Genomic DNA, 126,139 nt, shown 5'->3' on the forward strand with positions numbered 1-126,139 from the left:
ACTGATGTGTGAGTTGATGATTGTTTATGTGAATAAAAGCCTAAATTCAATCTGTTCATCATTTAAAAATTTGGACTAAACCGCTCAAATCATAGTTTCACGATCTCGTCATTAACTTTTTGAAGCCTCAAAGACAAAGTGGTAGTTGCTTAGCTGTCAATGGAGGGACAGAAATCTTTTCATTGTGTTCCAAAGATTAACAAAAGTCGGGTTTGGAATGACATGAGGGTGAGAATTTTCATTTTTGGGTGAACTATCCCAGCTGCAAAAAGAGAATTCATATTTTTTAGTCAACTAAGTCAATGGGGTGAATAAAAATTCCCACCACTAGAAGCTAGTCCCACAAAACACTCATGGACGAGCCCCAGTACAAGCGGATTAGTGGGCAGTACTGGGCGCCTCTCTTTCGTCACACGCCGCCGTCGCGCTGGCCCGAGCCGGAGAGAACTATTTCAAATCTTCCATGTGTTTTTGTAGGGGGGAATGTTGTTGATGTGTTGCTGGCTGTAGGTGTGTGTTTTAACTAACCAAATCATGAGACTTTTGCGTGCTCGGGACACCTAAAGTTTGGTACAATAGCGCTGTTTTTCTTTGTTTATGCTGGATGCGCTGGCCAGGGCAGTGTTATTGGATAGTAGTATTGTGGTCTAGAGTAGACGACTTTCCTCAACCCCCTTTTCTCCGGAGCGCTGGCTAACATTAGCAGGATAGCCGCCGCCTCTAACATACTTTCGTAGAACAACGGGAAAGTTTGATTCGAGTGAGGAGACATGGCGGAGACTAAAATAATTTATCACATCGACGAAGAGGAGACGCCGTACTTGGTGAAGATTCCCATTGCGGCCGAGAAAATCACTCTGCTGGATTTTAAACAGGTCTTGAACAAGCCGAACTACAAATTCTTCTTCAAGTCTATGGACCAGGACTTCGGGTAAGCGAAACGCACAAAGATGTGCACGATAAGCCAGAACAAAAACCGTTTTCTCTCTGTTGTTGGAAATGAAATATGTGTATGTTGAGTCAGATGTTGTTGTAATAGCTTGCTAGGGGTTTTCCTCGTGAAGGACAGTGGGTTTGGGTGGTCTAATCGGATCAAGCCATCACTGAAAAGCAACTCTGTAACTTTCCAAATGTCTCCTGAGAGTTTAGCAGTTCCTGCAGTCTGACTTGGTAAACGCTAAATAAAATATACTTTGTTCATAATAGTTGTTTTTTTACACAGCTATAACATTGTATGCATATCTAGGCTATTATCTGGATTATGTATTATTACCTTAATTGCTATTATTTGATGAGAATTTCTCTAAATCCTTCATTTTTAATGTACACCACCATGTTTTTTATAAAAAAAAAGAAGAAAAAAAAGGATTATGAATACTTTTTAATGTGAAAAGGCACATTAAATTGGTCAAAAGTGGCATTTAAAATATTACAAAAGATTACATTTTTATATAAGTGCTGTTTATTTGAACTTTATATTCATCAGAAAATACTGAAAACGATGTATCACGGTTTCCACAAAAATATTAAGCTGTTTTTAACTGATAATAAATGTTTCTTGAGTAGTAAATCATCATATTAGAATGATTTCTGAAGGGTCATGTGACACTGAAGACTAGAGTAATGATGCTGAAAATTCAGCTTTGCATCACAGGAATAAATTACATTTTATAATATATTCAAAGTTATTTTAAAATTGTAATAATATTTCACAATATTATTGTTTTTTTGGGCGGGTATTTTTAATCAAATAAATGCAGCCTTGGTGAGCATAACAGACTTTTAAAAACATTTGAAAAATCAATCTTTGTAAAATTTGTAGCCATTCTGTCTCCTGCCTAAACATTAGTAGGTCATATTCATCATGTAGTGAAATCCTCATCCTTTCCCTTACGTCTTTGCATACATGCCAAGTTTTTAGTGTCCCACTGCTGTCTTGTCAGTGTTTTTTATATAAAGAGTGGAGTTCTTTGTCTCAGACCGCATATTTGGCCTGAATCGTCCTGCCATGGACAGAATACCAGCCAATAAATCTCAGCCACGTACTTGTCAGTTATGCATTCTCCAGATGCTACAGGAATGTCTGCGGTAATCTTAGCAAATTAGGATGTTATCGTCCGACTGTAAATAGTAAGTCAGTTTGACAGCTTACACTTGTGTTCACATGAATATGAATCAAAGACATTCACCTGAAGCACTATAAATGTAGAGTCACTGACGCAAATGCACATTAATCGGTTGCATTTATTTTATACTGTCTGTAAACAATTTCAGGTGCTGTATTATGGAGTCATGAGGGTAATAATTTACCATTTTTATGTATAATGTTTCATTTGATTGCTATAATATACACATTCAAAAGTTTGGAGTCTGTAGATATTCTGTTTTTTTTTTTTAAAGAAATTAATGCTTTTTCGTCAAAGACCCATTAAGTTGATCAAAAGTGACAGTAAAGTACGGTGGCCCAGTAGTGCACAACACAACGAAATATAAAAAGCAAACATAAGTTCACAACACAACGAAAACAAGCCACAACACAACAAGAAAAAGCCACAACACAAATAAATCAAGCCACAACACAACGGAAACAAGCCACAAACCAACAGAAACAAGCCAAAACACAACGAAAAAGCCACAACACAACGGAAACAAGCCACAAACCAACGGAAACAAGCCAAAACACAACGAAAAAGCCACAACACAACGGAAACAAGCCACAAACCAACGGAAACAAGCCACAACACAACGAAAACAAGCCACAAACCAACGGAAACAAGCCACAACACAACGAAATCAAGCCACAACACAACGGAAATGCTCCCAACCGGGGGCACTCGTAGCACGATAAAGTTGCCACTGTTCTATAGAGTCGGCAATGTTACAAAGAAATCAATACCACAATTATTTTTAACAGTATGTAGGCTAACCATTGTTTATCGATATGAAATATTAATTTAAAATCACCTACATTATAGCTGAATATTTATGCTCGAGAATGCTTTGACCCGATACCACGGCGCTAAGGGAACGTCTGCCCATTCCACCAATTTGTTGAAACGTATAATTTGTATGAATTAAAATTGCTTTTAACATTTAAAAACAGACATTTTAAAATTCCACAGCTTGATTGTATTGGTAAAACTGACTTAATAATGCACAACACAACATTGGAATTTGAAAATTTAAAAAAAGTTTATTTAATTCATACAAATTATATGTTTCAACTTGTTGGAATTGGCAGACGCTCCCTTAGCGCTGTGGCAGCGGGTCAAAGCGTTCTCGAGTATAAATATGCAGCTATAATGCACGTAGGTGATTTCGAATTGATATTTCATGTCGATATACAACTGCACACTTAAAACTGATCGTAGTGTTTAAATATTTGTAAGATTGGCAAATCTATAGGACAATGCAAGGAAAGCTAACTTTACCGCACTCCGAGAGCCCCCTAGTGGTCGGGAGCATTTCCGTTGTGTTGTGGCTTGATTTCGTTGTGTTGTGGCTTGATTTCGTTGTGTTGTGGCTTGATTTCGTTGTGTTGTGGCTTGATTTCGTTGTGTTGTGGCTTCATTCCGTTGTGTTGTGGATTTATTTTGTTGTGTTGTGAACTTATGTATGCTTTTTAAATTTCGTTGTGTTGTGCACTACTGGGCCACCGTAGTAAAGGCATTTATAATGTTACACCGTTATAATGTTTCTATTTCAAATAAATGCTGTTCTTTTAAACTTTCAATTCATCAAAGAATCCTGAGAAAACAACAGTTTTCAACATTAGGGGTGTAACGGTGCACAAAACTGACGGTTCGGTACGTACCTCGGTTTTGAAGTCACGGTTCGGTACGGATTCGGTACAGCAGTTTTACAAAATTGCTTTTTATTAATTTTTATTCAACAGTGGTTTAATGAGAAAAAATTGTGTCTGTCCTTAAATTAATTCAGTTATAACTAAAAGTTTCTTAAAGATAATGCTGTAAACTATATAGGGAGCCCTTACTTACATATTGCTATTAAAGATTAACAACAGAGCCCAAACTATTAGCCTAAATTCAGTTGCTATTTATTTTTAGATATAATAATCAACACTCATAAGCTTCACATAAGGCAGTTTTTGCAGTAACTTCTAACTCGAATTATTATAATTTTTTCTCCAATTTTTTGTTGAAATATAATCATTTAGTGGCTGTAATTTTAATGACAGGTTTATTTAAACATACATTAAATAAACAAGACATCACTAACAGGCTAAGTAGTATATAATGAATATATATAGGCTAATATAATGAATATATAGGCTAATATAGTGCATGTATTCAGTGAAAGAGTTAATCTCTCTAACGTTAGTGAGCTAACAGCTGTGGACACTGAATGACTTCTGAGGTAAACGTGATTCTACACGACATTGTTTACCAGCTGTTTTATTGTCTTTCCGCGGTTGAATCACCGATGGAGTGATTACACAACATATGATACGTTTCAGTAAGTTGTAATGTATCCTCAACAAGATATTAATTTATATTTATTCTCTTCCTGATCGCGACGCGTTCACTCGCGCGGCGCGCGCTGCCGCTTGAAGTTGAACTGATACGCGTCTATCCGTCACGTAATATTAAAGAGCATTAAAATGCATTTATCGTTTGAATTTCGTGATAAAATGGACTGAATACTCAATATGTTCGTGTGGGAACTAGGATTGAAGTGTGTTCCGCGCTTTAAACAAGCCGACTGTTAACTGTTAAAGATTGCATTCATAACCGTTCGGTACACGCGTGCACCGAACCGAGAGCCTTGTACCGAAACGGTTCAATACGAATACGTGTACCGTTACACCCCTATTCAACATTGATAATAATGTTTATTGAGCATCAAATCAAAGTTTTTTAGGGGGTTTTTTTGTGTGGGGAGGGGGTATTGGTCAAATTGGTTTATTTAAAGGAATTAAATTATTAACGGATTAAAAGGGATTTAATGAAATAAAGAAAAAGAAATAAGAATTGTAAAAGTTCCAGTTCTATTGTAGTTAGGAAGTAAATATGCACACGTTCACTCTTATTTTCGTCTGCCTAATATGCAAAAATGCAAAACGTTTCTTGTCACCTCAAATTCAGTTATGATTTACATAGGCCTAAATAATGTCATATCATTTATAAAAATGTCAAGTAGTTTGCATCACTCGATATTACTGTTGGTCGCTGAAATTTTTTTATCATAAAACAGTTGTCAATTCTTAAAGGGGCACTTCAGCGCTGGGAAGATGAATGTGTATTTAAACTGGGTCATTTATGTAGTAGAAATGTTAAATAATTTTTTCATTTGGTGCCTTCTAGACTGAGAAGAGACAGAAAATGTATTTTTGTCTCATGTGGAGGAAAGACAACAACTCCCAGAATGCACTTGCTTCGCTGCCCAACGAGGCCACTCCCAAAGCCACGGCTCGAGGTTACATCTCTTGCCCACCGTGGCACCGCCCCCACCGTCGTTTTTATTTTTATAGTAATAAAATAATTTAGTTCAGTTAGAGAATAAACACTACGATTAAAAACTGAACGTGTCTTTCAATAAAGTGTGAGTGAGCCGAACGAAAATCACGACACAAATGTAGCAGGAATCAGATTTCATTCATCACGAGCGAAGAGCTGAGCAGAGCTGAGGTAAGCGCGGCAGTAATTCTCGACGTGTGTCCAGTCTGGCGCGTTTTCCGATCGCATATGGAAGCTAAACTTTCATAGGAATTCATTGAACAGTTGAAACACTCACTTTGCTCCGCACCGCTCCGTTATGAATGCCCGAGCCGAGCGGCCGTGCACATTTACATTCTGTGAGTTAGATCCCTCCGCTTTGGGCCGGTTGCTAAAACATGCAGAACTAGCTCCTACTACTGGCTGTAGTCTTTAGCCTCTTGCCAAAAATCCTCAGATGACGCAAAATGACGATATTTGCGTCATCTGAGGATTTTTTCCAGAAATAAAATGCATAATTCTCTCGTCTTAGGGGGACATGAGGGGGGAAGGTACCATAATTTGAATATACTACCGGGTTTCTACTGATACAAAGCTTAATGCTAAATCGCTGAAGTAACCCTTTAAATGTTTAGCTACTTGCATCTTACGACGCACTCTTTCACTACTATAACTAAAATGTTGCGTTGGAATTTGCACTCCGTATGCCCCGCCTTCTTTAATTTGATTGGCCATCTGTCTCATTCTGACCGTGACGAGCGCTGTTAGACCGCTGAGGCATTTTACTTTTGTCATCCTAGCAACAAACAGAGCAGTGTGTAATGGAGTACAGCAGAGCAGCAGCAATAATATCAAATATTGGGGGGGGGGGGGGCAATTTGGCAATTTCTAATTATTAGGGGGGACTTGTCCCCCTCAATGTCTATGGTGGTTATGGCCCTGGAATTAAGGATTATTACATTCAATTTGGGATGGAATTTTACTATTAATTGAAATGCGTAAATCTTGAAAAAGGCTTACATTTTTTTTTACACATATAGTGTATAACAAGAAAACAGCTGTTCTGTCTTTGTAGAGGAGTGGAACTAACATGGTTTTACAGGGATTTGCAAATTAGCATTTTTAATCCAGCATCCAAAATGTCATATGTCTGCTGTATCCTCTTCTACACTGTACACCTGAATAAGTTGGTAAAACAAAACAAAAATCATTTACATCATTTACATTTCAAAAAAGGCAATCATTTACATCAAATTTGATCAATTAAGAAAATTATAGTTTAAGAATATTTTTATTCTGCTTAAACTATTAAGATTTTTATTTTGCACTCCATACATTTTAATTGCTCTTAACTTCAAAATTTGAGTAAGCTAATTCATACATTTAAATTAAAATAAGCAAATTAAATATTTTTAGTAGTGGATACTTGGCTATCTTTAACTAGCTAATTAAATCAATGCTAGCAGGTAACACAATGCTTTGAAGGCATTAGCATAGCACTTGCTGAATGAGGACCGCAATATAATAAATTTAAAGGTGCACTATGTAACTTTTCCGTCCACTAGAGGTCGCCTGTTCAAAACAAAGGCGTAATTTGATGACACCAAATTTGAGCGCAGAATCTTGGGACATGTGGTCTTCACCTCACAGCCTGTGGAAAAGAATTGGGATAGGACTCGGGCAGAAATCATGTTCATGGATGTGATTATTAACGTTACTGTAGTATGAAGCAGAGCAGGACCGAGTGTTGTGGAGCTGAGCAAGGCCGCTGGAGCGATTGTTAATGAGAAGAGCGGCAGGACTTTTATTATGACGCCGGCGCCACTTCCATTTTTCCGGTCATGAGTATGAAGTAACGCAGCTCTGTTAATCATATTAAATACACCTTAGTGTGTTGAAAATGATGTTATGACGTTACTCTGTGCATTCGTTCAGCTGCTGCTATGACACTTGTTCACACTGCAGTGAGAGTAAAGCGTTTCTGCAAAATAAAACCGTAAACCGAGGGTAACGCAGATATGACGCAATTGACAGGCGACTCCCTCACACGTCCCGGTTCCTTGGTTAAAATTAGGGATGCACCGATACAGATACCAGTACTCGGGTGTCGTCCGATACTGTTGTCAAGTACTCGTACTCGTACTCGTAAAACTACCCGGATACAACCGCACCCGATAGCACTTTATGGCAACGCATCTTTGGATGCAGAGCTGCGCTGAAAGTTACATAATTCGGCGTGCACACCGCGGCGCCAAGTGCAAAGGGGTCTCGCACTCTCAAAGCGCACAACTGCCATAGTATGGCTTCATTTTTGCCGTGCGCACCCGAGCGCTAGTGCGGATGCGGCGAGTATAAACCAAGCTTAACCGTTCGTGAGGCAGATACTGCTCGGTAGTGAGTGCTGAAAGTGAAAGGCTGTTTAGTAGTGATGTGCGCAATGACTAGCCTAAAGGCCTGTTCACACCGGGACGATTTTCGCTCGCGTTTATCGCCGACGTTTAACGCCTTGTGACTAAACAATGGGCGCCAATGTGAGTGTGCACACCGACGCGTAAAACGCCAGGCGTAAAAGCGTAATTAAAAAAAAAATGCTTCGGGTTATTTTTTTTATTTTGACGCGGCGCGTTAAAAACTGGCCGACCAATGAGATCAGCGCTTTTGTTCACGTGCCTGCAGCTGCTGAAGTGACCATAAAACACGTCTTGCCGAGCATGCATTGATACGACGAAGAAGTAGTAAGCAGACAAAGAAGAAAATTAGCTGATAATGCTGCCTGCCAGTTAGCAAAAAGTGTGTGAATGGTTTTGGCCATAGACATAATATATCTGTGGTTTTGGCAAGCACGTAAATACTGTCTCTTCTTTTTCTGTGTGACAAGCGAGTGTCAGAAGCGTAAAGTGCCGCAGCACCGCCTTGTGTACTGGGACCGCATCTACTGAATGTGCACGTTCACTCGGCGCATCGCCAGTGAAAATCGCTTGGGTGTGAACACTCAAGACGCGCCGAAAAACGCTGGCGATAAGCGCGCGCGATATTCGTCCCGGTGTGTACAGGCCTTAACCCCGGTAGTATAACAAGCCTAAGCAAGCTTAATTGTTATAACGTTACTAGTTTGACATGACATGAAAGAAAATGGAAAAGTTTTGTGTAAGCTTTCAAAGTCCCTCCTTCACCCGAGTGGAGATTTATCTGAAGCCTTCGCGAGCGCCAGAGAAAACCAACGCATGCAAAACCTGAGGTAAAATTAAATTATTTGGTTTTGCTGCAGATATACACTTTTCAAAATAATATATTAATTTCAAGATATAACATTAACACGACAGTAATTTAAACATAGCCTTTGTAAAAAAATATATATATTTAAAGCAAAACCTTAAATGTGCCAAAAAAATGTAAACGACTAGTATTTTCCAAGTCGTCTTGCAGCAGCAATAACGTTTAATCGACTAGTCTCGCACATCCCTAGCTCAGTGTCACACATTGTTAGGGCTGTCAAAATTGCTCAAAAATGACGTTCGAATATTCCCTCTAAAAAAAGCACGAATATTCGAACTATTCGAACATCTGGTTGCGCATTTTATCAATGACGCGCATTACGTCAATAACAGGACAAATTAATACAAAGACACATAACTACTTATATAGGTAGTCTATTTAAGTTTGAACATATTTGACAACGTATAACCTACACAAAAACAAGTAAATCACTAATGGCTAAAGACCGCAGACCTCACTCTCTCTCGCCCTCACGCTCTCTGCGCATAATGGTTTAAATGAACACACACACATTTTGAGACTGATCAAGAGTTTTGTGCAAGCAATTTAAGGTCGCGACTCGTCCCAAATATAGCAGGCTTCATTCAGTGATTGAAACTTTTACGGTCTATGGATTGAAACAAATATTAATATAAGTTTTAAAGCATATTATTGAACGCTCCGAGCGAGCTGTGCTGTGGTAAACATGGAACTTTTCCTTGACATGAAACGGTAAATAATCAAACCAGTGGAAGCAGTGCATTTATCCTTCATTCATGCAATATCTATTCAATCAGTACCTCGGTTCCATTGCTTTACAGAACTCCCTGAAGCCTGCCCCATCCACGACACTGATCGCTCTCATGTCCTTACAAATGAACAACATTAATTTCTCCGTTATGGCCTCTTGTCGTGTTGCAGACAGAGAACTTGTGGCGGGCGATGCAAAGTAAGGCTGGTCCAGTTTGCACATACAAATTAGTTGCTTATATTTACAAAAACGAGCCTACAAAAGCATAAAAAAGCCCGTTTAATAAAGAAAAGTTCACGAAACTAAGTGAAAACTCACTAAAGTGTTTAGTGAAATTAGGAAACATTTAGATATCATACATTGAGTTGTATAAGTTAACGTTACATTTCTACATACATTTTGTTCTCATGTCACAAGTAATATCAAGGTTTATTTTGATCTGTTTTACATGATTCTTTTGTAGTGTGGTTTTCGGTGAAGTGTACTAAAATAAATATCGTCACCTGTGTACATTAGCCCACTTCTTCTCGACGCTTTTCCTGATAGTTTATAGAACAATTACTCCGAGTCGCCATCTGTCGTTTCAAAGAAAAGCACAACAGCGAGCGTGTCAAGTATAAACGCCTCGTCCGTTTGGGGAGGAGCGCGCGCAGTCAGCGTGGGCTCGCGCTCTGGAGACGGGCCAAAGTACACGCGCTAGCGCGCCCACTCGCAAAGCAGACAGCCACGCCTCTTCTACCGTGGGCGTTTTTTTCCCCACATTTTTTTATTTATTCGAATATTAATTTTCACCTTCGAAATTCGTTTTTTAAAAACTATTCGAATATATATTCGAATTTAGAATATTCGTTGACAGCCCTACACATTGTAGATGAAAACAGAAACTGATAATGGAGAGAAGCTTCTTTTCATCTCCAAAAAGGGCTGTATGGCTATGATAACATATAATAATTTAATTCAGTTGTTCTCCTACTATGTTGTGTGGTACTGGAATCCACTGAATGTTACAGGTTACATTTATGTGAAATGGGCAGCAGTGCCATGTTTGTTCAGGAAAGCACCAAGTTGAATGTTAAAATGTCAGCAACAGCATCAATTTGTGTATTTACTTTGTTACAGTCAGAAAGTGAAAAACATCTGATGAAAATAAAACATTGTTAGAAGAACTGTAATGGTATTATTAAGTACTCGTATCAGTACTCGGGATCGGCAAGTACCCAAATATAAGTACTTTTACTTGTACTTGGTCTGAAAAAAAAGTGGTATCGGTGCATCCCTAGTTAAAATAACAATTTATCACGATTTACAAATAGTTGGAAACATTTGGGATATTGTTAGTACTCAACTGAACAAAATATATAACACTGGCCTAGTGGTTTTTGGATATTTTACTCAAAATGTTTTACATAGTGCACCTTTAACATTTATCTGTTCTCAAACTAATCTCGTGTTCCACTCGATGGTCACTAGATGGTAACCTAACATAACAAAAACGTTTCTAAACTAGCATAGCAAAACATTAAACACTTCTTTATCTCCCACTTAACATTAATCTTGCACTAAAAGACATTATATAACATTTAATTTGAGCTTTTACTCTCCCTTTTGAGTGTCATGGCAAAGCATGTTGGGAAATAGAAATCCCAGCCCAGTTTCAGTTACATTTAAGTTTGTCTGACTTAAAAGAAACAAGTTCTTAAAACTCAAAACAATGAAACAGTTTAGATTACTTAAAATATGTCAGTTTTGTGAACTCAAAATAAAAAGAGTTCTAAAACTCATAAAAGTTAATTTGTATGAGCTAATTTTTTTTTTGTTTATTTTAAGTTTGCCCTACTCAAAACAACAAATTGTTTTGAGCGTTAGGGTTTACAGTGAAATCGTGCTAGATTGGTGGAACTGCATCACTGAGATCTGTTTTTCTTTTTGTGTGAATTTTACTGGGAAAGCGAAATCTGAAGACTTGATCTTTTCTTTTTTCCTACCTTGGAAGAAGGGCCGTCGATGTCTCGGCAGTTTTTGTTATTGTGGAAAAAGGTGGACGTGTGTGTATTATTGTTGAACGGCGTTGGATGTGGATGTAAGCTGATACGGCAGTGGAGCGCTGTGATGCTGCCGTGCTGATTTGCTGTGTGAAGAGCCAGCTGTCAGTCTGACTGTGTGTGGCAGCGGATCGCTGGCCCGCGTTTGGGGAGGGATATGGTTGGAGGCTGGAGACGGGGGCCATTTGCTTAGTGTCTGGGATAGAATCAACAGAAAGAGAGTGAATGAGAGAGAGAGAGAGAGAAAGAAAGGAGTGGGGGACCCCTCGGTCTCTCCAGGGCCCCTCTACATTCTCTATGCTGTTTTTACATCCCCTTAAAAGTACAGACCAGATTCCAGACTGATTTTATTCCTCTTACCTTGTTTCTCAGACATTGTAAGTGCAAATCATCCAAATTAAAATAAATATCCAAGTGGTTTCAAGGCCATATTGTAACATGGTCTGCAGACCTAACATGTCCAGAACTCATTCTGTTGTAAGAGCTTTTGTTGAAAGCAGAGAGGTTGTGGTTTGAGTGTGTGTGTGTGTGTGTGTGTGTGTGTGTGTGTGTGTGTGTGTGTGTGTGTGTGTGTGTGTGTGTGTGTGTTATTGTGGGCCGTGTTAGAGGTCAAGGGTTGTTTTTCAAGTACAGATGTTGGGCTTAATTAGCGTCATTAGAAGGTCTGGGGGTGGGATTGTTTCTCAAGCGTTAAAAGGCAGGAGAGCTTTGCTTTTAGGAAGTGTTTTGTGGAATTGTTGTAGAGTTGCATCATCTAGTCAAATGTTTGTTTGGTGCAGAAGAATTGGCAATGGTTTGTGCACATCAGACAATGAAAAAGACTTACCCTCGGTTTCCCAGACTAAAATGCCTGCTTGAGCTGTTTTAACTGAAAGCAACTTGCACTGATGGATCTTAAAATATGTCGGTGCCATTGTTTTGTGTTTTGAAAAGCAACAAATTTATGTCCGAATTGAACTAAGGCCTAATCCTGGCTTAATCTAAGCCTTGTTTGTGAAACCAGGCCTTAGAAAAATTAGAAAAATATAGTAATTTAATAATGATGTAATAATAGTGGTGTTTCCTAAGGCAAGCATTACTATTACTACTGCTGATGCATTCAGATCTTAACTCTAATTATTAAGATAGCTTGAGAAAACCAATTTACTGATCTACTATTTAAGATTATTATTATTATTCTGAGGCAAAATTTAAACAGTAATCCTCCTAGAGCGTTGAAGCTACAACCACCAAACTCAGGTCAGACCCGGTGTGCTATATCTTCTCTAACTGATCCGACTTGCGGTTTTCATTAAACAGGCGATCAAATCTACGAAAAGTCCCATAGACTTTCATTGAGGGCGTCAAAACTTTTATACAATAACTCTAATAGAGTATTTAAGCTTCATTCATGATGTATTTATCACTAACATATCCTAACAATTAGCTTAGGACATGCTAGCAATGTGCTAAATCATGCTAAAACATGCTAGCAACATGTTAAATCATGCGAGCAACATGCTGATTTGTGTTAAAACATCAAAACATAACAACAAGTCAAGTCAAGTCAAGTCAAGTCAAGTCAAGTCAAGTCAAGTCAAGTCAAGTCAAGTCAAGTCAAGTCAAGTCAAGTCAAGTCAAGTCAAGTCAAGTCAAGTCAAGTCAAGTCAACTTTATTTATATAGCGCTTTTAACAATGTAGATTGTTTCAAATCAACTTTACAGTGTTAAACAGGAAAATAATGCAGCATAATTTTAATCAGCTGTATAGCCATTCTGGAAAAATTTCAAGTATCATACAGTGACAGTGTGGGCGTTAGATCAATAATTCGATCAGTAATTTAGTTTAAATGGTTAATTTAGTTTAAATTTTTAAACTAAACATCTAAATAAATCTAAATAATAATGTCCCCAACTGAGCACGCCAAGCCAGAGACAACAGTGGCAAGGAAACCAAAACCCCATTAGGTGACCTAATGGAGAAAAATAAACCTTGGGAGAAACCAGGCTCAGTCGGGGTGCCAGTTCTCTTCTGGCCAATTAACAAACAGCGTATGATTATTATTATTCTGGCAGCTTTACAGCTCAAAGGTCATAATAGATCAGAATATTCGAGGGACCTGGGGCAACATGCTGGAGACGGGTTTATTGAGGATGATGTTGATTAAATAATTATTAAAGTGCAATATTCGAATGATCGGAGGCAACACGCCGGAGACGGGTTTATTGAGGATGATGTTGATTAAATAATTATTAAAGTGCAATATTCGAATGATCGGAGGCAACACACTGGAGACGGGTTTATTGAGGATGACATATCGATTTAAGTATTATTTAATTGTAATATTCGAACAACAACATGTTAATTCATACTAGAAACGAAAAATGCACCCTGTTAAATCATGCTAGGTGTAAAACCTTCAAACGTCAAGCTGTTCAAAGTTATTCTAAGCTTTCAAACTTGGCATCAAAGTTTGTCATCAAACTTTACTCATCTAGTTCATCTTTGGCACCCTTTGAGGTAGGATTCTGGCTGGTTGAGGGAACTGTCACTTACCCATTCAAGCCAGTTAAAAATGTGACATTCATTGATCTTGTACATCCATTTTTATCCCTTGCAAATGTAAACATTAGTTTTTCTGCACTGTATTATACATTGTTATGGCAGTGTGTCAGATAATCTTGTAGCTGGTTAACGTAGCTGAGATTTTGTCGGATTAGCAAAAGTGACTTGTGATGAGTCTTGGAAGCATCAGAATATTTATGCTACCGTTCAATGTTTGACGTCTCTTCTGCTCATCAAGGCTGCATTTATTTGAGTAAAATCGGTTATATTATGAAATATTATTACAATTAAAAAAAAATGTAGGGTGCGTTTACGCGACAATGATGTATTAAAAATGTAAAAGTTTTCTTATGTGTTTTTCACATACAGATGTTGTCAAGACTGTTCACACAGATCTATGAAAACGGCTAAAAGTGCCATTTTATGGTGTCAGGCCAGTAGTGGGCGATGTAACTTTGTAAAGAAAAACTATGCGCATGTATATGCCGTGATGCGCATGTGCATGACGTCACCGTTTTCACATATTGGCATTTTTGTTGTTCACACAGAGATGATAATGGTATTTCAAAAGTTTGCGCTTTCAGGCAGACGCAACTGTCATGTGGAAAAAAGAAAAGCTAAAACAAAGTTGGCGTTTTTAGTTGAAAATGTTGTTGTGTAAACAGCCCCTGTGAGTTCTCAAGAAACTATTATTATTGTTATTATTATCAATGTGGAAAACAGTAGTGCTTCTTAATATTTTCATGGAGATCATGATTCACTTTTTCAGGATTCTTTGATAAATTGAAATAAAGTTCAACTGAATAAAATGTATTAAAAAACTTTTGTAACATCTTAAATGTTTTTACTCCCATGTTTAATCAGTCTTTGCTGAATAAAATTATACATTTTTACTGACCCCGAACTTTTGAAAGGTAGTGTATGTTGTGCAGATATGCCATCATTTTTGTGCAAAAGGGTTTTTGAATTTATGGAATTACTTTTTAGCTGTATCATTTCCCGCTTGCATATTTGTTTTGGTAAAGAAAAAATAACAATTAACGAAAAATAAATATTTATTTTCTTATTCTGAACTTATTCTGACTTATTCTGTTCTTATGGTTTGTGACTACTACTGGCTCAAGTTAACCCAAAGAAAAATTCTTATTGTTGAGCCCTGTTGTTGTTCTACAGACATGAATTCACCTCAGATTGTGTGGCTTGCGGATGAGACGTGAGTGTTATTGGTGGTGGAACTGACGATTTTCACTAAAATAGACACTACATTTCCGTAGTCATATCTTTTAGGAGGGAACAGAGCCAGGGACCAGAATATCATAGAGGCTTAGGTCATTGATATTAAAGTGCCCCTATTATCTCCCCCGAATATTACTTTTCATGCAGTGTGTAATATAACTGTTTGTGAATGTAAAAGGTCTGCAAAGTTTTAAAGATCAAAGTGCACAGCAAATAGTTATTGTCTCCTAAAAGAAAGAATCGATTTTGAACTGCCGAAATAAGTCGTCAGTAATTCCAGTCTCACTTCCTGTTACAAACCTACGTAACAATGAAAGACATTTGCATAATGCCAGTCTATGATCTTCATTGGCTTCCTGTGAACAACGTCTACTCTGACTCTGAAACACTGTAGTTATAGCTGAGACTGGAAGAGCTTGGTTTGTGTTGTCAACATGTCTGACCAATCAGAGCAGAGTAACACAATTAGGAACCTTTTAAAATAGCATAATAAGGGCACTATAACATAATATTAAACCGCATTGTGACAGCAAGTTTAGCATGTTTAAGTACCACTCATGTTTTCATCCTAAATTGTACAAATCTAGAATATACATTCTTTCTATGGCTTAAGTCAAAATAGCCTAGGGCCTGGTTTCACAGACAGGGCTTAAATTAAGCCAGGATTAGGCTTTTATTAACGTGCCTTAGAAAAAAACATTACTGGTGTGCATCTTCAGACAGAACAATGGCATTGACATATTTGAAAGGAGTAGTTCACTTCAAAATGAAAATGTCCTGATAATTCACTCACCCCCATCTCATCCAATATGTTCATGTCTTTCTTTCTTCAGTTGAAAAGAAATTACGTTTTTTTGAGGAAAACGTTCCAGGATTTTTCTTCACATAATGGTTTTCAATTGCAACCAAAATGCTGAAGGTCCAAATCAATGCAGTTTCAAAGCACTTCAAAGGGCTTCACCGGCTCTGCGTGATCCCAGGCGAGGAATAGGGTCTTATTTAGCGAAACCATCGGTCATAAAAAAAAGAGTATACTTTTTAACCTAAGTTGCTCATCTTGCGCTGCTCTGCGACGTGCTAGTGATTGCGCAATCATGTCGAAAACGTCACACTATACGTAGGCAGAAGTACCGCCCCCGTGTTTACAAAGCGCACATGCGAAGACTAATACAAACGCCCTGTAGCAAAAAAAAAAAGGTAAAACGATGTCAGATGATTTTGAAGTTGAAGATGTTGTTGTTTGTGTTGTTTGGTAAAGGGAGTCTGTATTAGTCCTCGCACGTTCTCTTGGGGCGGTACTTCTGTCTACGTCTAGCGTGTTGTTTTCGACGTGATTGCACAATCACTGGCGAGCCACAGAGCAACGCAAAATTAGCAATTTAGGTATAAGTTTAAGTATATATTCTTTTTTTTTTTTTTTGGAAAATGATAAGACCCCATTCCTCGCCTGGGATCGCGCAGAGCCTCTGAAGGCCTTCCTTTGAATCTGCATTGATTTGGACCTTCAACGTTTTGGTTGCAATTGAAAACCATTATGTGAAGAAAAATCCTGGAATGTTTTCCTCAAAAAAAAACGTAATTTCTTTTCGACTGAAGAAAGAAAGACATGAACATCTTGTATGAGATGGGGATGAGTAAATTATCAGGAAATTTTCATTTTGAAGTGAACTAATCCTTTAAAGAGCACCTATTATGGCCTTTAAAATGTTCCAAATATTGTTCCCAACAACAGTTTTGCATGCATGCAATGACAAAAAAGACTTTAGTTTTCTTATAATATGCATTTATTTTTACCTGTTTTGACAGCGATTCTCAAATGATTCCTTTAGTGATTCACTTTTCAAAACTCCGCCTTTACGTGACGCTAATCTGCGGTGATTGGTCCGATGACCCAGTCAGTTGTGATTGGTATAGTCTGTGCAGATATTTTCGGAAACGGAACGCCCATCACCATAAATGGTTTTCGGTTTAACCTCTTAACTGGATTGAGGGTGCATTCGTCCTCAAGCTTTATTTGTTTAAATTAGCTCAAATGACTGTCAGATGTAAGTAATTACCATGTCAATCTATACATCATTTAAAAGATCCGACGATGTATGGTTTGTCTTCAAGCCACTTAGTCTTCAAATGCTCATCCTTGGGCAGATGAAAAAAGTTTGCTTTTGAGTCGCACTTCAGAACACAGCGTCTCGTCGCCATGATGTTTTCTAGTTTTCACTGGCGTCTTGGAGCGCAATAAGTGGGCGTATCGTATTCAAATAACTTGACAAGTTGACGTCATCTAGTCAGAGAAAAAGCTTCGGTCTTCTAACGATTCTTAAAAATGACTCAGAGTCGACTCTTACTTTTGAAAGAAAATAACTATAAATACGGTGCACTGTCATATTTCAAACTTTGCAGGATGTTTTTGTTCACTTAGATCTATGTTACACACTTCATGAAAGGTACATTTCAAAATTCCATGATAGGTGCTCTTTAAGATCTGTCAGTGCAAGTTGCTTTCAGTTAAAACAGCTCAAACATACATTTTAGTCTGAGACTAGCTTAAGCCTTGTCTGTGAAACCGGAAGCATATGCATTTATCCATGGAAATGTGTGTTCCTTATTGTGTCTACTCAGGGTGGTGAAGGAGGAGATCTCAGACGACAGTGCCAAGCTGCCATGCTTCAACGGAAGAGTTGTCTCCTGGGTAAGAACTGCTCCTGTTCCAGTTCTCTCTGTTTCCCCCCGCAAACAATATTTGTTTTACTGAGCTTTCATTTGGTGTCATAACAGTTCTCGGTTTTATGAGTGCAAACGGCACCATTTGACTAAGCTTCGCCGAAGCTCCTCATCCCTGTAAGTGACATGAAACAGGCCTGTTTTGATTTATGTCACAGTGAATCTTTAAGAGCACTAAGTGTGTGTGTCAGGCCCTTCACACGGAGACTGAAATCCAGTCTCGTCTAAAAGCCCTCAAAGAAAAGCAGGTGCTTAAGTCAAAAGGCTTGGACGAAACCAGACCCACTGGGATGGAAATAGTAGACCACCGTCAGGATGGCTCAAGGTCCTTTGAGAGAGAGTGTACAATAACCTAGCATCCATTAGCATGAAGAAAGGAGAAAGGCAAACAATGATACTGTACATCTGAAGTTGCTTTCTCTTCTCAAGTATATGACTTTGACTCTAACACTATAGCATACTGTGTTTTGTTGCAGATTGTTGATGTATTTTCCAATCCTTGTTTGCGATTCTAGTTGAGCTTTTTAAAAAGGGTTGATCTCTTCCTGTCCGCTGTCAGACATTTACCTCTCTAACTTGGTCTTCATGTAAATTTTTCGTTACGTAAAACCCAGACACTGGATATGTTTGACCTGAAGCATTGTGTGATCAGTTTTACACTTTTCAGTGAGCTCCACGAATATGTGTTGGGTAAAAAAAATGATTTGTGGTGCTGTTGTCATAAGATCTTTTCCCATAGTCCTTTTTAGTTCCTTGTTTTTCATGGATCACTTTCACTCTCCTCTTACCCCAATCTTCTTTCTCTCTGTTAGCTGGTGTCCTCAGATACCCCTGCAGCCGAGCCCCCGGCCCTTCCAGTAGAGGTCCCGTCTCAGCCCTCTCCCCCTCCTCCTCCCCTGCCTCCACCTCCCGTCGAGAGGACAGGGGGCATTGGAGACTCCAGACCCCCTTCCTTCCAGTATGTTAATCTGCATCTCTGTTTCTCGCCATGAATGTAATTTTGTGGTTACTGGGACTACACACACACGTTTACAGCTTTCCTGGAAGGAATACTCACTTTTTGGTTTATTTGCTTTTCCAAGCTGTAGCATAGATTAGTCAAAATATGTGAAGCATTTTGCTTTGTAAGATAAAATGGGTGCCATCAGACGTCCTGATTAAAGGTGCAGTAAGCAATTTCTGAGAAACTGTTGATATTTGAAATCAGCCCAAACAAACACACATTGCTCTGCCCCCAAAATGCACAAACGCTCAATGCAAGAGTGGGTGTCTCTTTATCATAGCTGAAGCGAAGCCACGAAGAACATAAAGTGAACATACATTACACAAGAGTTGGTTGTTAGTCTCCAGCAGCTCCAGACAAACAATGACACTCAGAACTGTCCTGTTACTAAAGCTCACATTACAACAACAGCATTTCTTGATTCTGTGAAACAGCAAAATCAATGTTACTCATGTGTGGAGCAGAAACAACACAACCTCTGCGTCCGTTTTCAGGCCTTCCCTCTTCAGTCTCTCCAGCGCTGGAAAGCTATTCTAATATTAACGTGGGTCCTAAAGCTCTTGCCTGATCATAACTTTTCTTTTCCCAGTGATATTCCTCTGAAAAAGCTTTTGTAATGTCTCTCAATCATCTCTCTTTCTACAGTCTTTCTTTAAATCTCACTCTGGCTCTCTCACCTCCCTCATCATGAGTTTACACTCCCCCTGATTGGCTCACTCTCTCTCCTCCCCATCATGAGTGGACACTCCCCCTACTGCTGATTGGCTCACTCTCTCTCCTCCCCACCATGAGTGGACACGCCCCCTACTGCTGATTTGCTTACTCTATCTCCTCCCCATCATGACTGGAACCACCCCCTACTGCTGATTGGCTCACTCTCTCTCCTCCCCACCATGAGTGGACACGCCCCCTACTGCTGATTGGCTCACTCTCTCCTCCCCACCATGAGTGGACACGCCCCCTACTGCTGATTGGCTCACTCTCTCCTCCCCACCATGAGTGGACACGCCCCCTACTGCTGATAGGCTACAAGTGTGTTGTGCTGCTCAGTCCGATCCACTTTCAACAGCACTTCTCAGAAATCGCTAACTGCACCTTTAAGGACTACAAAGAAATGCTTTTAAAACATGATGCATACACTTTTTTTTGTTTATATATATATATATATATATATATATATATATATATATATATATATATATATATATATATATATATATATATATATATATATATATATATATATATATATATATATATATATATATATATATATATATATATTAGCGCATACAGTATTCAGTAAAGTAGCTTCACAGGAATAAACAGGAAAATATCTGTTAAGGTTGCAGAATTAATCAGTTATTAAACAATTGAAATGTCAAAAGATAGTGTAATTGTTCGGCTCAATAAAGGTCAATGTTGGCTCAGTTTAGTTCAGTAACATTCAAAAGCTTGGTGCCAGTGATCATTGATGATAATAAGAAAAGTTTCTTGAGCAGCAAATCAGCATATTAGAGTGATTTCTGAAGGATCATGTGACACTGAAGACTGGAGTAATGATGCATTGGTGAGCATTTGGGACTCCTTTCAAAAGTTTGGCCTTGGTAAGATTTATTTTTTAAGGGAGTCCTTTATGCTCACCAATGCAGACTTAAAATGTAAATTTTTTTTAAATTAAAGTAAAAAACTTACCAGCCCAAACTTTTGAACAGTAGTGTAATGCTTTTGCATGACACCCACAAGGTAACCCAATATGTTTTTGTGTAGAAAGTGCCTAAAACCATGAAGTGTTTGTGCCGTCTTGAAATCTAACAGTGGAATGTAAGCTGTTAAAGGGAAATGGATGTTAAAAAGTAAGAAATGAAATACATTTAGTCAGATTGTTTATTAAATCAAGTGAATAATATGCCAATGAAACAAGACAATATACAGTTATCTAAAAAAATCCTTTCAGGTAAATTTATCTTGTTTTAAGGATGCCCAGGGAATTTTTTTTTAATTATTTTTTTACAGGAAATAAATCAGGTTAAATATACTGACTAAGAATCTGATTTTGTTTTCAGTATAACTCTCTTGCTCCTGGTTCGTTATCAGAGATTGGTTTGCGAGAGGCAGATGGCTTTTTAAAAAAATCATTTTCAGTCAGCTTGCAAAGACGTACAGATGTGTCTTGAATGTAAAGCATTGTGTGTGTGTGTGTGTAGTCCCAACACTACAGGCAGCCTGGAGTCCTTAGACGATCAGACCGAGACGGAGTCAGTCGTGTCTTTCAGGAGAGAGAGACCTCGACCCAGAGAGAGCATAGAGCAACATGGTCTGTCCAGTCTCTTTTGTTGTTTGTTTGACAGTACCTAATTCTAGTGAATTACCTCAACAGTATCTGAGTACATTGAGAAAGCAGCCCATGCTTATTTTGCTGTTCCGTTTCTGTTTCAGTGCCAGTGCCGCGTGTGAATGGGCAGACCCGTATGGACAGACACCTGGCTGGGTATGAGAGTGCCACCACAGTGATGAGCAGTGAGCTGGACACCACAAGCTTCTGTGATTCAGAAGAGGATGATACCATGAGCAGGTCAGAGTGCGCAGTCTGCTTGATTGGGGTTGGAGGAAGTTTTGTAGCGTCAAAAAAATGACACGAATCTTCAATCGCATCTGTAGTTTTTAGGTTGTGTGTGCAATGTTTTTTATTTCTGTACTCGTCAAATGATTTAACTTTTCTAGTGTGTATAAGCATCTGTGCTTGCTTTGAGTTTGGTTTTAGTCCAGTGGTTCTCAACTGGTGGGGCACAATCTACAAAAATTGCAGATCTGTTCTTGTAGTGTTGTGTGCTGCACGGGAGATGACGATAAATGCAAATATTATGCATAAGATATGCACATAGTTAGGGTAGCTTAATCAATACACTTATCTTTTGTTTGTTGATGTCAAAAACCGCACTTCCAATCAAACTATAATATTTTGATGCAAACTCATCTTGCCACCAGGACCCAGGTTACTTTAATGTGCCCCATTAAGCTTTTTCTTTTTTTTTTAAAGGTTCCTACTTTTGTTCCTACAATAGATTTACATGCATCAAATGTCAAAAAACACAACTTTCACAAATACACAAATTTCTCATAATATACATTGCACATCACCTCATTTCTCTGCGTCTGAAAACTGTTCGTTCGAAGATTCACCCTGCGTCCCAATGTCCATACTTTGCATCCTAAATAGTATGTGAGATTAGAATAAGTGTGTCCCAGAGCATAGTTTGGATCCATGCACACTATAACGGCTAATATTGCCCACAATCCATTGCGCTTTGGAGGAGGATTCAATTCAGAACTACAGACATGAGTAAAAAAGTGTTCAATAACTAGAAAACATGGCGGTTTTACGCAATGAGTTATTGGATGTTAAAGGGTTAGTTCACCCAAAAATGTAAATTAGCCCATGATTTACTCACCCTTGAGCCATCCTAGGTGTATATGACATTCTTCTTTCAGACTACTAATATTATAGAATTATATTAAAGTTATATTAAGACGAGTTATATTAAAAAAGTCCTGGCTAATCCAAGCAATATAATGGCAGTGACTTGTTGCCTAGTTTTTGAAGTCCATAAAAGTGCATCTTAAAGTTAGTTATTTTAGCCTATAAAGTTTTAAATATGGACATTTTTCTTACATAAAAACGTGCCACTTCGCTTCAGAAGGTCTTTATTAACCCCCTGGAGCCGTGTGGAGCAGTTATATGATGGATAGATGCACTTTTATGGACTTCAAAAATGACCCAACAATTCACTGCCATTATAAAGCTTGGAAGAGCCAGGACTTTTTTATTATAACTCTGATTTTATTCGTCTGATAAAAGAATGTCATTTACCCCTAGGATGGCTTGAGGGGTCATGGGCTAATTTTCATTTTTGGGTGAACTATCCCTTAAAATTCAAGAGACTTCTAAAAAACAAATAATAAACCAGTTGATACATTTTGATGTTTTTACTATGTTGTGTTGCTACTTGATGTCATGGATAATAAAATCTGGATCCTGATAATCCATTGATTTATGAATGTTTATTTTACTAAATGTGTGTGAGCAGGTTCAGCAGCTCCACTGAGCAGAGCACAGCGTCTAGATTGCTCAAGCGCCATCGCAGACGCAGGAAACAGCGCCCACGGCTGGAGAGGGTATGAAACCACCGTTTGATACTATTGAACAAGTTGTTTTATTTTACTGAGTTTTCTTTGTGTTGTATTATAGGCTTCCTCTTTCAGCAGCGTGACAGATTCAACCATGTCCCTAAACATTATTACAGTCACTCTTAACATGGGTCAGTGCCATTTCTTACCTGTTCTTCCTTTCTGTTCTCGTATTTTCTGCTCTGTTTTCCTGCTATTCATTAAATATGAATTGTGTTTAATTCATAATGTGCTTCATACTCCATCTGTTTTGTTGTGTCCTATAGAGAAGTATAATTTCTTGGGCATCAGTATAGTGGGTCAGAGTAACGAGAGAGGAGATGGAGGCATCTACATTGGCTCGATCATGAAGGGAGGAGCTGTAGCTGCAGACGGACGCATTGAACCTGGAGACATGCTGCTGCAGGTGTGTGTGTGTGTGTGTGTGTGTGCGCATGCACATTCACAAACTCTTATGCGGCGTTCATACCAAACGTGAATTGAGCGTCTAGTTGGATGCTTGAACATTTTTAATCCACTCGCGTGTCCAAAGCGAGCATTTGAAGCGAAATAACTCTGTATGACTGCTCACTGCCAACTTCAGTCGTTCCTCCATGTTGAATGAGTGATTCCGGGCGGGACTGCCCCCGTTTATCACGTCACTTCACCCTGTGACAGCAGCAAGCAGGCTCCTGATTGGTTAACACGGAGCGAACAGATGGCAAAGTTCAGATTTTTCAACTCGGGCGTCAGGTGCAAATTAGAGGTCTTCACGGAGCCCCCGAGACCCGTGGACCCGGGACCCGACCCGGGACCCGTACGGGTTCGGGTCTATATTTTAAATGATCAGCCGGGTCCGGGTCGGGTCCCAATCTATTACTACGGGTCCCGGGTCTGTTTAACATTGTGTGCAATACCCGAGTCGATCCGGACTCGGAGAACACCTGCCCGTGATCAGAGTCAGTCAGCACTGCTTGTGTGTTTTTTGTAACTTGCAACTGTAAAATTAGGATAAGAAAAGTGTGAGCCGGGAAATAAGGTTTAAAAAAAAGAAAGAAGAAAAACACGAGCGATCTCTCTCTCTCTTGCTCGCTCGCCTCACGCGCTCGCTCTCTCTCTCTCTCTCGCTCGCTCTCTCTGCAAGCGCACGGTAATAATAATGGTTACCTTCATGAGTGATGTGTGAAAAAAGCTAAAAAACAACGAATATAAAGAAGTTAAACCCACGGCACCTCTTCTGTCCGGGCATCCTTCATGCATATTGTGGACAAACATGAGAAAAAAGTAAGTGCTGTCTACGTGTGACGCACTGTTGAAGTTTGATTTGAAATTATATTTAAATAATATATTTAAAATCAGCAACAAAATCTCAGTTGAACTGTCACAAATGTTTTCTATGATGCTCAAATTACGTAAAAAAGCTCATATTTCAGGTTGCTCCAGCCACCGCGCATGTGCGCAGTATCAAGCGCGTGTCATTTCTATGGCAACCCGAGCTTCCGCTGTGATTGACTTTAATAATAATATGAATGAACCGTCTTATTTCTTAAAGTTTTGGTGGTCAGGCTCGCTCACAGAGATTATAGCAAATAAATAATGCGGACGTCAGCGGCCACCGAACGAGCAATCGCTATTATAGTTCAAAAAGGCAAACAGTCAAAGTTATTATGCGAGTTAACTCGAGTCGAAATGCAAATCTGCAAAGACGCATTTGTCATCCGTCACCGTGACATAAAGTGGACTTTTAAAGCTGAAATGATGAGTGAATTAAGCATGCTTGGAATAACAAGAGAGGAATAACATGGATTTAACTTTTTGGCAAGGATGTAATGCATCACAAGTAACGTTACAAGGAAGGGAGACGACGGCTAGGTAAGACAAAAAGTTATATTTTTCATAACTTGTTTATTGACTTGTTAATATCAGTTATTGTGGAATATGTGACAAACGGGTCCAGTCGGGTCTGTGTCTTCACGCCGGGTTCGGTTCCAGCTTTTAAATAATAGACGGGTCCAGGTCGGTTCCGGGTACTACGTTTTTGGCATTTCTCGGATCTTCACGGGTCCGGGTCCAGCTTTTGAAATAATAGACGGGTCCGGGTCGGTTCCGTTAAGCACATTACGGGTCTCTTCGGGTTCGGGTATGCATTTTTGGACCCGTGAAGACCTCTAGTGCAAATTCGCTTTCAAAAGGGTGAATGCACAAAAAGCACTAGATTAAATCACTTGTGCAATACACTTAATTGCCCATTCGCAAAGACCCGCCCCCTTTAGTTACTGTTGCTATGTCCGACAACCCATGGCTCTCTCACACCACACTTTCTCACATAGAGAAAATACATTGCGGAGCAAAGAGGAAACTGATAAAACGCTGAGAGACAGGACAGAGCAAGTTACTTTTGATAGGAAACAAATTCTCAACTTTGAAATTGTCATTTTTTTTAAATACATTTTAAAGTCCTGTAAAGTCAAAACTAAACATGTGTTCTGAGTTTCTCACACCACAGATAAATGTGTTATTAACCACCCAGCCAAATTTGAATCATTAAAAAATCCGCCAAGTACATAAAATAGCTTATCAAAAACTTGGAAAAAATGAGCAGCATTCTCTGCTCTCAAACGCTGGGGGTGTGTCCGCTGTCGGCGCCGAAACCACGCCCACTCACGGGACAGCTGCCGTAGCACACAAGACAACACTGATCACGACCGTCTATGATCACGACACACCAGATGTCGGCGGGACGGGAGGACTAAGGCCGGGGCGGGTGATAGTCGGTTCTGCAGCGGATTATCAGTGAATCCTAGTTGTCTCCGGTGAAAGTTTGTAAAACGATCCGGTGTATTGTCACTGCAGACTCAGAGGCAGGCGTCGGTGGTTATCCTCAGCTCTCCATCAAGATGGCTGTTCACAAAATGAATCCACCTCTTCTTGATCATCGTGTTTGTTTTGTAAGTTGTAGACTATAGTAACTAACAGTACTGACAGTAACTCGCGATCGAGCGGGCAAACTGATGCGAATGTGCTCTAGTTATGATCGTGTTAGGGGAGGAGCCAGGCTCAGTGGCTCCAGTGCGTCATCGAGCCAACGTTTTAGCCCCGCCCAGAAAATCCTGAACACAGCAACGGTGAAAAACTGTTTAACGGTCTAACTTCTGAATTCAGTACTACATAGTTCACAGTCTTTGTAATTTGTTTCAGCAATACATTTCTAACATTTATAATGTGTTTAGAAAAAAATCTCAGAATTGCCTTTACAGGGACTTTAAAGGGTTAGGTTAGTTCACCCAAAAATGAAAATTCTGTCATTAATTCCTCACCCTCATGTCGTTGGACACCCGTAAGACCTCCGTTCATATTCGGAACACAAATTAAGATATTTTAGTTGAAAGCTGATGGCTGAGAAAGGCTTCAGACAGGCCTCCATTGGCATTCAGTACATTGACACTTCCAAGATCCATGAAAGGTCATATTCTCGCGCATGCGTCGTGGAGGCATACACGGAAGTCGAGAACAAGTTGGATAAAGGTGTTATTTAGATTTTTTTTTGCGCACAAAAACTGTTGTCGTCGCATCGTAAAATTATTGTAGAGCCACTGTGGTGAGATAGATAACGACGTTTCAAATGACTTTGTAACGACGTTTTAAGTGCCTTTTATGGATCTTGGAAGTGTCAATGTACTGAATGCCAATGGAGGCCTGTGTGAAGCCTTTCTCAGCCATCAGCTTTCAACTAAAATATCTTCATTTGTGTTCCGAATATGAATGGAGGTCTTACGGGTGTCCAACGACATGAGGGTGAGTAATTAATGACAGAATTTTCATTTTTGGGTGAACTAACCCTTTAACGTTAAATAGCGTTTTGTGGCTCTTTAATGTGTCGTGATCACTGTAGCGCCTCAGTTAAAGCTGCTCATAAACCGATCATCTCTTCCTTCTAGTTCATTGATAAACATGAATGAACACTAAAAGAAATGTTGTTACAACGGCGGAAAGACGTCAGTACACACTGTTTTTCCAAGTTCAAGACCAGCGATGTTAATCTCCTGACTGCTTTGTCGGACCAAACGGCAGATTCGGCGATGTGATTGGTCAGATCGCCTGTCAATCAAACTTCTGGCGAAGGGTGAATTCGCCTCTTTCGTGCAAACTGGACACGCAAATGAGGCGAAATCGCGCCCACCGCGCCAAATACGTCTATCGCGCTCCACAGGACCTCCAGACGCGTTTTTACATTGACTTAACATGGAAATCACTCGCTCCAGACGCTCAAAGGGTTCTGTCAGGCACTTTATATATAGAACATTGTAGGAGGTCCCATCATGGGATCATTTTATGGATTTCATTTTAATTAATTAATTTTGTTTTCATTATTTTTTTCATTTCAATTAAATTTTATGAATCAAGCACCTCGTAAACATACTTTATGACTAGAAAATTTTAAATAACCTGTAAAATTAGTGCTGGGAAGTCAGGCACAAAGTTGAGACCTGCACATTATAACCTCTACTCCATGGGCGGGCATCCAGCCAGTCAGATGAGTGACGTGACTGCGGTTTTAATTCCTGTCAATCTCAATGGCTTAACATTAAAATCTGAAACCATGTACTCAGGTCGCACCCAGCTTCAAGGCACAAACATTGGGACCGTTTCAATAGTAATTACCTCTAAACAAAAGATCAGGACTTTCACTGCTGCAGGGCTCTGCTGTAATTACTGGTTCTAATGTTTCTTCTCTTTTCTGTGCAGGTGAATGACATCAACTTTGAGAACATGAGTAATGATGATGCGGTCAGGGTGCTCCGTGAGATCGTCCACAAACCAGGGTGAGAATGACCTTTTAAAGGGGCTGCATGTCATTTTTTTAGACTGTACTACAGCACAAGAATGCCATGTAACATGTTTGCAGATATTTAGGAAAGTCCACAAACCTGTTTCTCAGAAAAACAATGTTGCAGCCAGTTATTCTACTTTGAAATGTGTGTTCCTCGTCGAAATGTCTGTTTTTGTTTTTGTCTCGGTGATCCCGCCCACTGCTAATTTACTCCATAGTATTTCAACACACTGGGTAGAGGGGGCGGGAGAAACAACTCTCTCCTATGTTTTAAATTAGGACTGCAGTACCCAGTTCACCTCACTGGTTTCCCACTGGTCAATACAACATTGTGGTGCCGTTTATGTGTACTTGTACATGTGTACTCGTAAATATAATGCTATTTTGTATATGCAATCATTCTGACATGACTTGAAGGGAGCATTATAGTAAGAGTACAGTTGTGTCACACTATGATATATTCATAAACTGTAAAGGCCTGTTTACACTAAAGATGATAACTATAAAGATATAGTTCTAAAAATCTTTCTAAATCTAAAAGTTTAAAGCAAAAGACAACAACTGTATAATAAACAAGACTATATCGTCAGCTTATGTAGTTATCATTATAGTTATCGTTCTTGGTGTGAATGGGCCTTAATAAATCCTGCAATGTTATAATATCACTTTAATTCTCTTAGACCCATCACTCTGACTGTGGCGAAATGTTGGGATCCTGCTCCTCAAGGCTATTTCACCCTGCCACGCAGTAAGTCTCATTTTTATATATGTATGCAACTATGTATATGTAGTATTACATAAAATGTATCAGGTAAATTGGGGCCGGTATGATAATACGTGTGTGTATATATACATACACATACACACACGTACAATCATACTGGCCCGGTACACACACCGATCAGACATAACATTATAACATTTACATGTGACTTGAATAACACTTATCTCTTCATCATTAAAAATTATGCCGGCCTCAATTTATATTAATATAGATACAGTAAATTGAGGCCGGCATAATTTGTGTATATATACATTTTTAAAGAAATAAACACTTATTCAGCAAGGATGCTTTAAATTGTCAGTAAAGACATTTGTTTTATGAAAAAATCTAATAAATGCTGTTCTTTTGAACTTTATATTCCTTAAATAATTTTAAAACAAAGCAGCATAACTGTTTTCATCATTCATAATAAATAATAAAATCATCATATTAGAATGATTTCTGAAGCATCATGTGACATTGAAGACTGGCAAAATTCACCCTTGCATCACAATAAATTACAATTTAAAGTATATTCAAATTGAAAACAGTTATTTTGAACTGTAATAATATTTCACAATATTGCTGTTTTTACTGTATTTTTGATCAAATAAATGCAGCTTTGGTGGACATAAGAAACTTCTTTCAAGAACATTTACAACTTTTGAACGGTGGTGTAAATGTATAATTTTGTTTTTAATGATGACGAGATGTTGATTGAGATCTGTTTATCTTACATCCTTCCCCATCTTCTCTGTCAGATGAGCCAATCCGGCCCATAGACCCAGCAGCATGGATCAATCATTCGGTAGCTCTCACAGGGGCCTTTCCGTCCTACCCTAGCAGCACAATCACCTCCAGCTCATCCGTCACTGAAACCGAACGTTAGTATTACACTTATTTCTTCACCTTTACTCATCCTAGACCTTTGTTTTAAGAGTACACTCTATCTTAGCCCCATTATTTTAACGATTTGTTTCTCTGTGTGTAGGCTTTGACGAGTTTAACCTGTCTCTTCGCTCTGACATGGCATCTGTTGCGAAGGCCATGGCATCTCCAGAGTCCGGTCTGGAGGTCAGAGACCGAATGTGGTTGAAGATCACCATTCCCAATGCTTTCCTAGGTCAGAGACTTGTCCAGTTGTACCTGACACTGTATTTACACACTTGCTGCATCCCAATTCACCTACTTATACTATGCCCTTTTTATGGTTTTTGTGAAGAAAAGGTACATAACTTCTGTCTGGCAGAAGAGTAGGCAGTGTAACAGTTTAACAGTTCCCGCCCCCTTTTCTTGAAGAATTGTATTCATACATTTTTCCCAAAGGGATTTTAAAATAGTCTTCATTAAAGAGTTATAAGCCATGAACCAAGCCAATCAGCTACAAGATGAATCACAAAACTACAAACTTTGATTTGAAGCAAAACAATTTTTGAAAATCGGAAAAAAGGACAAGACTGTGTCCGTAACAGCTTTAGTGAGGGAAAGAACTACAATCCCATGAAGCATTGCGAACAGCATAATAAAATGTAAAATATTTAGAAATATAAAATTACCCGTTGATTATATGTATAAAAATAATATAGGTTAAGTTTATTGCAAAATACGCATATACATACAAACATCATGATTTCAATATTTTTAAGTCGTTGAGAGATCGACTCGATTATGCCATTCGCAGTGCTTAACGGGAGTGGGTGGAGCCAAAGAGCTATTTTGGAGTGTGTTGCTTTTTTTCCCTCTGATTTTTCAAATAATTGTATTTAACAGCAGAATTAATGGTGAAAAACTACATTACCCATGATGCTGTACAGAAGGTACTGTTCGGTAAAGCATCATAGGTGATGTAGTTTTTCACCAAGAAAGTACATTCTGTACTGCATCATGGGTAATGTAGTTTTTCACCAAGAAAGTACATTCTGTACAGCATCATAGGTATTGTAGTTTTTCACCAAGAAAGTACATTCTGTACTGCATCATGGGTAATGTAGTTTTTCACCAAGAAAGTACATTCTGTACTGCATCATAGGTAATGTAGTTTTTCACCAAGAAAGTAAATTTTGTACAGCATCATGGGCAATGTAGTTTTTTACCAAGAAAGTACATTCTGTACAGCATCTTGGTTAATGTAGTTTTTCACTAAGAAAGTAAATTATGTACAGCATCATGGGTAATGTAGTTTTTCACCAAGAAAGTACTTTTCTGTACAGCATCATGGGTAATGTAGTTTTTCACTAAGAAAGTACATTTTGTACAGCATCATGGGTAATGTAGTTTTTCACCAAGAAAGTAAATTTTGTACAGCATCATGGGTAATGTAGTTTTTCACCAAGAAAGTACTTTTCTGTACAGCATCATGGGTAATGTAGTTTTTCACCATTAGGCTGATTAAGCTGAAATCATGCTGGTTAGCGCCTTCAACAGAAGCAAATATCATCGATTAACAACCTCCTAGCTCAAAGTCGGCCTGTATTTAAAGGTTTATAAGTTACCATTCAAAATCAATTTCCTTATGGAGAAAATGGATGGAGTTTTTACTTCCGGAACCCGACTTGCACTCTTTTGCTTCTTTAACGAACCGCTCTGTCGCTTAGTTACATGCGTCCTGTCACCATTTAAACTGCCCTGTCAATCACCATGTCACATTTAAAGTCCTCCACTTTCAATATTCATTCACATTCAGCAAGTTGATCTGCCAGTCGTAGGTCTTTCCTGCGGGAAAAAAAACTCTCTTCATGTGTTTACATAATTTAAAAGTTACTGACCCAATGTATCTTTATAAAAGTTCCCAATGTTGCAGATAAAATATAATGTGGGTAACATTTAGTAAATATTTTTTTCGTCAGGTTTGTTCGATACTGATTATTAATCACGAGTCAAACCCCTCACTTCTTAACCGTCTGTATTGCATCCGCCATGTTTGTAGTTTTTCTTCGAATTCACTTTGAATTCAGAAATAGACCACCCGGGTATCCTTGTAATACTCATTTCAACATACTATGATTTGGGACACACTAACGGACGGATAGTATGCGAATTGGGACGCAGCAACTGTGCCTAAATAAACTTTGTAATATGACTGTGCGACAAATGGGTCTTAAATATAATGTCATGTTTGTTTTTCTCTGGCTTTATGATTGTGTGTGTATAGGTTCAGATGTGGTTGAGTGGTTGTACCATCACATTGAAGGGTTCCAGGACAGACGGGAAGCTCGCAAATATGCCAGTAACCTACTAAAGGCTGGTTTCATCAGACATACTGTTAACAAGATCACCTTCTCTGAACAGTGTTATTACATATTTGGAGACTTTAGTAACTGTGAAAATTGTAAGTAGAACCAGCTTTTCTTCTAGATAACATTTTAAAGAAAGTCTCTTTCACTAACACAGTCCCTCACTACTTTTCCCTCTCAGACATGGCCAACCTTTCTCTTAACGACAACGATGGATCCAGTGGAGCTTCAGACCAGGACACTCTGGCCCCTCTTCCGCTGCCAGGGGCGACACCGTGGCCCCTGCTCCACTCTTTCACGTACCAGTACCCTCACCCTTATTCCACCCAGCCTCCTCCCTACCACGAGCTCTCCAACTACAGCTACGGCCCAGGCAGCGCAGGCAGCCAGCACAGTGAAGGTAATGAGCTTCACTGACCCTCAGTGTGTCTATTGGATCTAACCTGAGGATGTACACAACACAAATATATGGAAATGTAATAGTCAATAAACTCAAGGTCCACACTTTGGGGTCAGTTAGATTTAATTTTTTACTTTTATTCAGCAAGAATGCATTATTGATCAAAAGTGACTAAAGAGTTGTATATTCTTATAAAATTCTATTTCAAATTAATGCTGTTATTTTGAACTTTCTATTCATTAAAGAATCCTGATCAGTTGTTTCCACAAAAATGTTAAGCAGCAACTGTTTTCAACATTGATAATAATCATAAATGTTTCTTGAGCAGCAAATCAGCATATTAGAATGATTTCTGAAGGATCATGTGACACTGAAGACTGGAGGAATGATGCTGAAAATTCAGCTTTGATCACAGAAATAAAATATTTGAAAATGGAAAATAGTTATTTTAAATTGTAATAATATTTCACAATATTGCTGTTTTTGCAGTGTTTTTGATTCATTAAATGCAGTCTTGTTGAGCAGAAGAGACTTCTTTCAAAAACATTAATCAAAATCTTACTGACCCTGAACATTTAAACGGTAGTTTTGTCCATTGATTTTCATTAAGGGAAAATGTTGAATATTATACATAAAAAATACTTATTTTTATTTGTTTAATAAATTGTATTGTTTTTATCTTTTATTTTAATTTATATAATGGTTTAATAGTGATAATAATACCCTTTTTAAACATTCTGACTTGTGAAACACTTCAAAGTGCCCCTATTATACTATTTTAAAGATTCCTGTTTTTGTTTTGGAGCCTACAATAGGTTTACATGCATCAAAGGTCAAAAAACACTTTAATTTTCTCTTAATATTAGGGATGCAACAAATCCAGGATTCAGATTCAGCCGAATATTGGACTTTTTGACGGAGTTCGGTTTCTGCCGAACCTTAGAATTTTTTTCCACTCTTAACCAGTGGATTCGGTGTTCGGCCAAACCCAAAAAATCTGGATTCGGTGCATCCCTTCTTAATGTACATTACACATCACCTCATTTCTCAAAGTCTGAAAACGGTTTGTTTGAAGATTCATGCTGCGTCCCAATTCGCCTACTTATACTACGTCCTAAAAGTATGTACTCTTTTTGTGAAGAAAAAGTTCATACTTTTGAGTGTGTAGCAGAAGAGTATGCGAGCTTTGGGACATACTACTTCGTCATCTATAACGGACTCTGTTGCTTAGTTACGTGCGTCCCGTCAAAAGTCAAAAGTTCTCAATGCTGCTGCAGGTGAAATATAATGTGGCTAACATTGAATAAATATCTTTTCGTCAGGTTAAATACTGATAATTGCTCACTCAAACACCTTTATCTAATCCTCTCTACTTAACCCTCAGACTCACGTAACCGTCATGTTTGTAGTTTTTTAACACTTTTTATCCGCGTTTGTAGTTCTAATCGAATCCTCGTCCATCTCGCAATGGGTTGTGGGCAATATCAGCCGTTAGAGTGCGCATCGATCTGCACTTCCTATTATGACCGGAAATAGTAAACCATCCGGGAATCTTTGGAATACTCTTTTCAACACACTACGATTTGGGACATACTAATTCTTTTTTCGAATACTATTTAGTAAGGATAGTAAGGGACGCAGGGTCAGTCTCTCTAAACCCCTCCTTTCCAAGAGTCTACTCTGCTCTGATTGGTCAGATGTCCCAGTCTGTTGCGATTGATCGACCACTTACAGCGCTTGTTGGAAATGAAACGCCTATTACCATATCTGAATTTCAGCTCCGGCGACTTCCTCAGCACTTGATACACAGTGATACGAACCATTTCAATTCCAGTGCGAGTGCTCATTCTTTTGAAGTGCATTAAAGTGGATTCTCAGCGCTGAAAACAGCGACATATCGCCAACACGAACCAAACTCTTCCAGTCTCAGCTACAACTACAGTGTTTGACGGTCAAAGTAGACGTTCACGGGCAACCAATGAAGACCATAGACTGGCATTATGCAAATGTGTTTCATTGTTACGTAAGTTTGTAACGGGAAGTGAGACTGGAATTACTGACGACTCGTTTCAGCAGTTCAGAATCGATTCTTTAGGAGAAAGAATTATTCTCTCTCCATTAGGAGACGATAACTTAATTTGTCGGACACTTTGATCACTTTGACCTTTTACATTCACAAACAGCGACATTACACACTGCATGAAAGGTAATAGCATAATAGGGGCACTTTTAAGCTTAAGCTTACAAATAAAATGTATTCTCATTAAACTTTGAAGTTGTCATTACAATTCTTGTTTCTATCTGCCCTGTGGAAAGAGGTTTTTGTGCCCAGAGAACCTATTAACGCCTGTTGTGTTTTCGTCTCTCTTTCTCTCAGGGAGTCACAGTAGTGGCTCCACACGCAGTGATGGAGAGAAGAGAAGGGGAAGTAAAAGTGTATCCGGCAGTACGGTGGGTGGTAGCGTACGTGATGATAAATCTCCCAGCGGGGGCGGGGCTGACTCGCGTTCTGGCAGCGGCAGCGAATCAGATTACTCTGTTCGCAGCGGCCTGAGACGAGACCACGGCTCAGCCACGCCCAGCGAACACAGTCGCTCGAGTCAGCGCTCGCATCACCGCGTCCCGTCCGCTCACCTCGCCCCATATCCGCCTGGAATCCCCATCCCTTACAACCCGATGATGGTGATGATGGTGCCCCAACACCCACACCTAGCACTTGGAGCGCCACACCCACAAACACCTACTTTGCAGCCCCACCATGCCTTGCTGCCCTCCGGCACCCCTGGTGGGCCTCCAGGAGCTCCTCCAACCCGAGACCTGGGCTCCGTCCCCCCTGAGCTTACTGCCTCCAGGCAGTCTTTCCACTTGGCCATGGGCAACCCCAGTGAGTTTTTTGTGGATGTGATGTAATGAAGGATGTTACCGTTGATGCGCGGTGAAGGAATAAATGCTGAGAGGTTTGTGATCACGTGATAACTGTGAGTTCTGCTCTGTGACTGACAGAGATGTAGTTTACTGTATCAGTGCAGCTCTTTAGAGTTAGTGTTTGTTCTTGACGGTAGGAACAGGGTTTATGGAAGGGTAGGAAGTCTTGCATAGCAGACTTCAAAATCCATTTTGTCTTTGTGGTGTTAACCACAACACGGTCTGGCCTTCTGAACGACTGTTTCACGGTGAAGAGAATTGGCTTTTTCTTTTTCCAAGTGTTGTTAGATTCCTTAAAGGGATAGTTCACGCAAAATTAAAAATGTGGCATTACTTACTCGCCCTTATGTTGTTCTTTCTTCTGTTGAACCCAAAAGAAGATGTTTTGAAGGATGTTGGAAGTAAAACAGTTGACGGCACCCATTGACTTCAATAGTAGGAGAAAAAAATACTACGGAAGTCAATGTGTGCCGTCAACTCTCTGGTTACCAGCATTCTTCAAAATATCGTTTTTGGTGTTCAGAAGAAAGAAACTCACACAGGTTTGGAACAATTTGAGGGTGAGTAAATGATGACAATTCTCACTTTTGGGGGAACTATCCCTTTAAATGTTCCACAAATTGCTGGAAAACCTTTGATTAAGATCTAAGAAGGCTTCTGACTTTCCAGAAAATATTTCTAAAAGGAAATTCAACTATCCTTTAAAATGACCAACATTAGGACATGAAATCCACTGGAACGCAAATAAATGACCATAATAAAAGCCATGCCTTCAAAACCCTTTAAAAGGATTCGAAACAGTTGATCAGATGTATCTTGTTTTTTTTTTTAAGTAGTGCTTTAAAGTGTACCAAGGAATTCTGAAAGCTTTTCTCTAATGTACTGCGTACTGTGTGCTTTAAAATTAGCCTTTGTAAACTGTCTTTGTACTGCTGAACGGAGCCAGGGTTTATGGAAACAAATATTGGGTTGTCATTTTCTGAGATTTCACTAATTGTTCTGGTTCCTGGTCTTGGAAAGCAGTCTCTTTCAAAGACCCTCACAAATAGGCAGACTATAAAACGATTGTCCTAAAATGGTACACACAGAGGAAGTTTTAACCTCATAAAAGGTACTTTCTGGGTAGAATTTGTGTTTTTGTTTTTTTTTCTACTCCAGAGCTTTTCTTTTTTGTCTCTTTGTATGGCCGATAATCATAGCGCCTTTTTATATGAGTTTATAAATATACAAGTCCAAGTATGCAAGTGCTACATAAAGAGTCTCAATGGAACGCCATGTTTAAGTGTTACATTTTGAATATCATCAGATACTGTCACTTTTGCATGTCTTTACTCCAAATAAATGTATGATAGAATTAACCCTGAAACTAGTCATTTGTTCTCTAAAAATGGTCTGTGTTTGATAATGTCTCATGTTTGTGTTTTAGGTACAATCTGTATTTTAGGTACTACTGTTCAACACAGGAAATCGTGTTTATATGTACAGTACCAGACATGGGGCGGGCCCAGTGCGAGTTAGGCCCTGTTTACACCTGGTATCAAGATGCGTTTTGTGGACGATGCTGAATACAGGTGTAAACGGGTCTAAAATGTTTTGAGCTTGTCCACTTTCGACCACTTCCAGGGGTGTTGAAAACGCATTCGACCGGAGTGCTTTCGTAGTGTAAACGCTCATGTGTTCGAACAGCTAAAAGACGCCTACTCTCCGCCTCATGGGGATTTAAACTGTCGGCTGAAGACTCAAGTTTGCTTTGAAGATTAAAAAAACGTCAATGTTCTCTCACCATTCCTGATTTCTAACACACACTCACAGTGTTCGGCGTGATCATGTTGTTTCACCGCTCTAAGGATGGCCTTGATCACCACTGTATCAATGTTATATACACATATGTAGTTACATATAGAATCCCCTCAGGTTGTTGAAGATTAGGGTGGAACAGACTGAAATTTAGATTTTTATTCATCCCAAATGTTCCCTTCCAATGCAGCACTCAAATCATATTGTCCATCCCACATAATCAAACAGTTTCTTCTGGATCACACACAATACACACCAAGAATCAATGGCATTGTGGGCTCCGTGATGTCAAACATGGTGAGATGCATTATGGTGCCATTTCTACATTGATTTCAAATGAGACTTCATGGTAAATAATCCACACTAAAAACAGCCACATGCAGTTTTGGAACAACATGAGGGTGAGTATTTTTCAGAATTTGTATTTTTGGATGAAATTATGATAATATATATGCTAATATAGTCGTTTATTATAGTCAACTCTGGAAATCCATCACATTAATAACAGTCCAGAATTTGTTGTTGCTTTTTTTGGGAGTTAACATACTGCCCAAATGTTGGCAGGTCTGTGTTTAAAATGTTTTCAAATATTACTATATTTGTTGGTCAAAACAGTGGTTTGATATTTTTCTCTGTTGTCTTGTTGTTGGGTCATATTTTTCAACCTGGGAAATGTCCAATAGCTTTTTTTCTCCCTTTTTTCAAATTGAGACTGTATAGGTACGTATGATCTACTACCCTAAGAAATATTCACTTGAGTAAAAAGGCAAATAAAACCTATTGATGTTGAACAAGTCAATCAAAACGATAAATGTTTTTAATTAGTTATTAATGTTGCCATGGCTTGGAACTTGGAAGTATCCTTAAAAAAGGTACAGGTTATTTAGGCATGTAGGTATGTATTTGTATGTGTTTAAGTGATATGCGAATAGTTTTATCTTGTGAGTAGTAGGTTTTAAATACACACACACACACACACACACACAATTTCTAGGAACATGCTCTTGATGTGCAAAGCATATTTTCCATCTGTTGACTGGAATCATGTTTTTGTGTACTGTCCCTATTCAAATAAACTTAAATAAAATAAATAAATAGCTCTTCAGAAGAATTAAATATTCTTTAAAAGTACTAATTACATATTTAAATACCAAAGATAATAATGATTATTACTAAACAAATACTTATTAGGCTATATTAATTATATAATTTTTTTAAAATTATTATGACATCTCCCTAACAGGTATAAGTGTAGTAATTGATTACCATTTGTATAACCACAGTTTTACTAGAAATAACATGGTTAAACTGTAGTAAAACCATGGGTAATGTGTGGTTAATAAGCATGTTTTTGTACTAAACCATGGTTAATTTTCGCAAGGGCTATTAAATATAGCGAAAATGTTATCACTTTATAAAATATTAAAAATAGCTAGTATATAAGGATTTAGGAACGGTATCAGTATCGTTTCACTGTGATACATAAGCAAACTTCAGCCGCGTTGTATCTCCTCCCACAAAGCGTCTAAAATCTGATCTGAGATCAGTGTTACGTGACTCTTTCATTGTGGCTAAAGGAAAGGACATGTACTTCCGGCGGTAGTCAGTAAGCCGTGCAGTGAATCAGGACACCTCGTCGTTTGACAGTGGTTTTTGGTTATTTTGATCGCTATTTCAAACGTCGTTTGTAGCAGAAGTGTAGCGTCGCGTCACCGTCCGCAGGAGGAGGGTCTCTGGTCGGCGGTCAACGGCGAAATAAAACCGGTTCTGCTGCATTGTGGGACGCTCATTTCATAACTGATCTAGCCGGACATTGTTTTCCCGTTGTTTATTGACTTTTTAATTGGTCTTCGATCTGTAGGCAAGTTTGACACTTCCTCTTCACGGGAGATAAACATCGTTCGGCAAGAAATCATCATCATGTTGCTGCGTAAAGTTACTCAAAGTTCTGCGATTTGCAGCTCTGTCCTCCGCCTACAACCAGCTATTACAGGGTGAGACTGTTTTCATTCAGGTCGAGCAAGGTTATTATCGTTAATAATAACATCTGTTTTCGTCCACTGTAGATACAAATAAGCGGATAAACAAACTAACTCAATTAAACAGAGATACAATTGATTACCAAATGAGCTGAAATGCATTTGACACTTGGTTCATTTACTTGAAATCTTTAAAACTCACCTTTTTAGAAATAAAGCTAACACAATTATGTAGGAAATCGGTCAATTTGTCTTAAAGGGATAGTTCACCCAAAGATGAAAATTCTGTAAACATTTACTCACCCTTGATTTGTATGAATTTCTTTCTTCTGCTGAACACAAAAGATTATATTTTGAAGAATATGGGGAACTAAACAGTTTATGGACCCCATTGACTTCCATAGTATGGGAAAAAAATACTATGGAAGTCGAGGTTTGGAACAACTTGAGGGTGAGAAATGGCATTGGTGACAGAATTTTCATTTTTGGGTGAACTGTCCCTTTAAGAATGACGCTACCGACCAATCAAAATAGTATTCCGGGAAGTATTTGTAACAAATAGCCCGCAAATTATACAATTTAGCTTAAAAAGGTATGTAACTACAACTAAAACAAGTTGAAAGTAAGATAGAACTAAAAATAAATGTTTAGTGTAACTGTATGTATGTATGTATGTATGTATGTATGTATGTATGTATATGTGTGCGTGTGTGTGTGGAGAAACATGCAGAAGAGGTAAAGACAATATATGACTGAGAAACATTTTATATCACTGTTATAATATGATTATTTCTGACTTTCTCTGCTTCATCAGAGCGCAGCGCCAAACTGGGGCTCTCGTGGCAGTGCCCAATGCTCGTCTTTATTCAAGCCAAGCTGCAGAGGTGAGACCAATCGCTACATGTCTATAATGTATTCAGTATTATCAAACATGGGTTATGTCACAGAGTCAGTTTAACTACTTTGTGACCAGAACAGATCATGCTGTAGTCAGTACGGTCTGGTCCCATGGAAAAGAAAACAGGTGCCTGTCCTCAGTCACCCATTAAATATAAATCTGGAGTAAAGTTCACATCCAGTTCACATGACACGCGGGAGTTCACATGGCACTAGGTGTTTTGCCATGCGATCTTACATGTTATGTAAATATTGCGTTTGACCTACACCAAATCACTGTGTGACGGAATAAATATATAGAGATTTATATGAAATATGAAATGTTATTATGATTGATTCAGTATAACGCTGGTTTGTGTATGAGGACGGTATTTGTTTGTTTGTGTGTGAGGGTTTTCAAAAGCGAAGGTTATATGATCCTTGTCTTTGCTCTTTGCTCTACTTGGCAGCCTTTTTTTGTCACAATGTCAAGCCATGGAAATCCTTACGTGTCTCTTTGTCATGTCGTCCTTGAACCGTCTTAAATTGTAAAGGGTTTTCAGCAGAAGAGCTTAGGAAGCCCTGACCACACCAGCTGCAAATGTGAACTCATTCACATTTATCTAGTTCATTATTTTACAATTTCTTACATTTAAACCTATAAAAGTCATAAGCAAGATTATCCAAATGGTTGTTCAGTATTGTAGATTTCTATGCTATTTTCTTCCATGCATATAAACAAACCGATAACTTGCTCTTATTTCACCCAAGGCTGTTCTGGACAAGAATGTAGTCGGCAGTGACGCGGCTGCGACAGCTGAGAAGGTTGATAAGACGGCTCTTGTGGTACGTGAGAGTTATGCACACACTACACGATATTAGCCCTGATTTTCACACACTGACAGTTTTGTGGAAACCGCGGACAAATGCCTGAAAACAGAGGCAAATCGGTGCTCGTTCACATGAGTGACAATCGCATAGTGTGTATGATCTCAAAGTGAAATGTTTTGATTATGTTGTCGTCGACCTACAGCCAATGAGAGCGCAAGATACAAGGCAAGGGAAAGTTAGGCCACACGGAATCTGCAGACTTTTTTTTTTATTTAAAAAATCTGCGGAATAGCTTTAAATGTGTTAAAAAGATCTAAAAGTATTGGAACTGAAAACATTACAAATAAAATATAAAATATTCACTTCTCAACTTTTATGTAAGGTTTACGATACAAATCCATTTAGAAAATCTTGTTTTTTTAAACAAAGCTAGATCTCTGTTATAGTACGTCCACTAAAAGACGGAGAAAATATTGCTTTATTAATTGTATTGTACACAAATCAGATTGTACCAGATTCAGACACATTGTGCATTTACTCAATGCAATGATATGAGAGGAAAAGTTATGATAACTAAAAATCTGATATTTTCAGAAGTTATTAGACATGCCACATGCTTTCATGACTTATAGTATTGTGAAATTTGAGATATAGTATTGTTATTTATTTATTATGAGAGGTTCATAACTCTTATTTTTTTCCCCCTCAGGAATCAAAATCTTTTGCTGTGAACATGTTTAAAGGGCAAATCAGCACTTCTCAGGTGTTCCCCTTCCCCTCAGGTGACTCCAAGTTTTCTTTGTCTGTGCCAAAATATATTTTAGATGGGTTGCTTTGATATCACCACTAGATGTTATATTTTAGCCAAAATTGGAAAATGTTGAATTAAACTGATTATTGTTTTCTTTTAGGCCTTGCTGCACTACTGTTGTTCATTATACTCACACTTCAGTGTTTCTCAGTGTGTGTTTACTGTCATTTGTGCCCTGACTCTTTTTTTCATTCACCCTTGCAGTGCTCAATGAAGAGCAGTCGCAGTTCCTCAAGGAGTTGGTTGGGCCATGCAGCAAGTTTTTTGAAGTAAGTTTACCTACATTTCTGTTTTAGAATAATTGTGTGAAAACGCATATCATTGAAAACTCAAACAACAAGTGATTTAAAAAAAAATTAAGCACAAATTGAATCTTGATGAAGTGTCCCATAACAAGACAAGGCAATATTGAAACAACCCACCTTTACAATAAAGGTGTTTTAACCCTCTGGATCTCATTACTAAAACATTATTAGCATTACTTTAGTAAACATAACATTCAGCTCAGCTGTTTATTTAACATTGATTATAGAGCTGCATGATTAATCGTTTAAAGATTGTGGTCTCGATTCAAATACCCATGTGATCTCATTCCTAAATGACTCCGTGTTTATTAACCTCTTAAACTCCAAGGACCCTGATAAGGGTATACTTTGAATTTTAAATGTCTGTGGAGGAGCTCTGACCTCATACAGTATGTGGTAAAGCTTAGAATGTCTACTTTCTGGAGATATGCATCACTTGTATTGCATTTGTTTTACACTAAGTAAATTACTCTGGGACCATTTCCCCCTGGATTTGGCCTACCCAAATTGAAAAGCTTCCCATACCCACATACAGTAGTCTAAATACATAATTTTGGTGTCATTTTACACGAAACCTTTTGAAGTTACATAAAAAAATTGCTAAAAGTGATTTTAAGTATATTACACATTTAAGTATGTGTTGTTTGAGCTGTGATAAACCCAAAATAAAGAGTCGCTTTTTTATTTTTTATTTTTTTTTGTGTGTGTTTTAAATTCATTTTTAATTTTTTGGTTATAAATTCATTTTTGAAAGTGTGTATTATGTTTTTACAGCTCAGACAACATATACTTAAATGTTTATCACTTTTAGCAGTGTTTATGTAGCTTCAAAGTGTTTCCTGTAAAATGACACCTAAATTGTGCATTTAGACCACTGTATGTGGGTATGGGAAGCTTTTCAATTTGGGTAGGCCAAATCGAAAATGGTCCAAGAGCTAAGGAGGTTAAACCATTGACAAAATCACACCGGAACAATCAGATCTGCATTGGCGCTGCCGCTGATCCAGAGAGAGCCGCTATCATGTATCGTATGAAATAGCTTCATTAACAATCATTTCAACCACACAATATCATTATTTCTGTGTTACATATTTTGAAATTATCACAGAAATACTGGGATCAAAGTGTGTAGCTTGGATATAAACACTGATGTCTAAGACAAAATAGAGCAAATCCTTCAAAATATCTTGGCGCTTTAAATAATTATTGTATCAGTTACATCATTACGCCAGTAGGTGGCGACAAGAGGCTTAAAATGTATGTAATTGAATCATTAATTCAAGAGATTTGTTGAAAAACACTGATTCATCCAGTAATCAAACAAGTCAAGTATTTATCATTGAGTCATTGAGTCATTCATTAAAAAACTTAATGAAAGTCAATTTACTGAAGTTTTAATAGACATTTTGTCTGAACCTCTAGTAAATTAGATGTTATTTTGTTTAGTTGACTGTTTAGAATCATACAATACAGCATTTTCATATTGTTTGTTGTAATTAACAGTTATTAGAAATATGACCAAAAGAGTTTGCTACTACCGCAGTTTGTTATGGGAGAATACTATACCAGGAAGTGGGATTTTAGTGGAAATACATGGGCAGTTGGCATGCGTAGAGTGTTTTCACTGATGTGAAATGTGCCGATGTGTGTTTCCAGGAGGTGAATGACCCCATGAAGAATGACGCTCTGGAGAAGGTGGAGGATCACACAATGGAAGGCCTGAAGGAGATGGGAGCTTTTGGTCTTCAGGTGCCCGCAGATCTTGGTGGCGTCGGCCTCACCAACACACAGGTAAGATCACAGATCCATTTGGGTAGGAGGCAGATACATAAACAAGCAGAAGGCTAGAGATACACATGAATATTCTGCATATGCCTGCTCCGTTTGCAGTACGCCAGGCTGGTGGAGATTGTTGGGATGCATGATCTGGGAGTGGGCATCACTCTTGGTGCCCATCAGTCCATTGGATTCAAGGGCATCCTGCTTTTTGGAAACCCCCAGCAGAAAGAGAAGTACCTTCCAAAGCTGGCCACCGGTGAGTGAGCTTCAGTGTAAAGAACACACACACGACCACTGCTGCCATGTTTAGTAGGGACTTTAACTTAGCATATATTAGAGCTGCATGATTAATTGTTAAAAGATCGCAATTCTCGATTCAAACACCAATGCAATCTCATTCCTACATGACAACGGTTCGTCTGTGTCTATTCAACTTTTGACAGTCACACCGGAAGTCACACGTTGAGCCAAAGCAAGCAGATTTCATGTATAGATATGAAACAGCTTCACAGGCAGTCTTTTCAACCACACAATATCATTATTTCTGTAATAAATATTCATATCTTACAAATATTCATATTATCACAGATTAAAGTTTATAGTTTGGATATAAATAGTGATGTCTACGGTAGTGATCAAAATAGAGCAAATCACTTTTTGAAAGTAACTTGGCTCTTCAAATAATGATAATTGACCGCTCTAGAGAGTCACGAAGAAGAGACTGCGATTTTCTGACTGACATGCATACAAATTAGGCCACAAAAAAATCCAAATGGGAGTGTCATGATTGTGAATAATTGTGTATATTGTCATTTTTTTATGTTTATGTTTAATACACTTCATAAAATGCATGACTTTTTTTTTTTTAAAGCATTGTGAACAAATATTGTGCAAGGGTACGATACATTTTATGTTAAAGGGTTAGTTCACCCAAAAATGAAAATTCTGTCATTAATTACTTACCCTCATGTCGTTCGACACCCGTCAGACCTAATTTAAAAGAAGATATTTTAGTTGAAATCTGATGGCTCTGAAAGGCCTCCATTGGCTCAATGGCACGGTTCACTGTCAAGACCCTTAAAAGGCACTAAAGACGTCATTACAAAGTCCATCTCACTACAGTGGTTCTACAATAACTTTATGAATCGGCGAGAATAGTTTTTGTGCGCAAAAAAACCCTAAATAACGACTTGCATAGTGATGACGATTTCAAAACACAGCATCATGAAGCTTCGAAGCGTTATGAATCACTGAGTCGATTCAGCGGTTTGAATCGCCAAATTTCAGCAGTTTGGCGGTTTGACACGCGATCCGAATCATCATTTGGCTCACTGATTCATAACGCTTCGAAGTATATAATATATATATAATATTTCTAAGCATTTTTTTTGCATGGTAAAGTAAAACTCGCAGCTGTAGTTTTCCTTTTTTGCCAAATAATTTTGTTAGATAAATAACTTAAGTTTAGTATTTTGTTCTTCTCTCATATTTAAAATGGACCCACTTTATATTAGGTGGCCTTAACTACTATGTACTAACATTGTAATTAATCATTTGATACAATGCCTTTATTGTGTACATACATGTTTTTACATTGTACTTACATTTTTTAAATTAGCTGTTATTAATTTATGTAGTTATAATTACACTTCCCTTAAAGCTAAACCTACCCATACCACCACAACTGTCCCTAAATGTAACCGTATCCCACCTCAATATCAGCAGAAGTGTTTTGCAATACACTATGAACTTATTGAACTTGTACAACATTGTACTTGTTTTTTTGATGTAAGTACATAGTAGTTAAGGCCACCTAATATAAAGGTACATTGTAGGCACATTAAAAACAAATATCCCCTCTGGATATCACTTTTGGCTACTACTGTATTTACAAATGTTTAAAATAAGTCTGCTTTGGTCTATTGTCTTAAGTCTTAGTTCACTGTCAATTTTGTTAGAACCTAACTATTATATTATAGTAATAAAAAACGAACAAAAACTAGAAACTTAATCTGATGTCCAAAATGACTGTGCTTTTCACAAATGTTCAAATATTTTTTTTATATATAGCAGACCAAATCTATAAATGTAACACTTTGAAATTGAAAAACAAAATGGCGACCACTAATCTGAATATTGTCTATGGTTGTTGAATCGTAACTCTTGTGCTGTGTGTTTCTGGTAGGAGAGAACATTGCTGCCTTCTGTCTTACTGAACCGGCGAGCGGTTCTGATGCAGCCTCCATTAAAACCACTGCAGTTCGCTCCCCCTGCGGCCAGTACTTCACCCTGAATGGAAGCAAGATCTGGATCAGGTGTGTGTGTTTGTGGTCTTCTCATTAACATACTTGCACGCACAAACGGCAACACGCATCATGTAGACACAGATATCATAGATAGAGATAGACACACATCTCTTTTGGCCACTAGGGGGCATCATCACTGAACATATCCCAGGCTGGTCTATGTCCAGTTAAAAATGTGCGGATGATGTCACCTTACTATTAATCGCCTCTCTCGGCAAACAGCGTTTGTGGTCCCTGAGCCGTTTGTGTGCTTGTGGGGGGTTTTCTTATCTTGGTATGACAATGTAATTTCTGTATATCTCGTGTGTGTTGCTCATTGAAGTCTAGGAACACCCCAAGAATGTTCACATGTGCATTTTAGCATATGAGTAACTAAATACACTAAGTTTAGTAGTGTGAAGAACTGTTAAAATTACTGGAGCTTAGCGAGCATTGTGGTTTTTATTGCTCATACTCGGAGCTAGAGGGATTTTCTAAACCCCAAACTTTAATTAATGAACATTTCAATGCTTGTTCTAAATTGTTATATTATATTGCAGGGGTCTTCAATAGGGGGGCAATTATTGTTTGATCTCAAAGTATTGTTATTATTATTTTTAATTTTGGTAAAATAACTAAATAAAAGAAAATAGAAAAAGCATTAACGCATTTTGGGAAAACCCCAATGGGAAAAGAAAAATACAGTATTACATTAACTTCAACCAAAGCTAAAAGATGTTGAAGTTCAGTTGTTTTTTAATATAAATACCAAATCAAATATTCTATTTAAAATTGTGATTGGAGAATTTAGTTGAATAATTGAATAGCTGATAATAGGTGATGCAAAATCCCAGTAAATGAGATTCATCCAAAAACTTAATTATGCATATATTCATATGCCTTTTATATAAAATCGTAGAATATTTATTTACTCATATTCTAAAGGAAGTGAACTTATTTTAACTGTCTAATTAGCCCTATAGGTTGTAATTATTAGGGGCCAAGCACCGAAGGTGCGAAGGCACCTATTGAAACCGTTCCCGTTCTTATTATTATTATTCATCTTCTTCTTCTTCTTCCGCCACGAAGTCTATGGCAGCCCATAGAACCGTATGGTAAAAAGTTGTGAAATTTGGCACACTAATAGAGGACAGTCTGAAATGTCACCGTAGCAAATTTGGAGTCTCAAACTCAATCCCTCTAGCGCCACCATCAGTCCAAAATTTGACTCATGTTTATGCTAATAACTTTTGAACCATAAGGGCTAGAAACAAAATTCTCAAGAACTCGTCCTAGACGGTTCATCCGAATTGCACGAAAATTGATCCAGATCATCTTCAGACCATGCTGACAAAAAATCTTGCAAATCAAGTTGATTCGTCAAATCATTTGCGATAAACGCGCAAACAAATTTTACGTAGCGGTTGCAAAAACACTCTTAAGGCAATATCTCCGCAACGCTTTATCGTATTTAAACCAAACTTGGTACATGTCATCACAAGCATGACTTGAGGCAACATACAGCGTTTCGTCGCAGCGCCACCTACTGGTCCGGAGATACGAAAAATTGCTATTTTTGCTTATAACTTCTGAACTGTTTGTCCAAAAATCATAAAAGTGGTCTCGTTACATTCAGGACGGCATGCCGAGTCGTCTGATATTCAATTTTACCATATCGGCCATTTTGGCTGTCGGCCATTTTGAATTTTGTCAAAAAATGCTATATTTTACAAATGCATTAGTATATTGTTACTAAACTCGGTATGTGACTTCCTTGCTATGCCCTGAAGGTACTCAAAAAGTTTTAGGGCAGTGCCACCTTGTGGTCAAAAGATATAACAAACTTGACAAAAATGCTAATAACTTTTGATTAAATTAGCCTAGTATATTGAAACTGGTCATAATAGAGTCATTGGCTCATGCCGATTCAATTGCAACCTATGATGTCATTTTCGGTCATGATAATTTCCCCGCCATTTTTAATTTTCCAAAAAACCTACTTTTACGAACTCGTCCTAGACGGTTTGTCCGATTTGCACGAAAATTGAACCAGATCATCTTCAGACCATGCTGACAAAAAATCTTGCAAATCAAGTTGATTTGTCAAATCGTTTTCGATAAACGCGCACACAAATTTTGCGTAGCGGTTGCAAAAACACTCATAAGCCTATATCTCCACAACGCTTTATCGTATTCAAACCAATCTTGGTATATGTCATCACAAGCATGACCTGAAGCAACATGCAGCGTTTCGGCGGAGCGCCACCTACTGGTCCGGAGATACAAAAAATGGCTATTTTTGCTTATAACTTTTGAACTCTTTGTCCAAAAATCATGTCTTCCGCACCATGCTTTGAAGGTACTCAAAAAGTTTTGGGGCAGTGCCACCTTGTGGTCAGAGGTTATAACAAAATTTACAAACATGCTAATAACTTTTGATTAAATTAGCCTAGTTTAATGAAACTGGTCATAATACATTTATTGGCTCATGCCGAGAACATAGATACTAATTTTGCCATATTTGGTCAAACATCCTGTCCTCAATGTTCTTATTTGATCAAAACCTACTTTTTCAAACTCATCCTAGACCGTTTGTCCAATTTCCACCAAAATCGAATCGTATCATCTTCAGACTGTGTCAACAAAAAGTTAGGGATTTTGCATCAATAGATGAAACCGTTTTTGTAAACCGCAGTGACGAAGTTAAGCCATGATGCCAAAATGACTCTTGAGGCTGTATCTCTGCAATGCTTTGACATATTGGCATCAAACTTTGCATGTGTCATTGTTCCCTTATTCTGACCACACCACATCAATTTCGTAACTGTGCCACCTATTGGTCAAAAGTGATAAACCATTAACTTATATTATCAGTGACTCTATATATGATATTTCAGCCATTTTGCCTAATCTTCTTAAACTGTATAATTGTTAATTGTTGCAGTTGGTCTGACACTCTCAGACTACAATGCATTTTCAGCCTTTTGCTTAAAATCATCTTAAAACGTGATTAATTGCTCATTGCTCCAGTTGTTCTGACACTGCCAGCCATTTTGGCATGTCTTGTCTTCTTCTTTGCGCTTGGCCCCGGTATTGCTGCTTGCAGCTATATTTATTATTCATCTTCTTCTTCTTCCGCCACGAAGTCTATGGCAGCCCATAGAACCGTATGGTAAAAAGTTATGAAATTTGGCACACTAATAGAGGACAGTCTGAAATGTCACCATAGCAAATTTTGAGTCTCTAACTCAATCCCTCTAGCGCCACCATCAGTCCAAAATTAGACTCATGTTTATGCTAATAACTTTTGAACCATAAGGGCTAGAAACGAAATTCTTTTTTCCTCTGATTCCTTGGCTCAAGACATTTCGATTGCACCCTATGACGTCATTTTCCGTCATAATAATTTTCCCGCCATTTTTAATTAACCGAAAAACCTACTTTTGCGAACTCGTCCTAGACGGTTCATCCGATTTGCACGAAAATTGAACCAGATCATCTTCAGACCATGCTGACAAAAAATCTTGCAAATCAAGTTGATTCGTCAAATCATTTGCGATAAACGCGCAAACAAATTTTATGTAGCGGTTGCAAAAGCACTCTTAAGGCAATATCTCCGCAACGCTTTATCGTATTCAAACCAAACTTGGTACATGTCATCACAAGCATGACTTGAGGCAACATGCAGTGTTTCGGCGCAGCGCCACCTACTGGTCCGGAGATACAAAAAATGGCTGTTTTTGCTTATAACTTTTGAACCGTTTGTCCAAAAATCATAAAAGTGGTCTCGTTAGATTCAGGACGGCATGCCGAGTCGTCTGATATTCAATTTTACCATATCGCCCATTTTGGCTGTCGGCCATTTTGAATTATGTGCTAAAATGCTATATTTTACAAATGCATTAGTGTATTGTTACTAAACTCGGTATGTGACTTCCACTCCATGCCCTGAAGGTACTCAAAAAGTTTTGGGGCAGTGCCACCTTGTGGTCAAAAGTTATAACAAACTTGACAAAAATGCTAATAACTTTTGATTTAATTAGCTTAGTATAATGAAACTGGTCATAATACATTCATTGGCTCATGCCGATTCAATTGCATCCTATGACGTCATTTTCGGTTATGATAATTTCCCCGCCATATTTAATTTTCCAAAAAACCTACTTTTGCGAACTCGTCCTAGACGGTTTGTCCGATTTGCACGAAAATTGAACCAGATCATCTTCAGACCATGCTGACAAAAAATCTTGCAAATCAAGTTGATTCGTCAAATCGTTTTTGATAAACGTGCACACAAATTTTACGTAGCGGTTGCAAAAACACTCATAAGGCTATATCTCTACAATGCTTTATCGTATTCAATCCAAACTTGGTACATGTCATCACAAGCATGACTTGAGGCAACATGCAGTGTTTCGGCGCAGCGCCACCTACTGGTCCGGAGATACAAAAAATGGCTGTTTTTGCTTATAACTTTTGAACTGTTTGTCCAAAAATCATATCTTCCGCACCATGCTTTGAAGGTACTCAAAACGTTTTGGGGCAGTGCCACCTTGTGGTCAGAGGTTATAACAAAATTTACAAACATGCTAATAACTTTTGATTAAATTAGCCTAGTTTAATGAAACTGGTCATAATACAGTCATTGGCTCATGCCGAGAACAGAGATACTATTTTTTCCATATTTGGTCAAACATCCTGTCCTCAATGTTCTTATTTGATCAAAACCTACTTTTTCAAACTCATCCTAGACCGTTTGTCCAATTTCCACCAAAATCGAATCGTATCATCTTCAGACTGTGTCAACAAAAAGTTAGGGATTTTGCATCAATAGATGAAACCGTTTTTGTAAACCGCAACGACGAAGTTGAGCCATTATGCCAAAATGACTCTTGAGGCTGTATCTCTGCAATGCTTTGACATATTGGCATCAAACTTTGCATGTGTCATTGTTCCCTTATTCTGACCACACCACATCAATTTCGTATCTGTGCCACCTATTGGTCAAAAGTGATAAACCATTAACTTACATTATCAGTGACTCAATATATGATATTTCAGCCATTTTGCCTAATCTTCTTAAACTGTATAATTGTTAATTGTTGCAGTTGGTCTGACACTCTCAGACTACAATGCATTTTCAGCCTTTTGCTTCAAATCATCTTAAAACGTGATTAATTGCTCATTGCTCCTGTTGATCTGACACTGCCAGCCATTTTGGCATGTCTTGTCTTCTTCTTTGCGCTTGGCCCCGGTATTGCTGCTTGCAGCTATATTTCATCTTCTTCTTCTTCTTCTTCCGCCACGAAGTCAATGGCAGCCCATAGAACCGTATGGTAAAAAGTTGTGAAATTTGGCACACTAATAGAGGACAGTCTGAAATGTCACCGTAGCAAATTTGGAGTCTCAAACTCAATCCCTCTAGCGCCACCATCAGTCCAAAATTTTACTCATGTTTATGCTAATAACTTTTGAACCATAAGGGCTAGAAACAAAATTCTTTTTTCCTCTGATTCCTTGGCTCAAGACGATTCCATTGCACCCTATGACGTCATTTTCCGTCATAAAAATTTTCCCGCCATTTTGAATTTTCCGAAAAACCTACTTTTACGAACTCGTCCTAGACGGTTCATCCGATTTGCACGAAAATTGAACCAGATCATCTTCAGACCATGCTGACAAAAAATCTTGCAAATCAAGTTGATTCGTCAAATCATTTGCGATAAACGCGCAAACAAATTTTACGTAGTGGTTGCAAAAACACTCTTAAGGCAATATCTCCGCAACGCTTTATCGTATTCAAACCAAACTTGGTACATGTCATCACAAGCATGACTTGAGGCAACATACAGCGTTTCGGCGCAGCGCCACCTACTGGTCCGGAGATACGAAAAATTGCTATTTTTGCTTATAACTTCTGAACTGTTTGTCCAAAAATCATAAAAGTGGTCTCGATACATTCAGGACGGCATGCCGAGTCGTCTGATATTCAATTTTACCATATCGGCCATTTTGGCTGTCGGCCATTTTGAATTTTGTCAAAAAATGCTATATTTTACAAATGCATTAGTATATTGTTACTAAACTCGGTATGTGACTTCCTTGCTATGCCCTGAAGGTACTCAAAAAGTTTTAGGGCAGTGCCACCTTGTGGTCAAAAGATATAACAAACTTGACAAAAATGCTAATAACTTTTGATTAAATTAGCCTAGTATATTGAAACTGGTCATAATACATTTATTGGCTCATGCCGAGAACATAGATACTAATTTTGCCATATTTGGTCAAACATCCTGTCCTCAATGTTCTTATTTGATCAAAACCTACTTTTTCAAACTCATCCTAGACCGTTTATCCAATTTCCACCAAAATCGAATCGTATCATCTTCAGACTATGTCAACAAAAAGTTAGGGATTTTGCATCAATAGATGAAACCGTTTTTGTAAACCGCAGTGACGAAGTTGAGCCATGATGCCAAAATGACTCTTGAGGCTGTATCTCTGCAATGCTTTGACATATTGGCATCAAACTTTGCATGTGTCATTGTTCCCTTATTCTGACTACACCACATCAATTTCGTAACTGTGCCACCTATTGGTCAAAAGTGATAAACCATTAACTTATATTATCAGTGACTCTATATATGATATTTCAGCCATTTTGCCCTAATCTTCTTAAACTGTATAATTGTTCATTGTTGCAGTTGGTCTGACACTGTCAGACTACAATGCATTTTTCAGCCTTTTGCCTAAAATCATCTTAAAACGTGATTAATTGCTCATTGCTCCAGTTGATCTGACACTGCCAGCCATTTTGGCATGTCTTGTCTTCTTCTTTGCGCTTGGCCCCGGTATTGCTGCTTGCAGCTATATTTAGCAAATATGTCTGAAATGTACATCTTACTCACAATGAAATTAAGTAATAACCCCATGAGTATTCAATTATAAAACAATAACACTAGTAACAACAAGCCATTTTGGGCCTTCTTTTTTTACTCCAACATTGTGTCCACAAAGACACAAAAAACTGTTTTATCAATTTATCATAACGAGATTATATCAGTTAACCTTAACCGTTTCGACTGACTGCATTTTATTAATCACAATAAGTCGTGAAAAAGGAGACCCAGCCAAAACGTGAGCACAGATGCCGCCTCTCAGATGCATGATGTGATCCTGAATCCAGTTCTCTTTCTCAGTTTGTTGCGCTGACATGGTCAAATACACAGACAATTATAGCCCCGTTTCCACCTAAATTTCCCGAAAAAAATTGTCTCAGGAACTTTTTTCCCCCAGACCAGCTGCTGTCAGCGTTTCCATCGCGGTATAAAGTACTGTGAAGATTAGTCCGGTGACGTAGGACTGTGCGTGGCTTTCCAGAGCCCACTGGATTTCGTCTTTCGCAAATACACTGAGCCTGAACCTCATCGTCGGTCCATCGGTCGTATTTTTTAAACTCTTCGCAAACAACTCTTACTGCACGCACCGCAACAGACTTATAGGTTGAAATAATATGCTGCGTGAACTGAACCAATCAACATGTTCAGTGCCCATGTCCCACCCCCGAGAGTTCCTGAACTTTGAAAAAGTGCTACCTTGTGAGCAGGGCCGTTTGGAGGGGGAAATATTTACCTGTAACTTCATTTAGACCCTGCGGTCGAAACACAATGAAACACACCACCCCAAAGTCCCTAGTTCCTGGGGAAAGTTCCTGCGGTGTCAACATATCGTGTGGAGTATTCACATAAACACAGTCTGTTATGTCCTATGTGAACATAAACAGTTGGGAGGAAATTGGATGTGTGACAGTATATTAGAGCTGTTCATTCATTGGGCCAAATGGATCTTAAAGGGCCAGCAGCCTCCTAAACTGTTGCTGTCTGTTTCATTAATATTAATAATTTTTTAAAAATCAGTCACTGCTTTTGACTGAATCACTTTTGTGCCTTTGAATATGTATCAGTTTATATTTAATTAATACAGTGAAATCTATCTTTTTCCAATTGATTATGCAATTTATGTTGTATTTCTTACTAAATTTTAAAAACTTGGGTTAACTAGTTTGTATGTTTTTTCTATTGGAGTTGTACTATTGTTTGTAATTGGCTTCTTTGTTCCTATTTTTAATATCGAAAATAAAATTGCCTGCCTTGCTTTATTACTGCAATCATTACATGCATGTAATGATTGCAGTTTGCTTAAATGGCATTTGTTTTATAAAATTGGGTTGAATAAAATGGGAAGTTTCACGTTTAATTCAGTGGGATTTTTTTTTTTTTTTTTCTAGAATCAAATCTATGATATTGAATCGAAATTTGATTCAAAATTAAGAATTGAATTTTAACCGAATCGTGACCTCAAGAATCGATTTGAATTGATAAGCGAGGTACCAAATGATTCCCAGCCCCAGTATCTATGTCTATCTGTCCAGCAAGGCCTGAAAAAGGATGAACATCCAGGTATCTTGTTAATAATGAGCAGGTTCTGTTAAACCTCTTCTGTTGCTAGTAATGGAGGCATTGCTGAGATCTTCACTGTGTTTGCAAAGACTCCTGTGAAGGACGAGAAGACCGGAGAGATGAAGGACAAAATCACAGCGTTCGTTGTGGAGAGGAGCTTTGGAGGAGTCACACAGTTAGTAATTTTGTTCTAACATGTGCCTCTAATCATCTTTCTTTCTAATCAGTCATGTTTTGTTTTTGACATTCTCATTGACCGTTTCCTCTTTCTATCATCACCATCTTTCTTGATCTTTCATGACTCATTTCACCTTAATCATCTCTCTTTTTTCGTTCTCTCTCAGCGGTCCTCCTGAGAAAAAGATGGGTATCAAAGCGTCCAACACGGCAGAGGTGTATTTTGAGAACGTGCGTGTCCCTGCGGACTGTGTGCTGGGAGAGGTTGGAGGGGGATTCAAAGTGGCCATGAACATCCTCAACAACGGCCGCTTCGGGATGGCTGCCGCCCTCTCTGGCACCATGAAGGGTGTCATCGCCAAAGCGGTGCGTATGTGTGCTAAAGTGCACGTTATCAGATGATCGCTCGCTTTGTGAGCTGTTTGTTTCTTTCTGCTGAACTGAGTTTTTCTTGCTTTCGTTTTCGTTTCCTCTTCCTTACCTAGTTTGTCTAGCATGTTGTTTTGTGAGCGCCAATTTAAGGCCACATCCTCCCATCCACCAACACCCCTATCATCCTCGCTTCCTCTACTTAATATGCAGGGAAATTCCTCAGCATGCATTGCACTGTCCTCGGGCTGAGCTCACACACCTCGTCTCTTTGAATTTTCACCGCTCATTTTTCTTGAGCTGCTCATCACAGTTGACTCAAGCTGATATATTCTGACATACTTTCTTGCAACTATGTATATATGAAAAGTTGCCAAATGCAGAAATGCAAATGAAACTTCTGCTCGTACCAAAGGAATTCTCAAATTTGGTCATTTTTGTTTTTAATAAAGCAATAAATACCCAAACAGGATGCTGGTACACTTATAGCAATATGTTCTTATGAAACCTGCTGTTGCTGAGTGATTGTGGGCTACAGCAGTTTTCTCGCTGAGGGAGGGGTAGATTTCTCAACAGCCTCGTTCTTTCTCTTACCACAGGCATTTGTGTTTGTCTCTGTTTGTGTATCCGTCTCAGACCAGGAACTGTAAAAAGAGGAAACCAAGCGTAGTCCTTATCCACTGCACTACACTTTGTAGTTACCTTTGGTTAGTTTGTTTTTTAGGTCATATTTAACAAGGCAAGAGTCAAGTGTCAAGAACGCATATACTGAAAAATCTATCCTAATGTTACTTTGTTCTCACATATATAAATATAAAAAATGCCAGTCACATTTTTGCACCATCAGTGCATTTATGAAGTATAGGCCTATATACATCGATTAGGCATAACATGACAGGTGAAGTGAATAACACTGTTCATCAACTGTCTGTTAGTGGGTGGGATATATTAGGCAGCAAGTGAACATTTTGTCCTCAAAGTTGATGTGTTAGAAGCAGGAAAAATAGGCAAGCGTAAGGATTTGAGCGAGTTTGACAAGGGCCAAATTGTGATGGCTAGACGACTGGGTCAGAGCATCTCCAAAACTGCAGCTCTTGTGGGGTGTTCCCGGTCTGCAGTGGTCAGTCTCTATCAAAAGTGCTCCAAGGAAGGAACAGTGGTTAACCCGGGGACAGGCACATTGATGCACGTGGGGAGCGAAGGCTGGCCCGTGTGGTCTGATCAAACAGACGAGCTACTGTAGCTCAAATTGCTCAAGAAGTTAATGCTGGTTCTGATAGAAAGGTGTCAGAATGCACAGTGCATCGCAGTTTGTTGTGTATGGGGCGGCATAGCCGCAGACCTGCCCATGCTGACCCCTGTCCACCACAGAAAACGCCAACAGTGGCACGTGAGCATCAGAGCTGGAGAACGGAGCAATGGAAGAAGGTGGCCTGGTCTGATGAATCACGTTTTCTTTTACATCACACATGGGAACACATGGAAGCCGACGGAGGCAGTGATGCTTTGGGCAATGTTCTGCTGGGAAACCTTGGGTCCTCCATCCATGTGGATGTTACTTTGACACGTACCACCTACCTAAGCATTGTTGCAGACCATGTACACCCTTTCATGGGAACGGTCTTCCCTGGTGGCTGTGGCTCTTTCAGCAGATAATGCACCCTGGCACAAAGCAAAAATGGTTCAGGAATGGTTTGAGGAGCACAACGAGTTTGTGGTGTTGACTTGGCCTCCAAATTCCCCAGATCTCAATCCAGTCGAGCATCTGTGGGATGTGCTGAACAAACATGTCCGATCCATGGAGGCCCCACCTCGCAACTTACAGGACTTGAAGGATCTGCTGCAAACATCTTGGTGCCAGACACAACAGCACACCTTAAGGGGTCTAGTGGAGTCCATGCCTCGATGGGTCAGGGCTGTTTTGGCAGCAAAAGGGGAGCCAACACAATATTAGGAAGGTGGTCATAATGTTATGCCTGATCGGTGTGCATGTGCATTTTTTTGCACATGCTTTTTCAGTGAAATCATAATTCTTCATGCTATTATTTCCAAAACACTGTATTACTTTATTTTGTTGAGTTCACCAATTCGCTTAATACAATGTCTATATTTCCCCTTTTTTCTCTCACACAGGTCGACCATGCTGCTAACCGGACCCAATTTGGCAGCAAGATTCACAACTATGGTGCCATTCAGGAAAAGATGGCCAGAATGGCCATGCTTCACTATGTGACAGAGGTGAGCTTACCCACTGTTTTGCCTTGACTTTCCCCTCAGGGAACAAGGAAATCTGAGTCACACTGACTGAACACTGACTAACATCTACATGCAGATCAAATACATTTACAGTTCCTCTATTATGCTTGTTGAATATTACCTTTCATGCAGTGTGTAATATCATAATAGGTCTGCAACGTTTTAAAGATCAAAGTAAATCTATTGCAACAAAATAGCATAACAGAGGCTCTTTAAGCAATCCAAAGACAAAAAAATCGCTAATGGTCTTGCTCTTTATGGACTTTGCAGGTGTCAGCACTTTAGCTTTGTACACTTGCAGAGCTCAGTCCGTGAAAGTCTTACTTCCACGTGACATTGAGGAAGTGGAAGTTCCCCCTAATTTGTGTTTTTAGGCTCTAAAAATACACTGGCCTTTTCCCATCTGTTGTTTTGCTGTGTTTGTTTTCCATTACATTAAGCAGTTTGTTTGTTCTGAAGATTTTAAATGGTGTTCTCCCGTTTTTCCCATCCTTTTTTCTTTTCTCCATGGATTTAGTCTATGGCTTACATGGTTAGTGGGAACATGGACAGCGGAGCCAAAGAGTTCCAGATTGAGGCGGCCATTAGTAAAATCTTTGCCTCCGTAAGTGTTCAACACAGTTTTTCATATTCTGGGAATTTCCAGGATCAAATACCTGATGTGATGTTTAAAGCATAAGTGCAAATTCACCATATTGTTTGATTTTCCTCTAGGAAGCAGCTTGGTTGGTGACGGACGAATGCATTCAGATTATGGGTGGAATGGGATTCATGAAGGTCAGTATGTGTGTGTGTGTGTGTGTATATTGTGACTGGGTTTTTAAAACGTATTCTGTGATGTTTAAAGGGTTAGTTCACCCAAAAATGAAAATTCTGTCATTAATTACTCACCCTCATGTCGTTCGACACCCGTAAGACCTCCGTTCATCTTCGGAACACAAATGAAGATATTTTAGTTGAAAGCTGATGGCTGAGAAAGGCTTCAGATAGGCCTCCATTGGCATTCAGTACATTTACACTCCCAAGACCAATAAAAGGCACTTAAAACGTCGTTACAAAGTCCATCTCACCACAGTGACTCTACAATAATTTTACGATGCGACGACAATAGTTTTTGTGCGCAAATAAAAATCAAAAGAACACCTTTATCCAGCTTGTTATTGTCTTCCGTGTGTGCCTCCACGACGCATGCGCGAGAATATGACGCAGATCCGGCGTTCGGGAATCCATGAAATGCACACTTAAGCCCCATTTTGAGAACTACGCCGAGACCTAAAGCACGATCAATGTAGAATTCAACAGCTTAGATACGCGCGTCTTCCTCTGCTTGTCACAAATCGCTTCTGGGTCATGTGTCCGAACGCCGGATCTGCGTCATATTCTCGCGCATGCGCATGCGATAGCCATCCGATCGTTGAAAAAAAACAGGTGTAAATGCCCTCCGAAACGTATTCAAGATGGATTTAAATCCGATCGCTCAAACCACTTCAGGAGGTGGTCTGGGCCGCATTCCTGATGAAACTGATCAAGTCTAAATGCATCTGGCTGTTGTAAATTGTACTCCTTCCAGCAATGCTAAAATTAAACATGTGAGAGCGTTACAGGCTATATGACGTTATAGTCAGATATGACCGCGCTACTGCAGAACGCATCGCCACAGGCGAGCAGCGGAGGATCTCTCCATCAAGCCAACACACAAACTACCGCAAATAAAACCGAAAGTAAGTCGCAGATGCTCAACACACTATCCTCTTCATTAAAAGTAAAGAAACTGAAAGATCTTTCCAGTGCTGTTGCCGCGCTCGCTCCTATTGCGGTCTTTGATTTTGAAATTAGCTGATGATCAATAAAATGTAGCTCATATCTGTTGCTTTCAGTGATGTGAACTCCGTTAAATCTGCATATAGTGCGGGAATTGAAGATCGGATTTATATGCGGAGACACATTTATGTGACCAAGTGTAAACGGAATGGTTTTGATAAATCAGATTGATATCTGATCAGTAAAAGCGCATGAAGTGATCAGGTGTAAACATGCCCACAGAAACTCAAAGGTCTTCACGGCAACCCACCAAAATAAACTTGAAGAAATTGTGACAAAAATATATTACTGGTGTACAGTAGAATTTAGCTACGCCTCAATGTGATAATAATACTAGCAAAAATAATATATCACTATAGGAATAAACTCTATATGTCTAACAGTAAAGCTGTTATGCCGCACTTTGTTTGACAGAGACGTTGGTTTAATTTCATATAAATAAAAGATCAATTAAATTAATGTTTTATTGCCAGAAAAATTTAAATGCAAAACAAAAAACATTTCATAGAGATGAAGAAAAAAAAGCAAAAAAATTGTGTATTTTCTTGTTTTAATTAACTCAATTAATTAGATATGCTTTTTGATTATTAAGATTGAATTAAACCATTCAAATGGAATCCAGAAAATGTAAAACTGAAAACACAGAATTTGGTCAAAATAAAACGGAATTTGAGAAAAAAATAGGATCCCAAAAATTTTTGTTAAACCTTTAGTAAATTGTTAAATTGAAGCTTCATGATTTAAATTAATTAGACATGCTTTTTTATTACTAAAATAAAATTTGACCATTTAAAATTGAGTCAAAACATGGATTTCATAGGGCCCTATTTACATCTAGCTATATTGTATATCAATGCAACATCTTGTATATCTCCAGCACATGATTAAGAGATAAATGTTAGTGGTTTTGTACAAAGATGTTTATGTCAGCTTTTTCAGAAACCTCACTCTTTCAGGGTGGAAGTCTAATTTTGTCACAGTAGAGTTGCAACATAGTGTCTGCATTTTGACTCAAAGAGTGAACATTCAGAAACACCAATTGTGTGGGCAATCACACTCCGTGAGGCCTAAATGTTCTGTCCCGGGGGTGGTGGAAAAACTGGAGGTGTCTTGCAAAGGTAGACCTCTGCTGCAACATGATTGGTTAGCGAGGGGAGGACACGGCTGTGCTAACCTTTCACGTCGCAGCGCAAAACCATACACAGATAAAACGGCTGAATGTAGGTCACGTCTGCACATTGACTGTGTTTGTTTTCTCGTGTCAGTTGGGATGCTACACATGATGTAAAGGGGTTCTTCCAGCTTGATGATCTTGCATGTGCAAAATGTGCAGACGCATTGATCAACATCAGGCAGTCGAGCTGATTTTTCAGAGAAGAGTCTCATCAATTCCTATAATCTATCTCTTTTGTGGGCTACTGTTCAGTCAGATCAGAAATGCATATCTCACTGCTCCAGTTATTTTTCATTTTACATATCTATACACACACAAACATACATTACCAGTCAAAATTTGTTTAAAATGTTTTTGATATAACAATTTCTCAGGGAACCAGAGTTACTTTTGTAATAGTGACATTTTCTATTTTATTTTATCTGTATTTTCAGCATCATTCCTCCAGTCTTCAGTGTCACATGATCCTTCAGAAATCATTCTGATATAATGATTTGCTGCTCAAGAAACATTTATAATTATTATCACAAAAGTTGAACACAATTGTGCTGCTTAATATTTTTGTGGAAACAAAAGTTTTAATAAAAAAAAAAAAACGTTTTTTTTTTAAATTCCGGCAAGGATGCATTAACGTGACACAAAACATTTATAATGTTACAAAAGATTACTATCTATTGAACACTATTCATAAAGGAATCCTGGGGAAAAAACATGAATCATGGTTTCCCCATATTAAGATATTTAGCTAGTATTCAAAATATTAAGCAAGTTCTCAATATTGATAATAAGAACCATTAATAATAATTAAGCAGCACCAATAATCGAGCACCAAATCATCATTTCTGAATGATTTCTGAAGGATCATGTGACACTGAAGTCTGGAGTAATGATGCTGAAAATTCAGCTTTGATCACAGGAATAAATTACATTTAAAATATATTAAAATAAGACATTTTTTACATAATAATCCTATTTTACTCTATTTTTTCGCAAATAAATGCAGCAATGTCCCATCATGAAGACGTAGTTATTACTGAGTAATATTAACTACATGTACTTACTATAGAGTTACAGTTAGGGTTTGGTTTAGGGTCAGTTACTTGTAAATATAATGATTTGTAATTTATTGTTATCACTATAATAAGTACATAACCACGCCACCTTAAAATGATGGTACTGAATAAATTGATTATTTTTGTGGCACTTTGACATGGTCTCATACTCACTGCAGGGCCGTAACCACCATAGACATTGAGACAAGTCCCCCCAATAATAAGAAATGGCAAAATTGCGATATTTGAATTCTTGCACTGCTCTGCTGCACTTCATTATGCAGCGCTCTGTATGTTAGGATGACAAAAAGGTTTAAAAGTGACATTTTTAGTCTGGTCTGCCTCAGCGGTCTAAAAGTGCTCGTCAATGTCAAAATGATTGAGATAGCCAATCAAATCAAAGTAGGCGGGGTTTACGTTCCCTTTTGACTCGTGCACAGTATTCAGACAAGCGTGTCAATCTATCGCTTAATGTCGTTGCGGAGAGAGAATATTCTTTCCGGTGAAATCACAGAAACAAAATGCACACAAACTTGTCCCTGCTCTTAATATATACAATCACGGATGAACATATTTGATTTTAGTGATGAAAAAAACCTATATAAGGGCGGATTAGAACCTGTAACCTTCGACACGGTTTACAAAAATTGTACCACCACACCACTAGAGAATTCGAGTGTCAACAGCGGATCTATGTATTTATTCACTAACATGAAGAATCTCGAGATTATCAATATATTTGATGCAAATTTATGAAAATATTATTTCTAAATAGTCCAAACATTATTATTTCCCAACTAGAATTAGACTTAAAATTTCATTCACTGTTCTGTTTCTTTATGCTTTATAAAATAAATTAAAAATGTGTTCCCCCACCAATGTTTAAGACATGGTTACACCTTGACTCACTGTACAACATGTTATTGATGCAGGACGCTGGTGTGGAAAGGATATTGAGGGACCTGCGAATCTTCCGAATCTTTGAGGGTACCAATGACATCCTGCGACTGTTTGTAGCGCTCAACGGCTTCCAGGTAAAAGGGGAAAGAAAACACTGCTGAGAACATAACTGCCTGTCTTACGCTTCCTGTACTGCAAAACCACCTAAAGCTCACGGCACGTGTGGTGGTTGACACATCTGGCACAGCTACAAATTGGTTTTGGAGTTTGCCAGTGAACATGTTTCATGCAAACACATAGTATTTGAATCACATTTGCATATGTGTGTCTTGTTTGGTAGAATGCAGGCAATCAGCTGAAGAGCTTGCAGAAAGCTCTGAAGAACCCTTTCGGTAACGCTGGGATGCTGGCGGGTGAAATCACAAAGAGAGCCAAGAGGTTAGACCTTCATATCTCTTAAAAACACTCTTGCGAGGCATTTGTGTTGTTTAGCAGTTGCTTTGCATCGACTTGATAAAACCCTTGTCTGTATCTCTGTCTCTGGCAGGAAGGCAGGCATGGGCACAGGACTGACGCTGCAGGGAATGGTCCATCCAGAGCTTAACCACAGTGGAGAATTGGTGAGATTAAACTAAAGCCTTAGTGCTTGGACAATACTGAGGAGCTGGAATGATATGATTTACTCAAATAATACTAAGAAACATCCAGTAAACCAGCAAGAACCCCAAAACTTTTGATGGAAATTTCCATGTTTTCACTGTCATACATTTGGGGGCGCTATGACACATCTTCTGAACGAGTACTGAATCTCCAGATCAAAACACGGGTGAAAAACAAGCAGAAACAAGCAATAGCATATGTAAGCAAATGCATATTTACATTAATGCGATCATCAACATTAAACAGCACTTAAACAAAGCCCCTTTAAGATAGTCGACAAGTCGACTTTAATGCTCTGCCATGACGCTTTAAGCTTTGTCGCTGGCCTATAGAGGGCGCAGCAGGATAAGCCATTTCCTGACATGCAGACTCTGTTTCCAACAGTTAAAAATGACATAAATACATACTCCGAGAGCTCTCCACAAGACATGTTTGATTGTACGCTTATTGTACACGCAAGTTAATCACCGTTCTAAACGCATACATGCTGCATTAACACACACACACACATAGCTTGCACTGTAACACACACAAACACACATAGCTTGCACATCACGTGGAGATTGCGTGCACCTCACACAACCATTCAGTAGCGCTGAAATGGTTAGAAATCAGAAGCTGTTATGTAGGAGCAATAACCTTATGGGCAGCGCTGTGTCATAGGCCAAAGCTGTCCTGTGCACAAGAAAACCTGTGTTCGTGTCTCAGCTCAAGGTTCAGTGTTATTTGTTTATTAATGACGTCATCAGCAAAGTCGTCAACCCCTACTTTAAGACGATCTCTTTGAATGGGAAAACATCAAATTCTCCAAGTCTCTTTGCCAAGCTTACGATTACATTTCATATTTGAAATCACCAGTGAAATCTGACAACAACTGTCTCATAAATTTTGTTTCTAAATGCTCGAATCTTGACAAAAAAAATGAATTTTCAGCCTGGACGAAGCTAAAGAACACGCGCAATCCTTCTAACTGCATTGATGCAATGATTGGCTCTTTCATTTAGAAGGTGGAGCTTTTTCGCCAAATTGGGCAAGTGCACCATCTTCCTATATATAAAGTCTTTGATATAAATCAAAACTGTCTAATGTTACTCAATGAAATGCTATAGGACTGTGAAGCTTTGGGGGTGTTGATGGACTCGATCTACTCCATCTGTTTTAATCATCGTTCTGTATCCTGGATGTAGTCTTTGACATAAATGCTTTTTGCTCAATGTTGCTTTTTTATGAAACTTACCCACATTCAAGTGTTGATAAAAAAAATGCATGAAGCTAGAATAAAACAGTTTTTTTTTGTTTAAAAGCAGTGGCTCTGTTCTTTTTGATATATTGCATGCTCCGATATTCATGCAACAAAATATTCTGAGGACCGTGAAATTGTGACTGATCAGTTTGACTTTTTTCAAAAAACGCTGGCGGGGAAAGAGTTAAATGAGAGGTAGATCACAGGCCTAAAACCTGTTTTTTTTTTTTTTTCGCTCTTAAAGACGGTTCAAGCCATCGAGCAGTTTGGAGCTGTTATTGAAGAGCTTCTTCTGAAACACGGAAAGAGAATCATCGGTGAGCGCTGTGTTTGTATTGTGCTGCTAGATTTCATTTCAGCATGCAATAGAAAAAAAGATTTGCATGTTAAATCTTCCTGGTTTCAACTTTACTTCTTTAAACATTACATATTGTCCTAATTGCAACTAAAAAGCTTTTGTCAGGCTTCCATATGAGCTTGTGCTTTTCTCATAGTGATAAAGTGATTCTGTATGTGTGTCTCTTCAGATGAACAATTTGTTCTGAAGCGAGTGGCAGACTGTGCCATTGATCTGTACGCCATGGTTGTGGTCTTGTCCAGGTAAGCAATATTAAAATTCTCCCTCTTCTGCATAACGTAGTCACTTAGACATGCGCACTCATGCATGTACGGGAACAGACAAAGGACCAGATTTACTAAACTGGACAAATTATTGAGAGTGAAAAAACAAAAAAACGTCTGGGAGTGGAAAATTCGGCACGTGATCGCCCACTATGACTAGGCCCCCCCAGTTTATTATACAAATATAACTTATCTATTAAATAACAGTTAAGTTATTTTAACGTAATTACAAATTATTATAATATCTCAAATACTAAAATAAATAAAATGTTGTTTTTTTTTTTTTACAGTCTATGGTTTTTGCATAATGCTTGATGAGTTTGATTGACAGCTGTGTTAGGCAATTAGGTCTCATGTATGTCGCGGTTTGTAAATTCATGAAGTGTGTTTACCTATTCACTTAGCCTATAATTTGCAGTTGTGTGATAGATAAACGGCAGCGATGCAAAATTCTATAAAAAGGACTTTTAAAAACTTGCATTAGCATAGGAGAGAACCCATCCACCAGGCCGCAAGTAACATTAAGACTTTTCAATTCCAAGCGCCGCTTAATTCTGTAAAGCCAGGAACATGGCATCAGTGTCTGTCAGTCGTGATTGTGTGTGGCACAAAGTTTTGACGCAATTCGACCTGAGGTTCGAATCCGGCTTTTGCAGAACTCGCTGTACTTCCTTTTCCCATCACATATCCGATCGGAAAGGTGTTTATTTTCAATTAAAAATGAAGAAAATATTCGAAAAGTGGAAATAAAGTGTCTAACGTTTGTTGTAACTGCTGCTCATGTTTTGTATGCGGACAGGTAGTAGCTACAGTATTGGTTTATGTTGTCAGTGACAAGTGTGAAAGTACCCGCTCACTTTTGCCCAGGCCAGGCCAAAAATAAAATTCTGCCTACGCCACTGGACGACGCGCAAATGAAAGAACATAGGCACAGCCGGATCATTTCCATAATGACCAACACAATCTACCAAGAGCAGCACAAAGTAGCATCTGGTTTTTATTTTATTATTTTATTCGTTTATTTGTCAGGGACAATGTACAAAATACATTAATCTTACGAAAAGATGTTTTGTACCAGAATTAGCTAATGCTAGTTTCCATCTGGAGTCCCCGGGCAGGTACACACAATATTAAAACATTACATTACAAATAACTTTCAGTAGCACTAACAAATACATGTAATATCAAAAAACCATCACAACCTAAAATATATACTATATAGTCAAAAACATTTTACACTTATAAAGTTTAAATGTGCTGATGCTGACACAGCTGGTTATCGAGAATGTGGTTTTTTTTTTTTAAGTTTTGAGAGAAATTATTCTGATCTACAGACAACTTTAGACTGTCTGGGAGTTGATTCCATTGTTTAATGGTTTTAAATGAAAAAGCTGTCTGTGCAAAGGCAGAGGATCTTTTCGGGATAGCACAATTTCTGTGAGCAGTGGAGAGAGATGTTCGGGTCGTTAGTTCAGAATAAAGTTTTATGAATTTTATGAGTTTAAGACATGCTTTTTTTTTGGAGGGGGGGGGGGTAAATAATGGCGCAAACACCAGTAAATTGACGAGCGCAAACCTTAGTAAATCACAACATGATTCATTTAAATAATCTTCTCCCATACATTTTGCACCTAAAAGAAAAACTTCTACAAGTGCATATGCATGAAGGTCAGCTGCAAAAATAACCCTGTTCACGCCTTTTCAGAGCTAATTTTCACTGCGTATATTTAGTAAATCCTGACAGTAGTTTTTTAACGCCAAAAGAGGGTTTGCATTGACGCAAGCTGTTAGTAAATCCGGCCTAAAAGTACCAGAGTAACAAAACGCATTACTTTCAACTATATGAAATAAATAAAAAGAGTTGTACATTAGGTAATATAACCCATAATGTTAAGACATCTTTTGTATGCCATGCATAGCTCTAGGGGGCAGAAAATATATGTTCAGAATATAATAATATTGTAAATGTGTTTTAAAAGTAAATAAAGGTGTGAGCTATGTTGTTGAATGCAAAAGTAACGTAATGCATTACTTTCCAGAAAAAGTAACTAAGTATCATAATTAGTTACTTTTTTTGGGGGAGTAACACACTATTGTAACATTACTTTTACTATCAACACTGTAGGTAAGTTACATAAAAGTATGAACTTGCATCACTGTTACTAATGCTCATACTGAGGATAAAGGGGTTGTTTAAACCCAAATCCAAAAACAGAATAAAGGTTATCTCAAATCGTGCAGCTTGTAAAGGAAAGGTGTGCTGTTACTTTTTACTTGACCAGAATAACACACACTTGGGCATGTGGTCTATTGACATGGGCCAGTAAGCAACCTCATAGCAATATAGTAACGCCCTGGCAACCACCCACTAGCATCAAAGTGATGATTTTTGGATGGGCAACCACCACTCAGATTTCATCCTGAAAATGTACAAATCCGGTTTGTTGTCATGGATTCATTGAAAATATAAACTGTATGCTCATGCTTGGCTTGAAGTGCAGTTGTTAATTGGCTAATTTTATATTTCACATTTATGACAGATGCTTTTATTCAAAGCAATGTAGATTACATTCAACATTTTGTCAGTTCTTCCTTTCCTTGAACCCATGACCATGCACTGTGCTCTACTCATTGAGGGGAGTTTAAAGAGGACCTATTATGCTTTTACATTTTTAACTTTCTTCAGTGTGTAATGTTGCCTGAAAAAAGTTCTGGAAAGTTACAAAGCACATAGTCACTCCTAAGGGAGTTCTTCTCTATGTCAGTGTCAGTGTTTCTGTACTCCCTGAAACGCCTCCATTGTAGTCTTAAGTTTTCTTCTTGGAACAAACACGTCACAATATTCCTCATTTAAATAATTCCCGCCCAAGCCATTCGCAAAATAAAGGGAGTGCCGCAACTCTGGTTGAGTTGCGTTAGTAGGGTGTTGAAACTCGCGGTAATGGTAAAAGACGTGGCATTTCCAAGACAAGTTCAAAGCAGTTGACCAATCACAGCACACTGATCCAGCCGACCAATCCGAGCACATTGAGCTTTTCAGAACTAAACAGAGTGTTACTGACAGACTGGGAATAGAGGTGCTGCAACAATGTCAAATATATGAAAAATAATGTTTTATTTGAAAATTCAAGCATAAAAACTTGTAAAAGGGCATAATTGTTCCACTTTATCAAGGAGATCATCCAGTGATACTGGTGCATATTTTTATGTTTGTGTGCGTCTTCTCGTTTTCCTCTCTCAGAGCCTCCAGGTCTCTCAGCCAAGGTCACTCTTCTGCCCAGCATGAGAAGATGCTGTGTGAAACCTGGTGTACTGAGGTCAGTGTTCGTTCATCTTTTGTAACCGATTTCTCCTAGTCCCATCTTAAAGCATTAATCCCTGATTTCTTTCCTTTAGGCCCATGAGAGAGTCATGCAGGACATCAAGTTCCTCAGGTCAGGGACGTCCAAGCAGATCTTCAAGAACCTACGTGCCATTTCTGCCGCTGTGGTGGAAAACGGAGGGGTGGTATCTCCTCATCCACTGGGCTTTTAAAGCCAATCGTGTCCTCTCTAACCAGTCAGTCACATGAGTGGAGTCTGTCACATCGTGTTCTTCGACCACAGGAGTGCTTTAATATTCCATATTAAAGTGCGTAAATTAATGAATAGGATGTGTAGAATATACAAATCTAATGTACATCTAAGGATTGTATTTGTGTTGTTTTTAATATGTATTTGCTGAAATAATAAAAAAAAGAGTAACATTAGCTATGTTTCCATCCAAAGTTGCTAATTGAACTTGTGCGCAAAATTGGAATAACGCATAAAACATTTGCGAGTAAAGCAGCGTTTCCATCCCATGTGTTCAAGAGAACAAAATCGTCACTTCCTGGGGAGTTGGCACTAAATATCAGTAATTAAAATGGAGGTTGATGCAATTAGGGAAGAAACTGGCCCTTTTTCCTCCATTATAAATGACTTTGGATGCTGGTGTTTGTGAACAATCATGTGCGGCGCTTCTGGGAGGGAATTAAACCAAATCATTCTGATGACAGACTTTGACATTTCAGAATGATTAAACCAACATTTGAGATGCTGTGCGATGCGATTGGTCCACTGGTTAGTCCAATTATCCATTTATCCACAGTCACGCAAGATTTTGGTTGTGCATCGAGGGATTTTTTCCGTAAATGTTTCCATTGTAGTTTGTGCATGTATTCCTATCATATAAAAAAATGTATCTGCCTCAATTAAGCACTTAATGCGCAATTTTCGAATTTGCGTGAATTTTGATGCTGTTTTTTATTTTTATGCGATATCCCAAAATGCACTTAAATATAAGTGGATGGAAACATAGCTATTGCTCAATGGTGAACGGATACACTCTGAACGAAGCACTTGAAACTCTTCACCCTTTCCGGTCCAACTGCCTGCCTTTTGCAAATGTTTTCAATTTATCATTCTTGGTCAACATTTTTATTTAGTGGCTTAACTTATCGAACCTTAACAGTTCAGTTAGTTCTTTCCGTGGTGCTAGTTACCCAGAAGTGCGTTCTCATGACTAAAATAGAAAGACACTTGAGTTTCATATCATATCATAGGCTGTCTCAGTTATGTTTTTGCAAGGGACTTATGAATAAATGACATTGATTTGAACATAAATACAGAATTTCTTTATTACAAACGGGTAATAGCATATAATCTAAGGCCATACAAATACTGAAGTGCAGACTAAATGCTTATTGCACCATTCTTCGCTCATTTAGAAGTTTCACAGATATACAATGCCTGCGAGAGTAGATGCTACATTTGGACTTGTATGTAAAACAGTTTATCCTAAATGAGTATTCCCTTCTTCCTTTGGCAAGCATGTCATTATTTCTAAAGAAAATAAAGAACTTCAGTTAACAATACAGCTGCGCTGGCCTGTCGTAATTATAAATATGTGCTCTTTGTTGACAATGTTTCAAATCTCCTTTCACCGCTGCATTAGTTTCTGAATGGTTAACCATATATTGTAAGGAGGCCATTTACAGGAAATTGTGAATGAACGTTAGTGACCTTATTAAAACAGTGCATCTTGACAACTGTTGATGCTGTGGTTGCAAACATAGCGTACCAAATACTACAAATCTTAAACGGTCACCTGTTTAACATAGAAATGAGGCGAGCCCTGCTTGTCACAATGACAATTCGATTAAACCTGCTTCACAGTCGTTTAATCCAAGTTTCAGATTGTTTACTTGGGTCATTAGCTTATACACGTTTTGCTGAAACAATACAAGAGAAGAGATTTGGCAGTGCTCTTAGAAAAATAAGCATTCAGATCCATGCCACATAATGACCTTAAGTCATTGATACTATTTACAGTTAATAATGTTCATATAAAAATCACAGTTGAGTCTTTTATCCTCCATTTGGCTAGAGTGATTCCTGAACGCGTATAGCTGCTGTATTTAGTCCAGGCTTGATGAGTTTATGGCTTGAAGAGCAGAAATCATCAGTTTTATAAAAGTCATGTTTGTTTTCTCAGTTTAAAAAGCTGAATTTCCGAGATGCTGCTCATCGCAAAAGTTTGATTCAGTGTTAATCTCGGTCTTGGTCGGTGAATATTTGAAGAAATCAGGTCATCCGGAGATGGTCACACAGTCGTCTGTGAGATCTCTCTTGATAATAAAGTCTCTGAAGTCATTCTCCGCTCCCTGAAATAAACAGAATTTTGGGTCAATTCAATCATGTACAATTTGGTTTTCAATACAAACAAACCTGCCTAAGATGCTTTGTCTGGTTTAAGATGGTCTATCAGCCTGTACAAGCTGGTGCTCCTCCTTTAGTTGAGCTAAAGCCAGCCTGGGAGTCCAGCAAACCAGCTTAGAGAAGCCTAAAATGTTTAGTTGTCAGTAGCCCTGCAGGCTTTATAACATGCATCAGACGTGTGTCTGTGCGGCTTTAGACGTGTGGTTTTAGCCTTCATTAAACCACCAGATGAAAGTGAGAAAGTCTTGCACCAGTTTCCTTAAATACACTGTTCTGAGTCTTTATCATAAGCCAACACTTCCGTTCAAACGTTTGGGGTCTGTAAGATAAAAGCTGTTCTTTGACACTTTGAATTAATCAAAGCAGCCTGAAAATACGGCGTGCATAAGGGGAAAAATATGAGATTGGAGGAAAAATAGTTAGTCGATGCTTTTGCGTTCCCTCAAGAAACGTTTGTGTGGGCAAAGTTTCTTTGGGGGAACACAACACGTTTGCGAGAGAGCGCAAAAGCATCAACTTATTTTTTCTTCACCGTGTCCCTTTAGGGCAGGGGTCGGGAACCTTTTTTGACCAAAGAGCCATTTTTTCATTTTTTGTTAATGCATTTTTCCAAAAGAGCCACAGAAAAAAATAATATTAAATTATTATTAAAAAACATGCTTTTTTCCCCAATAAAATTTCAACAATAGTAATTATTAGGTCCATAACTAAAAAAAAACACATGCAGAAAACAATAAATAAATTGCAATATGGAATTAATTGTGCAGGGCTTTGTGAGGTTGAGTTATAAATCCTCTTTGTGTATGTGAACATCTACTGTGTTTACGTGAATACTCGACTTGGCATTTTGATATATTTCTGTTGTCTTTTAATCTGATGTGCAGCCGAGGACAAAGCTGTGCTTGTCCGTGTTGCGCTCGGAGCGCGTGCACAACATCCTGTCAGTAATTCAATTGTCTTTCGTGACTTATCACGCTTTTATCATTCATTTTCGTCAACTGAAATCTGCGTGGATTATCATAAATACACATTTATTTATCACAAGGGTCTCTGCGGCAAAAGCGTAAGTACCCGCGGGTGAAATGTTTCGAAATGTCTCTTTCCACAACAGACCACCAGTTTCAATAAAAGGATATATTAAAGTTTGTATAGCCTACTTTTATATTTTCGCTGCTGTTCTAAAAATGGTTTTCGGTTACCTTAAACAAGCCACAGCTGCTTGAATCCCAGAGCAGAAGCTGTTACCACAGAAACGCAAGTGGTTATTGTTTGCTGTCTCGAGACTCGCGACTCGTGACACTCGCTTTAACAGCACTGAACGTGCGCGGCCGGTACAACTTGAATATTAGTTATTATCATACGTTTCATTAACTTCGGTTGGCTGTACAACAAGGGAATTGTAATTGGCTGCTTTTTTTCTGCAGAGAGCGGATCTCTGTTGATGTGTCTAATTTTTTTTATCGATCATTTAAAGGGTGAGAGATGAGCCACATTATTTTTGTCAAAGAGCCAGGTGTGGCTCGCGAGCCATAGGTTCCCGACCACTGCTTTAGGGTCTCCGTATGAAAAAACGTATCATGAATTTGTCAAAAAAAAAAATTAAGCTGCAAAACTGTTTTCAACATCGATAATAACACACATGTTGTTTGAGCTCATCATGTTAGAATGATTTCTCAAGGATCATGTGACATTAAGACTGGTGTATTTACATTTTAAAAATTGCTTTTCAAAATATAACAATGGACTTTCTAATATTTTACTGCATTTTTTGATCAATAAATGCAGCCTTGGTGACATAATATACTTCAAAAACATTACAAATGGAACCGCCCCCAAGCTTTTGAACTGTATATGGTGCTGGATCTACTTATGTTTTAACTTTGATGTGGAAACAGATCTGTCTCTCACAGAGATATGTATCAAAGTATGTCATATTGATAGGCCAGGGGTTTTCAAACTGGGGTCCCCAGAAAATTTCAGAGAATAAAAAGACAAAGCAAAAATGGATAAAGTCTACCAAACATTCTAACCATTTCAGTTCTAAATGTTTCTCTCTTTTCTTGCCATATACATACTTTCCAGTATTGTAAAGTCCATTATCTTTCTAGTGAGTTTCTCTCATTATAGTCCCCTTTATCTTACCCACTGGGGTTGTAAGGCAGTATTCTTAACGCAGTACGTACGCTGCTTACGTATATTTATTGTGAAAATGATTTGCATAAGCAACTTTTAATTGGAAATGTTCTTCAGGTTTATACATCCAACGTTAAGTATAGCCAATTTAAGTTTGGAAACAATATGTGGCATTTATAATGTCACACTTACTATTTATCTAACAGTTAAAATGTTTTTTCCATACATCAAAATATATAGATGGATTTTAGGAAGGGGGTCCCTCATATAAGGTTCATCATATTAGGGGGTCCTTGGCATCACAAAGTTTGAAAACCCCTGCTCTAGGGTACTAATATGCACCTTTATGTCATTTTAAGGGTACTGTCCCAGTCATATACAGTGTTCCAGGCTGTTGTACGCCTAAAAGTACAATTTTGACACCCTTTTTCTCTGTGTAGGGTAAAAACAGGTGCATTTCATTCTAGTTCAGTTTTTGTTTTTTTTATCAAGAAGCATTATATTGTTCTTGAGTTGTCTGTATGTTTTGGGGAGTAGCTATAGACCAGCAGAATAAAAAGTGTTTTGTCTCATCCGAACAAGCAAAAGCTTGTTTCTTAATACAAGTTTGAACTCGATGGCTAGCAAGTGTACGTTACCAAATGCACCCCTATATTGCGATGCGTAATGCGCCTTTGCGCCTTCGCCGAGACAAATGCGCGGTAAATTCTGTGTTCCTACCTTTGCTGGCGACGCCGTTTGGGATGGGTGATGTTGACGGTCCACTCCAAAATGCTTTTCAACCGGCCGGATAAACACGGGAACCGGTGATTAAGATGTTCCAGAAGCTCCTCTTTACGCAGTCCGTATACTATCGGCGCGATGCACTGCGCCAGGCTGAAGAAGGCAAAACTTATCACAGCAAAAAGCTCTTTGGTGGAACTCTCCAGCAACTTTTTGCTTTTAAGGATATGCAGCAAAAACAGTATAAAATTGGGGAGGATGTAGACGGCGAGCTGCGTGCCGTGGAGAGCGATAGTCCGACACGCGGCTCGGTTGCGCCGGTTCAGCACACCCAGACGGCGCCCCTCATATAATATCCGCACATAGCTGGACACGATAAGAATAGTACAAATGGTTATTAAAATGATTTTGTGCATTTCCCCGCCTTGCAAAGCTTTCCGTCCACAGGGTACTGTGCCATTTTCTATTTTGTGGGGCAATGTGTGAGGAATAATCGACGCGAGTCCCCACGTCAAGATCCCGATGAGCCACGGCCATGGTTTGTAACAAAATTTGCCGTAGTGGAGCGGGTAGCATATGGCGAAATAACGGTCCAGCGCCATCGCCGTGATGGTGAGGATGATATTGGAGCCGCTTGTCATCAGACCTCTTATGAGCACCATGCATATGGTGGCCGTGGTCGCTGCTTTCAGGTAGTTTTGTAAGTAGAAGCTGAAACACACTGCGAAGTACACCAGCGCGGAGAACAGCAGATGGAACACGAGGACGAAGCGCGCGTGGCTCCGCAGGCGCACCTCGCGCACTATGGTCCAGTTGATGATCAGGTTGAAAAAAGCCAAAATGATCAAAGAAACTCCCGACGCCCAAACGCGTATTTGGGGATACGGGTTGACCTCATCTGTGGCATTGGACATCCTACCGCTCCTTCAGTCCTCGCTCGTGGAGTAGAACCAAAACGCTTTCCACCGGTTCATTTGGAACGACGTTTGTTCGCCGAATGTTCATGTGAATTCGTTCGGTGCTCCAGTTTCGCTCAACAGCAGTTTGGTGCTTCACCAAAGGCGGTGGTGAAAAGAGTCGACTTGACGTTTACTTCCCTCTCGAGACGAGCGATGAGAAAGAGTGGGCGTGTGCCAGTGCGCGAGATGCCATGCCACTTAATGTCAACACGCCTCTCCGTGGTCGAGTAGCGCTTATAGTGTGTGTGTGTGTGTGTGTGTGTGTGTGTGTGTGTCTGTGTGTGTGTGTGTGTGTGTGTGTGAAGCAGGGGCGCAGCCGTCTTTTCATATAGTGAGGGGGACAGAAATGTCAGGTATAATACCTATTTTTTTTCTGACCTCTGTCTAATTGACAGATTTAATTGATCTATTGCTTTTAATTCAGTAAGATATCAAATACACTGCTGAACAATAAACACTAATATGTATAATATTTTCCCCTATATTTTATGCAATTTTAAGATTGGTTTATGCACTACAAACACTTGTGCATTAAGTACCCATGGATTTTATGCAATGTTACAAAAATATCACTGAACAAGGCAGTTTAGAAAAGTTTAAAAATTACAATTGTTCAATGTTTTTGAAAGAAGACTTCTGCTCACCAAGGCTGCATTTATTTAATAAAAAATGCAGTAAAAAAGTAATACAGTGAAATTTTATGCCAATGTAAAGCAGCTGTTATCTATGTGAATATATAAAGAAATTAAGTAATTTATTCCTGTGATCAAAGCTGTATTTTCAGCATCATTCCTCCAGTCTTCAGTGTCACATGATCCTTCAGAAATCATTCTGATATGCTGATTTTCTGCTCAAGAAACATTTATGATTATTATCAATGATGAAAACAGTTGCTTACATAATACACTGCTGAAAACACTGCTGCTTATTTTTTGTGGAAACCATGATAGTATTCAAACTTTTGTGGTAAGATTAAAAAAGAGAGAAATTAATACTTTTATTAATTAAACATGCATTAAATTGATCACAAGTGATATTTATAATATAAATAAAGATGTATATTTAATAAGTGTTTTATTTAATGCAAATAAATGTAGTTAATTTAACTTCCTATTCATCAAAGAATCCTGAAAAATAAAATGCATCATGGTTTCCACATTTTTAAGCAGCACAACTTTCAAGATTTATAATAATCATAAATGTTTCTTGAGCAGAAAATCAGCATATTAGAATGATTTCTGAAGGATCATGTGACACCGAAGACTGGAGTAATGATGCTGAAAATTCAGCTTTGATCACAGGAATAAATTACTCGTTTACTAGCTCAGTTACATAGTAAACAGCTGTTTTATATAATAAATGCAGCCTTGCTGATAGTGTTAATTTTGTCACCTATTTTTAATTTAGTCTTAGTCTTGTGCCAAATGTCCTTGTTAGTTTTAGTCATATTTAGTCATTCACATATCGTTTTTTGTTAGTCAAGTTTTAGTCGACTAAAAGTCTCGTCATTTTAGTCTAGTTTTAGTCAAAAGACAACTCAAGGTATCTTAGTCAAGTTTTAGTCGACCAAAAGTCTAGTCATTTTAGTCTAGCTTTAGTCAAAGGAAAACTCAATATATTTTGTGGCAAAATAAGTTACATAAAGTACATATAACCTGCATAATGTTTGTGCCACAACACCATAGCTAACTGATTGATTTACAGCGTAGATCAGCATTAGCTTATGAGACGATGGGCACAAATATCGAGTTCGATCTTGATTCAGTATGAATTCATATGTATAGCTAGTGTACATAGTATAAGGGAAAATATGTTTTTTACACTTTTTTGGGGTTGTATTATATTTGCTTGCATTCTTTACTATTCACTATTATTAACATTTCAAAATTTCACAAATAAGTAAGCAGTTATGATCTGTGTATGTATTAAAGAGCCATACAGGCACCCAGTGGGTAATGGCATTACAAGTTAATTTTTTTTTTTTTCCAGCCACAAAATGACTCTAATTTGCCTCTTTGCAGTGGAATTCTCTATTTTAACCTTAATTAATACACTAATTGTAATATAAATAATAAAAATATTAGAAGAAAAATATTTTAAGTGATCATTAATGGACCATAAGTATTGCACAAATAGTATTTAGTACCAAAAGATCTCCTCAAAATATTCAATAAATATTATTGAATTAAAATATAGGCTATTTATTTTTGAAATAGTTAAGGTGTATGGTCACATTTGACCATCAATGAGTACAAGTGTGACTTAATTAGTAAGGAATACCTGAGGGCTAAATACAAGAAAAACATTAACATTAATGTTAACAATGTTGATCTCTACCACTCTCCATAATAAAATGATACTGTAAATGTGGCTGACGCACACTATGCTGTACTGTTTACCAAAAATTTCTGCAAACACCTGTATAGTGAAGCTGTTGTGTAACTTACGCGGCTTAAGCCATTCAAATATACCGACACAGCGCTAGAGGTGTTGAGCGCTCCGGGAACCACGTGACCACACGCGCGCGGCCGCGAGATGACAGGCGGAGTCTGAGAGACCTGCACTCCAGCAACAGCGGGAACTCTTTCTGAATATTTTGAACAGCTGAATATTCATCTCATGATGTAAAAGTAGAGACAATTGTAGACGAAAATGAAGAGAGATTTTATCTTAGTTTTTATTTTATGCAAAACATTTTAGTCTCGTCCTTTTTCATCAACAATAATGCATGTTAATTTAGTCTTAGTCAGTGTTTTTGGACATTGGTGCAGTCTCGTCATCGTCTCGTCTTCGTCATGGAAAAAAAGGTCGATAACGAACATATTTAGTCTCGTCTCGTCTGACGAAATTAACACTAGGCCTACTTGCTGAGCAGAAGATACTAAACATTAAAAAGGATGTCAGTTAGCACTGCATTATTCATATACTTTATTGTCAATAAATACTTTGAGATGGCTTGAAAAACACACATGAACCATATATTGTCGAAATCATGTGTTTGTCGTCGCGTTTCATCAGTCATAATTCTCTTTATTCAGCTGCTGGTTCAGAGCTGTGAATGCCTTTGGAACGATTACTTCTATGAATCCGTTTTGGACTTTCTGTGAGAGGGTGTCCTCCGGCTTCGAGTATGAATGGTGTTGCACGAGAGTGTTAGCACCCCATGGTGTTCAGAGCGCCTTGTTTTTGGATACGAATAAAATGACAGGTCATGTATATCTAGATTTATTCACATTGGCTTCTACGTAAACAAACTTGCCCGTGTAACAGACGTAGGCCAGTAAGAGCGGTGCGACTAGACGCCGGTTCGAATCCCCCACGGAGCGGGACGACTTGGACCGGTGAGACTCGGTAAAGTGCGGGGGACGAATGTACGTTTTATTAAAGGTGCGGGGGACACTTCACACAATATGTGAAGTATATTGACATGAGGAATGCGGCAGGTGTCTTACTTCATAATGGAAGCCAGAAGATTTGAAAACTGTTTGATCATTGCTTGACACTTGAAACTATTATAGTGTAGTCTAGGCTATACTGCGGTTAGGCCCTTTTATATTGAGCAATTGTTTTTTCCTTAGGGTACACCGCAGTGTTGTAACATCTTGTGTTGCAAAATATGTAGTTAAACTTTTAGGCCACAGTTTAAATGTAATGTTATAATCAAATTAAAACTTTTAACTCAACGTGGTTACACTTAGCCTATTGGTGGCACTGTAACACGGACACCTTACAATAAAGGGATAGTTCATGCAAAAATGAAAATGATCCCATGATTTACTCCCCCTCAAGCCATCCTAGGTGTATATGACTTTCTTCTTTTATACGAATACAATCAGAGAAATATAAAAAAAATATCCTGGCTCTTCCAAGCTTTATAATGGCAGTGAATGGTACCATAGATTTTGAAGCCCAGAAAAGTGCATCCATCCATCATAAAAGTAACCCGGCTCCAGAGTACTAAAGGCCTTCTGAAGCAAAGCAATGCATTTTATAAGAAAAATATCCATATTTATAACTTTAATCACTGGCTTCCGGTAATGGCCGTATGCGAGTCGGGTTCCGACAGACGGATGAGTGACCTCTGACCCGACATAGGATGTAGGATGTAGGAGGATCGTAAGCTTTGACACCTCTCGCGGTTCAAACAAATAGGGCAGGGCAACAAACTCAAGCTCCTCTTATATTGAAGATTGGAGAGTCCCAATCCCACTGAATTCACCCTACAGAGGTCAGAGGTCACTCTTCCGCCAGAACTAGACTCACGTAACGCCATTACCGGAAGCCAGTGTTTATAGTTTATAAAGTAATAAATATGGATATTTTTCTAACAAAAACACATCAGAAGGTCTTTATTAACCCCCTTGAGCCGTATTAATTAATTTTATGATGGATGGATGCACTTTTTTGTGCTTCAAAAACTCAGGCTCCATTCACTGCCATAATAAAGCTTGGAAGAGCCAGGATATTTTATTATAACTCAGATTGTATTCGTCTAAAAAAAGAAGAAAGTCATAAACACCTAGGATGGCTTGAGGGTGAGTAAATCATTGTGGTCAATGGTGAACTATCCCTTTAAGTACGGATTAATAATAATTTACTACATGTCATTTATTTACTCTAGGGTTAGGATTGGGAATTTGAACTGTCAGAGGGAAATGTAATGAGCCTAATTTTGAAAGCTGACTCAATCAAAAAGTTTCCCCCTGACTGAGTGAGAGAAACACGGAAATGCATAAAACAGACCAAATAATATTTTTTTTAAAAAGACGAAGAAGAAAAATACATTTGTCATATTGTCTGTCCCATTTTGTGCAATCTTTGTCAATTTGAAAGTGGTCTATTTACAGAGTGGTCTATTGATTTATTTAAAAAAATGTTTTCATTATAAATGGTCAAACTATGCAACAGAACCCAAGTATAGGTCTCTGTTACTAGATCCAGAACCTTCTGATTCAGATGATAGCAGTTCTGTGTTTGTCTAGCAGGTTCTGCTGTCAAGAAGGCTGGTGGTCACGTGATTTCGCCCCGTTGCTCATTGTTAATTGGTTAAAAGGGTGGTTTACAGCCACCCTGTGTTAAAACACTCCTAATTGTTTAAACGTTTATAAATTGGGCTTTTTATTGCTCCCACGCCACAGACATGTTCTTTTTGTGGGAATTCAGAACCTGCAGGCTATTCTGAGTGATCCTGTGAGTATCAGAGATTAGCAGGAAAAGTTGGAGCATAGCGCCACCCAGTGTTCGAAGACTCACAGCATCATTTAATAATCATGATAAACAAGCATTAAAGGGTTAGTTCACCCAAAAATGAAAATTCTGTCATTAATTACTCACCCTCATGTCGTTGGACACCTGTCAGACCTCTGTTCATCTTCGGAACACAAGTGAAGATATTTTAGTTGAAATCCGATGGCTCTGAAAGGCCTCCATTGGCACAATGGCACGGTTCACTCTCAAGACCCTTAAAAGGTACTAAAGACGTCGTTACAAAGTCCATCTCACTACAGTGGTTCTACAATAACTTTATGAATCGGCGAGAATAGTTTTTGTGCGCAAAAAAACCCCTAAATAACGACTTATATAGTGATGACGATTTCAAAACACAGCGTGAGCTTCGAAGCGTTATGAGTCAGTGAGTCGAATCATGATTCGGATCGCGTGTCAAACCGCCAAACTGCTGAAATTTGGCGATCCAAACTGCTCATTCGACTCACTGATTCATAACGCTTCGAAGCTTCATGAGGCCGTGTTTTGAAATCGTCATCACTATGTAAGTCGTTATATAAGGGTTTTTTTGCGCACAAAAACTATTCTCGCCGCTTCATAAAGTTATTGTAGAACCACTGTAGTGAGATGGACTTTGTAACGACGTCTTTAGTACCTTTTAAGGGTCTTGAGAGTGAACCGTGCCATTGTGCCAATGGAGGCCTTTCAGAGCCATCGGATTTCAACTAAAATATCTTCACTTGTGTTCCAAAGATGAACGGAGGTCTGACGGGTGTCGAACGACATGAGGGCAGGGGTGGTAAAAGTACTCAAAAGTTATACTCAAGTAAAAGTATATATACCTAAATAAAAAATGACTCCAGTAAAAGTAGAAAGTCCTCCATTCAAAAATCACTTGAGTAAAAGTACAAAACTATCCGATTTAAAATTTACTCAAGTACCGAAAGTAAAAAGTAAATATTCAAATTGACTGTAAATATCAATAATCAAAGAGAACAGTTGTTTTGGGAGTGATATGCAATGCTTTAATTGAACAAATGATAATGAAGCACCTTAACGCAGTATAGGGGTTGAACAAGCAATAGACATGTTCCATAATTAGCTGCATCAAACAAGATAAGCAACTAAGGAACATTCTATATGATTAATAGATTAAATAATCATTACATTGTTAATAGTTAAATGTGTCATATTGTATTAATTCTCTAATAACATTCTATTAACTAATAGTGTAAATTCATGTTAATTACCACAATATTAATTTACACTATTAGTTAATATAACATGTTATTAGAGAATTAATACATGACACATTTAATTAATATCAATTCATATATCACTTAATCTATTAATCATATAGAATGTTCATTAGTTGCTTATGCAGTGATCATTAATAAATGATTTAGTCATAGCCTACATTAACTCATGATCTGAGCATTAGTTAAGCATGAATTAATGCATATTAGTGTGTTACAGACACCATTAGCTATCAATATGCGTTAGCTAACTTGACTAACGTTAACTAGCTGTTTACAAGCCACGTTTGACATTTCAATATGAAATCACTTGGCTAACAATAGTAACAACATTAACCTCAGCTCACCTCAATATGTTTCTTCAGATTTGAGGGTGAATTCTTGAAAGCTGATATTGCATTCACCCGTGGCAGGCAAAGAAGACATTTCAGCCGATATGAATCTCCCTTGACTTCAATGAATTCAAACATATCCTTGAGATATGGCCATGGATGATCTCTGTCGGGAATCTCTGGATCATTGCTGGCAGCGAGAGCTGCCCCTTCACCTGTGGTTTCTGCGGCCATCTTCGCAATGGTTAACTGACTCGATTGTGAGCGTATGCTGGCAAAGAGCTCGCGGGAGTCGCGGCGCCTCCGCGTTCTTTTTATTCAAACAAAAACCACGTTTTTCATTGGTTTGGGAAGCAAGTGTAATAAATACTTGGAGCGGGCATAGGGAAATGTATTGGAGTAAAAAGTAAACTTTTTCTTTAATATTGTAGTGGAGTAAAAGTGAAAGTAAATGCAAAAAATATATACTCAAGTAAAGTACAGATCCCAGAAAAAAATACTTAAGTAAAGTAACGAAGTATTTTTACTTCGTTACTTACCACCTCTGCATGAGGGGAAGTAATTAATGACAGAATTTTCATTTTTGGGTGAACTAACCCTTTAATGTTAACCCTCTGGTGCTGTTTGGTCATTTTTGACCAAAAAACTGAAAACGTTTTTTTTACACAGGGTTTCTAAGCAGAAGATGGATGCATGTTTTCTCAGTCCTGTTACCAAAATTCATGTGCCGTTTAAAAAACATGTCAATGAATTCCTTTGTTTTCCCTTCAAGAAAGTGTATATTTTAAAGAAATTGTTGGTTATATGTTAAAATAATTAATATTTGTGACTAAGAAAAACACTCTATTTGAAGACAAATTGTATTTTAATCAAATAAAAATAAATCAATTTTAAAGAAGACTGAAGCCACAAGTTTATATATATTTTTATAATTAAATTTGTTAAACAATTGTATAAATGATGGACCAAACAAAACTGATAAAAACAGTGGTTTAACTTTATTTATTTGTATTTATTTTTTTTAGAAATAAAGTCAAATTGACTTGGTAACAGGAATGAACACCGTCACCCCGTCACCCGGTAACAGGAATGAGTGTCCGTGTGTGTGTGAGAGAGAGAGAGAGAGAGAGAGAGAGAGAGAGAGAGAGAGAGAGAGAGAGAGAGAGAGAGAGAGAGAGAGAGAGAGAGAGAGAGAGAGAGAGAGAGAGAGAGAGAGAGAGAGAGAGAGAGAGAGAGAGAGAGAGAGAGAGAGAGAGAGAGAGAGAGAGAGAGAGAGAGAGAGACTGTGGGCAGTGTTGGGTGTAATTACTGTAATTTAATTACTTTTCCTTGAAAAAGTAAAGTAAGGAATTACTCTTATTTTTTCTGTAATTACAGTTACTTCTGATGTAATTGAATTAAATACTGTGTATAGACTGTATAATATGTATTATATATTATACAATAGTGCAATTTACATCAAAATGTAAAGTCTAACTTTAAATTGCATGTTTTTATGTATCCTTCTCAAATTTGTAATACTTTAGTCGGTTAATAAAAATAATTGATGTAGTTTTATATTTTTTATTTGAATGAATTAAAAGAGCAGTTTCATGTCTTTGAATCACTGAACTGGTCAAGATTTATAAATGGGATTTAAAAAGTAATTCGTAATAAGTAATGAAATACTTTTTGGAGAGAGTAATTTGTACAGTAATCTAATTACACTATTGACGATGTAATTAGTAACTAGTAATGAATTACTTTTTTAGAGTAACTTACGTAACATTGGTTGTGGGTGTGTTTAACTCTTTCCCTTTCAGCACACCGTGGGTATTTCTGGCACCTGCATGCTCTCCATTTTCTACGAAAGACAAAATGTTTAAGTCACTTTGTGTTGGACTGGCTCCCTGTACATATGGTATTCACATAATACTAAATGTCTTCAATTTTTAGTCATTTCAACTGTAAAACTCATAAATCAAACATAAATATTATTATGTCAACTATCACACTATTAAATCAACAAAACAGAGGACTTTACTCAGGCGTGTTATTTTTTATATGAGTAACAGGACTGAAAGTAACAGGATTGAGTTCAAGCAAAACATTTGTAAATACATGCCAAATTGCCACATGGCATACAGTGCATCCGGAGAGTATTCACAGCGCTTCCTTTTTTCCACATTTTGTTATGTTACCGTTACAGCCTTATTCCAAAATTGATTAAATTCATAATTTTTTTCCCTCAATTCTACAAACAATACCCCATAATGACAATGTGAAAGAAGTTTGTTTGAAATCTTTGCAAATTTATTGAAAATAAAAAAACTAAAGAAATCACATGTACATGCCTTCACAGCCTTTGCTCGATAGTTTGTTGAAGCACCTTTGGCACCAATTACAGCCTCAAGTCTTTAGAGTATGATGCTACAAGCTTGGCACACCTGTTTTTGGGCAGTTTCTTCCACTCTTCATTGCAGGACGTCTCAAGCTCCATCAGGTTGGATGGGGAGCGTCAGTGCACAGCCATTCTCAGATCTCTCCAGAGATGTTCAATCGGGTTCAAGTCTGGGGTCTGGTTGGGCCACTTAAGGACATTCACAGAGTTGTCCTGTAGCCACTCCTTTGTTATCTTGGCTGTGTGCTTAGGGTTGTTGTCCTGTTGGAAGATGAACCGTTGCCCCAATCTGAGGCCCAGAGCGCTCTGGAGCAGGTTTTCATCAAAGATGTCTCTGTACATTGCTGCATTAATTTTTTCCTCCATCCTGACTAGTCTCCCAGTTCCTGCTGCTGAAAAACTTCCCCACAGCATGATGCTGCCACCACCGCTTAACTGTAGGGATGGTTTTGGCCAGGTGATGAGCGGTGCCTGGTTTCCTCCAGAAATGACGCTCGCCATTCAGGCCAAAGAGTTCAATCTTAGTTTCATCAGACCAGAGAATTTTGTTTCTCATGCTCTGAGAGTCCTTCATGTGCCATTTGGCAAACTCCAGACGAGCTGTCATGTGCCTTTTACTGAGGAGTGGCTTCCGTCTGGCCACTCGACCATACAGGCCTGATTGGTGAAGTGCTGCAGAGATGGTTGTTCTTCTGGAAGGTTCTCCTCTCTCCACAGAGAAACGCTGGAGCTCTGTCAGAGTGACCATCGGGTTCTTGGTCACCTCCCTGACTAAGGCCCTTCTCACCAGATCGCTCTGTTTGGCCGGGCGGTCAGCTCTAGGTGGTTTCAAACAGGCCACTGTGCTTATTGGGACCTTCAATGCTGCATACATTTTTCTGTACCCTTCCCCAGATCTGTGCCTCAATACAATCCTGTCTCAGAGGTCTACAGACAATTCCTTGGACTTCATGGCTTGGTTTGTGCTCTGACATGGACTGTGAATGTGGGACCTTATATAGACAGGCGTGTGCCTTTCCAAATCATGTCCAATCAACTGAATTTACCACAGGTGGACTACAATCAAGTTGTAGAAACATCTCAAGGATGATCAGCGGGAACAGGAGCACCTCAGCTCAATTTTGAGTGTCATGGCAAAGGCTGTGAATACTTATGCACATGTGAAGTTTTTTATTTTTAATACATTTGCAAAGATTTCAAACTAATTTCTTTCTCGTTGTCATTATGGGGCATTGTTTGTAGAATTGGGGAAAAAAAATAATGAATTGAATCCATTTTGGAATAAGGCTTTAGAATAACAAAATGTGGAAAAAGTGAAGCGCTGTGAATACTTACCAGATGCACTGTACATGATAATAGCATGAGGAGACTGAGCAAACTGTAGTGACTTACCTAAAGTTAATATTTTTAAAATAAACAAATAACCTTTAAGAAATTATTTAGGTAATGGGAGAGTATGTTGAGGTATGACCTTCTTAGTCATAGTTACAATTTCATCAAATATACAGAAATAAAAATGAGAAGAGTTACTTTTGGTCTTCCCATGGCCTCCATTAGATCCAGATGGTGAAACTTCCTGTTGAAAATGTGTCTTGTGGCATGTTTCAAATTTTTTAGAGAGGGGGTAATGTGTGAGGCTAACAGGACTGAGTGAAAACCTGGGAACATGACTAAAATGTGTATTTTATATAACATCAGTCACACAATGCAAATAATTTTTTTAATGATTAAATTTCATAGTTTAGGTTTACATGTAACACATGCTATTTTTTTTAGTGTTGCCAGTAGTTTTAATAAAAAAATTTAATTATATATTTTAAATTTGCAGTTAGGTTAATGTTCAGGGCATTTTGCTTAATAATAAAATGTATTTTAGAGGTAATTTTAATGCAAATTTATACATACAATGTCCTGGGGACAGAAATGTTACCCATTTGTTTGGAAATTTATTTTTCAGGTCTATGCTAAAAGTTAAAAAATGAATCATAACTATTCCATAAATATAATTTAGTACCATAAAATCTCCTCAAAATAGAAAGTAGAAATCGGTCACGCGAGCAGCACCAAAGAGTTAAAGGGGTGATGACTTGAGAAATCAACTTTCCCTTGATCCTTTGGTATATAAAAGTTAACCATGATATAAGAATATCCTGTAAGTTTCAGAGCTGAAAACGTCTTTGTTAGTCAAAGAAAAGCTTTAATTTACCCCTTTTCCACCAAAGCAGAGCCAGAGCTAGATCGGAGCCAGAGCCTAGTTTCAAATCTGTTCTTTGTGTTTCCACACACAAAGCACCAGCTCTGAGCCAGGAAAAGTGGTTCTTAAGTAGCACCAAAACATTGCTGGGCTAGAACAGGGCTAGAAGTAAGAACCGATTACGTCAGGCGCTGGGGGCGGGGTCAACAAGACCAACACAAACTTGAGAACCACCATGTTTGAAATAGCAGCTAATGGAGCTAACAGCTGCTGTTCGTTTGTAATCTTCGTCTATACAAATTACGGCGAACTACATGAATGCGTTGGATTCGCTGTGTTTGCGTTGTGTTTTGATGCCGATGTAGGATCGTAAAGCCATGTGAATGAATAGTAACGCAACGTTTGCATTGTTGATGGATGGCTTGTTCGCAGCGGTGCTGTGCAGAGACCGATCGCCGTATGATAACGAGTCCAGCGAGAGCACATGACTCCTTATGCTTTTGATTCACTCATGCGTTTTTTTTATATCATACGTGGATCGGTCTGCGCAGTGACGATGCATCTCGAACAAGCCTGGGGTGTTTGTGTTTCCCGCTGCCCAGGGTTGCCAGGTTTTCACAACAAACCCGCCCAATTGCTACTCAAAACAAGCCCAATCGCGTTCCAGGGGGGGGATACCCCAGTAAAAATCACATTTGGGGGTAAAATATGTGTTTTTTGGCACTAAAATTCGCATTCCCGGGGCTAAATATCACAGAATGGGGGTCGCTTCATCCCGCGGACATGAAAAAACAGCCCGCGGCAAAACCACATACTTGGCAACATTGCCGCTGCGTTGCTGAGAGAGATGAGACGTATACAGTGACGTAAGACCTGGCTCTGTTGTGGCTCTCAGCCCGTGGAAAAGCAAACCGGTTCTTAGAAGGCTCCTCAGTCGAACCAACTATGAACAGGAACTAGCTCTGGCTCTGAATTAGCTCTAGCACTGCCTTGGTGGAAAAGGGGTAATTGACACCAGGCCCAGAGAGCTCTCACAATATGTCGAACATTGGATGCAGAAGCACCGCCTCAAGCCCGCCCACGACTCGTGGAGCTAAACGATGCCGGTTCCAGCTCACGTGCGTAAGAAGACGTTGCGTTTGTTCGCTTCATTTCACCATGGACTCGATTGTAAAATGGATAGAGGTCGAGACTGGATTTGCAGACAGATTGAGATTAAAACACAATGCTGTGCCTTCTATATGGGATCCGACAGGAACAGTGCAACACGCTTATGTGAGTAAAACATGTTTTTATATTTGTTAGTATTGCATTGTTTCAGATCGTTTGATATTTATTACATACTTTAGCACGCGGTCACAGGCTGGAGAAGGTGTTAATGGTTCATTCACGAGTTCACACTTACATCAAATTAAATAGGTAAAGTGTATGCGTATTTGAGTAAAGATTATGCGTATTTGGCGTGCTGTCCGGGGGAGGGCTCCGGGCTTGGAATTTTGCCCGAACCCAGAGTATCCCCCCCGTGATGGAAATAGTCTAGGACTAGATTTCATGTATTTTATGATTGTGCTGATGTCTTATTGGAGTTTAATTAAGAAAGTGAGGAGAAGGGGTGGTGGGGGGAAGCTAAGAAACTGTCAACGACAGGAAGGTAAATCGGCTGTCTATATACACCTCCTATCGTTGATTGACTGATTAGTTTTAATGTGCTCCTCCCGTGTTCAATTAGGTTTTATTATCTGAGGGTGCTCCACTTGTGTTTAGTTAGGTTTAATTATCTGAACGTGCTTCTCCCGAAATTTGTTTATAAAACATCAATTCACGAGTTCACACTTACATCAAATTAAATAGGAGTAAAGATTATGCGTATTTGGTGTGCTGTCCGGGGGAGGGCTCCGGGCTCGGAATTTTGCCCGAACCCAGAGTATCCCCCAAAATGCAAGAACAGAGGACAGCCACCAGAAAACCCCCCAAATACGCAGATAATTGGTGGGCTGGCGGTTTGATAAGCCTGGTTACTTGACCAGGAGGGCCCGTGTTGCCTCTGATGGGAGCAGCTCACGGCATCGGGCGGACGGGCCCTACTGGCTGATGGCTGGAAGCAGCCTTCGTTTAGAACAACCGGTCGGGAAGGCTCTTGCAACATCCAATGGGAGGCCAATGCTCACTGTATCAGATGGAAAAAACCCTACCGGCCGAAAAATGAGAACCACCGGTCGGGAAGGCTCTTGCAACATCCAATGGGAGGCCAATGCTCACTGTATCAGATGGAAAAAACCCTACCGGCCGAAAAATGAGAACAACCGGTCGGGAAGGCTCTTGCAACATCCAATGGGAGGCCAATGCTCACTGTATCAGATGGAAAAAACCCTACCGGCCGATAAATGAGAAGCAGCATGGTTTGGAACTACCTGGCCGGGAGGACCCGTGTTGCCTCTGACAGGCGCTCATAGCGCCTGGCGGAACGGGCCCTACTGGCTGATAAGTGTGGAGCAGTCCGAATTTGGGGTAACCGATCGGGAAGGCTTATACGACATCCAATGGGAGGCCAAGGCTCACAGTATCGGACTGGGAAAAACCCTACCGGTCGAAAGAAAGGGGAGCACATGTTTTAATCCGCCCAACCAGAGGGGCCCCCAACTGGCTGGTGAACGGGGGGCGCGTTGTTTGGAACGGCCGATCAGGAAGGCTCAGGCCGCATCTGACGGGAGATCAATACTCGTGGCGTCGGACGGGTGAGCCCTACTGACCGATAGACGGGGCGGCGCAATTAAAAAGTAACGACTGACCGAGGGGGCCCACCCAGCCTCCACCAGGAGCAGTTTCTGGTGTCAGGTGAGTGGGTCCTATCGGCCGACGGCACGGTGAAGGAGAAGTGGAACACCCGTCCAGGAAGCTCTCGCCGACATCTGATGGGAGATCAATACTCGCTGTATCAGATGGGTAAGCTTAGCTGGCGGACGGGTGGAAGTTAAAGCATGGATGTTCGCCCAGGAGAGCTCTTGCAGCATCCGAAAGGAGATCAATACTCGCGGTATCGGGAAAGCCTCACTGGACGGAGAAAAGAGAAGGGATAGGCATAGACCTGGGGCGCTCTTTGTGTCCGAAGGGAGATCAAGACTTGCGGTATCGGACGAGCAAGCCTCGCTGGATGGAAAAAGAAAAAGATTGATAGCAACCTGGAGGGCCCTCGCGGCATCCAATGGGAGAACAATTCTCAAGGCATCGGAAAGGGAACCCTCGCTGGTCAGAGGAAGAAAGAGATGGATGCTGGGCTAGAGGGCTTTCACGGCATCCGACGGGAAATCAGCTCAAGGTGTCGGATGAGTGAGCCTCGCCAGACGAAAAAAGAGGAAAAAGAATAGCCGCTGTCCAGGAGAGCTCTTGCAGCATCCGACAGGAGATCAAGACTCGCTGTATTGAATGGGTGAGCCTCGCTAGATAGAAAGAAGAGAAAAAATAGGACAGGGTTTTTTAATAAGGGTTATTAATTAATAAGGGTTTGGTGAGCTTTCCTGATGTGGTATCGGTCGGTCCTGATGTAGCTTTGAAAAGCGTGAGAAGACCATCTTCCGAGAGCTTGGATCTGCTGCTGGGAGAGTCCTTTTTGCGCTGCTGTTGTTGCTGCCCCTGTGCGGAAGGAGTGGCTTGAAAAGTTTTGCGCTGAGGTGCCTGATTGCTGGATAACAGATTTGAGCTGTTTTTGGAACCAGAAGCGTGTGATGGGTTTGTTAGAAGCGTCTACGAAAAGGGGTTCAGAAAGAGATTTCGCCTGAAATCTCCTCATTTGGAGGTATGCACAAACAGTTTGGAATGGTTGGATTGCGGAGGAGATGTTGAAAATGTAGATCAAATGGCCTTTTTTAGCTTGGTCTGTCTTGCTTTGTTTGATTAAGTATGATATGGTTTCATCATCGAGTACTGATAGGTCTGAGATAGTGGGGTGGACTTTATGGTCGAATTTGGAGGTGATCGCGATTTCTGAGCATCTAAGGAAGCCAAAAAAGCTAAGATAAACATGGTATCGAGTGTACGGGCTGTATGAAGGGGCTGGTAGCCTGTACGAAGGGTATGAATGCATTTTGTGAGTAGCTCTAGTGTTATGGGTTGTCTGCTGTCCGGGCAGGTAGGCTGTGATCGCTGAATTCCTTTGATCAAGAGGGAGGTTTGTGAGTTATTTATCTCCGGAAACGGAGTGCCATAGATTAATTTGTGGAAGAATTGGATACCGCTCAGGTATCCTTTGATGGATCCAACTTGGAAGCTCTTGATGTTGTTGAGATAGGAGATAAAAGATGTAATTGAGAGGTGAGAAAAATCAGGGAACTGTAAGCTATACAAGAAATGGAAAGATTTAAAACATCTCCAAGCTGTCACGTAGGATTGGATTGTTCTGGGAGAAACTGCTTGGAGGATACTGTTGAGCGATGCGTCAAAGAGTGGTTTTAGCGGGTGGTTTATGGAAATATCAGTTCTGAATAATGAGGTACTGGAGTTGGGAAATGGTCCACCTCTGGAGCCAATATCCTGCATTTCTGCCAGGATCTGAGCCCGGATGTTTTGAGCCACTGGAGGTGGCTCCGAGGCGACGGCGTTAGCAGGGACAGGCATCGGTGTTGCTGTGAGGAGAGAAAATTAAGATTTAGTCTGCAGAAAGGGGTTGGAAGACAGAGGAGGCTGGGCTGCTTCTGGAGCTTGGAGGGAAAAGTTGTTGGGAGCATGAGGAAAAGTAGGATACATTTGAGGAATATGTGCTTGTGCTGTCGGTAGGGGCGGCATTGAGTTTGCTGGAGCTGCAGGCCACTGGAAAGAAGAAGAAAAGTTAGCGAAAGGTGGCTTGGACTGATGGTAACCTTGCGCTTGGGTTGCTAGCAAGCTCGCGCTAGCCTCTGCGAAGGGAGCTGGAGGCCACTGCAAATGAAAAGGGTTAGTAACTGTGGGAGGAACGGAAGGAGAGGCTGGAGGCAGGTTGGTGGGCCCAGCTGCAAACGCCGCTGCGGCGGGAGAAGCCGCGGTGCGAGGTTGGCCCTCGGTTGAAAGCAGGTGGGGCCTTGGCGCGGTGAAATCAGGGGCCATCCCAGGCTTGCTGAAGGACTGTTGTTGCCCGTTGCTCGAATCGAGCTGGATCTTGTGTCGATCGTGGCGACTCCTGAGCCCTGCGTGCTCTAGTCTGCCTGTTGGCTGTTTTGGGAGTGGATTTTGGAAAGCGGTTGTCTGGCTGCAAGCTGACATAAAGTTTGTACAGTTCTGCTTTGGTTAATTTCCGCGAGAACTGTACTTCGGAGTTTGCCAGCGCTTGCCTCAGACCTACCACCGTCCACTTCCTGATGGCTAGTATCGTCGGGACGGCCGAGCTGTAAGAGGACGCCGGGGATGGAGTTGGCCGTCTCGCCGGTGGAGGCGAGGGTTGGCCTCGGCGTCTTGGTGAGCGTGAGGCTGAACGAGCAGGCTGGCAGCCGCGCTGAGAAGCCTGGGGCTCGGGTGCGATGTCCAGCGGCGGAGGAGTTGGCTTAGGGCCGGCAGATTGCGGCAGAGGGTCCCGAGGAGTGCTGATTTCATCGTCGGAGGAGGAGGATGATTGGCTTTGCGACATGGTAGCAGACGGTCAGACCAAAAGCTAAGAAACTGTCAACGACAGGAAGGTAAATCGGCTGTCTATATACACCTCCTATCGTTGATTGACTGATTAGTTTTAATGTGCTCCACCCGTGTTCAATTAGGTTTAATTATCTGAGGGTGCTCCACTTGTGTTTAGTTAGGTTTAATTATCTGAACGTGCTTCTCCCGAAATTTGTTTATAAAACATCAATTCGTGATCAGACTCAGACTTGTTACGCCAGTGCTCGCAAAGCCCAACGTCCCGGGGCTATGTGTTTTTCAGACGGGCTATCACTGGCCTGCCGACAGGCTGTAGTGAAATAACATTCCTTTCTTGCGCACGCTGTGTGTGTGTGTGTGTGTGTGTACGGTTTGCGATTATATTCACTGATGATCGGTTGAGCCAAGTAAAGGCCAATTTATACTTCTGCGTCGAGTGTACGCCGTAGACTACGCGCGTAGCTGATGCCGTCGTGAGCATTTATACTTCTGCGCTGTTGTCTGCGTCAATGTGCAATTACACATGCAGCCGCAGTAGGCAGTGTCCTCGGGCATGTTGGTGTAATCAAGAGAACAGCGAAGAAGAAGCAGCTTGTTGTCTGAATCTGTACATTCATGTCGGAGTATCAGCAGCAGTGAGAGAGCGGCTTTTCTTGCAGCTTGAGTTGTTGTATCTAATACAAATTAAGCATCTCTAGTTGATTAGTAAAGTTAAATAAGGCGATCTGGCGCTGGAATGTGATTGTGAAATCATGCGGAGCTCGTGGTCGCTGTTTTCAGCAGCGGTGGCTCGAGCAATCGATTGCTGTTGCGGAGACTTCATTCACGAAATATACCCTAATGTGTCCCTGTTCTTGATATACAATTACTGATTAACATCTTTGGTTTTAATGAGAAAATAAATTAAACTATACTGAGCGGATCTATGTATTTATTTACTACCATAAAGATCGCTGGACTGCTAAATATTGTGTTATAGCAGACGTAAGGAACTATCATCCAATTTCTGGACACACACACACACACACACACTCCTATCGCAGATTTATTTATTTATTTATTGACCTGAGGGAAGGGTTCTGGCAGACCAATCACAGCGCTTGTGGTCCGCGTAGAATTGACGCGTTGTTACATTTTTGGAGAGGTGCGCGTCAGGTTACGGCGTAGGGTACGGCGTATCCAACGCGTCTATGCATAGGGTACGCCGTACCCTCTGCGTGCACTCGACGCAGAAGTATAAATTGGCCTTAATACAGAAATAAAATTCCAATCAATCGCGGGTGGAGATGAATTATTGTGTTTGTTTGATAAAGATATTTTGCGAGCCCAGTGAGTTTCCCCAGACGCTTTCAAAACAATTCCTCACATGTATTGAGGGGAGCTGAAGCTCATTAAATATGCAAATCTTATCCAATCCTAGCCGTGGGCGTTTACTTCCAAGTCTTCAGTGCGGCACGCCCGTTTTTCAGAGAGCCTCAAAACCAGGGTAGAAAATAGCCTATTAGTTATTCATTATGATGTTTTTGAATGTAAAAACCACGCGAACGTCATAAGTTGACCTCAGACAACAGTATAAAAAGATAAAAAAGCCAGTTCATGACACCTTTAAATATTACCCAGAGGAACATAAAACTGTCACAAGAGAGCGCAAAAGAATTTAAATATAGCCTATATTTTTTTTCTCTCCATCTCATATTTTCCCACCATCATGTCCCTTTAGTAATATTTTCTATACACTCCAGTTGATAAATATTCATGAGCTCACAGTGAGATCATGAATATTTATCAACTGGAGTGTCACATGCCAGTCTCAAACGTATAATTATAATCTCGCCAGGTCACCAGCAGAGGGCGTTCTTATCGCAGTATAGATTAGTTCTTGTCTCTTCCTGTCTTCAGTCTCTCTCTCAATGTACTGGATACTGTATGTGTTCATGTACAAAGATCCTGTGTATATTGATCATTTCCCGTTCACATTTTCAAATTGGTGTTCTCATATTTCTGAGCTTTTTTAACCCTCACGTGTATTCATTTAACAGATGCCTTATCTTATGGACCTGCTTTTGGTCTATAGGGATTTGTCATTTTGCCTATATATGCTTATTTGTTATTGCTTGTATTGTGTAGGTGGAAATCCCTCCAACACACACACACACACACACACACACACACACACACACACACACACACACACACACACACACACACACACACACACACACACACACACACACACACACACACACACACACACACACACACACACACACACACACACACACACACAGTGTTATATAGTAGGCCTACCACGGGGCACAGTGGTTTTGGTAAACATACCACAACGTCTATGCGTTTGAAGAAGAATAGAGCAAGAGGAAAACAAACGACTCGTGCTTTTGTGGCCCTTCTCGTGAAGCAGAATAAAACCACCTGCTCCATTAACCTCACTATCACTGGATTGTTTTCATTGTCCCACTTCTGATGAAATGAGGTGTCAGGTGTCAGCCTAAACACATAATCAGACAGAACAGTTTTTTTTTTTACATTTTGGACTTTTGTTTTGCACACAGGATGACAGGAAATCAACTGGACAGAGATATGAGTTGGAATGTAATATCACGTTTGCTAAACTCCAAACCCTTTTCCTTCCTCCTTTAGCTCTTCCTTCCTTCTCTGATTTTCTGAGACTTGTGATAGTTGATTTATTTAATCAAATTTACTTTGGGTAAAACCACGAGGTAAGCGAGGCTCGCGCTGCTGGTGAGGCAGCCAATACACTTTATACTGAGATTTCCTTCAGTCAGTCGCCTTTTTTCTGAAAAGTATGATAGATTCAAATTTTAGACTGTAAATATTTTTATTACACCTTTATTGGATTCATATAACGTGACCCAACCCAAGTTTATTTATAGAGCACTTTTTAAAAACAACAATTGTTCACTGTAATATAATATGCATATATAAAAACATGTTCCTAGATTAACACATTTTGTTGATCTTGGAACTACAATCCCGTCCAAAAATGTAATCCTACTCAACCCGTTCCGGCAGGATTCGATCCGGAGTCTCCGGCGTTAGAGGCGGGCACTCTAACAAGGACGCTAAAGACTCTCTTTCGCATTTGGTGCCGTGACCCGGATGGCAGTGAGGTTTAGGAGGGTGAGTGTAATGGACCCAGGCCAGTAAGAGCTGTGCGTGTAAACATCACTTCCCTGGCCTCAAGAGGGGCGTCCTTGTTAGCGCTGTTATAGTTGTTCGCTGGTTCCAGTCCCGCTTGGAGCGCTTACACTAACTGTAGACTTAACCCCTATACCCATAAGTTATCCTAAAACCGAGGGAAATGATAGGTGAATAACGCTGATGTAGAAGCACCTAACCCTGGGTTTTAGCCTAAACCTTGACATTAACAAGGTTAACAAATTGATTTAAAGGGATTGTTCACCCAAAAATGTCATCATTTACTCACCCTCAAGTCCAAACTTGTATGAGTTTCTTTGTACACACACACACACACACACACACACACACACACACACACACACACACACACACACACACACACACACACACACACACACACACACACACACACACACACATACACACACACACACACATGTTTGTTTTTGTGAAATGTGAGGACATTCCATAGGCGTAATGGTTTTTATACCGTATAAACCGTATTTTCTATCCCCTTACACTGCCCCTGCCCCTAAACCTAGCCCTCACAGGAGACTGTGCAGTTCACTTTCTGTGAAAAAAAACTCATTCTGTGTGATTTATAAGCATTTTGAAAAGTGAGGACATGGGGAACGTCCTCATATTTCACCCTCTTTTTGTAATACCTGTGTCATACCCATGTCATTATACACATTTGTGTCCTGATATTTCACAAAAACATGCCCACACACACACACACACACACACGTACATATTTTGAGACCACAAAAGGGACCAGAAACGGTTTGGTTACCAACATTCTTCAAAATATCTTATTTTGTGTTCAACAGAACAACTTTAATCAACTTTAAATGAAGACAGAATTGGGTGAACTATACATTTAGGAACATGTTGTAAATGGAGAAATCACATGTGTACATATACATATAATCACATATAACCAATAACATATACAATTGAAAACAAACTGTTTATACGCATTAAAATGATTATTTTCCTATAATCATTAGCTATGTTACAGTGTTGATGAATTAAATACCTCAAACAGGAATTTACTACAATTCGATACGCCTTCTCTGTGTTGAGCACGAAACAAACTGGCACGATTTATTGTCTCATGACGCTCTCATTTGCGGTAAAGAGCCTCATAAGTTTCATTTTCCTGCAGACCACCGCTCTCTACACTTCTCCACCCCGAAAGCAAGGTAAATGACACATTTTCTTTACTAATGTATCGAATGCTTAACGTTAGTTTAGATTTCTCTCAAACAATTAAACGTGTTCATCGAATAACTGCTCAATAAAAGATTTGTTTGATCGCGTGCTAAAGGGGATATTTGTGAGGGGATATTTTGGCACACATCTCCATGTTGTTTGATCAGAAAACTTTGACGCTCACAAAAAAGCACACTTTGATCGCATTATGGCAGCTTGTAAAAAGAGAATTGCCTATGCATTTTTAGCATGTTCTGTATTTTATCTGTCAGATTCATGGACCGTTCAACTTTCACCTACAAATCTGTAAAACTTTTAAGGGAGTTTATAACTGGTTAAATTTAACAGGAAATGGGGGTGTGTGGAATAAAAAAGTGAAATGGGAGCCCCCCAAAGGATTTGAGCAAAAAGGGTGTCTGCAACTCGAAATATAGTGAATTCAGAGTGACTTTTTGCCATTGAAATGACTTGGAAAAAGTGTCCCAATCAACCTGAATTCACCCCTAGTTTGATATTCTAACGAATAGCGTGAAAAGTTACTCTTTACAGTCATTTACCCCCTATCTCTCTCTCTCACTGTCCCCTTCCATACTTTTTCTTTGCAGCCATGGCTCATACTACGGTTGTGACAACCCAGCATGTCTCCTCTGGGACCTGGACTACAGGCATCTGTGACTGCTGCTCTGACATGGGCACTTGTAAGTCACCTACTAACTCTTGAAAACTTGCCCCCCCCCCCCCCCCCCCCCCCACACACACACTGTCTAATCCAATCTTCCTCATTTGATGTTGCGTAATCAGAGGTTTCTAGAGAAACACTGAACATTTCTGGGAAATCAAAAGCCACCTTGCTCTTTCAAAGCACCAATTAAACTAATTTAAAAAAGAAGGAACAGTGTTGGTGTTGTTCACTTCAGGGCAAAGTTTTCAATCACTTTTCCGCATTCATGGTTCTGTTCTTGTTTATAGTGAAAAAAATGCAGCACTAAAAATGTTGAGACCTTTTCATCCTCAATTTTGAACTGAGATGTAGATAGTAACTAGTGCCCGCTCTAAATCAAAACACGTGTGTGTGTGTGTGTGTGCGTGCCAGGTTGCTGTGCCCTGTGGTGTTTCCCATGCATGCAGTGTCAGACTGTGTCTCAGTTCGGCTGGTGTTTCTGCATGCCATTGCTGGACTGCTGCTTGGTGGTATCCTGCTGTCTCCGCCAGAAGATGAGAGAACAATACAACATTCATGTGAGTTTACACAAACACACACGCAGACGCACACATGTGCAGTTAGATATGGGTGATTTCTAGAAGAAAGGCTAATGGATGTGGCTAGAGCTCACACAGGGGAGATTAGAGGATATATTAACCGCTCGCAGCTTCCTGTTTGTTCTTTTGGTGCTTGCATTCACATGCGCTGACCCAAAAGTGCCACAAACAAAATAAAACTTTGAAGTAGTAGTAGCCATTCTGACGAGGTAAATGTTTCTGCAGTCAACATAGAAACCATAAATACTCCATTATATTGGTGTACAGTATTGCCACGATGACGTTGTTGGACATTGCATTTGTGGCTTAGGTGTTTAGCTACGCGTGTACAGTCTTAAAGGCATAGTTCACCAGTGAATAGAAAAAAAATCATTTACCGCTTCACATTGTTCCGTGTATGACATGCTATATATAGTATGCAGTGTTGGGTAAGTTACTCTAAAAAAGGAAGGAATCACTAGCTACTTGTTACTTTTTCAACAGTGTAATTAGATGTAATTACTCTCTAAAAAGTATTGGATTACTTATTACTAGTTACTTTTTAAATCCTGTATCAACCTCTACTAGTTGAACAACACAAGGATAGACATGAAACTAGGGCTGAACGATTAATTGCATTTGCGATAATATCGCGATATGATAAAACACGATTTCCTAACCGCAAAGGCTGCGATTACAGTCTGGTCACGTGACACGCGAGAGTAAAGTCTGCAGAAGAAGCAACTTGTCCCGTTACACATATATGCCTGGCCTAAAAGGGGAAAAAAAACTGTTTGTGTTTGATCTATCTAATATTGTGTTGTTCATACTATAGGCTACAATAGAGGTGGGAGAAAAGATTCTCTCTCCAATGATTCTGGATCGATTCTGAGCTTAGATTTTAACTGCAGGTGCGCGGTGGCGCTGCGTGTGTTTTAGAAACACCCGTATTCTGATTGCTTCCATTATCTCTCTCTTTCTCTCTCTCTCTCTCTCACTCACACACACACACACACACACACACAAACACACACACACAATCACACGCGAACCATAAAATAATATTTCATAACGTCTGGAACGGTTGACGGCGCGAATCACAATGACATTCGCAGGCTTCTTTGCACAGGATATGCGCTGTGAGAAACTTGCTTGATTTCACGCTTACAGTGTGTGTTTTCGCCCGCCGGTATTTTCCTTACAAATGCTCAACGAAGGCTTCATTCATGTCGTTAGGAATGCAGTGTGCTTGTATATTAAAAAATAAGTAACTCACTGACAGAAGGTTTTCCATTTCAAATGCTCACGCGGCGCATTGTGAAGAGTGCTTGCGAGCACGCGTCTGTGTGAGTCTCAAAATGCTTTTATGACACAAAATTAATGTAAACACCGTCAGTAATGTCTTAATGAATTAAACAGACAGGGCAAAAACATCTTATATTTCAAAAGAGATCTGTGCATTAGTGTGAATGCAGGTCTCCCGCTGTCTATGATGATGTCATGATTAATAATCAAACAACAGTAAAGCTGAGAAAGAGAAAAATCACTCACAGTTCAGACACTCTTAAATACTGAAAGCACTCTTTGTTCATTGCTTGTAATGTTTTTTTGTTACCCTTTATGATTTACTAGCTTATGTTTTGCAGCTATATTAGTTTATATATTTAAAATTATTAACATGCAATTGTTTTAATTAAAATGTTATAATGTCCTAGTTATTTTAAAAAGCTTATAATTACATATATCATTATAAAAAACATTTTAAGTTTTTAATAAATTAATAAGATTAATTAATAAGGAAAAAGTTCAAGAATTGTTTTGGAATCGGATCGTGACTCCCAGAATCGGAATCGGATCGTGAGGTACCAATTAAAGATTTCCACCATTACTATACAATGATGTATTGTTGAATAATTTAGAAGATAAAGAGTTTAAAAAATAATCGCATATTAAATCGCAATCGCAATATTGGTTAAAAAAATCGCAATTAGATTTTTTTCCAAAATCGTTCAGCCCTACATGAAACTGCTCTTTTAATCCTTTCAAATAGATAATATAAGATTGCATAAATTATTCTTGAACTGAACAAAGTATTTAAAGGGAGGTTACATTCAAAAACATACATTTTAACATTATTATACTTTACATTTTTGATGTTAAATCCACCATTGTTTTATATTGTTCAATAAAGTGTTTAATGCAATTACATTAACTAATATAGAAAAATTAAGAGTAATTATTTTACAGTAATTAATTACTTAGTAATGCATTACACCCAACACTGTATGAAAGTGTATTGCATCACTGTTATTTAATGTCAAAATGTATTTAACTTCAAAGTTTTAAAATCTATTTTAATGATCTGAGCACATGGTCTGAAGCGCATGGCCAGGTGCACTTAGGGCGTGTCCGAATCCACTTCCGGTAGTTTATCAATGAAAAAACGGTCTGTGCACCAGGTGCATGGTCTAATAGGGTTGTCCCTAGTCTTGTAATGAGTCATGGGTGTGTTTTGGGCGTATCGTGCAATAAACCAATCAGAGTCTCATCTCCCATTCCCTTTAAAAGCCAGTTGCGCTTGCACGATGGCGGATTCGCTATTTTCATGGTAGAATTTGCGAGCAGAAAGACTGAACGCTTCTCCAAAGAGGAATACTTTTATTTTTAATGTTTAAAAATGTTTGTCCCCGTGTGTGTAATAAGCAGAGTGTACGTACGTTGTGCACCCGCCCTATAGGCGCATATTAGTAACGCTGCCTTTATATAACACAAATAATACTGCACTATGGACTTTAGAGCAGGTTTTTGTTGGTCAATCGCGCAGTCGTTTTTAGTTCCTCAATATAGTAACGCGCCAACAATGCGCCTTAATATTTAAAAAGGTTTGTGTGCTGCTGCGCATCCCTGTGTGTGTAATAAGCAGTGTGTATGCATGTTGTGCACCCACCCTATAGGCACATATTACTAACACACTCTTACACAAAAAATACTGCGCTATTGACTTTAGAGCAGGTTTTTGTTGGTCAGTGGCGCAGTCCTTTTCAGTTCCTCAAAATAGCAATGCGCCTGAACACACCTCGCTTTCAGACCAGCACGCCCATGGGCGAACAGATGGGCGCGAGTGCATTTGCTATTTAAAGAAATGTGGCGCTAGGCTTGAAAATGATAACTGCGTCGGGCTGAAACTAGTAAAAATACACTTGCGGCACACCTGGCGTCACATTGTGCCGGGTGTATGATAGGGGCCTTAATGTTAAAATGTATGTTTTTAATATAACATTCCCCCTTTAAATACTTTGTTCAATTCAAGAATAATTTATGCAATGTTATATTTTTCAGTTGTATTCTTCAAACGTTTGATACTAGTGCTCTTAATCGAAAACAACAACAACAACAACAACAACAACAACAACTAATTAATCACAAATTAAAAAACACCAGTTTTTAAAGCTACACTATGTAACTTTTCCATCCACTAGAGGTCACCTATTCAAAACAAAGGTGTAGTCCACGTTTGAGCGCAGAATCTTGGGACATGTGGTCTTCACCAAAGAATTGGGACAGGACTCGGGCAGAAATCATGTTCATGGATGTGATTATTAACACTACTGTAGTATGAAGCAGAGCAGGGCGAGTGTTAAATGAAATTTTTTTTTTTAATTATTTGAAGGACTTTTACACAGCACCCCTGCTCTCGTCAGACGGCACCCCGGTTGGGAAACACTGATTTAACCCACTGGACCACCATCTTGCATATCATTTATCATATTAGATACATCTGTGTGTGTTGAAAATGATGTTATGACATTACTCTGTGCGTTCGTTCGGCGGCTGCTGACACTTGTTCACACTGCAGTGAGAGTAAAGCGCTTCTGCAAAATAAAAGCAGAAACTGAGGGTAACACAGATATGACGCAATCGACAGGCGACTCCCTCACACGTCCCGGTTCCTTGGTTAAAATAGCAATTTTCTCACGATTTACAAATAGTTGGAAACATTTGGGATATTGTAAGTACACAACTGAATAAAATATACAACACTGGCCTAATGGTATATAGTGCACCTTTAATATTTTTTTATATTGTAATAATTTCACAGTTACTCTAATGTAGAAACAACATAAAGACAGCATCTTTTAAATATTTGTTGTAATGTAATCTTTTTATGAATGAAGGCCAGTATCACTGATACTGATGTCTCTATGAAATATCATTTTTTAAACATTAGTGATACATTACAGTATAATTGAAAGCTATCAATTTCAACATTTATTAGGCTTTAAATAACAACTTTTAATTTAAGTGAACATAAAACAATCTTCACGTAAACCCATTATAATAAATGTTATATTTACCCGTGGCCTGCCTACTTGTTAGATATATACAAAAATTTAATTCAATTCAATTGTATTAAAATAAAATATTTATCCAAAGTTAACCAAACAAATCAATAAACTGACCAAGTATTAATGATAAACATGGCCATAAATGCCATTCCCATTCTATGAAATGCATCTATACACTATATCTAATTTGCATAGTAATGTGTTTTTGGGACTATATGTAATGTAAAAAGACGCGTAATAATGGGAGTAATAAAAAGGAATATTTTCATAAGAATCTCATATTTCATAAGAATATCCAGACTTAAAACTGTGCATGTTGTCAGAGAAATGCACTAAAATATAATGTCCTCTTCAGAGGCGAAACCTCTATTCTGGGTCTCAGGAGGATATTTCTCTCGTGTGAATCCAGCATTTATATTTTGATGTCACTTCCAAAACTTTGCAGTTGGCCGTCGGTCCTCTGAGCAGCATGAAAATCAATAGTTTTATTCAACGGATTTTGAAGACTGTATAGCCTTGAGTTTCGCGAGCCTGCATTGAATAAAAACTCTGATCGCGTTCAAGAGATCTGGCTACATTACTTACACGTTGTAAATAGATGGCGCTCTCCAGAGCGCGAAAACACAAATGTGCAAATCTGCCCAATCTGTTTCGCCAGTATTATTACAGTATCAACTGAGGGTGCTTAAAGCCGTCAAGTATAAACAAGGCTTATTAGCCTGCTATACACTGTTCTGAGCTGCTCCAGGAGTCAGGACAGCTCTGTGTCTCCGAGCGGGGCGGAGTAACATAGCCCTCGCCCTCAATCACGCTGCAGTGTTTGTGAGAGATGCCGCCTTCTCCACCCCACGCATAGAGTGAAATTTTCTGACTCCGATACAGGAAAAATAAAACAAAACTTATAACATTGGATAATATGTTAGCAAGCAAGCTGCTGAGCAGTTAACTTTAAGGACTACAGTCCTTAAAGTTAACTGCAGATAAGCAAACCTTCTACCCGCTGTAGGATTATGCCAGTTCCAGACACTTCCACCACAACAATAACACAGGGCTGCCCGCGGACGTGCCTGACTTTAAATACTAAACACAGATATCAGTTGATGCCGACATATAAAAAAAATGACAAATATTGGCCCGATATATTGGTCGACCTCTAGAACCGTTATGTTTTATTACCTTAGAATGAGTCATTTCTATCTTCATACGCTGCGGGTCCTTACAGTGAAGTCGCCATTTTGCGCCGCCATGTTTCTACAGTAGCCCTAAACTGCTCTACAGAACGCTAACTACTCTCTGCTGTCTCAGACGATGACATTTTTGTCGTGCCGGCCACTGTAGCTTCTCTATGTGCTTTGAAAGGGAGGGGTGAGCAGGGTGTGATTGCAGTTCACGACCTCACCACTAGATGCCACTAAAATTCACACACTGCATCTTTAGCGGGATAGTTCACCCAAAAATGAAAATTAGCCCATGATTTACTCTCCCTCAAGTCATCCTAGGTGTATATGACATTCTTCTTTCAGACGAATACAATCTGAAAAAAGTCCAGGCTAATCCAAGCGTTATTATAGCAGTAATTGTTGCTCTGTTTTTGAAGTCTATAAAAAATGCATCTGTCGAATAACATGCTCCACGCAGCTCTGGGGTGTTAATAAAGGCCTTCTGAAGCGAACTGATGCGTTTGTGTAAGAAAAATATCCATATTTAAAACTTTATCAAGTAAAGTTTCAGCCGACCGCTTTCCGTGGAAAAGTGTTGAAAGTGCCATCTCGCAATTCAAGATGCGTCCGTGACGTCATGACGAGCGGACCTGGTCGCGTTTGTCTTTCGATCGGCAGAGGCACTTTCAACACTTTTTCCATAAATTGAATACAGAAGGCCTGTCGGCCAAAAGTTTACTTGATAAAGTTTTAAATATGGATATTTTTCTTACACAAACGCATCGATTCGCTTCAGAAGGCCTTTATTAACACCCCAGAGCCGCGTGGAGCAGTTATTCAACGGACAGATTAATTTTTTATGGACTTTATGGACAAAAACAGAACAACTATTACTGCTATTATACAGCTTGGATTAGCCAGGACTTTTTTAATATAACTCCGATTTTATTCGTCTGAAAGAAGAATGTCATGGCTTGAGGGAGAGTAAATCAGGGGCTAATTTAAATTTTTGGATGAATTATACCTTTAAGACTGCTTTTATGAGAATACTTGACAAAACGTGAGAGCGTGTTATTGTTTGTTCAAACGTGAGAGAAGTCGATCCTGGTGTTGTGTGTGTCACATAGACAGGACATTCACAGACAGCACGTTCTCTTTTCTTCTTGCGCTTGAATGGTTTAAAAGCATTTGCGTGAATAAGAGCGTGATCATGATGTAACGCTAGCCAAAGGATGATAGAAAAACGGATGCTGCGTTAATTACTAACTGTAATTAAAATTAATTGTTTTTAAACTGAAAAAAAATGTATTGCATGCCTTAACTCGCTAATTTTGACAGCACTAGTTGATACTTAATTTTTTTATCTGTGATACACAAAACGATCATTTGAAGAATGTTTCAACTGTGTTTGTTCATTGAATGTGGATCCATTGGTCCAAAACTTCCATTGTATGAACAAAGACACATTTTCTTCTTTTGTGTTTCATGTAAAAAAGAAAGTCATGCAGATTTGGAACAACATGTCAAGGATGCACTTTTTCATATTCCATTCCAATTGCTCAAATGTTCTTGATTACGTCTGCTAATTAAAAGGAAAATTTACTCTACTTTTCATTTCCCCATTTGTATGATGCCGTTTACCACTTTCAGTTGTAATACAGAACTGAAGAACAGATGTTAATGAAGATACTTCCTGGTAAAATTCAAATAGACGTGGCAGTCATTTCATAACCAACAAAATATTACATTCTAAAGGATTATGGATGTATGTCATGGCCACATGGAAGTCAGTGTAAATACAATAAACCCACTCATGTGTTGCATCTCTGTCAGAGGCACCATAAACCTTTATTAATTATTGAAATGTCTTTGGCATTAAACCATGTTTATCTCCGTCACAAAGCTGATCCATCTGAACTTTAACCTACTTCACACTGCATGGCTACCTTGATTGTGTAGCTTCATGTGAAGGCTATAATTTGTGAATCTAAATAACTGTTCACTTACCAAAAAACGTCAGGAATCAAAAGGTCCACAATAATCCTCTCTTACTAACCTATGACCAACAGTTGTCTAATTAGCATATACAGTGGCGTGCACAGACCTTAGGATACTGTTTTTTAGTTAGTTTTTAGTCACTAGTTTAGCATTTTAACCTACTTTTCTTCATAATTAAAGCCTTTTTAAGTCAAAACGAGAGGCTTAATATCTTAAGCTTTAACTAATAATATACACAAGCTTAAAGGCCCAAAAATGAAAATGATGTCATTAATTCCTCACCCTCATGTCGTTCGACACCCGTCAGACCTCCGTTCATATTCGGAACACAAATTAAGATATTTGTGTTGAAAGCTGATGGCTGAGAAAGGCTTCAGATAGGCCTCCATTGGCATTCAGTACATTTACACTCACAAGACCCATAAAAGACACTAAAAACGTTGTTTCAAAGTCCATCTCACTACACTGGCTCTACAATAATTTTACGATGCGATTGTGTGATAGTTTTTGTGCGCAAAAAAAAATCAAAATAACGACTTTATCCAACTTGTTCTTGCCTTCCGTGTGTGTCTCCACGACGCATGCGCGAGAATATTACGCAGATCCAGCGCTCGGACACATGACCCAGAAGCGATTTGTTTACAAGCAGAGGAAGACGCGCATGTCTAAGCTGTTGAATTCTACATTGATCGTGCTTTAGGTCTCGGCGTAGTTCTCAAAATGGGGCTCAAGTGCGCATTTCATGGATTCCCGAACGCCGGCGCTACGTCATATTCTTGTGCATGCGTCGTGGTGCTTCGTGAGTTCACGGCAGAGGCCAAAAAGTAAGACAAGAACTTGTGGAATAAAGTCGTTATTTTTATAAATTTTTGCACACAAAAACTTTTTTTTTTTTTTTTACTATCGTAAAATTATTGTAGAGCCACTGTGGTGAGATGGACTTTGTAACAACGTTTTAAGTTTGCACTCATGATGGGGGAGAAGAGAGAGTGAGCCAATCAGCAGTAGGGGGTGTGTCCACTCATGATGGGGAGGAGTAAGTGAGCAAGAGGGAGATTTGAAGAAAGACTGTAGAAAGAGAGATGGCTGAGAGACTTTACAAAAGAGAAAAGCTCAGAGGAATATCACTGGGTTATAATCAGGCAAGAGCTTTAGGACCCGCGTTAATATTAGAAAAGCTTTCCAGCGCTGGAGAGACTGAAGAGGGAAGGCCTGAAAACGGACGCAGAGGTTGTGTTGTTTCTGCTCCACACATGAGTAACCTCATCTTATACCGATATACCGGTACATGATTTACCGATAGACACGATTAACCGCTAGAAATTTGTCAACCGGTAGAGATTTTGGACTATCGTCTCTATCCCGGTTACGCTCATGTGACGTTGCTGTGCGGTCTCGAAAGCTTATCATTTGTATGCGTTTTTAGGGGACGTTTACGCGACACTGTTTTCAACCAAAAATGTACAACTTTTTTTTAATGCGTTTTTGCTGTTCATTTACTCGACAACATTTTGGGCGTTTGTTGTTGTTGTTTTTTACATTTGTTTACTTCATACATTTGATGTAGTATTTCAAGTGCTTGATGTTTTTGGTCTTTGATTTGTGTCTTTGTTCTATTGTAGTTTGTTTTCTTTGCTCTTTCTTTATCCCTTTATTTGTCTTCATTAAGCTTGAGAGTTTTTTTAGGCTAGTATTAGTTTTTTAAATGATATTGAAAATGGTGATACGAATTATGAAATTTCAGTGGTTTCATAACCTTATTTAAAGCAAAAATTACTATATTGTGATATATATTGTTATTGTGAAATAAGGCTGTAACGATTTGACCAAAAATAAAAACCTCGATTAATTGAACATTTGACCTCGATTACGATTAATGAACGATTATTTTGCTTTTTTTTTTTTTTGCCCTCACAAGTTTTTTGAATAAGTTCCTGATAAGGTTTGTACTGTAAATATTTTCTACTATTAAAGGTATATATATTTTTTCTAATGAAAAAGTGCATTTCTTTGTGATTTTAAAATACTTGAAGGAAACGGTTCACTTTCAGCAGTTATTGTCTATGGGGCAGATTTCTGTTTGTTGTACATCAGATACAGATAAATTAACACTGTAGGCCTACATTACATTTATTTGAATGCATTATTGAGAGAGTGATTGTGTGTGTGAATTACTCTTACTGTCTCTATTCATTATGAAGCTGTGGTTTGTACTTACTTCAAAGGTATTAAAATAACGGTTGAGTTTCTAAGCTACTTTAGTGACTTTACTTTAGTCACAGGACAGCGTTGATCCTGCGTTTCTGCACTCCTCTGCGCGCGATCTTCACGTGATGTGCGAGCTTCTGTCTGAGTGTTCGTTTGTCACAATAAATCAGGCATTAGTTCAACATAATACACATCTGATGGTCGAAACTCGCTTTAATGTTCAAACTGACAGGGCTTAAACCACCTACAAATGACAAAGCTTTGCGAGAACGCAGGTGAAAGAGGTCTGCCTTCAGGGCGCGCGCGTTGTCGCGTTTAAACGCATTTAGGCCTACTTGACAAACTTTACGAGCACGAAAGTGAAAGCGGCTTCGGGGCTTGCGCACGCTGTCTCTCTGTGTGTGTGTGTGTGTCAGCACGTAGGCTATAAGAACAGCAATTAACTGACCTGTATAAACTGTGTAAAACATGCAGGTACTATAGTGATTCTGGGCATCTATAAACACAGATAACTGCTCCTGCATCTCTGTGTTTCTGCAAACTGCACTTGATGTGACTGACGGGGCGGAGTCACGTGAAAACCGGAATAACCGACATGGGAAAAATACGTCGGTTAGAGGTTCTGAATGTCGGTTTCGGTTATTTTTCGATTAATCGTACAGCCCTATTGTGAAATACAATTACTCATATTGTGATGTAAGATTTTGGTCATATCGGCCACCCCTACTAAATGCTAAAATGGGACACACCCGTATTTGCTCAATCCTAACTTCCTGTTAGGAAACACACAGGAGAGAAAACTGTTATTTGAGCCACTATGGATTTTACGATTATGAATTGATTTGTATTATTGCAACTCTTTCTTTCTTCCTCAGGGCTCATGCTGCGATGACTTTTGCACTGTCTGCTGCTGTTATCCTTGCGCCTGGTGTCAGATGTCTCGAGAAATCAAGACCCGTGCTCGTTCTGGCACCAGCACTGTGGTCACCCAACAAATTATTCATAGCTAGAGATGAGTTTTGCTGTGAGTTCAGGTAGTATGGCCAACAATTCATGCACGTGGCGAAAACTAGTGCCTTCTACCTAGTGTAGAGATGTAAACGGCAAAGTCTTTTTATATTGTTTGACTGCCTCTTTTATAAGTTGTCTTATTCTGTTATCCTGCCATGTTCTGCGACTCGCTTCTTGTAATACTGTTCTGGAGATTACGAATTACAAAGCATAGACACAGCATAATATATATATATATACTGCAATTTATTATCAAAACGGAATTAACATAATGTAGTACAAATATATCACTTTACGCTGTTGGTTTGCTTTCAGTTCATTGTGTATTAGTTCTTTTCAGTAATAAAATCATGAAAAACCCCTGCTCTGGCATGTTTCTATTTGTGTGTTGTGGTGCATTTGCTTACTGATATTTATATCGGGTGTGAGAACAGAAGAAAGATGATGCTTACAGAAAGAGGCTTTTCCCCTCCGCTACCCACACAACAACTTTTGTCGTGACACCATCTATATATGTTTACATTCCAAAAGTTACCATAGTCCTTTGTGAAAGTGTTATTTCCATGGTGTCCACAAGAATGCAAATAAAAGTAAGAATTTTGCATTTGGTATTTCACAGTCCCAAAATACTTTGCATATTTTCAATACTCGTAGCATGTAGTTAAAAACCTTAATCTTGTCCCATAACTGCAAAATTCTTTGAAAGTTCAAACATATGAAGTCGATTATATTCTAGACTTGCCCAAACCCCTGAGGCTTACTGCATTTGCACTAGTAGTATTGTGAAAGTTACTTTCTCTCGGTGACATTTGATTTTGGATTATGCTGCTTTTTTTCTGTTGTTTTTGCTGACAGTGTAATGACGTTCTTGACTCCCATGGGTTTAATAAGGTCTTTTGTCAAACTACAGTTGACATCAGTTGCAGTCAAACCTTTGTTTTTAAAGTCTTTCTGACCTTTTCCTTCAATGTCTTCCCTGCAGGACATTGTTTAGACAGAAAAGTGCCCCTATTATGCTATTTTATACTACAGGGCTGTTTAATCTGATTGGTTGAAGAACGTTCTAAGGTTGGCAATTGTTTTCAGGGAATCACAAGGCTAAAGTAGTTCCAGGCAGGTCTTGACCGCATTACATGTCCATATCAGTTCGCCAAAAGATTTCAGGGTAACTCTTTAGTTTTGGGTTCAATTATTAGCATGCATATTACTAGGATATTGACTGTTTATTAGTACTTATAAAGACCTTATATTAATACCTTATTCTACATCCCTGTATCAATATCAAAAGTTATCAACTACCTTACTGACTATTAATAAACAGTAATTAGGAGTTTGTAGTTAATAGTGAGAATTGGACCCTAATCTTATAGGGCCCTTTCACACCTACCTTGTTTGTTCCGGATTTTCGGACTTTTCAGTTTGGTCCAAATCAAAATTGCAGGCGTGAAACGTCCCCCGAATCACGGTCCAGACCAAACAGATGAAATTTGGTCAGATGAGAAGAGGTAGTCTCGGTCCGGATCAAACTGAACAAAGGTTCGGTTCGTTTCTAGTGTGAAAGCATTTTCTGTGTGGTTCGGACTTTCAGACCATTTACAGGAAGTTCCTGTTTATGTTGAAATATTATAATGTTAGTTTTAAATTTCATCTAGGCTATATTGAGCCAGTTGTCTATTATTCCTTATTTAAAGGTTCCTCATTTTGTTTTGGAGGTCTCCTACAAAAAAAAAAAACACTTCTCTCATTATATGCAATTCACATCACCTCATTTCTTGAGTCTGAAAATAGTTTGTGCGAAGATTCAGTTTCTCAGTTTTCCTCCTTTCCAAGAGTCTACTCTGCTCTGATTGGTCAGACGGCACAGTCTGTTGTGATTGGTCTACTCTGCTCTGATTGGTCAGACGGCACAGTCTGTTGTGATTGGTCTACTCTGCTCTGATTGGTCAGACGGCCCAGTCTGTTGTGATTGGTCTACTCTGCTCTGATTGGTCAGACGGCACAGTCTGTTGTGATTGGTCTACTCTGCTCTGATTGGTCAGACGGTCCAGTCTGTTGTGATTGGTCTACTCTGCTCTAATTGGTCAGACAGCCCAGTCTGTTGTGATTGGTCGACCACTTGCAGTCTTTGAGATTCCAGGATTCCTCCATTCAAATAGATAGGACTTGGTCTTGTATACCTGAAATATCTGCCTTGAGGCGTTGCAAATATGTCCGCCGAGTGAACAGACATTCCTTGAAAGGGACTTAGATTGAACTCATTGACTTATTTCAGCAGTTAAAACATAAATATATACCAATCTACTGGAACTATCAACATCCGCTTTTCACCATGTGCTGATAACCTGGCCATAAAACATGATAATAATAATAATAATAATAAATATAGCTGCAAGCAGCAATACCGGGGCCAAGCGCAAAGAAGAAGACAAGACATGCCAAAATGGCTGGCAGTGTCAGATCAACTGGAGCAATGAGCAATTAATCACGTTTTAAGATGATTTTAAGCAAAAGGCAGAAAATGCATTGTAGTCTGAGAGTGTCAGACCAACTGCAACAATTAACAATTATACAGTTTAAGAAGATTAGGCAAAATGGCTGAAATATCATATATTGAGTCACTGATAATGTAAGTTAATGGTTTATCACTTTTGACCAATAGGTGGCACAGATACGAAATTGATGTGGTGTGGTCAGAATAAGGGAACAATGACACATGCAAAGTTTGATGCCAATATGTATAAGCATTGGAGAGATACAGCCTCAAGAGTCATTTTGGCATGATGGCTCAACTTCGTCGCTGCGGTTTACAAAAATGGTTTCATCTATTGATGCAAAATCCCTAACTTTTTGTTGACACTGTCTGAAGATGATACGATTCGATTTTGGTGGAAATTGGACAAACGGTCTAGGATGAGTTTGAAAAAGTAGGTTTTGATCAAATAAGAACATTGAGGACAGGATGTTTGACCAAATATGGAAAAATTAGTATCTCTGTTCTCGGCATGAGCCAATGACTGTATTATGACCAGTTTCATTAAACTAGGCTAATTTAATCAAAAGTTATTAGCATGTTTGTAAATTTTGTTATAACCTCTGACCACAAGGTGGCACTGCCCCAAAACGTTTTGAGTACCTTCAAAGCATGGTGCGGAAGACATGATTTTTGGACAAACAGTTCAAAAGTTATACGCAAAAATAGCCATTTTTTGTATCTCCGGACCAGTAGGTGGCGCTGCGCCGAAACGCTGCATGTTGCTTCAAGTCATGCTTTTGATGACATATACCAAGATTGGTTTGAATACGATAAAGCGTTGTGGAGATATAGGCTTATGAGTGTTTTTGCAACCGCTACGCAAAATTTGTGTGCGCGTTTATCGAAAACGATTTGACAAATCAACTTGATTTGCAAGATTTTTTGTCAGCATGGTCTGAAGATGATCTGGTTCAATTTTCGTGCAAATCGGACAAACCGTCTAGGACGAGTTCGTAAAAGTAGGTTTTTTGGAAAATTAAAAATGGCGGGGAAATTATCATGACCGAAAATGACATCATAGGTTGCAATTGAATCGGCATGAGCCAATGACTCTATTATGACCAGTTTCAATATACTAGGCTAATTTAATCAAAAGTTATTAGCATTTTTGTCAAGTTTGTTATATCTTTTGACCACAAGGTGGCACTGCCCTAAAACTTTTTGAGTACCTTCAGGGCATAGCAAGGAAGTCACATACCGAGTTTAGTAACAATATACTAATGCATTTGTAAAATATAGTATTTTTTGACAAAATTCAAAATGGCCGACAGCCAAAATGGCCGATATGGTAAAATTGAATATCAGACGACTCGGCATGCCGTCCTGAATGTAACGAGACCACTTTTATGATTTTTGGACAAACAGTTCAGAAGTTATAAGCAAAAATAGCAATTTTTCGTATCTCCGGACCAGTAGGTGGCGCTGCGCCGAAACGCTGTATGTTGCCTCAAGTCATGCTTGTGATGACATGGACCAAGTTTGGTTTGAATACGATAAAGCGTTGCGGAGATATTGCCTTAAGAGTGTTTTTGCAACCGCTACGTAAAATTTGTTTGCGCGTTTATCGCAAATGATTTGACGAATCAACTTGATTTGCAAGATTTTTTGTCAGCATGGTCTGAAGATGATCTGGTTCAATTTTCGTGCAAATCGGATGAACCGTCTAGGACGAGTTTGTAAAAGTAGGTTTTTCGGAAAATTCAAAATGGCGGGAAAATTTTTATGACGGAAAATGACGTCATAGGTTGCAATGGAATCGTCTTGAGCCAAGGAATCAGAGGAAAAAAGAATTTTGTTTCTAGCCCTTATGGTTCAAAAGTTATTAGCATAAACATGAGTCAAATTTTGGACTGATGGTGGCGCTAGAGGGATTGAGTTAGAGACTCCAAATTTGCTACGGTGACATTTCAGACTGTCCTCTATTAGTGTGCCAAATTTCACAACTTTTTACCATACGGTTCTATGGGCTGCCATAGACTTCGTGGCGGAAGAAGAAGAAGAAGAAGAAGAAGAAGAAGATGAATAATAATAATAAGAACGGGAACGGTTTCAATAGGTGCCTTCGCACCTTCGGTGCTTGGCCCCTAATAAAAAACTTTATTTATATAGCACTTTTCAGGAATATAATGCGGTTCAAAGTGCTTTACATAAGAAATCATGTTCAATAAAAACATATATATCAAACATAAGAAATTAAAACAGGTCAAATACAACATACAGAATAAAATACAAAATATATGATACAAAATAAAATAATAATAAAAAATAAAAAATTCCACAACAAATCTGACAGGAAATACAAAAAAAAAGAAGACATTAAATGATTAATAATTAAATGGCAAGATAAAAAGATCCGTTTTTAGCTTACTTTTAGAAAAAACTAAGTGTACTAGCTTTCCTAATATCTGATGGTAGCGTGTTCCAGAGTTTTGGCGCATAATTTGCAAAGGCCGCATCACTGATTTTCCTTCGTCGATAACTGGTAACCTCCAATAAACTTGCACTAGATGATCTTAGGGTTCTTGAATATAATGAACAAAAGAACTGGCAATATAGTTAGGTCCTTGTCCGTTAAGAGCTTTGTATGTGATGAGGAGGACTTTAAAATCTATTCTAAGTTTTATTGGAAGCCAGTTCAGTGCAGCTAATACTGGGGTTATATGTTCTCTCTTTTTAGTTCTGGTTAATAACCGAGCTGCTGAATTTTGAATAAGCTGAAGTCTGTTTATTGATTTTTGAGGAAGACCTGTAAAAAGTGCATCACAATAGTCTAGTAGTCTACTTGAGATAAGAGTATGGATTCGTTTTTCTGCATCTTTCCGGTTTAAGAAAGGTCTTATTTCAGCTATATTTCTTAGATGGAAAAATGAAGATTTTGTTACCTTCTTAATATGGGAGTCAAAACTTAGATCTGAGTCTAAAATAACACCAAGGCTTGTAACCTCCAGTCTAATCCACGGAGTCAATTTGACTATATTCTGGAGCAGCATTTCTCTCGTAGTTTTTAGGCCAACTAATATCAGTCTTATCCTCATTTCATTTTAGAAAAGTATTACCCATCCAATTATTTACTGCCATAAGGCAGGTAGTTATAGAATTAACAGCTGTATTATCATTTGGCTCGACAGAAATATAGAGCTGTGTGTCGTCAGCATAACTATGAAAGAAACATACATTGTTTTCTCTGATGATGAGGTCACCAAGTGGCAGCTTGTATAATGAAAATAATAAAGGACCAAGGCAGCTTCCTTGTGGGACTCCACTGAGGATTTCATGTTTCTCAGACATATGTTCTTCAAGTTTAACATAAAAATGCCTCCCTTTAATGTATGTTTTAAACCAGTTTAATACACAAGCAGATAGAACTACTAGCTTTTCCAAACGATTGATTAAAATATCGTGGTCAATCGAATCAAACGCTGCACTTAAGTCTAAAAGAACAAGAATTGAGACCTTACTTTATCAGAATTTATTCTCAGATCCCTGGTTATTTTTGTAAGGGTAGTTTCTGTACTATGATATACGCTCTAAAACCGGACTGAAACTCCTCCATAATTAGATTTTCTTCAAGAGAGGAGTTTACTTGTGCTGCATCTATCATTTTAAGCACTTTACTAATAAATGGGTGGTTAGATATTGGTCTAAAATTAGCCAGGACATTACTATCCAGATTAGGCTTCTTCAACACAGGTTTTACAATAGCTGTTTTAAAAGCCTCAGGGAAGTAGTAGTCTGAAGAGAAGTATTTATGATATACAAGACATGACTTGTTCTCCATTACCTGTATTAACTGCACCTGTTTGAACTTGTTACCTGTATAAAAGACACCTGTCCACACACTCAATCAAACAGACTCCAACCTCTCCACAATGGCCAAGACCAGAGAGCTGTGTAAGGACATCAGGGATAAAATTGTAGACCTGCACAAGGCTGGGATGGGCTACAGGACAATAGGCAAGCAGCTTGGTGAGAAGGCAACAACTGTTGGCGCAATTATTAGAAAATGGAAGAAGTTCAAGATGACGGTCAATCTCCCTCGGTCTGGGGCACATGCAAGATCTCACTTCGTGGGGCATCAATGATCATGAGGAAGGTGAGGGATCAGCCCAGAACAACACGGCAGGACCTGGTCAATGACCTGAAGAGAGCTGGGACCACAGTCTCAAAGAAAACCATTAGTAGTCATGGATTAAAATCCTGCAGCGCACGCAAGGTCTCCCTGCTCAAGCCAGCGCATGTCCAGGCCCGTCTGAAGTTTGCCAATAACCATCTGGATGATCCAGAGGAGGAATTGGTGAAGGTTGTGTGCTGATGAGACAAAAAATAGAGCTTTTTGGTCTAAACTCCACTCGCCGTGTTTGGAGGAAGAAGAAGGATGAGTACAACCCCAAGAACACCATCCCGACCATGAAGCATGGAGGTGGAAACATCATTCTGCCAAGGGGACAGGACGACTGCACCGTATTGAGGGGAGGATGGATGGGGCCATATATCGGGAGATCTTGGCCAACAACCTCCTTCCCTCAGTAAGAGCATTGAAGATGGGTTGTGGCTGGGTCTTCCAGCATGACAATGACCCGAAACACACAGCCAGGGCAACTAAGGAGTTGCTCCATAAGAAGCATCTCAAGGTCCTGGAGTGGCCTAGCCAGTCTCCAGACCTGAACCCAATAGAAAATCTTTGGAGGAGCTGAAAGTCAGTATTTCCCAACGACAGCCCCGAAACCTGAAGGATCTGAAGAAGGTCTGTATGGAGGAGTGGGCCAAAATCCCTCCTGCAGTGTGTGCAAACCTGGTCAAAAACTACAGGAAATGTTAGATCTCTGTAATTGCAAACAAAGGTTTCTGTACCAAATATTAAGTTCTGCTTTTCTGATGTATCAAATACTTATATCATGCATTAAAATGCAAATGAATTACTTAAAAATCATACAATGTGATTTTCTGGATTTTTGTTTTAGATTCCGTCTCTCACAGTTGAAGGTGTACCTTTGATAAAAATGACAGACCTCTACATGCTTTGTAAGTGGGAAAACCTGCAAAATCGGCAGTGTATCAAATACTTGTTCTCCCCACTGTACAAGTAAACTCTCCCAGTTTCATCTCTATCAAATATTTTATCAGCTATATTTTGTTCGATGGCAATACTAGTTCTTATTGATGATATTTTATCATTAAATATCAAATATGAAAAAAGTCACACCTTTTACAGTTTTCACCATAAATGAAATAGTATAATTCATAGTTTTTACTGTTTTATATACTTGCACTTAACCAATGAACAGGTTTTTACTGTAGCGTATATCAGTTTTTACATTTTTTAGTGTGAAATTGATATAACGTGAGCACAGGAATGCATCTGAAACTTCACCAGGAACATCAAAAACACCTCATGCATGAAATAGTCCAAAGGAATGCGCAATGTCAAGGACAGCACACATACACACTCTGTAAGTTATGTGGGTTGAGAGGTTTGGGAACAAAACATCAAATTCTTGATAAAAAAATGAAGACTTGTCTTTTACAAGTTTGACTGAGACAAACTAAGAACGGCCACTGTCCTTGATCTGAATCCATTCAGCCGTTATACAGGAAATAGTTTCGTTTTGTGGGAAACAGAAGTTATTCTGCTGCACTTTGAATTGTTGGACAGCTTCCTATCTCTCCCCTGACCTTGAGGCTGTGGGGGTAGATCCTGCTAACAGTTTCTGCAAGTTTTTACAAGACACTGTAGTTTAATATCTTCCTTTCTGTTCCAGAATGTATATTTATGTCAGACTATTACAAGTAAAATTAGCACTAGCACCATCACTGTGCATCACCACAACGTGACTTCACATTCGGTTTGTGTTCCCAGGCCAATAAAGGACGTCACTGTTTGTGCCTCTTCTTTTCTTTTATTCGTTTGGAGGTGCGCCATCAGACCATCCATTATTCTCGGGAACTGGCTAATCATTGTAGTCTTTCCCTCCCACGGCTCCTTACGCAAGCTCTCCACCACTCCCTGAGAAAGAGAAAGAGGAGGAGAGGCAGGAAATGCGGGATGTGAGTGGGAGAAGTTCTAGATAAACAGAAAGATAAGCTCTGTGATTGTGCAAAAACACATTCAACACCCAAACTCACTGGGTAGTCCCACAAGTTACGTTCAAACCAGTGTTTCTTTCATTTAAAGGGCATAGTTCCAAAAATGAAAATGCTGCCTCATGTTCATTTGCTCACCCTCATGTTGCGCCAAACCATACACTGTAAACCCTAACACTCAAACTAATGAATTGCTTTGAGTAGAGCCAACTCATATTAAACAAATTAGTTCAATCAAAATAACTTTTATGAATCTTTCTTTTTCTTTTGAGTTAAAAAAACTGACACATTTAAGTAACCGGAATTGTTTTATTGTTTTGAGTTTTATGAACTTGTTTCTTTTGATTTAGATCAACTTAAATTTTACTGAAACTGGGCTGGGATTTCTATTTCCCAGCATGCTTTGCCACGGCACTTTAAAGGGAGAGTAAATGCTCAAATTAAGTGCTATATAATGTTTTTAGTGCAAGATTAATATTAAAGGGATAGTTCACCCAAAAATGAAAATTAGCCCATAATTTACTCACCCTCAAGTCATCTTATAGGTGTATATGACATTCTTCTTTCAGACGAATAAAATCGGAGTTATATTACAAAAGTCCAGGCTAATCCAAGCATTAGAATTGGATTCATAGTTGCTCTGTTTTTGAAGTCCATAAAAAGTGCATCTGTCCGTCAAATAACTGCTCCACGCGGCTCTGGGGTGTTAATAAAGGCCTTCTGAAGCGAATCGATGCGTTTGTGTAAGAAAAATATCAATTTTTAAAACTCTATCAATTTAACTTTCGGCCGACCGCATTCTGTGGAAAAGTGTTGAATGTTGAAAGTGAAACTCAAGATGCGTCCGTGACGTCATGACGAGCGGACCTGGTCGCGTTAGTCTTTCGATCGGCAGGGGAACTTTCAACCATTTTTCCATAAATTGAACAGGGAAAGCGGTCGGCCGAAAGTTTACTTGATAAAGTTTTAAATATGGATATTTTTCTTACACAAACGCGTCGATTTGCTTCAGAAGGCCTTTATTAACACCCTAGAGCCGTGTGGAGCAGTTATATGACGGACAGATGCACGTTTTATGGACTTCAAAAACAGAGCAACTATAAATCCAATTCTAATGCTTGGATTAGCCTGGACTTTTGTAATATAACTCAGATTTTATTTGTCTGAAAGAAGAATGTCATATACACCTCGGATGACTTGAGGGTGAGTAAATCATGGGCTAATTTTCATTTTTGGGTGAACTATCCCTTTAATGCCGGGCGTACACAGTGTGATTTTTGCTGTCATACGAGCCCGCAGATGATTTTTTTCTCTAGGGAGAAATTGCGTGTAGGCCTACATCGTGGATACTCGTATGGTCGCGGCTCGCAGTCGTGGCCTAATGGTTAGAGAGTCGGACTTGTAACCGGAAGGATGCGGTTTGAGTCTCAGGTCCGGCAGGAACTTGGATGGGTTAAATGCAGAGCACAAATTCCAAATATGGGTCACTTCACTATTTTCACCAGCGTATTGGCTGACCTCTATTACCAAAACATACATAACATACCACGTAAGGCTAAATCGATGAGTATTATTAGGCTATAGCTCTGTGGCTGCAACCATACAGTGTGCATACACACACACAACACACACACACACACACACACACACACACTCTCTCTCTCTCTGGTTGTTTCTGTTGAAAGGAATGACTACTGTTCTCTACTTTTCACTTACTTTTTCTTAGTTTTTTCTATCTGAAGCTATAGCAGCAACATTGAAAGCTCCAGTATCTGTGTTTAGCGTGAAAGCTTGTGTGATTGCAGCCGGTTCATCGTGCAATAGAGTTGTGTCGTGTACCAGCTGCTTTGATGTGATTATCAAGTTAACTGACTCGCAGCGTGTGCAATATCTCACGACCTCCCGAGTGTCCAAATTCGCACAGTGGACGCCCGCCTTCACTCAAATATCTCAAGTTAAGTGAAATTAAAATGTACAAGTACAGAATAAAAATCTGCAAGTTCTGCTAACTTGAAACTTTGATTTTCTTAACTTAAAAAAAATTGATGTAGGCCTAACTCATTACCTTTTCTGCGGAACATAAAAGAAGATATTTCGAAGAATGTGGATAACCGACAGTTTTGCCGATTTTGACTTTCATTGTTGTGAACAACACATTTTGTGTTCCACAGAGAGAAAGAAAGTCATAGAGATTTAGATTGACTTGATGGTGAGTGACTGATACAAAGAGAGTTTTCGTTTTTGGATGAGCTAAAGATGTAGCTGCTCCTTCCATCATTCTAGCATGATTGTATATGACTTTGAAAAAAGTCCACATCAGCATTATTCAGATTGTTTGAATTAGAGAAACAACTGGTTATTTGATCACTTATTTGCAGGTGACAAGTTCAAACAATCTGGTGAATGATTCCAAGTATATCAACAAAGAGCGGTTATGTTGGCCGGTTGCCTGTCAGAGACTTGGCTGACTACTGTGTCTGTGTGGTTTGGTGGCTATTGTTGAGAACATGAATGAAATCATGAAAACAAAAAAAAAACTGCATTCAGCTCAGCTTCTCATGTCAGTGCATGCCTCATGTGTAAATTGTATCCAATTTAAATTACATTAGTATTTGAGATTTGATTGAGACTGATAATGTACAGTCTGTGGCATTATACATCATTTTCTTTTTTGGAGTTTTGACTTTGTAGTTATGATGTTGTTACAATTGTCAATTCAGTAAATGTATCTTAAACCATGAGCTGAATGCTCAAATTCTGATTGGCTGGAAGGTGTGCAATAAAACCATTTAATGCACAGGTAGTTCTAAGTCAGTTTAATCACCATTGAATATTAATGCGCTGTTTTCATTGAAGAACACACACACACGGCGAGTGGCGATCGAGCTGCAACATTCAGGAGTACAGAAACATGTTATCAACGCTGCCCCTGGACTTTTGGTGATAAAATAGTTAAGCTATTGAATCGCTAAATTATATTTCTCAGTAACGAGGGGGTAACGTCGCTATCTTGAAGTAATTAAACGCTGAACAGAGGCAGGTACGAATCTCTCTCTCTCGCTCTCTCTCGGTAATTAATTAAAACAAATGCTATATTCATTCATTCATCTATTCATTTGTTCAAATAAATATAATCTTACGCACTAGCCTTCCAGCGGTCAAGTATTGTGCTGCAAACATCAATAACAGCTTTATGTTATCAGTGCTGGCAAATGACCATGGAATAAGAGGGATAATCCACGTTAAAATCGTTTAATGCACAGCTAGCCGTGGAATATCCCTTACCTATTTTTTTTTTTGGTAAAGGGCTTTAACCAGCCTTAACCAGCACTGGCTTAAGCGGATAGACAACAGCTTCACTATACAGGTATTTGCAGTCATTTTTGTTAAACAGTGCAGCATAGTGTGCATTGATTATTACGTCAACCACATTTACAGTATCATTTTGCTATTGAGAGTGATGGAGATGCATTAACATGTTAATGTTTTTCTTGTATTTAGCCCTCCTATTCCTTACTAATTGGTCACACTAATACTCATTGATGGTCAAATGTGACCATACACCGTAACTATTTTTCAATTAAATAAATGTATAGCCTATTTTAGTTCAATTATATTTATTGAATATTTTGAGGAGATCTTTTGGTACTAAATAGCCTACTATTTGTGCAATAATTATGGTCCATTAATTACCACTTAAAATATTTTTCTTCTGATATTTGTATTATTTATATTACATTTAGTGTAGTAATTAAGGTTAAAATAGAGAATTCCAGTTGAAAGAGGCAAATTAGAATCATTCTGTGGCTGGAAAATGTATAATTTTCATTTGTAATGCCATTACCCACCATGGTGCCTGTATAGCTCTTTAATAAATATACATGTATCTAGTCTAGTTGCTCAAAAACGTATTGCAGATCATAACTGCTTACTTATTTTAAGGTTTTGCATTTGAATACATATTTAGACAAGATCAAACACTAGATTTCTTTAAATGTGACATTTTAAAACTTTAATAACTTACATCCTAATATTTTTAATGATACTTATATAAGTGAATATTAATGAATGTGAGCAAATATAATTTAACCCAAGAAAAGTTTACAATAGTGATAAAAAGGCAAACTTATTTTTCCTTATATGTACAGTAGGCTATATATATATTGATACTGAATAAAGATCGATATTTGTGCCAATCAATCGCCATCCAAAGCAGTTTACATTTCATTGAAATTCATGCTTTCTCTGGGACTTTAACCAAAGAACTTGGTGATGTTAGCACCATTCTGCTACAGGAACTAGCCTATATGCAAGTAGAACATTAGCAACACAGTATTTTGCCCTGTCCCTTAAACACTTGCAGGCTTATAAAGTCTGCTGGAAAACTCTGCAAAAGTGTGCACATCGACTTGCGAGCACACTTCTGAAACCTAAGAGGAGAAGTCCATTCCATACAGTGCTTTTAATGCCTTTTATTGAAATAAAACACAAAAGAAACGAATGGTCTGCTATCTCAGATCAGTGATGGCGTGGCACATGTGCAGAGGCATGCGTGGGGTGCTTACCACAGGTCTCAGAGTGTGTGTGTGTGTGTGTGTGTGAAAGTACCTATATAGAGAAATGGGGTTTGCAACACTAGTCTTGTTTTTTGGAAACAGTTTTCCCAGGGGTGCCAATAGAGTAAAACTCATCTAAGCTTTAAAAGTATGTCCTCCCTGCAGTAGTAGTAGTATGTCTTTCATTAAAGGGGCTGTATGTAAGAATTTTCATGTAATGACTCATGAAAGTCATTATGAGTTTTGTCTGGAAAATCAAAAGGATGTGACGTTTACGAAACTGTCTCAAATATGCTGTACTTCAAGATCAAACAGTAACACTTTAGTTTCGGGTCCAGTTCTCACTATTAACTCGTTGCTTATAGCATGCATATTTAAGATATTGTCTGTTTATTAGTACTTATAAAGCACATATTAATGCCTTATTCTGCATGACCATATTCTGCAACACTTAATCCTACCCAATACCTAAACTTAACAATTTACTAACTTTAATAAGCAGTGAGTTTATTGAGGCAAAAATCGTAGTTAAGAATTATTTTAAAGGTCCTGTTCTTCGTGATCCCATTTTTCAAACTTTAGTTAGTGTGTAATGTTGCTGTTAGAGCATAAATAATACCTGTAAAATTATAAAGCTCAAAGTTCAATGCCAAGCGAGATATTTTATTTAACAGAAGTTCCCTTTCAAAGCCTACAGCGAACGGCCGGTTTGGACTATATCCCTGTACTTCCTGCTTTAATGACGTCAGTAGAGCAGTTTGTCGACTAACCTCCGCCCACAAGAATACGCGGAAAAGGGGGCGTGGTCTTGTTGCTCCCTCGTGGAGAAGAGGAAGTGTTGCGTTCGGTTGCGTTTGTAGAGTGTGTTTGTCGCCATGTCGTCGAGACGCTGTTATTTTCATCCCGGAGTCAAGTCACCTTTGTTTGGCCTTCAGGGACGCTGTACTTTGAGCACGTTCATCTCCCCGTTATGGTAAGAGGCGGGACATTTCTGGGCAACGTGCGCTAAGCTGCTGTCGAATCACAACACGGGAACCGCTGGCACAATCAGAACTCGTTACGTATTTCTGAAGGAGGGACTTCATAGAACAGGGAAATCTTTCAAGCCGTTTTGAGGACAGTGAAAACAGCGGTATACAGATAAGTAAATTGTGTGAAAAATACTGTTTTTTTACACGTGAAACATGAACACAAGTTATATTGCACACTGTAAACACAATCAAAGCTTCAAAAAAACACGAAAAACGGGACCTTTAAAAGAGAGAATTCACTGGATTACAAACAACCTGGGTATAAGGGCTGGGTAAATATAGGACACATGTCGGGTTAATTTAACCCAGCATAATGGGTTGATTTAACCCAGCATTGTTGTTTCATTTTAACTACAATAGGTTTTTTATTTTATTTCATTTTTTACTTCATACATGAATTAATGTCCACGGATTAACTTAAATCCTCTAAACTTAAAAAAAAACTTGACACAACTGGCTTGCATGGTAATTCCTTTATTTTATATGTTTTATATAGTTTTTAATACTGCCAGCATTTAAGCTGGTTTAACACATATTAGAAGTAAAAATTAAACATTTAGAAGTAATTCAAGTGTAAACGGACAGTCTCTGTTGTCCTGTTTCAACCGTAACAGCGCTGGATCTCGTGCCGGAGCTTGTGTCATGTTCAGCGGGAGAACTTCAAACTTTAGACCGCCGCCCTGCATTTCACCCATAACATGTCCATAAACAATCAGTGTACAGTTCATATTTTAAAGGGGTGGGAAAACACATTCTTTCGAAGGCTTGATTGTGTTTGTGGGGTGCACTGTAACATGTGTTCATGCTTAGTTTTAAAAAAATTGCATTATTTTTCATATATTTGACCTTTATTCTACACTGCTCTGTCTGATGGTTTCCGGGTTGTATGAAGCCAGTCCCTCAAAAATACGCAATGGGCTCAGATTGGTTAGCTGGCCCAGTGTGCTGTGATTCGCTAACCGCAGTGCACGTTTGTCTGAAACTTCACGCCCCTTACCTTTACCGGTAGACTGTGCTTTGGTCAGTATTAGAAACAATGGCGTCAACAAAACCATATGAGCCCGAATCAGACCCAGAACATTTTAGTGAAGATGATCGAGCAGAACCTGTTCAGTCCTCGAGAGTAAAGACTGCGGATCTATAGTGATCGCTACTGAATGGCACTTTAACTTTTGTATTTTTAGAACGATTATAGCCAAATATCTGTCGCAAGAACTATTAACCCAAAACGAACACAAAGCACTGCTTTACTAGTAGCCAAATCACACACAGAACCATGTTTAGCATGCCTGTAGATAAACAATACACAAAAGCTCTAATCAAAGAATCATTTACACTAATGCCAAGTTCGCTGTTGAGATTTTAACGTTAGTGTTTGTAACGTTAGGTGTTCGTCGGATAACGTTAAGTATGAATGAGCATTTAACAGACTGGTTTGCAGAACAGCGTTGTCATCTGTTTACTTCCTTGCTACAAAGTACAATTAACAATACGAACTATTACAGGAAAACACATTGACGAAAAATAAATCAGACTTACAGGTTGTGGCCCGTAAACAGCTTCTGTTGGTAAATCCATCTTTCAGGACAAGCCGTTGTGCGAATCCTGCATTGAACTCGTGAAGATTGTGGAAGTTTTCCTCCGTGAAATGTGCAGCGGGAGCCGTTGTGGATTCACACACTGGCAGTGTTTGTCTCGCGCAGCTGAACCGCGGCTTGTGTATTGCAAATACAGACGAATATTGTCCATTATGTCACATTTTCCGGTCTTCTCCTCCGACCCCTGTCTGTCTCGTGATTTGATTTATGATGGGCAGCATATATCTGCTGCAAATGCGACCTGTTCCCCTCTGTCTCAAACACACATGCATATAACATGCTGTATGTTAAACGCACTGCAACGCACCCCCGTCCCTAGGAAGGCTGAACAAAGTGGACCTGCAATCCGGATGAAAATAACAGCGTTTCGTCGGCATTACGGCAACAACACTCCAACCTAACTATACCACTACAACGCTTCCCCGCAGCGATACAAAATGGCCTCGCCCCCCCTTATTTAATATTCTCTACAAATATTGGGGCTGGTGATGTCAGAGACCCTGGAGGAATGTCTGTAGTCGCCTACCGGCCGTTTGCTGTAGTCCTTAGAAATTGATTTCTTTAAAAGCAAATATCTCCCTTTGCTTTAAACTGTGAACGTTGTAACTTCGCAGATGTTGTTTATGCTCAAACAGCAACATTACACGCTAGCTAAAGTTAGAAAAGTGAAATCGTGGTTTACCACCCCTTTAACGTCATAAGTATTTATATTCTGTCTCTTTCTGAATAAAATCATAAAATTCAAAGGCATCAGGTTTCCATCACACGAAAGGACCGATACGACACTCGTTTAGCTGACTCACATCGCTCCCCATATGTTGCTTTGCATAAAATTAAATGATACAGCACAATAACAAATTTATAGATAAAACAAAATGTACGCAAACCTGTATTTTACCGAAGACATGCACCAGCTTGACGGAGCTGCACTGCTCTCTCCTGAAAAGGTCGCAAAAAGCCTGCGATAAGTAACTCAACCCCTGGGTTATTACGTCTGACCCAGGAGCTGGGTAGCACAAAAACTACCCAAATAACCCCAAAAAATGACCCAAAAGGCTCAACCCAGGATTTGGGTAGAAAGAATTATCTGATCTGTCGACATGGTGCCGGTGAATTGCAGTGCTTGCGCAAATATATCCAAATCACTATCAGATGCTTTCTACTGTTCTCTCTCTCTGTCTTTGTTGGATGTTCATTAAACAGTAAATCATTTCACTTACTTCTAAGTGAAGAACCAACAAGAACTTGGCCGTGAGTATCCTCCTTTTTCCTGACAAGCCTATTGTGTTTATACTAATGGGAGGCACACTTCCGTTTTGGGGAACTTACATTCAGGACAGAAACGAATCGTTTTACATTATATGGGTGCCCTACAAATAGCCAATCCTCATCAGTCAGTTTGACTGAATGAGCTGTCAATTTCTCTTCAGACGTAAGAATAACGTAACGCTTAATTGGTATTTGAATGTACCACAAGAATACCTGTGGTAATAAGAACTCTTTTCAGTTGCTGCATTATATTTTCTTTTTTCTTTTTCTTTGTATTATGTATTCCCCCATAACAAGATGAAAAAAGACAACATGCTGCGTAGTTGTGTTCTGCTCTCCCAATTTAATTTATGATATGTCCCATTAATAATTCACTGGAATGCTAAGAATCTCTCTTTATCTTCCCAAATCCTCACATCACTTTCCAGGCTTAGGGAAATGGTGAGTAGAATTTCATTGTAATTGCTTCTCTTCATTGTAAGCCTACCAAGCTTAATATTGTGTTCACAGAGTGAGCCTATCACTATTTGTTTAAAGTTTAACGGATGTTACTTCCATAATTTGTGTAAAGCGTCATGGAAAACTTTGTATATCGGGGCCTTGACCTTGTGCTGTCATGCTATATGGCAAGCCGGTTTAACATTTAATCATAACATTGAACATTTTCTAGTATCTATTTTCATGATACTAGTACTTATTTTTTGATGCTAGTAACCAGAACCCGGACTCTCAAACCTTGGCCCTCTCACCGCGTTCCCCCATCAGGAAAAAAGTCAACTCAGCCTAAAATCAGCCTGGTCACAAAACCAACCAAATTGCACATTGGCGACACTTCCGAATCCATCACCACAAACAAGCAATGTTAATAATAAATCATTAGACTGGCACAGCAGCCGATTAAATGCTTGTAATAGACCGTAATAAACTTGTGATTTGGGAAAAATGTAACTGTTATGCAGAATTACAGCAAATGTGCATGGTCGCTAAGTTAATAAATGTACAGATTGACCAGTAATTCAGCAAAATAACTGTTTACTCAAATAAACTGTTTTCTTACATACTCATAAATATAAATCCATTAACTGTATAAATATTCTCATAGAGCGAAGGACTCTTATTTTGACATGCCCCGCATTCTCAGACTTTTCTCTTATTTTAAGGAATTATAAATACTCTCTAAAAAGGCACAATCTCCTGTGGTGGATGTTGTGGGTATTGTGGTTGTTTGGGTGTACGTCAAAAACAATAAATGTCATATTAAACATATATCTTTCCTTGTGTTTTCATGTTAACCAATTGGCAAGATCAATTTCATTCAATATGTAAATAGATTTTATTACCAAGTGAACTTTTAATGAACAGGTACTAGTTATTCTGTTCATGATATCGTCTACTAACCGTTCAGTGCATCATGTGATCAACTGCTAATAGGGATAAAACGATTACCGGTTT

The 126,139-nt window shown here is 38.9% G+C and overlaps 4 protein-coding genes across 5 annotated transcripts; 3 read left to right on the forward strand and 1 right to left on the reverse strand.

Moving 5' to 3' along the window:
* Positions 1–383: 383 nt before the first annotated feature.
* dvl2 (dishevelled segment polarity protein 2) lies at positions 384–36,691 on the forward strand. Its single transcript, XM_079809092.1, has 15 exons — positions 384–931; positions 17,905–17,974; positions 18,819–18,964; positions 21,217–21,326; positions 21,449–21,584; positions 23,098–23,185; positions 23,259–23,328; positions 23,464–23,603; positions 27,923–27,999; positions 28,688–28,755; positions 29,532–29,654; positions 29,762–29,893; positions 31,922–32,098; positions 32,185–32,403; positions 34,781–36,691. The coding sequence occupies exons 1-15, from the start codon at positions 771–773 to the stop codon at positions 35,311–35,313; spliced, it is 2,250 nt and encodes a 749-aa protein (XP_079665218.1). The 5' UTR covers positions 384–770; the 3' UTR covers positions 35,314–36,691.
* A 1,989-nt stretch (positions 36,692–38,680) lies between these two features.
* acadvl (acyl-CoA dehydrogenase very long chain) lies at positions 38,681–69,923 on the forward strand. The gene is made up of 20 exons (XM_079809103.1): positions 38,681–39,119; positions 39,919–39,988; positions 40,752–40,826; positions 41,521–41,593; positions 41,827–41,891; positions 43,584–43,718; positions 43,818–43,962; positions 45,892–46,021; positions 54,500–54,625; positions 54,795–54,993; positions 57,130–57,234; positions 57,770–57,856; positions 57,967–58,029; positions 62,232–62,333; positions 62,540–62,637; positions 62,747–62,819; positions 64,347–64,419; positions 64,630–64,702; positions 67,965–68,040; positions 68,120–69,923. The coding sequence occupies exons 1-20, from the start codon at positions 39,046–39,048 to the stop codon at positions 68,255–68,257; spliced, it is 1,980 nt and encodes a 659-aa protein (XP_079665229.1). The 5' UTR covers positions 38,681–39,045; the 3' UTR covers positions 68,258–69,923.
* LOC307121510 (odorant receptor 131-2) lies at positions 69,358–74,441 on the reverse strand. 2 transcript variants are annotated; one of them, XM_079809115.1, is made up of 2 exons: positions 73,315–74,441; positions 69,358–70,406 (listed from the first exon to the last, which is right to left on the reverse strand). In XM_079809115.1, the coding sequence occupies exons 1-2, from the start codon at positions 74,229–74,231 to the stop codon at positions 70,346–70,348; spliced, it is 978 nt and encodes a 325-aa protein (XP_079665241.1). In that variant the 5' UTR covers positions 74,232–74,441; the 3' UTR covers positions 69,358–70,345. The 2 variants fall into 2 exon arrangements, 1 of the variants encoding a protein (XP_079665241.1); XR_013815950.1 differs by having other exon boundaries at positions 69,365–71,000; positions 72,007–74,377.
* A 21,076-nt stretch (positions 74,442–95,517) lies between these two features.
* On the forward strand, positions 95,518–107,979 carry ponzr1 (plac8 onzin related protein 1). Its single transcript, XM_079811167.1, has 4 exons — positions 95,518–95,647; positions 96,263–96,355; positions 96,751–96,896; positions 107,484–107,979. The coding sequence occupies exons 1-4, from the start codon at positions 95,560–95,562 to the stop codon at positions 107,616–107,618; spliced, it is 462 nt and encodes a 153-aa protein (XP_079667293.1). The 5' UTR covers positions 95,518–95,559; the 3' UTR covers positions 107,619–107,979.
* The last annotated feature ends 18,160 nt before the right edge of the window (positions 107,980–126,139 follow it).

The sequence above is a fragment of the Gobio gobio genome (genome assembly GCF_949357685.1).
Source record: "Gobio gobio genome assembly, chromosome: 2".
Classification (NCBI taxonomy): domain Eukaryota; kingdom Metazoa; phylum Chordata; class Actinopteri; order Cypriniformes; family Gobionidae; genus Gobio; species Gobio gobio.

Excerpts from the sequence above, each read along its gene's own strand:
- dvl2 (XM_079809092.1), top strand. The coding sequence starts at position 771 with ATGGCGGAGACTAAAATAATTTATCACATCGACGAAGAGGAGACGCCG. Across the intron at positions 23,604-27,922 it reads CTGGAGACATGCTGCTGCAG|GTGAATGACATCAACTTTGA; the intron begins GTGTGTGTGTGT and ends TTTTCTGTGCAG. Across the intron at positions 28,756-29,531 it reads CTATTTCACCCTGCCACGCA|ATGAGCCAATCCGGCCCATA; the intron begins GTAAGTCTCATT and ends CTTCTCTGTCAG.
- acadvl (XM_079809103.1), top strand. The coding sequence starts at position 39,046 with ATGTTGCTGCGTAAAGTTACTCAAAGTTCTGCGATTTGCAGCTCTGTC. Across the intron at positions 54,994-57,129 it reads AGGGTGTCATCGCCAAAGCG|GTCGACCATGCTGCTAACCG; the intron begins GTGCGTATGTGT and ends TCTCTCACACAG. Across the intron at positions 57,857-57,966 it reads TTAGTAAAATCTTTGCCTCC|GAAGCAGCTTGGTTGGTGAC; the intron begins GTAAGTGTTCAA and ends ATTTTCCTCTAG.
- LOC307121510 (XM_079809115.1), bottom strand. The coding sequence starts at position 74,231 with ATGTCCAATGCCACAGATGAGGTCAACCCGTATCCCCAAATACGCGTT. Across the intron at positions 70,407-73,314 it reads AAACGGCGTCGCCAGCAAAG|GGAGCGGAGAATGACTTCAG; the intron begins GTAGGAACACAG and ends TGTTTATTTCAG.
- ponzr1 (XM_079811167.1), top strand. The coding sequence starts at position 95,560 with ATGACGCTCTCATTTGCGGTAAAGAGCCTCATAAGTTTCATTTTCCTG. Across the intron at positions 95,648-96,262 it reads TTCTCCACCCCGAAAGCAAG|CCATGGCTCATACTACGGTT; the intron begins GTAAATGACACA and ends TTTTCTTTGCAG. Across the intron at positions 96,356-96,750 it reads CTGCTCTGACATGGGCACTT|GTTGCTGTGCCCTGTGGTGT; the intron begins GTAAGTCACCTA and ends TGTGCGTGCCAG.